This window comes from Dromaius novaehollandiae, chromosome 3 (genome assembly GCF_036370855.1).
Source record: "Dromaius novaehollandiae isolate bDroNov1 chromosome 3, bDroNov1.hap1, whole genome shotgun sequence".
NCBI classification, from domain to species: Eukaryota; Metazoa; Chordata; class Aves; order Casuariiformes; family Dromaiidae; genus Dromaius; species Dromaius novaehollandiae.
In genome coordinates this window covers 106,908,793-107,052,971 of record NC_088100.1, presented here as the reverse complement: position 1 = coordinate 107,052,971, position 144,179 = coordinate 106,908,793, and the positions used below count along the sequence as shown (strand labels likewise).

The window sequence follows — 144,179 nt, the reverse complement described above, 5'->3', positions numbered from 1 at the left end:
ACTTGTTCCGCAATATTTTAGGCGTAAACTCCAGCCCTGCGAGACCGGGCAAACTCCCTCCCCAGTCGAGACGGACACAAATCTCTCTGTCCGCGCATCTTTCCGAGAACTCGTTTTGGTGGGTTTGGTCCACCATCCGAAGACACGCACAAGGGAGGCAATGAGGGAGAGAGTTTTCCTTTTTTCGGAAGGGGGAGGCAAAAAATTATTCTCCCCACTCTGCACTTGACCAGAGCAGCCGCCCGAGGTGCGGGGAGCGCAGCGCTCCGCCGCGGCGGCCGCGCACGGAGCCCGCGAAGCCTGGCGGCGCGGGGGGCAGGCGCGGGGAGCCCCCTCGCCTCCTGCCTCGTGTCCTCGGGCCCCTCCGGCCCCACCCGGAGGAATTTTTAGCGCAGTTCTTCCGTCTGCGCCCGATCATCTCTCTCCGCAGCCTGATTCTCACCACTGTTATTTTCCCCCCTTTGCAGCCTTATTGTTAAAAGTTGCCGCAAAGAAGCTGCCCCCGCTCGCTGCCTCATCAGGGGTCCACGCCGGCATTTTCCCCCGTTAATTGAAAATGCCAGGGAAGGAAACTGCGCCTGTGCAAGCCTGTGCTGGGAAGGGGTGCAGGCTTTTCTAAATTACGGGAAGAGAGACTTTCTCCCTGTGCACTTTTCCTTTCCCCGCCTGAGGAGAGCCGCGTCCAGCCCCGCGCTGCTCGGCTCCCGAGCCCGCCTCTGCGGTGCTCTCCGCGCCTGCTCCGCGCGGGTCAGCCTCGGGGAGCGAAAACAAGCGAGGCAGAGCAGCTCCCGCTCCTCCGCGAGCCGCACTGCGCCTGTCGGAACAGAAATAGCCTAACGTTTCGCTGGACATCTGTCCCATGGCTTCCCTTATTTTTAGCGGAAGTTATAAACCGACCCTTCGTAAGAAACCTCCCGCTGCAGCTTACAGCGGCGGCCCCGGGAATAGCCCGCTGTCCTGGCGCTGAGGGCAAGTCGCAGGGGCCGCTCCACGCTCCGCGGGTGCCCCCTCCAGAGGCCGTGACAGCCCCGTTTCCTCCCTCAGAGCGCCTCAAGAGCAGCCCAGATTTACAAGCTCCCTCCGGCTCCTTCCTCCTCTGTCTCCTGCCTCGCTGTGCCGGCAGCGGTGGGACGGGGAAGGCGCCCCGAGCGCGCTGCCGTGCGCGGCCGCTGCGCGCACCCGTGCGGGGAGCGGCACTCTGTGCGCGACACCCTCGGAAAAGCCCCTGCCTGCCGTGGTTCGGGCAGAGCCTTTGCCCGTTCCGTCGGATCTTATTTCCCATTTCACCTGGCCCCTCTTCGCCTGCCGCGGCCCGCAAGGTGGGCTTGCGGTTTGCCCCCGCTCCCTTCTCCCTCTTGTTCGTGCCGGGGGAGGGCGGGAGAAATAGTTGAAAATGCTTTCAGCCTCCTCCTCTTCCCTCAGGGGTCCTGTTTTGCAGGGCCCTAGGGCGAGACTCTCGCTGCTGGCTGGGGGGTGGCCCCCAGGAGGGTGCCCCCCCCGACACACCACCCCCGGCGCAGCGGCCTTCCCGCGGCACCCCTCGGGGACGCGCCAGCCGGGGGCTCGCCCGCCTCCGCACCGCCAGACGACACCGACCGCTTTCCAGTCCGTCGCCTTTTTTTTTCCTCCGTCTCCCCTCTCTTTCTAAAGGTGTCACATGCTCAGAGCCAGGCAGCTCAGCATGGGGGGTCTGGTTCACTCCGCCTGCCCCAGCCTTTGCCCTCCTGGGCAGGATCAGGCCTCTCCCGGTCCTGCAATTACAGTCGCCGTGTTTGAAAACTGAAGTAGCAGCTTTGACTAGGGTCTCGCAGAAAACCCTGGTGCAAAAGCCCATTTTCCAGCGGGAAATGACAGTCCGGGTTCTCACCGGTGCGGCTTTCGCTTTTATTGATGCTGCTCGAGAAGGGAGGAGCAGGAAGGAGGCTACCTGAGAAACAGCCCCTCGTCTCTCCCCGCACCCCACACCAGCGGAGCGGTTAGTACCACAGCGCTTCCCTTCTCCGAGGTGTCAGACACGCAGCAGATAAACCTGAGCGGAGCCGGCAGATCCGAGCCCGGGCCCGCAGGCGGGCGGGAAGGAGGGGTCCAGCCACGGGCTTCAAGCAGCTTTGGCTCGCCCGCCCCGGCGAGGCCGTCAGCCCGGCAAGACCCGGCCGCGCAGCGCCCACCTGGAGAGAGCGAGAGCGCGGCCTGAAACCCTCCGCGGCGCAGCCCCGGCCGCCGCCGCCCCCTCCCCGCGCGCACTGTGACGTCACAGAGCGCCCCCGGGCCTCGCGGCGGCACTGTGACGTCACAGAGCGCCCCCGGGCCGCACAGAGGCTTTGTGACGTCACAGAGCGCCCACACACACGGCGGCAGCCCCGCGGCGGCCTGCGGGGAGCGACCTAACAAATCCGAGCAAAACCCACCCAAACGGCTCCCCCCGCCCCGCCCCGCCCCACCCGCAGCCCCGGCCCGGGGCCGCGCGCGCCGCTGCCCTGCGAGCGCCCGCGCGACGGGGCCGCTTGGGCCCCGGGCCCCGGGGAGCTGAGGAGTCCGCTGCGGTCTCGCTTTAAGAACAAAAATAAAAAGCCGCCCCCCCACCAAGAAAAAGAATATTATATAAATATATATATACACATACATACATACATATATACGCGAATTTGGATCTACAAATGTAATTGGCAGCTTTCTCCCCGAGGCACAATTTTGCATAGTCAAATCCGGATCTTGTCATCGGCTCCATTAAAAAAAGAAAGGGGAAAAAAGGAGAAGGCTGTATCGAGAGTCTTTCGAGGCGAGGACCAGACAGTGCCTGCCTTTGAGCGGGGCATAGGAAGCTGGATCAACTTCATCAGCCCTCTCCCCTGGTCAACAGACTGACGTGGTTACAAACCATAGCAAACATTTTATTTACAGGAGATATATATATATATATATTTATATATTTTGTCAGTGCAGTATTTCTTGGCCGGATTATTCAAAGCAACACGTTGCAACCAATGAGGATGCTGGCAAAATACTTCACATTGTAAAATGTCTGAGTTGGGGAGAGGGATTTCAGAGCACATTCTCGGAGTCCCTCGCTCGGACTTTCCTGGAGGGGGCAAGGGGTGGGGGAGGGAGAATAAAATTAAAAAAAAAAGAAGAAGAAGAAGAAGAAGAAGAAGAAGAAGAAGAGAAAAAGAGAAATCCCGCTCTCCCACCGAGCAGCACGGAGGGAGAGGCGGCCGGGCAGCGCTGCAGCCCGCCTCATGCACAACCGTCCTGGGCTGGAGCTCCCCGCGCCGCCCGAGTCCGCCAGCCCTCGCCGCCGGGCCGGGCGCCGGCAGCGGGGGAGGAGGCGGGTCTCGCTGTGCCCCCTCGTCCTCCGAGGCCCGGTGGCGGCTCGGAGGAAGGGATATAAATTAGCGCGGAGGTCCCGGGCGGAGGCGCCGCGGCCGCCCCGTCTATAGGCCGCTCCGCGGGGCGGGCGGCGGCTCGGGGCTGGCGGCGGGCGGCGGCGGGGAGGGGAGGCCGGGGCTGCCGGAGGGCTTGATGACACCGCTTTGGGGCTGGCTCTGCTCGGCGCCCTCAGTCCTTTCCGTGTCGCTGGGCGCCATGTCGAGGGAGTCCGCGTCGCTGCTGTCGCTGTCGCCCTCGGAGCGGCTGGGGCTGCGCTCGGGCTCTCCCGGGGCGGCGGGCGGCGCGCCGGCCCGCTCGGCCGCCGGCTCCTTGTCCTTGTCCTTCTGGGCCTGCGCCTCCTTGGAGTGCCGCCACTTCATGCGCCGGTTCTGGAACCACACCTTCACCTGCGGCCCCGCGCAGCGTCAGCGCCGCGCCGAACCGGGCCGGGCCGCGCCGAGTCGCGCCGGGCCGCGCCCCGCGCCCCGCCGCGGCCGGCTCCGCGCCGGGGGAGCAGAGCCCCGCGCCCGCAGGCGGGCAGCGCGGGGATAAAAGGAGGCACCGTCGTCGTTTGCCTCTGCCCCCACCCTTACGCGAGTAACCTTTTTTTTTCTTTTATCTCCTTCCTCGCGTGTTTAAATACAACAGGGTCTGGTTTTTTTTCTCTCTCTCTCTTTTCTACTTCTTCTTCCAGGAAACCAAATCTTGCTCAAGAAACCACAGCGTTATACAATTCTGTGCGCTGTGGGCCGTCAATAGTGAAATCATTACGGAGTGGCGTTTAATGATTCCGTTTGAAGAGAAGTTTTCACTTCCCCAGAACTAGGGATTTCACAAGGCGAGGAGAGATTTAAAAGAAAAAACAGAGGACATTAAAAAATAGTGTGTTTGTTTCTACTTCCTTTGACCTAAACTGCCTCCTACAGTGAGTTGCACTTCAATAAAGTGCATACTGATTATCTCCTCTGGCCCTGTTTGTCTCCTCGCTTGTCGTTGTCAGTGTCTGCCAAAACAAACGCGAAGAGCCCATGGGCAAAATCTTCACGTTAGGACCGGGTAGTTAATCCCGCTATAAAATGCTAACGTGTGGCCGTACAGGATCTCACAAAAACACGTTTAATGTGGGAGTCCAGGTAACCCCGCCAAGCCGAGATCCTACTTCTAAATGAATCCCAGAAAAGATTAAGGAAGGGAAAACAATTGTGAAAACCCCCCTAATATTCGCCTAAAGAAAACTGGAAGTAAAAGAAGGGTGCATTAAAAAAGAAAGAAGCCGTTCTTACTTGAGCATCTGTCAGCCCCAGCATTGCCGCGAGTTGCTTTCTGTCCGGTTTGGTGACATACTTCTGGATTTCGAACCGCTTTTCTAAACCTTTCCTCTGCAGGTTGGAAAAAACAGCCCTGGACCAGGAGCGCTTCCTCTTGTACGTCTGAGGCAGCGTGTCCTTAGTTAAAACTGCATACGGACCTGGTGTTAGGGAAAGAGAGACAGAGAGAGAGGGAGACGGGGAAAGTGCGTTATTAATATCGACGCCTGAAAAGAAGCATTAAATCCGTTCCAAACAACAGCCCGGCTGCGGTGTGCAGGGAAGGCCCAAGCAAGTGTCGCCCTGCCTGCCGACTGGGTATAATTTCTGTAAGCGCGTGTTTCCTCAGACAAGGACGGCATGTTTTCCTGACTCGGATATTTTCCTTTTCCCCCTCCCCGCCCTTTCTCTCTCGCCCCAGGTACTATTTTTGCTCGATCGGATGATCTGGTTCAGGCCGCTAGTCGGGTCTTCCTCCCCCCCCCGCGCTTTCGCTCGGGACCGAGATGGCCAAAAGCTGAGCCTCGCTAGAAAAAGGCGCCCTGGCGCTTCAAAAGCATCCGCCGAGTCCCCTGGAGCAGAGGGAGCCTGCGGCCCCAGGGCGCGCTGCGGCCGCGGCGGCAGCCGGCGGGGGCCCGGCCGGCCCCGGGCGCGGGGGTCGGAGGGGAGGGTAGGTACCTGGAAAAGTGTCTTGAAACTGGTGCTGAACTGAGCTCCTTGGGTTTGTGTTTAAGGGACCCAGAATGGTAGAGGCCTCGTTAATGGGGTCTAGAGACGCGAAGAACTGGCTGGCGGAAGGCTGCAAGTTGGGGAGATGAACCCCAGTTTGGCGGCTGGTAGTTAATAAGGAGGTCAGATCTGTGAGCACAGGAACAAGCAGAGCTCTGTTACACCGCAGTCCAAATCGACGCACCGGGACGCTTCTAGCGGACGGGTCCGGGCTCCCCTGCGGCCTAAGGGGGGGGACGGGGACGGGGACGGGGTCGGCCGGTGCCGGCCGGGCGGGCTGCGGGCGCCTGCGCCCAGGGGAGGCGGCGGGGCCGGGCGAGCCCCGGAGCTCGCCCGACGGCCTTCCCGGGAGCCGCGGCATTGCCCCGGGACTCGGAGATCTCCCGAGGTATTTACTCCTTTGTCAGGATGTTTACACGCTGCGGGAGAAGACTGACTGCAGCAAAAGCCTTTAAAACGGGCTCTACCGTCTGGAGGAAAACCTCGGCCCGGCTTGGGAACCCGAGAGGGTTTGATTCGCTATTTTTACGCTATCGCTATTTTCCAAAGCGGCGCAACCCTAGTCACAGGCTGCCCGGCGGCTATTTCAGGGAGCGCTGTTTAAAAAGCACATTTACACCGTTCGCGCCGCTCTCGGCTGCTTCGGGAAAGTTTCCGCAACGCGGGCGCCTGCGGCCCGGGAGGGAAGGGAGCCCCGAGCGCGCCGGCGGGGAGGGCGGGGAGGGCGGCGCGGCGCGGCGCGGCGGTTTCTCTACCTCTCAGCGTGTTGCCTTCCTTGACTTTGGGGTCGAACTCCGCCGACAAAATGCGGTCGATCCCGAATTTCAGGTCCTTGCTGGAGGGCGCCGGCGCCGAGCCGTGCGTGTGGCTGCCGGGGCCGCGGGCGGGGGGCGGCGCGCCGCCGGCGGCCGCCGCCGCGGGGGAGCGGTGCTGCGGGGGGCGGTGGTGGGGGTGGTAGGCGGCCGAGAGCGGCGAGAGGCGCGGCGGGAAGGCGGCGGGGGCGTCGGGGGCCACCACGGGCGTGGGCCGCAGCGGCGAGGCGGCGGCGTGGAAGGGGCCGCCGTGGTGCACGGCGCCCAGCGCCGGCGGCAGCGCGGCCCCGGGGCCGCCGGGCAGCCCCTCGGCGGGGCCGCCCGCCGCCTCGCCGCCGGCGTGCAGGATGTCGGCGATGCAGAAGGACGGCTTCTTCGCCGCGCCGTGCTCCAGCGGGAAGCAGCCGCCGGCGCCCGGCGCCGCCGCCGAGCAGTACGCCGCTGACCAGAGGCTGAAGTTGGAGGCGTAGAAAGGGGCCAGCCCGGCGGTGTACATCCTGCCGCCGGCGCCCGCGGGCCGCGCTGCGCTCCGCTCCCCCGCGGGACGCGCCGCTGCGCCGCTCAGCTCCCGGGAGCGCGGCGCGGGGCTGCCCGCCGCCCCGGGCGCATGGGGAGGGCGGGCGGGCGGCGCGGCGCCGGCTGCCGCCGCGGGGCGAGGGGGAAGCGAAAAGGCGGAAAAAAGCAAAACGCCCGAGACCCGCGGCGGGAGCGACGGGCGAGCGGGAGCGGAGCGGTGCAAGCAAAACAAAACAAAACCCCTTCCTCGCACTGGGGAAAAAATCCACCCCTCCCCAAACTTTCTCTGGCAGCGACTCCCGGCCCCGGCGCAGCCCTCGCTCCCGCCGCCCCCCGGGCCGCCCGCGCCCAATCCGCGCTCCGCCGCGCCGCCCCGCCCCGCCCGCCGCGCCGCCCCGCCTCCGCGCCCGGCGGGACAAGTGCGGAGCGCGCGGCGCGGGGGCGCGCGCCCGCCGCCCGGCCCGGCCCGGCCCGGCCCGGCCCGGCCCGGCCCGGCGCGGCCGCTCTCGGCAGCGGGCCCTCGCCTCGCCTCCGCGCTCCCCTCCGCGGCCCGGGCCCCGGCAGGGAGCTCGGCTCCCTCGCAGGCAGCGCCGCCTGCGCGCACACGCCGGCTCCTCCGATTCCGCCCTGCGCGGCCGCACGAACGCCGCCGGCTCTGCAATAAATAAATAAATAAATAAAATTTAACTTAATCAATTTAAATGAATCAGTTTAAATTAATCCATTTAAAAAATCACACAGCCACCGCAGCGCCCTTTGCCGCCGTGATTTCAGACTGTCTGAGTGAACCATGCAGGCAAATCCTTCCCGATGAGAGCCAGATCCGTCTCCTGAAAGAGCTCGAAAATTACTCCCAAAGAAATATGTTTCCTTCCCAGATAAATGAGCCTTGGCCGCTCTGTAACAAAATGAGTGTATAGTAATGCACGCAACATATGTATTTATGTGGGCTCCGAGCGATTCTGGGCCCACGCACATTGAACGCTGTATTAGCAGTGGCTAATTAATTGCATCCTGGAGACAATGACATTTTATAGATTTTTACTATGTTCGCCGGCCAAGTGTCTGCATCTGTTTGCACAGCAAATTCACCTTAAACACTGGTTCGTAATAATCTAAACCGTTGAAAACCGAATCAAACGCCCTTTTTAGAACACAATCATAAATTTCGTTCTCTGGAATATTTTACGGACAAATTCGTCCAAGCGTCTTTTGTGCTTTTTCTCCCTCCGACATCCACATTTCCCCCGACCTGATTCTGGAAAAACATTTTTTAATTGTAGATTTCACAGCTCAGGCATGCGAAACTTTTGCTGCCCTTCATCGTCAGCAAGCAGGCTTCTTGGTCAGACGATTCCAGGGTTGCTATGTTTTTATTTCAAAGATTATTTTTTCAAATAGCTTCCAAAATTCTGAGCGTTTTCGGGGAACTGCCGGAAAGCCAAACTATTTTTCTTTCGTCAGATATGAAGACGTAGCTTATACACGAATATTGAAACCACCTGTAATCGAGAGTGAATGCGTTTCTTCGGCAAATGCCAACATATCCATATGCACGTGTATTTGCGAAGCTCATTCAGAAGGAAAACCCAGGCACAGCTTTGGTTTGGTTTGGTTTGGTTTTTATTAGTGAGGCGAAATCGAAAAATAAAAGCGACGGCTTGCCGGGATGCGTCCAAAAACCGAAGGCAGTGAAAGAAACGTTTGATTAGGTCTGAACTTTTCCCACTTCGACAGTGGAAAGTCATTTCTCCTTGCATCTCCCCCCTTGATTTCCCCCGAGCAGATGACCTGACAGCGAGTCTGTTGATTCCAGACCGGATCAAACGACTCCAGTTTCCCTGGCGTTTCTACGGCCAGGCAGAGCCGTGGCATCAGCCTGGTTTACATAAGGGCAACGAAGTGAGTTATCCCCACTGCATCCAACCTGAGCAAGGGAAATTTTCTCGTAAACTTGTTAGTGCTGTTGATATTGCTGTTATATCACCCCGGGGCTGCGCGCCCAGCAATGAGGGCAAAAAAGTTTTTCTTTTTGCCTTTTTTTCAGGCAAACCTCTCCCCCGTTTTAAAGCTGCGCTTCCCTCCGCACCCCGCACACCTGGTGACGGGCAGCCCCAGCGAGAAACGCCGCCCGCCCCCCCGGGGACGCGGCGGCCCTTTGCCTGCACGGGGAGCGCGGCGGCGGCACCGCGCGCCTCGGGGCCCCGTGGGGCCTTACGCGCCCCCGCCTCGTCCCGCGCAGCGCCGCGGCCGCCCGCAGTGCTCGGCGCTGGCCGCCCGCCGGCGCAGCGAAGGGCCCCGGGCGCCGAGGCCTGGCAGCCCCCGCGGCCCCCCGCCCCCCCCCCCCCCCCTCCCCGGGGCTCCCTGATTTTGCTGCCGCTGCTGGAAGCCCGGCCTTCCCGCGGGCCGGCGCTCAGACAAGTGCTAGGTCGGCGCTTTCATCCAGCCGGGACAAAAATAACCCAAAAGGAAATACTAAACACGTTGCACTAAAGCACTTGACCCCCGGGCTGGGCCTCGGGCTGGCGAGGGAGCCGGGAAGCCCGAGCCCGGGCGGCAGGCAGGTGCCTTCCCGGCCTGGACGCGGCCCGACGGGGCCCCCGGCCGCGGTGCTCTGCGCCCAGCTCGCAGCGGTGCCCATGCGCCCCCCGCGCATCCTCCGCGCCCCCCGGGCTGCAAAGCCCGCTGCGGCCGAGAGCACCTGCCCGCCGCGGGCAGGGCCGTCTCCTCTCCCCAAAGGCCGGGGGCACCGGCCCCCGGGCCGGGGGGCCGCAGCGACGCGCGGAGCAGGCCCTGCCTCCAGCGCCAGCCCTCCGCAGGCCTCCGCGCCGGCTCCCGCCCCGAGGCCCGGGGCAGCGGCCCCTCGCCCGCCGCAGGCGGCCCCGCGGCCCGCAGCTACGCCCCAGCGCCGCCTCCCCTCGCAAGGAGCGAGAAGGCTGCAGGAAACCCGGGGCTCGCTGCAGTCCAGGTCATCTCCTGTTTTTTGAGAGGTTCCAACTCGGACTAAATGAGCGGATGTGCCTGCGAGATTTGTCCCAAAATAGAAGCGGCTTTAGTATTTTAGGATACAGCAGAAATCCTTATTTCTTCCGGAGAAAAACTTCATAATGAGCGCGAGCACTTCCCTTTTCAATATTTGTGCAACTTTATCTCGACCAGCAAGTTGCTTTGGTGACGCAAATCCGCCCTTGTGTATTGCAACTACAAAAATAAATGCAAGGAAATCAATTCCCTTCTAGCAATGAAAACGTAAATATACAGCTGCGACTTTCCCCTTTAATCTTGCTTTCCGAGGGACTCGAGAAGGCGGCGAATGAACTATGCAGGCAGCAGCGATGATTTTTTTTTTTTTTTTTCGGAATGGAGTCTCGAAGGACTTTTTTTTTTTTTTTTTTTTTTTCCCTGAGGCCGACAAAGGAGGTGGAAAAGAATTATTCGAGTTTTTAATACGGGAGGAAAAAAGACCAGCGCCAAGGCGCATCCCGCCAAGGGCCGGGCCCTGCAGGCCACGATGCGACGGGGCCGCTGCACCGGGAGGCAGCGCAGCTCCGCGCTACTCCCGCGCTGCCCGCCCGCCGCAGCCCCGCACAGCCACGCGTGCGCCACATACACATATATACGCACATACAACCTCGTAGCAACCCCGCCAGCAGGAACCGGCACGGCACTGTCCCCGCTGCCGGCACTCCTGTCGCTACCGCCGCCCCCTCCCCGCGCCGCCCACCCCCGCCGCAGCCCCGCAGGCGGCAGCGCCGAGCACCGCCGCGGCGCCCCCGCAGCCGCCCGGCCCGGCCCGGCCCGGCGCCGACCCAAACCCGGTTCTCTGGCGCCACCTGGCGAGCGGCTGCGGCGCGGCGGGCGCTGCGCGGGCTGTGCGCTGCGCGGGGACAGGGCGCTGCGCGGGGCGGGCGCTGCGCGGGGTGTTTCCAGGCAGTGTGAACCAGTGCGAGGAAATACATTCCCCACACTCGTCTTTAAAACCTCCGCAGGGGCACTCTGCAGGCTGGCGTGGAGGTCACCTGGGGCCTGGTTTTCCGCCAGCCGTAATCGTTTTTGCCCGTGCAGCTCGCTGTGAGGCTGAGCGCTGCCCTGGGGCTGCTGAATGTCACCGCAGGCAGAGCAGGCAGCGTCCCCCCCGGGGATCTGCAGCTGGAGGCCGGCCACAGGAATGCACCACAAGCCTGATTATACTTCCCTCAGCTGATCAACAATTTGTTATCTGAAATGCTCAACAGAAGTGCAGACACTGCCGGCAGGAACTGCCCAGAACCACAAGTGAATTAAGTGGCTAAGCTGGTCAACTGCTTGATGTTTCTGTTCTAGCGTTTAATGCGTTATTTAGTTGAATACCTGGGTCAATAAGTGATGATTGTGTTACGCTGTGTCATTTGATGAGCATAAGCAGAGGGTGCCTGGAAACAGCCTGCATCTGGGTTTCTATCTGGTAGGACAGGATTTCGGTCTGCTTGGGGCACGTTTACACTAGTGTTTTAGTTTGGATTAAGAGTGGGCTTTTGAAGGGAATCACCTGATCGTTATCAATTACAGGGCATTGGTTTGTATCACGGAGAGGTTTTGGGGTACACAGGAATCCTTAGTGGGAATTGAGTCCACAGGGCATGCTAAAATTAGTTTGAATTTAAAAAAAAGAACCTCTGAATGCCAATACTGTAGTCATCTGTTCTTCAGCACTGATTGTCTGCTCTACAGGAGTGCTCATGCTAGTCTGCCTTACCAACTTGACAACTAAAACACCGCTCAGAGCCACTTGCGTTTCAGTTCTGTGGCCTGATGGCCGTTCTCAAGGGGTTCCCTGCAAGGTGCAGCCCTCTTCAACAAGAGAAAACGAGCACATCTGCCTCCAGGCCTCAGTCCTGGCGTTCTTCTGCAACATGTAGGCTTTATCTTCAGCAACACCATGGAGTTTTCTGAATTTAAATGGTTCCAAAAATTGCCCCACTGAATTAGGTCCATATTTCATAGCAAGCATTCAGTGGAGCGCAGATCAAAACCTGAGGTTCCCAGCTCCAGGGGCAATACACCAGCCACTAAACTGGAGAGTTAGGCTCACACTTGCATGTTTGCGATCTCTACCTCTTTCTTTCAACAGCTGGTCCAATAAATATGTTAGTTACATGAAGCCAACTGGTTTCAAGAGGAAAGAATTTCTGCAGCCATCCCAAAATGCTGCATAATTTTGCAGGGCCCCTCAGAGGAAGGACTTGAGCACACTGATTCTCTTCCCTCACCTGAGAGCCTAACTCGGACATCTGGGATGTGAGAGAGCTCTACATCTCTCCACAGACATGCTTGCAGAGAAAGGAGTGACTTCTTCCTTTTTCTGCATGAAAAGCTGTAGGCATATAAATCTTAGAAAAGGGTCAAGATAATAAACAGCAGTTGGAAAGAAGTGTCTCTCCGCAGCCCGGAGAAGGGAGCCTATGTTCTGAAGAGCAGCAGGGTCAGGACAGTCCCTTCTTCGGGCTTTTCTATGGGTTAGTTCAGGCAGATATTCACTCGATGTGCCGGCTTTTGTGAACCCCAGGTTTAGGCAGCTGATGCTGTGCTGGGAGCCAGGAACTGTGGACCTGCAATGCCGTAACAGTTTCAAGCTGCTCTAAACTGAAGCACCGATGTACCACACTCACTTCATCCCCAGCTCCCTTTCCATCCCCAGAGATGTTTAACTGTTAACACTGCCAAAAAGAAAAAGGTTTATGCTGTTGTAGTTCCCCAAACTAGTTTATTTATCATGGGGCTGGCCAATGTGGGGGAGCCAGGGGAAACATGCCTTGGGGAAGGGGGGTGGCAGGACCATTGCAACCCTGCCCTGGGCTCTCATCAGGTCACAACCTCATTTAAGTGCTGCCTCTTGGAGCTACTTCCTGCAGTCTGAAAAAGGGTCTTTCTCACATGGAAAGGGCCTGAGTTTACTTACATTTCCATCCATGTGACTGATTTCGTAGGTTACTCCACCTTTGCGCTGCAGTCAGACCATAATCCGCTCAGAGAGGGAATTACGACAGGCTAGCAGTGATTTTCCAGGCCACACAAACAGAGAGGTCTGCAGAGAGCTATTCTGCAATTAACCCCCAATAGCTGGTTAAAGGTGATGTGACTCACAGAAGTGCTGACCTACTGTTCTTAAGTGCTGATCTACTGTAATTGCTGACAAGAGAAACATTTTCATACGCATGCCAGGTTTAGTTTGAACAGTGTGCAGCAACTGAAAATAACATCACCGCATAAAACGAAGGCAATTCACAAAGCAGAAGGATCATTCACAGGTATTTCTCAAGTCTGACAGGAGAGTATAATTGCACCAATTTTAAACCAAGACCCAAAGGGGCAGTTCCTTAACTGGAGCAAACTGCTCTTGTCAAAAACAAGCCCAGTGTTTGTCAGTGCAGGTAACATGGTAAGGTGCAAATACGGATGGAAACACAACTTGGGAATTTGTATTCCCATAGCTGGTCATCATTGCTAAGCTTTTGTCAGCGCAACCTCATCTGTTTCAATGAAACCAAGCTGGGGTTGCGCAGTGATGCATTAGGCCTACGGCCCCTCCAGCAACAGCACGTTAAACTCGCTGTGTGGAAAAACCATGCAGTATCGAAGAAGGAAATACTAATAACTGCATAATAAAACTTTCAGTAAGAAGCAGTTTCCTCCTTCTTGCCAACAGTGGTCAAAAAGTGTGGGGAAAATAGCTGGAAATAAACCTATCAGAATGCAGTGATATAAAAAGCAAAATCAACCCATGAAGGAAGTTAAGTTTCTAAGTTTCTAGAAGAAAATTACTCTGCAAAACTCATCTGGATTTAAAAACAGCTTTTTTGTTTTGGTTTGGTTTTCTCCTAACTCCCCCTTTCATGTTCCGAGTGGATTTATACACAGTCGGTACACATCGGTCTCGGGAGCTTTAAAACCAGTCCTTTCTTTGTTATGAGTGTATTTAAAATCCTAACAGAATAATGCCACCATGGCCTTTAAAAATCCCAATTTAACCCGCTTTGCCCAAGGGAGATGCTTTCTGGTGAATACCAAGTGGAACTGCCAGTCACAGAGGTTTTATGGTGCAATAAATAAACATGCCAGATTATATAGCATATATGTAACGCCCTCCAGAGTCACTTCCCTCACTGGAGCTGGATCTAGAGCGGATGAAGTCCAGCAGTGGTTTCCCCCCTCCTTCTCAGCGCCCTGGACAGCTAACCGCGTCTCCTTGCCAGGCTCCTCGGGGTCCTTTAATGCCCAATTCTCTCACTGCCAGATAACCGGGAGGATGAGGAGGGAGGCTCCCCTCCAGCACACCCTTTGCGTGGAGCAGCACTGGGGGGGTTTCTGCCCGGGAAGGGCCTGCAGCGCGTCGGACGGTCTCTCACCCTCCTCCCGCTCCCGCGCTCAGCAGGTCATGCAGCCGCAGCGAATTCCAGGCTCCTGCACTATGGAAGTGGGAGCACAGGAATTGCGCTATCATTGGTCTGGGATGCTGCCTACAGAAATAGCCATTACTCCACGCTTTAGGCAAATGGAAACAAAAACAGAACATGCACAGTCAATGGAGCAATGCAGCACATGAGGGAAGTCATTTCCTACTGATACCTCTAACACATCATTTTATATCTCAGTGCCTGAGATCTGGTTACCCTTATCTTTGCCAAAACGCTGTAACAGCCATAAAATTACTTCGCTTTTATTTCTGCTACAAAATTTTATCATGAGAATTTGATTATCCGTCCTGCAGCAGTGAATTCCAAAGGTTTATTATTTTCAGTGTCTGCATTCTCTCTCTATTCTCTTATTTTGTTTTCCAATTTCTCAGCTAGCTTATTGAGGCGTCCCTTCATCCTGGAACTGTGAAATAGAGAGAAAAAGGAAAGACTGACCATATTTTCCTTTCATTTGTCACCATGTCTAACCCAAATGTTTACCCTTGACCCCAGATGTATAAAATCTTTTCCAAGCCAAGAAATTCTCTTTTTCCCAGCTAAGCAATCTATTTTATTTTGAGGCTAGACTGAACGGTAATATGAATATCAACACGCGCCCACTCAGTCTACTTAGTCTGGCTTTCCAATGAATGAAGACATTGAAGATAGTCTTATTACTATGATCTTTTCCAAACACTAACAGAGTAGCACCCTCTAGTGCACACTAGCAATAAAATCTGCAATAATAACAAGCCTCACGGGTCAAATTTTGCCTTGGTGTATCGCCACTGGAATCACTGGGGATGAATTCAGCTGTAAGGCTTTTCACTTTTATGGTCTGAAGCTTTCCCGTATTTCTCCCCGGAGGACCACATCTTTGAATTTTGCACGCCAGTCGGCCCCACCCAGGATAATCCCGGACGTTAACCGGGTCTCCTGCCGGCTGAGGCGGGAGCTTTCGTTGCCTGTCAGGAAGGCGGCACGGCTTTCCATTCGAAGATGCTGCATTTATGACTGTGCAACGCTGTCGCCTGGGGTTAAAAAATGTTTCTTCCCATGAAGCTGCCTCAGGGTAAATTTGTTTGTGGGAGAACATTTCAGGCAACACGGCTCTGTTGTTTCTGAGATCGTCCTGGAGGGAAATACGTTTGCTATCATTAAAATATTCTGGTGGGTTTTCGTGAACAGTTGTAGCGTCTTGATGCTTTGCAGCAGAAATTTGCTCAGGGACATGCCAGAACCATTTTTTTTTGTCATCTTCACGCATCTGCTGAAGTTGGCCAGGCTAAAGACTTTTGGCATGTATTTGTTAAGCTGTTTAAGAGCTAAACACCTCTGCCGAGCTTGTGTGCGTGGAGGCCACGCGGACCTCTCTGCACCATGGCCTCCACGGTCCCACGGAGAAGCGCGGGCGTTCCCAGCCCGGCAGGGCTGTGCTGCCCCATGATTGCGGTTTCTGGGTGCTTGTGGGTGAGTTCAGGTTGGTCACCGAATCTGAGCACCGAGAACCTGCCTAATTTAAAAGCACTGGGATGGAAGGAGGGTGGGAAAGGAGCAGGCTGGCATGAGGAGCCTGGTGAGAGTGGGACTGGTGTTTGGAGTGGGGACTGGGGCTGGCTGCTCACAGAGAAAGGGGCTGGTTTCTGGGGGAATTTAGGATGAACTGGGTGTGACAGCTGAGACAGAGCAACGCTGGTGAAGGCCCTGGTGTTCTGCAATGTGACCTTGTTGGAAAGAGTTGTGCAACACGGAATTAAGAAAAGAAAGGATGAGTATTTTGTGTATTGTTGTATTACTTCTGGTGTGGCTTTCTTTCATTATTAGTAATTTCCATAGGTTTAATCATTTTTATTGTTGTTTAAAGGAAGGAGAAGAATGACATAATTTTGGCAGCACCTGAGCAGACGGGAACCGAGAGGGTGACCTACGAGGTGAACGAGGGTGCGGCGGGATTGTTACTGGATGCCTTTGGCCGCAATGCAGAGGTAAATTAATTGTGTTGTGTCATGTGCAAAATCCCAAATGCCAAATGCACATCTAGGAATTTTATAAAAACACAAATCTCACCTCTTGGTCTCTAAAAATAACAGCGAGTAAATGGCTACCTGAGATTTTGTAAAAATTAAAAATAAACATACCTGCTTAACCATAGGTGGAAACTTTGCCTAGCGTTGCAAGACTAGAACTTCCTTTCATTAAGAGCTAGACCTGAGCTGTTGTGCTCAAACCAGGGGAACGAGATTTAATTCATCACTGAAACTAAGGTAATACTGAGGTTCGTAGGTCGGCGCGTGCCCACACAAACACTGGGGCGAGCGTCTGCCCGGTGAACGTCGCCAGGCACATTCGGCTCCTTGCAGAGTCGGTACCAAAGTACCGCACGACCCGAGAGGCCAGAAGTCAAAGTGCTGGGAAAACCAGGCAAAGCACCAAAGCTAATGAGCTATGCAGCAGTTTCATGTACCTCTAATGCTTCTGCTTTTTAATGTACCAGGCACATTTTGAGTCCAGCTGTGGCTCCAGTATTAAAGGGAAATGTAGTCAGTGACACGTTCTTGAAAAGTGATAAATAATCATGGAAGCTGCCATTTGTTTTCAGGGAGTGATATTTTTAGGTTGACTACAAAGAATTCCAGGGTGAGGTTAGACTGAGCCGGCGAGAGGGAGTGGGAGGTGGCTCCAAGCCATCTTTGTGCTCTCCAAATTTTAGGCAGTGCTGAGGAGGAAGCAGGGTAGGGTGGAGGGAAGCTGGACACCTTCCCTCACATAGCCTGGGTAGCCGCGGGGGCCTGCTGGGCAGCAGCAGCGCCCCTTTTTTGCCTCTGGGCTCTAGCGCTGCCCAAATTCACGATCGCGCCTCTTTGCCCCAGCCCTGTTCCTTACTTGGGGGCGGGCGGCCCCGTTCCCGCACAGAGGCTGACCCCATGCCTGGATGCGGCCCTGCAGCACAGGGAAGGGGTATCTCGTGATAGCCCTGAAAACCCGTAGCATTCCTGAGAAGAAACGAGTCTCTATCTTCTTGGGCTTTACACTGTATTTTACTATTCTCTTTAAATGAAGCAAACATCGTTATTTCCCATAGGCATTTCTGGTGCAAGAGTATTTCATTGAAAAATGGTTCTTTAATGCTAATGGGAATTATACTCCTAGCATGATTTATATTAATAAGGCATGTGCAGTTCCTTAGTACATTCAGATCCAGATGGGAAATGGGATTTTTTTTTTTTTTTTTGTTCTTCCACACAACATCTGATGAAGTGCTCCAAGCATAGAATTTAACAAGCTATTCTCCTCTGGCCTTACAGATGAAAAATAGTCCGTTGTGTCAACTCCTCAGATGCCTATTTTTACACCTTCTGTTTGTTCTTAGTTTGACGTTGTTAATCACAGTCCCACCAAAGCTCTATTGTTCAGCTCTTCAAGAAGAATGTTGTTATATTGACTGTTTGTGCGTCAGCCCAGCTCTCTCTGGAGCTGCACTTGGATGAAATTAGATAATTTCCATTAGTAGAACATGCATTATTAGTCCCCAAAGCCAAATTGAAAAGAGAGCCAAGATTACTATTTCTGGCCGTGTTCACCTCAGGAAGGAACCTTCTCAGCTTTAATGGGATTTTGCTATTGTTGGTTGCCTTCTGTTTGACACTGTGCCAGCAGGGTTGAAAATTGTTTAGAAAGCTGCATGAAATATAATAGAGCCCAAGCCATTTGCTGCAGCACATTCCAGCGTGATGTTTATTTTGAAAAAAAAAGGAAAAAAATTATTGTCCTTGGCAGAAAAAAAATCTCACTAACTTGAATCTCAGAACATATGCTTCTTGTTGCTGTTGTGTTTTCAAAAATTGCTGCCAGTATCGGCGTATTACATACAGAAGTGATAAATCTCATAATATTTATAATGATCTTCATGACTTATAAAAGCAGATTACAGGCACAGGCGGCATCTTTATGACAGGAAAGTAAGCCAAGGGATACCAGGTCAGATCCAAAAGAAAAAGTCAAGTTCCACATTTGTCAGTAAAACATGCATCTTCATATTCTGTGGTTCAGCTTTCTCATCTGTAAAATGGGGTTAAAAACACATCTCTATCACCCAAAGAAATTAGGAAGACAAACACTCCCTGCCTTCAGGCAGTGCCAGGGGTCTTCGCCCCTGTGGCAGGGAGACTGAAGGCAGGCGCAGCACCGTTAGCTCCTGCGGATGGCTGTGGCCAGAGCTCCCCAGCGCGGACTTGGTGCTTCCCGGCACGAGGCCTTCAGTCCCCCGGCAGCGTTTGAACGCTGTATCGTGGTGGTGGTGTCATTATTTTGAGGGCAGCTCTCTTTTCTCCCCTTTGCCTGCTCCTTGCTGTGACGTAGGCTGAACACCTCGCTCACATCTCCAGACACCAATTTTTGAAAATTAACTGTGAGAGTGGAGATGGTGGAATGAGCTCTTTCTCAGCCTTGAATTCCCCACAGATCTATTTTTGCTCCATATAGTACTGTTTTGTTCTATGAATGCCATCTTAAAATAATTATTAATGAAAGCAGAGTTGACTTTGGAGCGAAAGTTTCCGGTTACTTGGCATTTCCAATGTGTAAGCTATCTAAGGGTATTGAAATGCGGTACATTTTTTGGATGAGATCAGAGTCCAAAAACACATTTTCCCTCCAGGCTCCCTCAGAGCTCGGAGCCAGACCCACCTTTACTGTGCTTCACCTCTTGTCTATTCAAACTCCTAAGAAGCCAAGCAAATAGAACAAAGTTACCCATCTTTAGAAAAATAAATAACTAAAGCAATCTTCAAAGCCTTCAGGCAAGCATCCACTCAACAATGTACTCATTATCATTGGGCAATAAACCAGAGCACTCTTTCATTTATATTAACCTATTGTTTATTTCTATTTCAACCAACAAACATTGACTGATTGCATATCCTTGGCTTGAAGCAACACGCCAGATAATTAAAAATACAATTAGGCTGAAAGAAAAAAACATGACAGACACCAGCCAACAATTTCCCTCTGTGCAAAGCTGCCACCCGCACGCACAGAGCTGCTCCGACTTGGTGACAAGAAAACACTAATCACCCTGCATGAAGACAGCACCCCGCTCCCTGCCTAGACGCGGCTCGGCCCACGCGCCCACCTCTCGTGGGGCAGAGCTGGGTGACGCCATGCAAATTTGGCAGGCCGTGGTGGGAAAGGCCTCCTTACCATGCCCGCTCGTGCCTGCCACGTCAGCTGCTGCCAGGCGCCTCGCTGCAGCACGGTCGGGCCGAGCCTCGGCACTGCGGGCGGTGGGGTGCCCCAGCCCTCGCCCCAGCAGCACCTGCGGCCTGGGGGGGACCAGGGCCAAAGCTGAGCTTTGAGCCCCAAGTCCATGCCCGTGGCATGTCCATGGGCATCTGCCTCCGAAGGGAGGGCACTTGGGGATGGTGGCAGCAGAGGAGGGTGCACCCGTGCGGGGCTGAGGTCTGCGGTCCCCGGGCAGGTTTGGCAGCTGGGCTCCCCGGAGGTTATTCCCTTGTTTCCTTTTTCTCCTCACTGCCTCGAGCTACCATGCGCCCCTCCCACTTGTTTCGCAGCCTGGTCGCAAACAAACCAGTCTCCGAGTGAGCTGCCATGGGTAGTCCTTTGCGCAGCTTGCAGGGGCACATGCGTCCCCCCAAGTCCCACGACAATCCCCATCTGTGGCAACTGCAAGCGATGCGGCAGCTAACATTTGGACACGTCAGGTTGCAGCTTATGGGTTCCAGGTGGACGTGTCCAGACAGCACGCAAGTCACCGTTTTTGCAGCGGACAGGCTTTTGCGGCTACGCTGCTCCTGTGGGCAGCACCGTCCATGCCGCAATACATTCATAAACTGTAGTTCAGACAGAAAATAATCCATGTTTATAAGGCTGGGAGAGCTCATCTGCACCCTGGCTATCTCTTCACATAGAGCATTTGTCTTCTCATCGACCTTTTATTTTTTTTCCTCTTCACGCTGTGAAATGTTCATTGTCTCCTGCTAAGGCAAGTTTGATAAGGATCTTGCTGAGAGTGGCTTTTAGGAAAACCCATTGCTCCAAAAAGGAACCAAGCATTGGAGAGAGAGCACTTCAAAGTTATAGCAGTATCTTGTTTTTTTGTACCAAATAAATAAATAAAATGAAGATGAACAATGTGTTTCCATTTAAGGGGCAGTGTGGGAAAATCCAGGTCTCATCAGACTGGGAAGCAGCGTGGTATATGCTGACTAAGACACTGTAAATAGCGCCTCTGTCAATTGAAGGAATTCAGCGTTGAATAATAATGTTCAGCAGAGCAGTCCTGTCGGTGTCAGATGGGAACTGTGGCCCCAAACCTGTTCATTTGAAATCCTTGGGATTCACACGAGAAAATGCGCTCTGGCTCCCCATGTGGCTTGTGGTTTCAGTGGGAAGCTTGGTGCTTGGCCGACACCCCCTGAAAACCAGGCCCAAGTTTGCACGCGCTTTTTCCTCACCCTCCCCAAAGCCCTCAGCAGAGCTGAGCTAAATTTTTGGCGCGTTGCGCGTGAAGCCATGCAAGTCATATGCGCCTTCTTATTTCGCAGCATAAGCTGGCAACAGCTCTGGCACAACCCCTCTCGGACACTCAGGTGTAGGATGTCACCGTGTTGCTTTTCAGTCTAACGATCCCCTCCTCGCTTTCCTGTATTTGGGGCTGGGGTCCTTGCTCACAGAGGGGGTACGGGCGGCTGCCCTTGCCTTCACCGAGCTCCACTTTCCAGTGGCTCCCAGCACCGGTCGCGGAGAACGCCCATGGAGGCACCGCGCGTGTGAGCACAGCGCAGTCCCAAACCGTGTCAGATGCTTTGGGGCTGAGAATAGCGCAAATGGTGTCCGGCGTAACTCCTCATTGGGATGGCGACGATGGCACAGGGTGAGTCCTGGACGTCCCCCCCCCTCGCATGTGGTCCAGGCGAGGGGGACTGCCGCCACCCTGGCCCCATCCAGCACTGCAGGGACCCCGCTCAGTGCTGCCATCGGCTGCCCCGAACGGCTGCTGGGTGAAGCAGGCGATGAACCCCAGAGTCCATTAATGTTTTCTTTTATGGATAAATAACCTATTTTTTTCTTAGCTGGTGAGGAAGGAAAAAAAGAGCAGGAGAGATCCCATCCTTTGGTGCTGTGGGACTTGGTGCTGTTTTAATAATAATAATAACAAAATATTGAGAAAAAACTGCAGTGTATCAGCATGTTTTGAAGGTTGGTGGGAAAAAAAAGACCTTCCAGTCCCAGTGGTATCAGCAGGGAAAACGTCTATTGGAGTCTAGTTCTTAAAAAAAAAATCTGAGTCATGCAGAGCGTGCTAAACTTGGGTAATGTGTGGTTACTTGAGGCCTGCAGCGCCCTCAGCGAGGGGGAGGGGAAGTAAGTGCCGAGTCCAAAGTCTCATCATGGCCTTACAAAAATTAACACATTTTAAAGATGTGCTTTCGAACTAGAAATATGCTTCTTGTTGAGGAGGGGGAGGAGAGGGAGGGATGCTCCATTTCCATCTCTAGACTAAGTTCAGCTGTTCATTTGCTGAAGAGAAGAACGAGAAATCACACTCTACCTGGCAAGATAATTTTTCCCCTAGTCATCAAAGGCTGGAAAATGGGTGTCTGAGCTGCAGGAATTTTTCTGAATAGGTGATGACAGCTACAACTTTATTTCTTTTTCCACTATTGTATGGAGATTTAGAGCAAGCCTCCCACTCTGTATTCATATAAAGCCCGCTTTGCAAAGGTAGGACCTGGCAGAGACCCTCCGTGCGTGCTGGAGGAGCGTGCTGAGCACACACATGCGCGTGCACACGCGCGTGCACGGGCACAGGGCCGTGAGGGCAGGCACGTCATATCTGAGGAGGCAGCAGGGTGGCGAAAGGGGAGGAAAGGAATCAAATATTTCACTCTGCTCCGGAAAGGAGCTTCTCCAAAGGTAGGGAAAAAGGCAGAGTGACACCACAGGGGAGGAGGGATCTGTCGGCATTGCCAGTGTGACAGGGTTAAATAAATCCCAGCTGGAGCCCGGGGGCAGCGGCCGTGGCGCTGCGGTTGTTTCTTCCCAGGTCACATTCATACGGCCTAGAATCGACCATAACGTTGCTTTGGTTCGACTGACGAAAGTTCAGATTCCTCCAAAATCATGCAATTTAGGAGTTCAGCTGTTAGCTTCAGGCTTACTGCTAGTGCCTTAATCCACTCCTCGCTGCAAGTGAGCAGGGATTTCTCTTGCTTCTTCACCAAAACTGCTTTCACCGTGAACTTTCCTTTTTTTCAGGTTTGCAGTAAAATTGGAAAGTATCCATGTTAAACGTTGCTGAAAGTCAAATCTCTCTTCAAGTTTCATAAGCAGTTCCCAAGGACAGACATTTTCACGACAGCTCTGTGGATGGGACATGTGAGGGAGAAAGATACGGGTTTTAATCACTGTCGCCCACTGGGCCAGCTTGAAGGAAGATGGTGTTTTGTGGCTTAAACGGAGGCCTACATTTTCAAAAGAAACCGGTGATTTTGGCTGCCTAACTAGAGACAGCACAGTGGGACCCATCCTTATGAGACTGGGTCCTCAAAGCTTCTGAAATATCAGGCCCTCAGAGTGTCACAAAATGGACAACCAAAAAAGGCCCCAGAATCACAGTCACGTTTAAAGAAATGGCTGAGTTTTCACTTCTGTCACGCAGGCGTGGGCATAGGAGGGAGTCCCTCACGGTCCAGATACAAGCCCCAAGATGAACATGCCTAGGATTTTGCTTTGGGCCCATCTCTCCAAACACACTGCAAATCCCTTCGCCTCGAGAAACACTTTATAATCCTTCTATTCATGGCCATTCCTCCAAATTTAAACACACACTTAAAAAATAAATAGGGCACGGGTGATGTGCAGGAACAGCTTGCTGCTGCTTCTTCTCTCTCTCTCTCTTTTTTTTTTTTAAATCAATAAAACAGCCTTCAAGAGGCCCCCTTGAGCAAGTTCTGTTCATTTATTTTTCTTGGAAACGTCCAGCGTCCTTAACTCCTTTTAGACGCAGAAGAGGTGAATGATTAAGCTGGAGCTATTATCTTTGCGCAGAACATCTCCGCTGGCCGCTGGCCAAGGCGAGAGGAAAAGTGAAATGAAACAAACAAGCCGGAGCTATTGTGTTCGCCCGGCTCCTGTGGCTTCTTGCTGGGAAGCTTGGCCAGGTTGGGAAGAGGTCTCCGGGTGGGGATTGCTAATGAGGCAGGGTACATTTTGGAAGAATGCTTTGCTTGCCAGAAATAAGAGCATATAAATAACCGACGTGAGACAAGTTCAGCCCTCGTATAAACAGGTGCCATTCTGTGAGCTCCAGCGCCCTCGCGGCCACTTCTGCCAGCTGCGTCTTTGACCCTCCTGCTGCCCCAGACGAGCTACCCACCTTCTTTTTTTCTGCCACCCCCCAAGAAAATGAAAGCAAACCCTTTGCCAGCAAATGACAGAAACTAAATTAAGCTTGAGTGACCTGCTTTGCTAGAGGGCATAATGGCTGCTATGATTTTTAATGGCGCTGTGCTGTTGAGTGCTCAGGAGTTCCAGATGCAGAGAGGGACCTGGCTGTGCTAGGCACTGCATAGCAGCAGGACAGCCCTTCCCAGGAGCCTGCGTGCTACGATGCGCCATTACTGCTCACGCCCAGAAATCCACACGAGACTCGTGCCCATTTTTCTTGGCTCGCTGATTGTAACAGCCTGCACTTCAACTTCCCAGCTCATACATGAGGAAGTAATGCTTGCTTACCTCTCAGAAGCGCTGCAGGGCTTATGTATTTGCTCTATCGATGAAGTCGTCTTTTCTGGAAATGAAACTAGATCCAGACCCTGTGGCTGCAGTTCCAAAATCTCACCATCCAACGAATTGCAAAAATTACATTTTTTTCTTAGATCTTATTCCTAACTAGGCCTTGGTTGTAGAACTGTCAAAAGCACAATTTTATAGACCTTCAGTCCTGCTTTGGACAAATGTTGCCAAGTGAGCTTTGGAGCAATGAAAGTCTTATATAGTATAAAGAGACCGGCACTCACCTGGCCCTGTTCCTGGGTGCCCTACAGCTGTGGTTACCACCTTGCAAGCCCGCGAAGCTGGCGCATGGCTTGAGGACGATACTGGGAGACTCTTGCATTGACATCAGAGAAGCTGAGACTTATTCAGCTGTTTGCACACAAAGATGCTCGCTCTGGGGCTGTGGGTCCTGATCACAGTGCTTTGGTGACCCAGGAATGACAGACCCCTTGGAGAAGAGGAAATGCCACCGGGGCAGTGGGCAGCCAGGCTGCCACTCGGACACGCAGTGTAGAGCACAGCCTGGGACCTGACTGCGTGGTAACTCGCTGGCATTTTCTTTATAAAACACCTAGATAAAGTGAGCACATAGAAAGGTTACAAATATACCTACTGCTGTTACAGCTAGGTCTCTTTCAGCAGAAATTACATGGTGTCCTGAAAACAAGGTGATTTGAAAGTTTTAAATGTTTGAATCCAGCTCTATTTCTAGACTTTAGACTATGGAATAAACTTGTCTTCAAGGCAGATGTGAAAGAGACAACACTGATTTATTGTTCCAAAAGAATTACAGGAATTACAGCACCTCTATATCTTGCTCAGGACAGACATCAGTAAGTCAGTGGATGGAGCCATGGGATTCACACAAGCAGTCACAACCGGATGCACATATCGAAGCTGCTTTGAAAATTTAAGTTACTTGCTAATCTCATTAAAAAAGAAGTGAGTTGTAAGTGCCACTATTGCAAGCTGCACCTGTGTCTGATTTAGCCAAGGAAAAGATTGAAATTGTCATCATAGGCCCATTATCTCACACACCATTTAATTGTTGCCTTGGAATCACCCTGTTAGATTACTTCAAAAAAATAGCCAGAAGTAACATTTACGTCACAAGTCACATCTGCTCCTGTAATTACTTTCCTGTCGACTGTTTTCAGCAGAGAAGGAAACCCAGCAGTACTGGCATCCAACAATGGATCACAATTCACCTCCTTGAGACCTCAGATTTTTCTGACAGGGGAAAAACATTGTTCACAGCTGATCCTTAGTGTTTTGCCATCAAGACAACATAAAAATCAAATGCTTTGCTTTGAAAGCATGTTTACAGATCACTAACCAGGAAAGGAAAGTTTAGAAAATCTCCACTGTGAACTTCCTACGTATGTACAGTGCTACACGCTGCACAACAATGCGAAAGTCACCTGCCAGCCTGAATCACCGCATGGAGGAAAGCTCATGCAAACCTAATGTTGCTGGGTTATTGATGCTCAATCTTGAATCCACACGTAATCAAAAGACAAACAGTCCGGCAGCAATAGTGGCAATACCGCACGTGTGCAGAACAATAGCACGGCAGTGAAGGCAAGTTGTTGGAGTGCGGTTCACTTGCACTCAGGAACGCAAAAGTGCGGAAAACTGAGCAGACTACAGAAAAAAAGAATCAAAAGGTATGGTGTATTTCGAAAGAAAATACCTAGCATGCATAAATTATCTAGACAAGAAGGGGATGTTTTCCTCCTTTCACAAGAGTGAAAGTGATATACAAAGCTATTTGTATTATAAGACTTAGTTTGGATTATCTAGTAGATAACTTCACTTCACCCTCTCCAGTGCAGAACAAGCAAGAGGTATCATCTGTTCACCTCACCAGAGCCAGGAATTTATTTGTTTGGATTTGAGGGTATAATAGGTAAACCCTGAAGCATTTTAGCACTCAGGTACAGAAAATCCTTATTCCATTACTGCTGCTACGTATGCTGGCAGTGGTTTCCTCTTTCAAGTCTGGATGCCCTCCTGGTGTAAGCAGCATTGCGTTTGGACACCGGACGCTCTGCAGAGATGTCCTGAGGCAAGGAAAAGCGCCGAGGCCCCAGGCAGTGGCAGAGCTCACTGCATGGTTGCTTGCTCAGGCCCTTCACCTCGCCGGTGCCGTGTCAGTGAGGTGCCTCCACGCCTAGGGAAAAAACTTCCTCCACTCGAGATTTCTTTACCCAGGAAAGTCAGGACTCCCTACCCAGTACCACAGTGCCCGGCCGCTGTGTCAGGAGGCCGGTGCCATGCAGAGGCAGGTGCAGCAGCAGCAGAGTCACGGTTGGTGCCTGCAGAGGTCTCCGAGCAGCACTAATGCCAAGCAGGAGCTCCTGTATCTGCTAGCACGGGGCACAGTGCTCACTGCCAGGGGACCTGAGCCGTACGGAGGTCCGTGTGGACAGGAAGGATCCTCTGGGCGCCCGAGCTGTCTGTCCTGTGGAAGTCCCCACCAGCTCACTGGGTAGGGAAAGTGCTATGGAAGGCATCAACATTTTATCCATTCCTCAGTTATTTTAACCTGATTTCAGTCACATTCTAGGTAGAAGAAAGGGTCACGTTCACCATCCTCTGCGCCCAGGCCCTTTCTGCAGGCTGTTGCCAAAGGCGTTTGGTCCAGCTCCATCAAGCTGGTTGTAGAAATCACAGCTGGTTATTGCAGCAGCCGAGTGCTGTCCATGGCTGCATTGCTGCTCCCTGCAGTTTCTGCCCCTTGGGAAAGCCTGGTTTGCCTGCATACCCTTTTCCCTGCAGTCACAGCACTCAATTTCGCAGGTGGCTCTTGCCCTTGCCACATGTCCCCACCCATTCAGATCTGGAAACTGCTGGCAGTGGTGGGGAACCACCAGTCCTTGCTGGCCTCCCCTGCCTGGGGCCTGCACGGAACCCACCTCCCCAAGCCCCCTCTGATCCCAGACCCTGCAGGGAGTGTGCAGCCACCACTGGCGCTCACCCACCGTTTCCCTGGCCAGGGACGTGCGGTTCCCACCCCGCCGGAGGGTCAGGCTGCCCGGAGGATGCTGTGGCTGCACTCCCACATCAGCTGTTGGGAGAAAGCTGCAGTGACTTTCCCAAGCAGATGGAAAAAACATCTGCCAAGAGCAGTGGATCCAGATTTTTAGTGTGACTTTTAGCACCAAGTCTTTGGGGACTGATTTCTGTGCTATGCCTGTCAAGCCCACAGAACAAGTCCCATTTCAATCATCTTCATTTTCCTCCTTTTCTTAAAGCAAACCTAAAAATTATTCCAAGACTATTGTTTTAACAGACATATAATAAATCAGACATTGTAATGGGAGAACGCTGCTGTTCCTTGAGCCAAACACATTCCCATATTTCCTGGATGAGGATGGTGACTATCAGGACAAGCATTACGTTTCAGGTTTGCTTGGACCTAAAGTCAGCGGACTACAAGAGGGTCTCCATCTGGAGTCATTTTATAGCAGTAGAACTGTTCTCCTACAGCGGCAGCCACCGCCTGCTAATATAAAAATAGTTGGGAGAAAAAGCAATACATTTTATTAGGTTGGTAGGGGGAAAAAAAGCTCTATTCAAGACTTCCATTAACTTTTATGAATATCTCCAAAGAGATTTATTTTTATAACAACATTGAAGCAGAGGAATAAAACCCAAGTTTCTTGACACTCGCAATTACAATTTCTCACCAGAGGCAAGTCCAGAGTGTCTGAGGCCAAGTCCTACTCACCTTGTGCACATGAATAGCACCTTTGAAAGCAGCAGCCCTGCTCCGAGAGGAAGGATGGCCCTGACGGGCTGACATTCAGGAGACTTGCGTTCAGTTTCTGGATCTGTCACGGACTGCCTGTGCGACCCTCTCTTCCCTTGCTCTGTACTGATGTTTCTCTGCTGGCCTTCTCCGCGTCACTGATTTGTCCCAGGGAGGTTCAGATTGACTCCTGGAGTCTGTCCAAAGCGCTACTTAACTCTGCCACAGGCAGCAGCCTGGCTCACGCACGTCGGAGGAAGGCACGAATCGTAGAAAGCAGCTCTGGGATAACCTGGCCCACTTCTGATCCTACCCCGTGATAGCTGGAGCTTGTCTTGTGCCTGAAAGCTGAATATTCCTATTCAATTAATACAACACACCCTCTCCTACCTTTGATAACTCTCAGCATTCATATCACCCATCTAAACATCAGCCCTTTTCAAAACCTGCTAACTTTTTGGCCTCGGCTGTCTCCTGCGGTGGGGCGTCCCACAGCCGAAACACACATCTTATGAAAATACTTCCTCTGATCTGTTTCGAATTTGCCACCTTTTAATTTCATTGAATGCCCCTTTGTTCCAGCATTATATGACACAGCCCCACCAATCTATTTTCTGTAGACTATTTATTGTTTTCCTTCGCCTCTTAAAACCTAAATAAATGTTAGAGAAGGAAAAAAAGGCTCCCCAGGAAATTGTCCTAATAAAAAGTTGATTATCCTTCATGGCGCGGCCTTGTTTCTCTCTACAGCTGTTGCAAAAATGCTTGTGCCGTGTTGAGATGTCAAGGCTCAGGCAGGGAGTACGAGACACACGTGGTTAAGTCCCGTCCTGCTGCGAGTCCCCCCACCGCCCGTCCTGCGTGACCCGGGCAGGCCAGATGCGCGGTGCTGTCACGTGCCCTGCCACGGGGGACCATGGGCGCTGGAGCAGGAGAAAGCTGGCGGCACGGACGCCGGGGCCTGCCCTGAGCAGGCACGGCAGCCAGCCTGGGGTGCTCCCCACAGCATGCCGGCATGCTGCCCCGCAGCCCGGCCTGGAGTGTCCCCCTGCTGCCTGTCCGAGCGCGGAGCGTCCCGCCACTCTCCGCACGCCTCCAGATGTTGTGAGCCACGCTCTCACCAACCAAGTCAGAAACATGACAAAAATATCGCTCTGATGAGTAAAAGCACTGCAGCTGGGAGCACTTTCCAGATGAGATTTCCAATGTCAGCTGGGAAGCAGCTGAACGGCTGGGGCTTTCGCAAGACTCGCTGTTAGAGACGGCTCTGCCGTAATGCCGGCCTCGCACTGCGCTGGGGATGTAAATCATGCCACTGCGATTCGAGACCATGAAGCAAGGAGTCCCCAAGCCACCTCCCCACACTGCCCCCAGCCCAGGCAGAGCCCCATCCCGTATCATTTCTGTTTTCAGCTACATTTCTAAAGCCCTGCTAATATCTTCTGGTGCATACACTGCCCAGTGACTGCTCCTGAGGAGGAGTTCATGGTTTGGGGAAGCTGGAGAAGATGGCTACGACCACCTGGCACAAAGAGGAGCACGGAGACTAGCTTCAGGGCTGGAGCAAGCAAGGTCGCCTACGAGGCTGCAGCTCCTTGCTGATCCTGCGGGCTGGGCCACAGGGGTCTTCACAGCCAGAGGGCAAGGTTTGAGCTTCACCGGCTCAGTTTCCCAAGCCGTCGCTTGTCCCTGGTAGCCCAGCCCACCACATGCCTCATGGCCAACAACACAACCAGGAAATAATGAAATGCCTGAAATAATGGCTAGACCCTTCAGCAGTGACCTGAGGAACAGCACGAATATTTGTGAAATTGCTTTGCAGCATCCTGAGGTAAACAGAGCAGCTTGCTGCTTGTTTCAGGCTGGACATAAAACATAGTGATTTATACCCACCACAGAGTCTTGGTCACCCTTTCCTCTTCTGTCCTCCTTTAAAGAAATGGAAGAGAAAAAGCTCAAATTCTGCAGTACAGTTTCTGCAGCACGTTCACAAGTGACCCTTTCCAGCAAATCAAGCAGCTGCATCCTCCCAGCAGCCACAAGCTCTCCTTTACTATCAGAGCGAGAAGGAGAACTTGTATCGTTGGGGCTCACTATTCCTGGAGGAATCACCCAGGCCCAGATCTTCACTGCTGCTGGTGTTGGCCTCTGAGCACCAACCACCATCAGCTCTGTGGCCACTAATTACTGCAGCAACAATATATTCACAGCCCTTCTGCCTACTTTACCTGGCAAGTCAGCCAAGTGAGTCCTGCGGAGGGAGGCCAGGGCGTACAGGGCAGTTGTCCTCCAGAAGCAGCAATTCTTAACCCATCCTCTGGCTGCAACAGAAAAAGCAAGGCTGACTCTTTGGGGCTGTCTGGCCCAGTCCAGACACTTCAGCTTCCCCTTCCCTCCCTGGAAGAGTGGTCTTCAGTGGCCTTGAAGGGCTCTAGCAGCAGAGCATGCAGAGAGCAAACATGGTGTAAATAGCCCGTTCATGCGCTTGTCCTACTTATAAATAAGGCAAAAAGTAAGACAACTGTATCAGGATCTTGTCCTGTAAAGTGGAGGCAAAGTTCCCTTTGCTGAAATGGTAGGCACATGTCTTTTCTGAGGGAGATGATCTGCCTTCTAGCTCTGCTTCCAGCAACTGGAAGTCCCAAAGGGCACGACGTGCAGTGCATGAGAACAGCACACATTCTGCACAGTGCAGCATACTGTGACTGTCCCTGATTACAGCCTGGAAAACAACTCAAGACAGCTTGATTTTAAACTCAAGAAGGTTGATATTTAAAGGAGGATAATTTACCATTTCATTGTTGCGTATCTCTGTAGTTCCTGCTTCCAGCGCAAAAGAGAAGCTCCATTACATGATAACCAGACCCATTCTCAGTACTCTCAGCTCTAAGTACCAGATATCCTGTGAGAGAGAAGGTGCAAACTCTGACTTGAGGCAGGTTTTACAGAATCAGAAGGGCTACACAGTACTGGTAAAATATCCAGACATCGGGTATTTACCATTTGCAGAAAGAATCCCTCAGCAGTTGCCTTGACCCTGCATAACCTCGTGTCATCTCACTGATTTTACAGGAACTACTTGCAGGATCAAATCACTTTCAAATTGTACACGGGATTCTTCCAATTCCAGAAAAATGTGAAATCCAGCTACAATTAATTCCTATCTTTTTCTCTCAGATTAAGTGAAAACTTATGGGAGAGAGAGAAAGTACTCCCTATGCCCCGAGCCCAGGGTTGGGAGGCCTGGGAAGCAGGGAGCAGGGCGCAGCTTGGAGCAGGGCTCCCTGCACCGTCCGTTGTATCCGACTGCCCTCTACCCGTCAGCGCAGGACGTACAGCAAACAGCTCGCTGAGTTACAGGGCCTGGTACCACCTCTCTGAAAGCAATGCCTTCAATTATATATATATGTATAAAAAAGCATCCAGCCCTTATGACTTATCCTTTTTAGTTTCTCAAGACTCATGCCACAATGCCGCAAGTAAGGAAAAAGTGGCATTGCAAATGTTTATAACATCTGATTTAAAGTTATACAGCTTCCCCCAGCCATAAACCAGAACAAATACTCTAAGATTTATTACATCCTTCCCTCCAGGGCCTTAAGCAATTGTACTTGATTAATTTAGCAGTTAAACAGCACCAAGCAGAAGCATGATAATTTTGCATCCAGGATTCCTAAGCGGCATACTGTTTTCCACAGGGATTTAGCTCTAAAACCACAAAGATGAGTCTCTAAATATGTTCTTATCCATTTGCACTGAGTAACAACATGCACTGGATATTTTTCTCCTTGCAGAGATGCTGAGCTAAGTTTCTTCTTGCTCCTGACATTAAGAATTACCAAGGATTTTTGTGGCAGTAAATACCTGTTCCTATTTGTTGGTCTGCATTTTGGATTAGATTATATTGTGGAACTTGCTTTGTTTTGCTGCAGTGTCATTGTAAGTGATATAAACATTTCTTCAGTTTCATTAACAACAGAAGGGAGACCTTCTGGCCCATTTCTCTAAATGTTTCTTTGGTCAGCTCAACATCTCCTGCAAGCAGAATACAGAAACATCTCTTTGCCCCAATTCCCTACACAAAAACGCCCAGAATTGCCTTGATTCTGCCTTCTTTCAAACCCTCTGGACGATTTTGGTAAGTTCATTATCTCCTTTCTCTACATGAATTCCTTACAGCAAAGACTCCACAAGAAGAGACTCAGTTGTACTGGTGGCACGCTGGTGTCAGAGACACTTACAGTGACAGGCAGTTCCACTCCAAAAAGATACTGCAAAAAACAGAGACCAAGAGTTTCTTATATAACTCCTCCGCACTTCTCAGGGCTGATCTATCCATACGGCAAGAGCTCTTCTACTGCTAGTTGGACAGCAGGAATGGGAGCTGGAAGAAAGCGGGTCGCCTTTTTGTCCCATAGCTTCTTCCAAGGCCACGTTCTGCCCTCTGCAAGGCCAGCGCACCAACTTCCCCTAAGGAAGGTATAAGTTGAGGCAGAATGTGAACCTGCCTTTGGTGTATAGTTAATGAATTTATGGAAGCAAAACCAGAAGTGAGCACTTCAGGTCAGCATATTGGCTTTGCAGTGCTACAGCAGTTGAAAATAGCAAGCCTTGTTTATATTCTCTCTGCAGTGAGCAGGTATGACACTGAACAGGGGGAACTGCAGTTAACTATAATGCACAGAATTTATTGCAAATTAAACTGTTTACTGTTCAAGGCAATTTGCAACTACTGTCATACTCACAAGGATTTTATTGTTGATTTTTCAAGTATTAAAAAGCCATCAAAACAATATTGATGGAATGCTCTCTGTGCCATTCTATAACCTCAAAGATATTTACACATCATCCAGTAATAGAGAAAAACTGCCTAGATTGTTTGCGTCTGATGGTTCATTACTGTTCTACTATACCCATTGGAAAATTCATGTTAACAGCTCTTTGACAATAATGTATTTGAAGCTACACAAAAAATTGTGGAGCGTATAGGCTAGTGCTTCAATTGGTTTGAAATATAGTCTAGCATTTGTCTTGGCTGCATTAACAAGGTCTGTTTTACCAATACATTTATATTTATGATGACTAAGGGCAGATTATAGTTGTTAAAATTTGTCCTCCTGACATGAAAACACTACTTTGTCATTAATACATTTTGTAGTATAAACTATGATGTCAGGTCAATGTAAAGGGTAAAAACTTTCCTAAAGTATGCACACATCATTTTTTTAAAGCTATTGAGCCTAATGGAATAACAAAGGTCACAATAACAAACCATTACAGCTTTGGTCTTGGCAACTATGTCCACAGAAGAATCCTCCAAGAAACAATCATCATTTCTCCAATGTTATGGCATTAGGACGACAGGAATGGTTCACAAATGAGTCATGTGAGCCCAGAAACGCAGTAGCTATGTGAAAGCTGAGCAATCAATTATTCATTTGTTTACCAAGAGCTTTCTCAGCTGACATTAACCAGAACTTCTTAAAAAGAAGAACTTTACAGCTGTCCTTGGCTGTCCCATAAGGCTGTGCTCAGAGGCCAAAAAGATTGCTTAATTTCTCTGCAAGTAATCTGGTATTTTTATTGAAATAAACAACAACATATGGACTAATTAACTGGGCTCAACCTGAGACCCAGCAGGTGTCAAAATATCAAAGACCCAGGGTTGCCGTGATGATAGGAAGGATGTTGGAGCAGGGAGAAGGACGTTAGAGCAACTAAAACCTAGCTCTTGCTTGCAGTTTATCACATTAAGTTCCAAACCCCCATAAGCTTCTCTGTACATGGCTTATTAATGTGAGGACATTCACATATATATTTTGCTCATATTAATACATTTAATTAATGAGCTCTAACCAATTTACTTACATATTTCTTTATTTTGTATTGATTTTGTACCGTAGATCCTAACCCAGTCTTTACACTGAAATCTTTTTCAACCACAAATGAATAAGATTTAAAGCGGTGTAAATGTCACAACTTCAGCTCTCTTTAATCTATGCTTTTTTTGCCTTTTTTTTGTTTGAAAGACCCATCCAAGCTAGGGAACACTGTCATACAAAAGGAACTAAGAAAAAATGGACATTAACACAGTGCAATCAAGTGCAAAGCAAGCACATAAAAAGAGCTGGTCTGAATAGAACGAAAACCTGAATTTTTCTCAAACAATTTCTTCTACATGATAAAGCTGATGAGGAACACTAAAGCTTAGAATAAATGCAGACAAAAATGTTTATACATGTAACTCCATCAATTTATATCTGAACTCCATTAATATTTTTAGATCAAACAAAACTGTAAAAAACTTGAAATAGTAAAACCTTCATGCTGACTTTCCCATTGTGTTCCAGCTAGATTCTCAAGGGGCAATGTGCAATAACAAAAAGAAGTGATTATGGATTTGGAGACTGTGATTTCTAAAAATTGCTAGCAAACCAAAAACCCACCAGCTCTTCTTTAACCTTTTGATACATACTCTGGTCAATCAGCCTCAATTTAATTCTGTTTTCTGCTTGCATTCAGTCTCAAAAAGTGCATATACTTCTAGAAATAAAGACAGGTGAAAATTACACTGTTTTAACAGCATGCTTTTAAAAAGCTTGCTATAGGGTTTGTGGTAAGAATTCAGATTCTGACAAGAAAAGAGTCCAAAATGATTTGAAAGGTGTTATGGCATTGCAGCAAAATCCTCTCAGATTTGCTTGAGTAATTAACTGTGAGTAAACAAAAAAAAAAAAAAAAAAAAAAAAAACCCAAAACCTCACTTTCTATATACTATTTACAGTTCCAAAGAGGCTTTATCTCCTCACTCTGAGCGTGTTCCTTAAAACCACTGGCCCTCCTCCATTTGTTTGTAAAAACACTGAATGAAAAACAGGGAACCCTACTACTTACTGGAGTAGCAGCTGTGATTGCTACAGTGCCTTGTTTGCCAGGGAACAGCTCGGAGGGGACCCAGGAGTTTTAGTTTACGTTGTCCCCTGATTGTGTCTAATGATGCTGGGCACTTCAGAAGGTTTATTACTAAGCACATCTCCATCTACTTTATGAGGAAAGCAAGTATCAATCACTCATGTCAGAGATAAAATATATGGGGATCAGAAAGGTGGTATAAGGTCACTTTAGACAGAGCTAGGAACAGAATCCTTGTCTAAACAAAAGTCTCATCCATTTCGCTCCACTGCTCATCTCTAAATGGTTATGCCAGCATAGGCTACAGGCTGCCATAGGCAAAATCCTGCCTTTCTACTTTCACTAACAAACAAATGAAGAGAGAACCATTAACAAAAAGAATAACTGAGAGTATCGGTTCTTCTGCATTAGGCACTGCAAAGAAGGAATTTAGGAAAACAGAGGAATCCTTAGTCCCCTCATTTTGCTATAGCCAGAAAACACATGGATAAAATGTGCCTTGCCACCTTTCCAATACATTTTACAGCACAACAATTAATCTCCACTACCATGAGCTATTTCCTTGAACACCCAACACTAATACTGCGCAGCCTGCATAGCAGGAATCTGGTCAGTGCTTTTGGAAGACATACCTCTAAAAACAATCATCTCCATGCTAATGCTCATGACCCACACACAAGGGGATGTTATTAAGATAGAGCAGACAATGCTAATTCTGCCATCATTTAACTCTTGAGCCTTTGACTTTGTGACCTGAGTATTGTTTTTGTGTGGAAATGTGGTTGTGGACAGGAGTTTAGGGATACAGGCATGGGCAAAATGTGAAGACCAGGAGCTGATCAAAATGAAAACCTGTTGCATGAAGTTATTTATGTTCAGACTTCCTGTAGAAAAATATTCTGATGTAAGCAAACTTTCTCATACTTCAATTTATTTGAGCTCTTCAAGATGAAATCTACCATAAATACACACTTTTATTAGAGACTGCTTATTTGTACAAGTTGTCTGAGCTGCTTATTCAGATCAAAGAATGAAACTGCCATGAATAAAAAGGAAGAACTATAACTGACAAAATATTGAACTTTTCTAGGGTCATGTGTCCTCAAAAGATCCTGCTTCTTTTGAATATCTGACTTACAGTCCCTTCTGCAACAGGTACAATACCAATAAATTAATGGAAACCAGTAATGCTACACTGGTGTAGCTACACTAGCATGAAGGCAGAATTACTGCCTCCACCTTCTTTGCTCCAAAACACTGACTGGGATTAATGCAAATGAAATCCCATCCTCAAGACTTCTTTCACCTTCCCATACCCAGTTTTGTCCCAGTACCTAAGAATCAGATCATCTCTGGTGCTCTGAATGCTCTCTTTTCCAGCTGTCCAGTTTAAAAAAGGTCTGATTATATACATGGCACGTCAGTAATACAGAAGTTGCTCACTGACACATTCTGCATTTCTGGAAGCCAGCGCTCACATCTGCACCCACTACTGCATTGTGTGGTGGTTCCTAACCCTACGGTGAGACATTCACTGCAGAAACAGATTCAGGATGTTACAGTCCTGCTTCTAGAGATCCCCACCATAGCTGGGGCAGGGGAAAGGGCTATGTGACAGCACCTTACCCACTCCAGCCCAAAGTCACCCAGGCTAGCTTAACCCAGAGGTTAGAGCAATGTTAACCAGCCTCAAGGTGCAAATGAGGAGTCAGTCCATCAGCCCTGCTGAGGGGAGTAACATAAAACCCTCACTATAGTTGTTGCAGAATATATCAGCCCATGGCCTCAGTGTAAAACCTGATTTTGAATTTCTTTGTCAGAAGAGTTCCTAGCCCTTTTTGTATAAAGGCTGATCCTACAACTACTGTAGGAGAACCACTGGATTTCAAATGCTGGCACAGCATTTCCCATTTACATACCCTGTTGCTAAACCATGCTGCCTCTGCCCTCCTTTCCCCTGTACACAGTCACGCTCACAGACAGAGCCATGTTCCTTGCTTCAGGGTCTTCCAGACAGGCAGACGGGGCTCCCGGCCATGGGCAGGCCACGGGGCGGTGGGACGGTGTCTCTCCTCTCAGTGCTTGCACAGACACGTGGCAAGCTCCGGCTCGCCGCTCTCCAGGCCTTGTCTGAGCATGGGGAAAGCATCTCAGCACCACTAAGAGGGCAGCAGAGCCCCACACTGACCTTGGCCCTGGCACTTATTCTCTGTCTCCTCAGCACTTGCCTTGAGGTAAAACAGGTGAAAATGAGGTCTTGTTGAAGTCAGCGGGAGTCTGACCAGGAATTATCCATCACAGGGTGCAGTGACTCACGGGTTTACAGTGCCGGGTGTTATTAGGAAGGAGAGCAAAGGGAATGAATAGCCACAAGAGCAGCAGGGAGCAGAGACAAGCAAGGCCACAACGAGGACAGATCAGAGTAGGAAGAGCAGACAGTCAACCAGCTGGTGAAGAAAGTGAAAGAATAGACTATCCCAATACAATTAATGATGCTTATAACTAAATGACTTGCCATAGCCATTTTACAGCGTTCCTTCTGCCAGAGAATAATTTCTCAGGGTCATTCTCCAAGCACAGAAAAGAAAGCAAAGCCTTCCCATCCTTCACATCTAAACTAACTGTGTTTTAGTTACATTGGTCTGCTAGAAAAAATATAGTAAAACACAACTGTCTTGCTTGTCATACTCCTCCTGCCTCATAACTCTGCTTACCAGTTAAAACATAAGATCTAAACTATATTGCATATTCATTTCAGGATTGTTTTCCTGTTAGGAGGATTAAGTTCTGTAAAGTGCTATAAAGGAAATTGCAAGATTGAACATCAATATATCAGCTGGTAGCACGAGAGGAAAGAATAAATACAGTTTGGCAAGTCATAAGATCTGATGGGGATATTATTTTTCATGAGGCCTATGCTAAGCAAAACCCAAATCTGAAGGGAATACAGCAGTTATCTCAGAAATGTGGACTCAGATAAAAAATATTTCTAGATAACCAAGAAAGAATATATATTCCCTTGCTCAGTTTGTACATGGCGGGCCTCAATTCCTCTCACCCAACTCTAGGCACCAGATTGTCTATCTTACCTTTCTATGCAGTTAGGTGAAAGACAGAGGCACCTCTTGAGGGTGATTTGGCCCAGCTAACACCAAATTCCTGTGCTGGATCCCTGAACTTAGGTGAGAAGTTTTCAGGCTGGCATCTCCAGACTGAAGTGCACCTCCAAGTGTACTTAAAGCTGATGCTTTAAGAAAGACCCTCATTGCAAGTGAAACCAGTTTGTAGAGGTGATTCAGGAAGGATCATTTAAGTTATACCTCCAGTAACAGAGGAAAATCAAAATTCACCATCAGAAATGCAGAGGCACTGTTTCTAAAGCATAGTTTTAAGGCAGCATTTGTCTTCCTCCAGCAACAAAAGAAGGTACAATATATTGCAGTATAATGTGTTTGCAACGCTTGTTTGTGGATTATGCATTAGAAAACCCACACTTTGTACCAAAAAAGCTAGCTGCTTTCTGAATTTGCAGGGAGCAAAAAAATGTATTTAAGAGAATTTGTAAGGCTACAGGTTGCCTGGTATGGCTGGCCTCTTTCACCTGTTTTACCATACATTTTTCCTGGGGTTGAAATGCTGTAAAATAAGGAAGGCATATAAAGTCTTAAACCATTAAAGGCTTGATCCATTTTCCCTTGAAAACAATGGCAAAATTTCCATTGGTACATGGGGCAGGCAATTCCACAATGAAATAATCATTTGGACATGCCATCAACAGCACACGGGAGAGGGAGATCTCTCCCAAGATCACAGCTGAAAGAGCTGCATTTCCAGTAACATCAAAACATCTAAATAGTAAGGGGCGAAAAGCTCCTAGAAATGTTCAGCCAAGGATGATCTGGGCTGCAGTAATAGTAACAGAGAACCCTGAACTGGAGTCCTGACAGGTAAGCAACAGCAACGATATTCAAATGTGGTTTTAAAGTGTATTTATACTTTATCAGTGATTTAAGACCTTAACTTTTGTATTTATTTAAAAAGCAGAAGCACTGTCAAACAGCTGACAACAAGAGCAAAATGCAGCTTCACTGCTTGAACATCTGGAAAAGCATAGGGGGTAGGAGAACAGTTTGCTGACAACTGTAGAGCTAGCACAGATTCAGGATCCAGTGTTGCCAAATGCAAAGCCTCCCCAGGCTCCAGCTAAGCATCTTCAAGAGTGAAGGATGCTCAGCTGGATCTGTCCTTTGGGATGCTGCAACGGGCATCAGTTCCCCCAGTTAATGACTCCCTTTCCTGGAAATCTGCACTTTGTCATATTTATGGTAGCTTAAAGTCAACTCACCAGCCTAAGACAGGCTACAGAGCTCATGCCAAATTCTTTCCTCAGGGAAAATGGACAGGATTCAGCTTACTGATGTTAAAGTCCCTTATACACACAGTTGTTATTTACCCACAAAGAAGTCTGAATGAGCAGGTACCAGCAGTAGGCAATAGCAGCACTTCTTGGATGTGGACTTCAGTTGGAACAGGTCTCACAGCAAGACTTCTACATCTCCAGTGCTGCATTTCTGTACATACATAACATGGTAACAAACACAGCGATGCTCCAATGTGGAAAGTTTATCATAAAACTTCAGGCTAAGCAGCTCACAGTAGAAACAGCTCTGAAAAGGAAACAGTCAGGCTTAAAGTCACAAATCTCTTCAATGCCATTCAACAAAAAGATCCTGAAGACAGAAGAAAGGCAGTGAAGATCTTCAGTAGCATAGTGAGATCTCAAGTCAAACCCTATTCCCCTTAGTCAGGTGAAATGATCCCTCAGTTCCAGGTCTTGCTCTTGGACACACTGGACACATGGCTTCCTAGGGCTTACTAACCCGCAACTTAAACAGCTCGAAGAAGATACTAAAAATGCCAGTGGCAGTAAGGCAGTATGTAGGCCAATAAGGCAGAATGTATTCAAATGGAGAGCTACCGATATGTGCAACATGTCAGGAACAACAAAAAGCAGAAACACAAATAAGGAATGAGTCAGTCTAAATGCTTTTTGGGAAAATTGAGGGTGAATTATACCATATTGTGCTGTGGGTTTTTTGAAAAGTATAAATGCAAACTGAAATGAAACAACTTAGGTTTGTTGTGCTCTCTGGAAATGTGAGGCTAATTCAGTTTTTCATCATGTCCACAGCTTACAAATGCCCTAGTTTTTTTCATGAAAGAAGAGTTCAGAAACCATCTGAATCACTTTTAGTCCATATATTCCTCGTACAGTTTTCTATCCAAAGTTATCTCAGAGGCAGGAATCAGGATGTGTTTTCAAAGACTTAAAGCACCAGGCCTATAACATAGGTGGCTGAAACCATAGGGTACCATGTTCTAAACATCCTTCCAGGCCCTGCCTGCTGTGATAGAACTATGTATAGATTTTACTTAATCCCCAAACAAAAAGACCACCTCCATTTGGGAGAGTACATAGCACAGGCTAACACAATTTTAAAAGCAGGGTACCCCTTTTAAAAGCCTTGGGGTCCCTCAGCCAGGGCCAGTGTGGGGTTTGCAGACCACAGGCTGCTCCCAAACTCTGAAGCCACAAGCAGATGAGGCCAAATTGTTGTGGTAGATCACAGGATAAAGTCTCAGTGCACAGGAGAGGAATTTAAACATGCATTACCAGCTTGACATAAACCATAGCTGTCACACCATTATTTACAACAACCTGCAAATTCATGCTAAAATTGCAACTTTGTGCTAAGGATTGAACACATTGAATACACTAACATGCCACCCTCTGCCATTGCCTTGAGTACAGATCGTGACAGAGAGGTCAAATGACTTGCTTTAAAGCCCTACAAGACTAGCATCTCCAGAACCCTTTTCAGGTGAACCACTTCTCCTGAACCAGTGAAACTACAGGGTTGGAGCAGGACTTGCACTGAAGAGGATCTGACCTATGGACTCTGCTTTTATGCACCACTCATTGCCCTGTCATCACCGTGGTTCTGTCCAGGCTGCCAGACACCCCACACAAAATGAGCAGATCAGCTCCACATGGCAGACACAGCAAGTCCAAGGCCTTGAGGATGCACCAGCTGTGTTGTACGGTTGTGTGCAATCTGTCTGCCTGCACGCCTGACGTTTCTGGGTGCTCCAGGCTCACAGCACGTGCCCTGCACAGTGCATACACTCCTATCTGTCTCTGAGAAATGCCTGGCAGATATCCAGGAGCCACTGCTTTCTCACTGTGAAGTGTTTGCAGGAGCTAACTGTCATTATCAAAGCATTTCACCTCTTGCATTTCCCTCTGCTCCTCTGTGAGCAAGAGACAACAATTACCCTTTCCCACTGGGGTTTGTAACATGTCTGAAGTGTGCTGGGTGCTGAATTGACAGGCCTGAGGTGCAGCAAGCCCTTCACAGGGCAGCCACCAGAATATTTTACAAATGACTTCTGGCTGTAATTCAGAAGCGGTTTCCTGCTCTGCCAGTTGGCTGCAGCAACAACTCTCTACAATATTTTCACAAGTTTGTTACCACTGAGACGAAAAAACAAGACAGACAAGAGGCCCTCAGCTCCCTCAGCCACCCACTGGTGCAACCTCCTTCGCATGTGGTGCAGCCTGCCCCAGCTTTCACTGCAGGGTGGCAATGCGGCCCGCGAAACGCACAGTGCCCAGGGCTGAGCCATGCTGTCCATGCTCAGAGGAGGGATTTCTCAATCCTGCTGGCACAGTGCTCTATGCGCAAGTGCTTTTCCTTTTGGTGAAAGGAAAGGCACCAAAAAGAACCCGAGAGATTTTTTGCAGCATGTGAAGACCATTTGTTCTGATCCATCAAAGGATGTATGGAATGATGTTAAAAACACTGACCTTCTGGCTGAAAAGAAGACTGCATTCCTGGAAATAGGAATCCCCTCTCCTTTCCTCTGCCAATACTGCACACCCAGGAATGCGATTATCACAGCATGTTCACTTGGAGTGCAGAGCCCCCTCATTACCTGCATGTGTATTTTTCTTCACAAATGGCTTTTTTGTTATTTCAAGTATTCAGAGATATATCATAGATAATTCCTGGCTTGACTCTAGAAAAAAATCCCTGAAAAAAAAGCATTGTTGAATGAAGTATCATTTCTGTAATGTCATTTCTGTCTCAACAGTTTTCTTAAGCTGTTCCCAGATATTTTCTTCCTAGGTGGTCATTTTTCTGCACATTTAGTCCTTGTTATGGAATTTATATATGCATATTAAAGCAGAGAGGCAATCTGCACATTTTGCCGAACATACTTATTCCTTCTCAGAGACTGATAGCACATTCAGAGTTTTCAAGAAGCTGATCTGTGTCAAAACTTCATGTTATTATTGTTGCCCTTCTCTTTCTGCTTAGCATGGGTTTGTTTCATGCAATTGAGACTGAAAGCTCCCTAGAGCATAGGCTGTTTTTTAGCGATGTCACTAGCATGCCTGGCACAGCAAGGCCCATGCCGGTTCCAGTCACAGATGCCACTGAAACAACAACAGTCATGCACAAAACTTCAGTCACAGAAAACATTTGGTACAGGTTTGAAGACAGAATCTCTGTCAGTCATTTATTTCTTGGCACTGCTGATTGCCAAGACTCTAATTTCAATATAGAGGAGAAGAGTCAAAAGCAGAGAAGAACTCCTGACACCAGTGGGATTAGACATAAATACGTCCACTTTAAACCAATAAACCTGGGCCAGCCTATATCTCAGATTGATTTTGCATCTTTCTTTCCCAGTATATCATCTTCAAGAGGTAAATATTTGGCGTGTATCTATGGAAAAGCCAGGTGCTAGACTAATCAAAAGCTCCTGTGATAGCACAGATAAAATCAACATATAGCAAAGCGTATCTCACTGGAAAATCCCACCCGTCCTAACACAGGGCATCTAAGAGATCACTTGGTAAAGACAGTTAGCAAAAGATTTACTGAAGTTGCAAAACCAAAATAAGCAACATTATTCTCCAGAGAACACCAGAAGGCAGCCTTCTGCAGCGAGGACTTTCCAGTCATAGCAAAAATTAGATCAGATAAACACCGCAGTTGGTCATTAATACACACAGCCTGGTTTTCAGCTGCACTGACTTTCTCAGGGCATGCCATCCGGATGGATCCACTGTGCCATGGCCATGCTCCAGGGTTGGTGTTTTCTGAACGGGGCTGCACTAATGGACATAAACTCACCTTTCTAGGAATCTGCAGGGCTCACTGGGGTAAAACATGGAAACCCAGGAGCAACAGTGAGGGTCCTATGTTCTCAGCAGAACCTGCTCTTGTCCAACAGAAGCACACTATGCCCTTAAGACAAACAGAAATTGCAGACCATCTACCATCCTGTCAACTTTTACAAGTTGCTCTTCTCCCCTCCATTTCCCTGATCTCACTATACACTGCCATAAGCAAAAAAGCTAAATTGCTAAAGACCACAACATTTACTGATTGACCAGTCTGTCGCTTCCTTATAAATTCCCACAACTCAAAAATATTCTTCGGATGTTTGACACACACACACAAACACACACACACACATGCACACACCCTGCTCTGCAAAAGGCCTTATATTCAAACAGATCCGAGGTTAGTGCTTATATACACTAGAAGATGGGTTAACATCCTCTGCTGCCGAGGCTAAGGCATGATCCTCAGTCTGAAATTGCGCATAGCCCTTTATTCCTGTTCCCTTTATTCCTTCGAGATTTCTGAGGTGGCTGCGACTGAACCGCAGTTGGTGTAGGAGAGCCATGCAGGTGGACCAAGAGTCCCAGCTATGCCCCCTTGCCTGCTTCCCTTAGGCTGTGCTGGTCCAACAGGCTTTGTGGGAACTGGCCTGAGAGCCACCATAGGTCTAGGAAAGATGCTCAACTTGCAGAAAAGATGACCAAGTACTCAAATACACTAAGGGATGCAGCAAGAAGGAAGGGAATCATCCGTATGATAGAAAAGGACTTCAAGTGCAGCAGGGAAGACTGAGGCTGGACATTTCAAAAATTTTCCTAATACAGAAGGCGGTGGAGCACTGGGGCTGGCTGCCTGTGAGACAGCAGAGTCTCCTCCAGGCCAGAGGCTTTTAGCACCTCCCTGGAATGATGTGGGTATGGCTGGTATTTCCCAGTGCAGGGAGATGGTCTCAAAGATCTTGCAGTGTTCCTCTCATCCCTACTGCTCTATGACTTTATAACAATATTACACCTTGGAAAGCATATCAGTGCAATCTGACATGTGGACTGTCAACTCTATACTTAGTGCTAAAATTTACTTAAAAGGGTAGTCTCATAGTCATTACATCAAACTTGAAAAAAAATAGTTTTTAATCTGTTGGATCTGGTCCCTTCTACAGCCAACATTCCCTTAAACCAGGTCATTTTCTAGTCACTAAGGATGGAGAAAGAATAAAGAGAGAAAAAAAATAAGTCAAGAAAAATAAAGAAAAATAAATGACGGGTTTTAAAGTTTCAAAAGCTAATCATCACAAGGAAATAACTTAATCCCAGGCTGGAACAAGATGTACCATCTTGCTGTTTTTCACTGATGCCAGGAGACTTTCAGTCTAGTGGATGTACCAAAAATGATGCTTCCAGCTTCAATGGAAATCTGCCAGGGAAGGGAAAAAAGGCAGGCACACATCCATAATAGCTTGTGATGAGAATGAAACAAGAATAGCAAGCTGGGGAGCCTTCACATTTTGAAGGAATGGAACTTCCATTCCCTTATACAAGTTAAATATGTTGTTCAAAAGGATGTTCTCATGGGAAAAAATAAGCAATCAAGAATGGAAATAAAGCAGTGAGAGATGATTATCTTGCCAACTTGAGATGCAGCAGAGCCTGACAAAATATGAAGTATTTGAGTACAAATGCAACCCATAGCATTTTGAAACAAAGGGCAATTTCTTATACACTCAGTGAGAAAGACACATGCATACATGCTCTAGAAAACAGCAACTGACTACAGTAAGTGTTTAAGAGTGAAGGAAATTCAATGTTCATATTACATTAGTCCTGAAGCAAGTAAGAAAGGAGAGGAGAAACTGAGCTGATTTTTCAAAAATGAATTTGTAGAGCAAGGGTGTTGCGTGATTTTGTGGAGAACTTTGGGGATTTGGGGATTTTTGGGAGAATATGCAGACCAAACATTGGACACTTTGCAAATAAACCCCAAACAAAATCAAAAGCAATATCTGAGGTTTGTTAAAAATACTGGACAACTAAATTGTTTAGAATGACCAGGCATATTATAACTGGGGTTGCACTAAATGTCACCTACGGACATGCTCTTTAAATTTACACATATTCATGCTTTCTAAACCAGCACCAAACCCACTTTGACAGCTGCCTCTAGATGAATTTATAAAATACACTGATCTCTGCCACTTGAATTAATGGAGAATTTATTAAATGGTATCTGTGGGAGGACTCTCCTTCACTTTCAGACCTACAACTAGTCAGAAAAGGCATGCCAGGGACACATACTGTATCCAAAGCTAATCCATTAAAAAGAGCAAACAACTCCAGGAATACCAGAGAGGGCAGGAATTATCTGCAACACTAGCTAGTAACTTTAAATAGACTCTATTTTCTTCACATGGAGCTGGCACTGACTAGATTTATTTATGTAGAAAGTTCAGTGGGGTAGGAACAGCTATTTTTGAATTGCAGGGAGGTCAGAGGAACGCGAGACAAGCATCAGCATTCCAGAGAACGTGGAATATGGTCTCGTAAATACGCGAAACTTGACAGAACCTTTTAGAAAAACTTTTTTTTTTGCAAAGAGATGCTGGAATATGGCTCCATAATAATTACATGTATTAAGTAAAGGGCTCCTCTTGTTGCTCAGCAATACAGCTTTTCCTGACACCTCAGCTCCAATCTGTAGGATCTTTTTCATAACATTAAAAAAGGACTTTCTAAAAGTCAAATAAAATCACACTTCAGCGCATCAGTGCAAACAAAGAAGTGCTAAATTTTCATCATTCTCTAGAAAAACAACTGGTAAAAAGGCTTTTAATGGCAATGAATTATGTGGTCAAGCTAAGTAACTACGGCTCCGTCTGGAAATGAGATACTGTGGGAAGAGGAGTGTACTGCAAGAGTTACAGGCAGACTTTGTAAGCACCGTGCGTGCTTACACGTAGCTACCTCTGATCTCTCTGGGTGTGCAAGCTAACAACCTCTTCTGCTCCCCATCAAAGGATCAGATTTTTCTGTGTCATCTGTGTTTGCAGTTATTCTACAATTGTTAAGTGCAACAGAATAAAGGGGGGAAAAATACTTATCTTTTTATTTACTCTAAGACCTTGCCCCTCTATGTGGCACTGCCCATTTTCCCTTGAGTCCAGCTACATGCTCAGATTAAATAATCAGATAAACCTTGCTCTTCCTGGGAATCCTAAAATAGGTATGTACACTCCTTACCCCTTCATGGGTGTACATAATGCTGACTCCAGCACTGCCACCACCATTTCCAAAGACAGACTTCAAAAGGCCAAGCTCAGTCTAGAAAAGAAACGAGCCATATTCTCAGCAGCACCACAGAAGCACTACATAGTCCTAGCAAGCTGCTGAAACGGTATCTGCTTTCGACATCCTCTGAGAGCCTGATGAATAGGTCCTCCCAGAGGGCACCGCCAGCATGCCACACTATTTAGCAAACACAGAGTCCCTCACAGTGAAGGAGATCCCAGCTGAACACTCACGGCAGTGTTTTGATCACGCAGCAGCGTAGAGTTTGCCCAGTCACAGAGAGCAGCTACATGTGTGGTTACACAGAAATGAGGTTCGGCACAGACCTTCTGCCCCATCAGACACAGTGCCCAGGAGCCTTTGCGTGTTTATCCTTCAACAGCCAATTCACAGTTATGTGTCCTCGCACTTCAAGTAAACAGCCTACAACTACTTTACAGCTCGGCAGGTACTTTTCACAAAATTCTGACAGTATTACCTATTTTTCCAAACTTCTCACAATTAAATTTAGATTGATGAACATATTTGGCTTTCTGGTACCCTTCCAGGTTTAATTACATAGCAGCCCCCTCACAACTCCATTAGGATGTTTGTGACCCACTGCAGTAAATTCATGAACACACTATAAGCTGGAAGACAGCTAGTTCTGCTAAAGGCTGTGCAGCCTGGGATGAAGGAAATCATTACCTGACAAGTTTAACTCTGTTAAACAGAAATAGAGGAACAAAGCAGAGCTGAGGGAAAAGAAAGTTTATGTCACCTGTCTCCTTAGTTCAGCTAATTGGGAAAAAGTTGGTATTCTGCTGTAAGTTCTGCATTACATAAAAACAAGGAACAGACAGTATTGATCACCAAACTGCACCACTGTGAATACAGTGAAAGATTTCTACTGTGGACTTAGTTGAGGAGATCAGTCTCTAACTTTGAAGGGATCTAGGATATTCAAGAGAGAGAGCTGGTACTCTCCATCTCTCTCATGATCTTGTAATCCATTAACACTGTGGCTTTTGATCTTTTACTACAAATCTGAAATTTTCATAGTATATTGGGAAGTGCTCTGTGGCCCATGGTATATGGAGAATAAATTTGAATTTAAAACCTATTGCTTGATTTTCTGCACTTGGACAAGAGGGCACTCTGTGACCCAGCTGTTTTCTTTCAGTCCTACACTTATGAGAGCGAAGTCTTGATAAAATGCAGTTGAGAGATTCAGCCATCACCTTTTACTTACGCCAAGGAGATACAGGCAGGCTTGTCTAACTGTCCAGGAGTCAGTGCATATAATCGTGCTTGCTATGACTGAACAATCATCATCCTTCATAATGTCTGGAAGATAAACCTCAACTGACAATGAGTGAAGCTGTATTTTGGAGTTCAACAGGGAAGAGGTGGTGATGGTAACACATCAATGACAAGCAAAGTGTGATAAATGTTTCACCCTGCCTATCATCTAGCCCCTAAAGAAAGTGAGAATAGTCAGCTGGCAAACAAAGAGTGATAAGATGTCATGGCAATTTTGTGTGCTACAGGAGACACAGTTCTGCTCTGCAATGCTGGCTCTGGAGGAAAGCAAGGTCCTGCAGTCAACTAGAAACCTAGTGCACACAGTACAAAAGCAAAAGGGAAAATGCTTTACCCTTACATGGGGTCAGAAAAATGAGATGTTCCCACCCAAGCTCTTCACAAAGACATAACACAGCCCTTTGTGTGCCAACAGGCAGAACATAATGTAGTTAGCTAAAGCCCCCACCAGCAGTGAATACAGTACATGTTGACACGGTGCAATACAAATTCTTCTGCTCCGCTCAACCTGCAGAGAGTATGAATTCTTGCAGACTCCACCTGCTTTTTAGCTCTGGCTACAGTTACTCGAGTTTTGGGTTCCTGAAATCAATGTGATGAGCTGCTGCCTACCTGGGAGCGCAGCATTCCCTAGACCAGGCTATGAAAGGCTGGGATATATATATATATATATATACGAAGCTGATGTAAAAAAAAGCCTTGAAAATGTGTGATTATCCATTTTCCTGCCTTGATTCACAGCCAGGTGGCTTTTGCTGCTCCAGCCCTGACACATACCCCCTCTGTGCCTGGCCCTTGCTTACCTCCTCCTCGTTCTGGCCACTCCTGCCACCCAGCCTGCCTGACTCCTCTGAGCAAACTTCCACTTGCCATCCTGACACCACCCCTGCCCGCGCTGTGGATGGGTGCTTCCTTAGCTCTCCTTGGTTCGTGGCCTCACTTGATGCCTACCTTTACCACAAGTTCAGTCCAAGCCAAATTGCTAGGCTTGACAGCCTCCATCCTGGTAATAGCAACCCCAGGCACGTATTTACCAACCAAGGAGCCAAGAAGGCCTTAGCCCCTGCTGCACTGGCGCTGACTGGTACTGTGGGTTTCCACGCCACGCAATGGTCACACAGCTGCAGCCAGTGCTCCCCTCTCTGCTGAGCGGCTCTTCACACGCTGTCCGGGAAGCAGCCCAGCTAGCAGGTAGGCATGACGCTGGTCAAAGGAACAAAACTCCAATAAATGAAAGAGAAGGTAGTTACAAAGTAAGCAGATTTGTTTCAGAAGAGGTGCAGTGTCTGAAGCCCTTACTGGCTTCATCTCCCTGGGCAAAATGCAAAAATAATTACTAGTGGAAGTGACATTAGAAGTAGAGATGGTCAACATCGATAGCTATGTAGAAGTAAAAATAGTAATCTTCAGAAGGTACAAATGCTGCATCTCTTCCAGCTGAAGAAAAGATTTGATACACATCTTTGATGCTTGCATTATTTTTTCTAAGATTCTTTTGTCCAAAAGGAACAAAGACTCTGTGGGTATAGTTCTCAGCCCTACAACTGCACTGGGTAGGAAAGTCCTTAGAGATCTCAAAATGAGAATAAAGCCAATTTAAGGGGCTAGAATAGCCCAGAAATGAGGCCCCTGTGACTGCCCTTCTTGAAACCTCTGCCATTTGCAGTGGCAAAAGCCAGGAACCTCTTTTCCTCTTATAGAGGACAGCAATGCCTTTGAAGGGGCTTTTTCTCCCTAAGATGCAAAAGCATGGATCTTTCCTCTTTTGGGGTCAGTCTTGGTTAAGATGCCTCCACCTCAAATCCTAAGCAATCAGGAAATTTCTGCCTGTAAGGACTGGCCTTCTCTCACACAGTCTTCTGCAAGAATCATACCAGCCAGTAACTGCTGTAAAACAAGCATTAGCTTTATACTTAAAGACCTGAAATAGGAAACATTCTTTTGCACTGACGGAGTGTACTAAACATTCCCACTTTCAAAGTAATTTTTCCCGGTTCTTGGACGTCCATGGAGAAAAGATGAGGTCAGAAATGCATCAGTTTTATGGTGGTTAATCTGTAAACATCTTTTTCATCATCTAGATTATAAAAGTTGTGAAGTTGAGCCTGCAGACCACTTACATCTGATGGTTCTGCTCTCTTAGCCATAGGACTTCCTCTGGTTACCTAGGGATTCTCCTGAACATAGAGGTAAGATAAAAAAAATCATCACTGTTAATTATGTATGAGGTTCAGTAAACAGCAACAGAAGTTAAATGCCACAAAAGAGAACAAAGTAAAAAAAAAAAAAAAAAAAAAAAAAAAAAAAAAAGCTCCAGAAATCTTACACCTTACAAGAGTTTTGATTCAATAGAAGTTTACTTTTTCAAAAGAAGAATACTTTTTTCTTTCCAGAGTTAAAATGCAGCTAACAGTTTTAAGCACACATATACAAAAAGTGTTGTAAGACTGACATGTTTTCAGTCAACTTCCTAAAAGGCTTCAGTGAAATCAAATGTAATTCCTACAGTTACAGGAGTTCAACTATATGAAAACATTTATATTGTCATATTAATTAGTTACCTTCTGCAGCTCCCAGGAGGGCCCTCTTTTATCACATAATTGACCTAAATGTCATTTGTCAAATTCACTACACTCAGAAGCATATGCATTTTAGGATTCTAGCCAAATTCTTCTAAGGAGGTTTTGTAGGGGTAAATCAGGGTTTAGATCTATGTAATTTTCTTTCAATAACAGGAACACAGATGCAAAATTTCCTATTGGACAAATCGCCGCATTCCCAAATTAATCCAGTCAATGATAGCAAAATGCAACATGACCTATATCACACAGAATTTGTGTTACATAACTCCTAATGTGGTGCTAAGAAAACAGTGAAGAATGATGCTTTGCTAGAGGCAAGAATTCAGCTCTCTTTCCTTCCACTTTTTTGACTTAAGCGACACACACTTAACTAATTGCTCTGGAAGGCCAGCAGGCTGTCTTTGCTTAACAATAATATGAGGAATTCCACAATGTTTCAGCTTCTAATATTTTTAAGGATTTTCAACATACGCTTTTCTAAGTTAACCTCATGATTATTTTCATTTTAAAAGATGCTTTTTATCTCATGTCTTCCCACTAGTCACTGCACTGGGAATAACATTGCACAAGCATGCAGTATGTAGTCCTAGCTGGGGACTCCTCCGTCACAGGAGAACTTAACACTTACAGAGCACTCTACTTACAAAAGACTACTTGGAGCAACTCCCAGGTAACAAGTAATACAGAACTACCTTCCTCATATACCTGCTCCATGGTTGCCACGTACATCCATTTGAATCTGCTCAAAAGCCGAGGACTCTTCACTCTACCAGTGTCAGCTGTGGACATGCAGCAAAATCCCGGTTTCATACTCACAAAAGAGAACAGAGAATCTAAACTCCAAATTGGGCCATGACTTGTCCTTCTTCATACTTATTTAAAATCCTCTTTTGGCTAGTTCAACACTCTTTCCAGATATACTAATCCATAACAATGCTACAGGTGGCCAAGTGCTTGAAAGATGGTTCACTTTTGTCTTTGAGTACAGGGTTTTTTTTTTTTAAGTTCTGCTAGATTTGAAGAAAAGACAGCACTGCCATCAATGGCAGTTGTTTCTTCCCCCTGCATCAACCCTCCCACTTGTTCTATGCAGTATAACATATAGCAGAAAATAGGATTATCAGTTTCATGTAAGTGGCTGATATTTCAGTTAGGATTAAAAAAAAAAAAGAAAGAGTGCGTATGGGGTAGGGGTATTAAAATGCTCAGCCTAAAACTGCAACTTCCCAAACCCCTGCTTAGCTGCTATTTGGCACCAGAAGTCTATGTATTCCCCTGGATGCATAAAACTTTACTTCTCTATATGTGCAGGTGTCTTTGGCAGAGACACCCTCTTGCTGAAGCAGTCCAACTTTCTACAGTAAAAGATTCACTGAGCCAGAAAGGAGCTAAGCATGAACATAGCACCCTACAACCGTGGCTAGGATATCAGTTTGGACAGGGGGAGTCTTGGGATCAGATCACTCCCAAAAGCCTTCTTCTCTCTAATGCAAGTAAAGTCTCTGGTCTAATGAACACCTAATTCTTTAGTTATATTGGAGCACTTTCTATTGATATGGTAGCAAATGCATCACTCTAAAATAGCCTATGGACTAGCTGTCAGGGTATGTTTCAGGGGAGATGCAAATGATGATTCACAGTTTCAAATGGAGGACATAAATGAACCTATGTACTGTTAGCCAGTGCTCCCACCTATAGAATAGAGTAGCATTTAGTCAGCTCACAACCCTTCTCCTTCTGACACAGCTCCAGTCTTGAAAGACAGCACACAGTCTTCAGGGAATGACTGCAGGTTAAGAAACACTGACTGAAAATACCTCCAGAAATAGAGAAAGATGCTTAAGACCAAAGAAGGGTGGAATTTAAGACAAGGCCTTGCCTTCGTCACTCCGTGTGTACTAGTAAGGCAGCTCCAAGGTCAGTAAGCTTACCTTAGCCTCAGCATGACTGTTTTTGTGGTTCTTCAGAGGCACTGAATGTATCTAATACATGATGCAAAGCCCTTGCACATAATTTTGGATTCCAATATGGAGCCTGACACAAAAAATTAGGAAGTGTGGTACTCTCAGTAGTGCTGTAATTTGTCTTTAGATTGGGGTTTCTTCTTTACAGCCTGTAAAAAACTGAAGATTTGGTTTCTATAGGAATGCTAGCACATGACATGATCTAAAATCACTTTTGGCACTTCATAGGCTCAAAGACTCCCTGTGCCTTACAAAGGAACAAAACAGAAAATATTGCAAGGAATAAGAAAAAGTTATGTCAGTGGCTGTGTTCATGGGAAAACAATTTCAATATCAAAGTGAAAAGGCATCTTCTGATCAAAATCTATCTCCCTTTACTGGACGATCTTATACACAGGGTCTCCAACTTGAATGGTTCCGGTTTTGTCAACAGCAAAATACCTTCCGAAGAGAGGGCTGGATTTGTATAAATGTCGCTCAGATGGATCACATAAGCGGTAACTGCAGAGAGAGAACACTTCTTAAGAATCAGTGGTAGCAAATTCCAAACATCAAAGTATCAGTGATGACAGAGAGGGCACACAAACAGTGATGCCCTGTTTTGGTCAATTTACTAGGTTAAAATTAACTAAATAAATATAAGAATTAAGAGAACTAAGCAGTTCAAACAGAATAAAACTGATTGTATTCACATATCCATGTATTCACGCACACAAAAACTATCACAAAAAGACATGCCAAAGGTGCAAAGTTAGACCCTTAAATACCTTAAATATCTATTTCCACAGGCATTCACACAGGCAGAGATGGAAGAGGTAGAGAAGGTAAAGTTTGCAAAAAAGGAGAGAGAACTTCCTGAGTTTTCTTACCATATGGAATTGCAGAAAGCAGAACTGAAGCCAATATACACAGACCTTTGCACCTTGACCTTCAGTCTAACATATGCTTAAAATCACTTCTGTAACTCCTGCCTAATGTCTGTTGGGATCTAGCCTACACCCACGCCCAAGACTTGAGAAGCACTGGTATTTTTACAACCTTTTCAGTGTTTCCAGTGGCTCCTTCCTATCCAGGACCCCAGTGTCTGGGTTAACGGTTGTTAAAATACACCTGCAATGACAGACAGTGCTGAGTCAATAATGGCTATGTATGTGTGTATATATATATATACACATATACATACATACATATATGTATATATGCATACATATATGTGTGTGTGCACATGTATGTATTTAATAGGAGTCCAAAACGTTTACCTGGCACAACACACTGTCCCTTTCATCTCCACATCACCAATCAGAATATCCTCCCAGGAGTCCTGAGGGAAGGTGAACGTTATGCACAGATTAGACATAACTGCCTGTAACCATTTTTCCAGGAGCTGGTTCTAAGCACAGTTATTCCTAGAAGAAGTAGTATCATTCTGGACGATTGCCCTTCTCACATCTTCAAAGTAAGTGCAGTTACAATAGCGTATTATTTTAATGAAAAATCTATTGTCACTACATTCACCCAATTCAGGACACATCAGTAATGACATTAATTATAGAGCACATTCTTTGGCAAAATGGAAACATGACATCAAAACACTCAGAAGCCATCAACACCACCAGTTACCTTCATAGATATGGTGCTTTTTGCACTACCAGAACATTGTCAGAGATGCAGTTATGGTACTGTAGTATTGCAAGGGTGAGTTTTTACTCTTGTGACAACCATTACAAAACATCTCGCTGACGATTTACAAATTGCTTATCTGTATCATTAATTTGATGCATTACAGTGTGCGTAACTTTCCTTACTTTACACTTAAACACAAGCATTCAGTCACAGCCTGTCACTTAAATATACTTATTTTATCCTTCGCCAAGCTAAGTAAGTATCCACAGGCTTGTCACCTCCCTCAGTGATTCGCAGGCATTCAAGTGAGATGAAGCTGCACCTGTCTGGAGGTCAGCTGTGAATCACAGAGCAGCTGCTTTCTTCATCCTTGTAGACACAATCCCCCAAGGAAATGGAGTTACAGAGGACACATCCAAGCCTCCAAAAAGGCACTTAAGCATTATTTTACCTCTTCATAAGCACTGCAACCTGTAACAAGAATATTTGGCCTGAAGTTCTCCATCTTAACTTTCTTCTCCAGTCTGGTGTTTAGATCTTCCAGTGAAGCTTCTGTGAGGATCAAGACTGGGCTACAATCGGGGTAGGCAACCTACATAAATAAATACAAAGAAATCCTATGGCTGCTGCAAGACCATAGGAGCAGAGTTCGTGCTTAATGGCAAAAAGACTGGTATGTTGGAGCCAATGGCCATACAGTAGCCTGGCAGTGTTATGCTGCTGCAGTGAGGTTTTAATTCACTGGAAGTATGTTAAGAAGTGAAACAACAGGCCCTTTCCTATTTCAGTAACCACTCTAAGTTTTATTTGCTCAATTTTTTAAATTAAACTTCTATTTATAGAGTTAAACCACAAATTATAGCAGCTACCGCAACTTCTTAAACACTACAATAAATGTAGGCAATACAGGATGCATGTTCCAGACATTAATTCTAGGTGTTACAGGTGGAGCAAAGTATGTCAGTAAGGCATGCTATGGCAAATTATGAAAGACAATAAGAAGCTTATGAACTTGCTGAACTTAGCTGGTTGACTTTAATCAGCTAACTGGATTTTTCTATATACTGAATCTGTCTTACCACAGTATACTGAATCATCTTATCACTGAATCCATCTTATGAGAGAGAAAGTTTCACACACAGAATAGCCATATTAAATTGCAACCATCCATTCATTGCCCTAATTTTTGGGGGGGGGGCAGGAGGGCTGCCATTTTGTCAAACAAGGCCAATGAACAGGATTAAAAGAAAAATCCTACATATGTATAAAGATCCATAAATAAATAAATAAATGCACATGTATAAAGGTCTAGAATTGCATATAACTCCTTCTGTTTGTGCAGCAACAAGCAAACCACTGATGTTCTGTAAATAATAACATCACAACAGTAGGGTAAGGTAGTCAGAATTTGCATTTGCTTAAAAAGCTTACACTCATCAGGCTCAGTTCACCTCTACATGGGAGCTTTATTCAGAGAAAAAGAAGCGCATCAGTGGCCCCAATGATAAGAGGACATCTCGGGAATGTACTGACTGAGCACAACATCTCCTTTCCCTGCCTGCAAATCTTTATCTAATATCCTATCTTTCAGCCTCTCCTCACAGGAAGAAAAAGATGAAAATTCTGCAGCCCTCTTTGCATGGTAATTCCTAGGCCTATGACTACACAGAGCTAGGTTTAGCATCATCCTTTTACACAAAATATGAGGTAAGACAGCTCATATCACAACACTGCTAGACCTAACAAAGGATAGAGAATAAAGATTTTCTGTACGACATGGATTATACCAGCAAAATATCTTTAAAAACATAGCTTTCTTCTATTCACTGAGGCAAAGAAAAGGAATTCCATTTAATTCTGCAATATAACAGTTCCTCTTAAAATGTCAGCATAAAACTCTTTAGCTGTGGATGGTCAATAGTTTAGAGCAGACCTGAAGCTAAATTTAGGCAAGTAAGTCATCCCACCAAAGGTAAGGCAAATGTTCATGTGCTTTAAGTACATGACTACATACCTTGCTAAATTGAGCTCATCACCTGATGGCTGAACATGCAGGTCTGGGCAAGGGGAAAAAAAAGGATACAAAAACGTACTGCTGGGAAAAACATTCATTTACCTCATCTGTGGTTCGGAAAAGGTTTATTACGTCCTTTGACTTTCTTGGCACCATGGAAGGCTCAAAGTGCACTAGTCGATATGGCTCTGTATTCAGGAAAGTGGTAATCCACCGAGCCACTTCATCACCACAGTCCCTGCCTTGGATATCCAGTCCAAACACCCTGAAGGATCACAAGGCATATCAGCAAGTTAGTTGGAAAGCGGAAGGCTCAAGCATGCTTAGTATTCCAAGGCAAACAGCTTGTTATAAAAGTAATAGTAAGATACTGTAAACAAACTACCTGAATTATAATTAAACGGAAGTTGGTTTCTGAAAATAGCGTAAGAAACATCCCCAGCATGCAATTTCCTTGTGGACACCTTGTTTTGGAAGATGAGTAGTATGAACATGGCCACAAAATACCAACTGGCCCCAGGGTGAAAGAACGAACCCTGAAATAGGCTTTAGGTGCACAGATCTAACTGTCACATCAGTGGTCCTGTAAAGAATCACATCAGTTTGCCCCACTTTCAAGAAAAATAAAGGGTCTATTCTTGCCCTTGTATGTGACTTCAATACCAAAAGACCTTTATCCAGAAAGTGACTGAAATGTAATTTATTTCAAAAAATGAATGATAGTTAAAACAGACATGGTTAGTTACTGTAATTAAAATTTGTAAATGTTGTCCCTCAACATTAAGGAAGCTTTCCTTCAAATTTTAGTGCTGCCAAAATCTAGCCGGAGCTGAGTGAAACTCTGCTGCCCAAAGATCATTTCAACTATTGTGACACTAACAGATTTGCATGTGTCATAAATATTCTTACGATGAAACAGCAATAGATACATTACTGCTGGGGCTGCAAAACAGTTTCCGTTAAAACCTGGTATTTACACCTTCCTCAGAAATGACACCTTGAGTCTCAACCACTTGAGAAGCAGTTTCTCAGCTCAGAAGGCTGAGCAGAAAGTGCAGTGCAAACCTGAACCATCCGACCAATGGTCTCAGCAAGACATTTCCTCTCCAAAACAGCTGTTTTCCAAAATCTGAAAGGTTTTTTTCACCAGACAAACCTAAGTTAAAAACAACAGCAATAAAAAAGGATATGCACTGACTTTCCCTAAAACCTCTGGCACAACACCCCAGTGGGATCGAGTGACAAGTACTGACACCAATAAGCAATGCCAAAACGTAGGGTTTGAGCTGTTCTACATACTAAGAGCGGTTAAAGATTTACAATGGAAGCAAAGTCCATGGGGCATAAAAAGCCACTGGCAGCAGAAAATAAACAAGTTTACGCAAATAACAATTTTGGCAGGAAAAATAAACCTCCACTCAGCTTTCTAATAAACTTCAACACTAGTCACGAATAGTTTTGTTACTGTCCTCAAAATACTGATTTTGACCCAAATGCACTGCAGTTTCCTCTACTTCTGTACCCATACACCGCACAGCTTAAAGCATATAGATGCCCAGGCAATTCAGGCAGCCTGTGCCCGGCTCCCAGAGGCCCTCCTCATCTGAGGCAGAGATGAATTACTGTGGTGCTGGCAGCAACATCCAGCCGGTGGCCTGCTCCCCTCCCCGAACATGTCACAGGCCTGCCCTCCTCACACTGGCAGGCCAAGGGGCTCCCGGGAATCATGGCCAGCAGCAGGCTAATGATGCCAGAGAGATTCATTCACTTCACTGCTTGCTTTACACACATACACAGGCATTTCAGGTAGCCCCTGGGTTTATTTGTGTGCAGGTGCACCCCAGTCACTGCAAATGGCTGTGTCCCCTGCTCAGCTGGAAAAGCTGTGCACCAGGCTCCACAGAGGGCTCTGACGGCCATGAGAAACTCTCAGCGCCGCATGTGTAAAACAGTCCTATCCCTCACCAGTGCCTCAGTCTTCCTTCCCTGCCACGTCTGCTCTGACACCTTACACCTACTCAGAACTGTATCTCTGCCCCCAAGCTTAGAGAATGGGAGAGGTTTTTTGTTGTTGTCTGCTATCACTAAAAAATCATTTTTTCAAAAATACAGCTTATCAGACTTAAAAGCCACAGGCAAATTCTCTGGTCAAGCCTTTCACAATTAAGTCATCACTTCTGATGAGTTGTTCAAGGCACAACAAGTAGTCCTCATAATACGGGCTCATTCTTAGCAGTCTAGGTCTAATCATACAACCCATACACAAATCAATGGTCAAAACCTTCAGCTCCTGCTTCTTTCAGGGGACTTGCTGGGAGTCAGTGCATTAAGAGTTAGCCACTACCTAATTCAAACAGCTCTGAGCCCCCCCCCCCCCCCCCCCCCAGTACAGCAGGGTGGCACTCTCACTCTGTTACTTTTAGACAGCAGATGTAACACTACAAGCTACAGTAATTTTTCAGTGCTTGCCTTGACATATTCCAGCAGCATATGTGCAGTGACTTTAGTCCTACCTTTGCCTCCCTCAAACATCAGATTTTTTAATATCCAAGTAAAAACTGCAACTGGAGTTACCGGTTTTAAAGCACAGATATGTGCACAGCCTTTTTCAGCCCCAAATGCTATTGCATTGCCTCAGTTCGAAACAACTGGGCACGAGCCAGCACCAATCTGAAGGCACTGTGCACCCTGAGCAGCAGAATAAGCACCGGTCTGTGCAGAGGACCTTGCAGACAGACTGTACTGTGCTGCAGGATAGCTACTCCCACTCACAAGCTGGAATCGAAAATCTGGAAGGAAAAGTGAAGACTTCATTTGCCTGAATATAGTACTGTTCCCAAATCTCATTTTTGGGAATGGCTGACCGTATCAGAAAGAATCAGCCTTGAGCAGACAAATGGCAATTCAAATTGTTTAAGTGCAGCAGTCACACAAAACACGGCTCTCAACCTGAAAAGTACTAGACGACTTTTAACTATGGGCATTACTGCTTCCACATCCGATGGCAGCAGGTGTATACCAGAAAACTTGGCAACTTTCGAAGTCTGCTTACACACACCTAACTTTGCTTACCTACATTTCCTAAATCTAGCAATTTTAAAGCCAGAGAGGGCAATAGTTTATTAAGGCAAAAGAAGAAAAATTAAGAGAAAAACAAAGCACTGAGATCTGTAATTCAGAAGTCCAACATAGTTTTTCATTACTGAAATGCATTCAGCCTATTTAAATCTTTTTCTAATAGCACAGTGAATTTTAGAAAAATAACATATAAAACACAGTGCATGTTTTTGAAGTGTGTGTATCAATGGCTAATGTATATATATTCCAGACAGATTTTTTAAAAGATTGTCCTATTTCTCCATGATAAATGCTATCATTTGTAACTCGCACCTGCCTTATGTAAATAAAGATACTGAGCTATGCTAATCAGTGGTTTCCACAGCAACAGACCTATTCTAAGAGCTAATGAATGCAGTTCCTTTCAAGTACTGTTAGCTTTAATTATAGCAGCTGGTACATTAACCTTTTTTGCTGTCCAAAGGAGAAAAAACACTTATCAGTATGCTTGTATGGGCTAATACCATTTACAGTTACTGAATAGTCTTATTTATAATTGGCATTTAACAGTGAAAAGATGTTTTGTGTTTCCCCTTGGCCACTTTTCAGCATGGATTTCAATATTTCAATAAAAAAACTAGGCCTGAATTCATCCAACATAATTCTAGGCACATAGCTGAGATGCCTATGTTTGTCATCTGTTCCCCTTAAGTCCCCTCAAGATACAAGGGGGGGGGCTACCAGGAACGACTTGCTCTCTGGAAATGCCCATCTCTCTCCAAGGACCACAGAGGAGCTTCAGGCAACCGAGCTACTAACGTGGGCACCTCGGCTAAGTGTCTGCAGTCGGTGGTGAGGGGAGCTAGGCCCTGATATCTCACCAATACCAACGGCCAGTGTGCATCTGAAAATGCTGATGCATGTATTAGTTGTGACCAAGAAACACAGCATGTATGACTGAGATTTTCAGATGCAAGGTAAAATGAAAAAACAGAAAGCAAACACAAATGAGTAAACATGCCACTGCATGAAAACTGAAGATCACAGTTCATTTGGCACAAATATAGCGTATCAGCTTTGAATACTGTGTTATCTTTTCCTAAGGTTTGCTTTCATCGGAATTTAACAGATTAAGACTAGACCTCACATTATCATACTGAATCCTGACCTCTGGCATAACATACAACAGAGAGTTTCATCTTCCAACTTTCGCATAAGAAAATGCTAAACATCATAAAGTCCTGAAAAATAAAGCATGTAGATGAGAGAGAGCACTGGGGGGGAAGGAAGGGAGGGGACCAACCCCTCCACTTTTCTGCCCTTCAGTACCTGCAGTTCCGCACTGGATTTTTCCTGGAGAGATTTACAGGGAAACACAGCTTCTCCATCGCTGGGGCATTTAAGGTCAAGCAACCCTTCTCACAGCCGACAGAAACCAGGACCAGCCGCGGCTCCTGCCGGGCCGTAACCATGTGTCCATCCTCCTTGGTCACCAGCCAGAACCTGCGGCACACAAGGGCAGAGCAACGCACTCAACGCCACGCGGGGCGCGGCGGCGTAGCGGCCACTTGCGCGGAGCGCGCTGCAGCGCCCGCAGCCTCGCTCCGCCTCCGTGCTGTGTTGCTTTCCGCCGCCTTTTTAACAAATCCGGTTTTCCTCCCACTTTGCCCTTTCTCAGCACGCGGGGGGGAGGCCCCGGCAGAGCCGTCCCGTCCCGTCCCGTCCGGTACCTGTCCCGCAGCTCGCCGCTCCGCAGCCCCATCGGCGTCACCTGCGCCCGCGGCACGGCCACGCCGCGGCACGACTTCACCGGGTACACGAAGAGCCCCGACACCGTCCCCACGCGCTCGCGGCGGCCGCCGCGGCCCCCCCCGGCCGCCCCCCGCCGCCGCCCGCCGCCCCAGCGCCAGGCGCCCAGCAGCGCGCCCAGCGCCAGCGCCGCCGCCGCCGCCCACAGCCCGCGGCCCAGCGCCCCCCACGCCGCGCTCATGGCGACTGCGGCCGCCGCGGCGCGATGCCTCCGGGGGCCGGAGCGGGGCGGGCCGCGGGGCCGCCCGCCCCCCGCCGCCGCGGCCCGCCCCGGCCCCGGCCCCGGCCGCCCCCCCGCGCACGTCGCGGAGAGCTTCGAGGCGGCCCGCGGTGGCAGGTAAAGCTCAGCGCCTGCGGTTGGGCTGGTGGGTCCTGTGCGCCTTGGCCTCGGCACCCGTCTGCACAAACCGCCTGCTGCCAGGCTTGTGAGGCCCCATGCAAAAGCTCCCCTGTGGTTTGGAGGCCCTGGTGGAAAGTCATGCGCGAGTCACTTTGTGGCAGGAGAAAGTCCCTTCGCGGGCTATCGCGCTTTAAGGCAAATGCGACATCATAATGTGCAGGGTACTGACAAGTGCTGCTGGAATCGCTGAGAAGCTCCTGGCAACTGTCGGCAACTGCTTCCCAGGCACAGATCTCTCTTGACCAGCAAGGGAAGAGCCATGTCTGTTGATTTCTCCTGAGTCCCCAGCTCGGATTGCTGGGATCCTCGGTCAGACGCTCACATTGAAGCTTCTAGGACTGGTTCACCAAGAGCTGAGTCTCAGCAGCCAGGAGACAGAGAAGTTCAGTGTGGGGCATTTTAGAGGCATCTGGACCGCCCGGCTGGGATGGGGGACTGGAAGAACTACATTAACTACATCCTGAAGGACAGGAACGTCGAAGACGTAGCTATTGTGGGCCACTCTGACAACAAGTGTGTGTGGGCATCCAAGCCAGGAGGGCTGCTCGCAGCCATCTCCCCTCAAGAAGTGGGCTTGATCACTGGCCAGGATAGGAAAGCGTTCCTGCAAACTGGCATCACCATTGCTGGTAAAAAGTGCAGTGTGATTCGTGACAACCTACTGGTAGAAGAAGATGATGTGATGGATACCAGAACGAAAGGCGGAGACAGCAGATCCATCTGTATCGGCAGGACCTCCAGAGCCCTGATCTTCCTCATGGGCAAGAGGGGTGTCCATGGAGGAGCCCTCAATAAGAAGGTCCATGAAATGATTATGGGCATGAAAACATGCAGCAGATAGATAGTGTCAAAGATGCACATCTTCCTGAGCACAGGAGGAGAAAGGAAAGAAACATGATTTTGTTAAACATGTCTTTGCCTGCTTCTTTCAGGTAGGAGGGTGCTGGGCAGGCAGATGTGCTGGTATACTAATAGTCTGCATAACCATTTCTTGGTGCAAAAGTGAGTGAGATTTACATTCCTCATCAGGATGCTTGGTGTTACTTGAGTGGCCTCTAGGCCATCTCAGGTGATGCCTCCCTGTTATTCTCATTTTACAGACTTATTTTGCTGACTGATTTTCAGGTAAAGGTCTCTGTTAACAATAGCTTTGGGAAAGGGCAGAAGTGATGGCAATCCCTTAGCACTCTGATTCTCTACTTTCCTGTTTGACTAGGTCATGCCCTAATGCCATTTGTAGTTTTTGAGACCTTCCTAATTCTACAAGTAGTCCACAACACTAAGGATAAGCAGGGCAACTTAGAGCAGTCCGCTTGTCTTTTGTGTTCGATAATATACCATTAGGCTATTGCTGTAATGAATAGCTCATTTTATTTTGTTTCATGTCACATTAAGAATCTTATGAATCTGTTATATACCATTTGCCACTCATTAATCAGAAAGGGCTGATCCCAGGAAGAGTAAAGGTAGTTCAGGTACCATTTGGACATGCCAAGGTTGGTTTGGCAGCCTACGGCTCTGCCACATGTTCTGTATATATGATAGACTTACAGTTTATCATACAGTTGCCCCTGCAACAAGCCCAGTTCACTCTGGAGTTTAAACTATTGACCAGCAGGGCCTCGTGCTGCTGTTGCACTTGTGTGTGAAGTATGCAAGGTGAGCTTCCTCCTGCTCACCTTCCAGATCGTCTGAAACCCTTTACTTCTTACATGACTTTGATGATTAAGTTAAAGGGTTTGGATGGGTAAATTGGGAGTTATCTGTCTTGCATCTGTGGCACAGGGATCTTCTGAAGATTGCTTCCTGTTTGGTCCTTTCCATCCTGCTCACTCACTGTCCAACCTCAACATCAGTAGAGGCCCTCTGAGCCCCCCCAGGACCCTCTGGGAGGATGCGGTGTTGAAAGCTGCAGGCTCCCTCCTCCGTTCACCTGTACCGCTTTCCCTCCTGCTCCTACTGCCAGTGAACTGCCAGTTTGAAATGGAGCAGAGCAGGCACACTTGAGATGGGATCAATACAGGGAAAACTCAAGGGGGTATCTCCTCCCCAGGCTCATCCCCACAATGCTGTAAACTACCTTGATTTTCTTTCCTAAAGGCTAGTCAGACCACGCTGGGCAGTGCATTCATTGAAGGCAAGACCAGTCCCATCACACGCGGGGTTTCCTTGCTCCTGGCAGCCCTAGCAGCTGCCTGACAGCAAGCCTGAACCCACCACACGCCTTCACACTGCAACGCTGACGGGCCACACTCATAAACCACAGTAACATACCCTGTTCTCCATAACCAGTGGATCTCCCCACTCTAGCAGGAAATCGCACTCTCTAAACAGCAGAGTCTGTTTTGAAATCCCAGCCTTCCCTTTTCACCTCCGCCTGCAAATTGTCTGGCGTCCCAGGCCCACTGAGGCAAAAATAATTACTCTGGAAGAATTTGTGAATTCTGCCGCAGAAGTGAAAGTTGAGGCAGCCCTGCTGCACGAACTTGGAACACTTGCATGCTCTTTGATAACCATCATTCTTCTAATTTAACAAGGAGTCAATATTTTGTAATTTAATTAAGCTCACACAGAGATCTTTAATCTGCAACTGCACCCGCAGGAGCAGAAAAACACTATAAAGGGAACCAGATGTCTAATGTATTAGCAAATGTTCAACAAAACTACAATGACTGTCTAATTAGTAAGCACTGTCGCCATAAGCAGAGCTTGCAAGCATGAATCAAAACAAATTAACATAAGTACTAAAGGGAAAATCATGACAACACAAGTTGGTTTTAGAATCTAGCACTAAAAGCAGTGAATCAAATGAAATAAATGAAAAAAAAAGATTCATTTTTATTCTGGTCACAACTTTTCTAAAGAGCATAGGCATTCCTAATGAAAATTGCCATTTATTTTCATAAGTTTAAGCCAAAAATGAGTCGGTATCTTCTGTGATTTCTTGAGCACTGGTAGTATTCTCCACTGTGAAAGTCACAAAATGCAGAATGCTTTCACTCTCTGAACTTTAGCCTAAGCGGCATCAAGATGGCAGGATTTGGACTCAGAGAAGATCATTTTGAATGAGCTATTGCTTGCTCCGCTATTGCTTGCTTCCCTTCTTCTGGGTGCCAGAGAAAATGGGACTGGAGTGTATATGCTTTGTCAGCATGAGAATTCGGAGAAGTTTAGACTGATCCAGTGTGATGGTGCTACGAATAGCTACAACTACTTCTTAGTTATACACTACGATAGCACAAGGGTTTACAAAAAAGGTTTCTTTCAGTTTGAAGGACCCATTAACTACATCTAGAAATAGTTAGCCTGTGCCAGCAATTGCATATTAACTTAGAGAAAAATTTATCTGTAAGCCCAAGAAGCACAAGAAACCTTTGTTCCCTCAGTCTGCCAACCTGGAGCCCAAGGAAATTTTGTTCAGCCCAGCTCCCAAAAGCGCCTATTACGTTCAGCCCTGACTCTTCTTGAAGTGGGAGCTGAAGGGAGGAATAACAGAAGGCGGCAGCATCTGCATAGTCTCTCCTCTCCTGCTGTGATGCAAGGAATGTAAAATTAGAAATGGCTGTGAAGAACATGGCCATGGCTTAACGTCTCGGGTCTAAGACAGCAGGCTTTGAGAAAAGCAGTCTGTTCAGCCACACTGCAGGCACCGCTCAAAAAGCCTCCAGTAAGCAGCTTAACCAGCAGCTCTGTTTTATCTTCCGTATCAGGCACATCTGTGCTTACCTAGGGGTTACTAACTCCTTCTGCTATAAAACAGTGGGAATAAAGCCCTTCAGAAAAAAATCTATTTACTGCTTTTGTTACACACCAAACACCGCCTCTAGTGTAACAGAATTGTATTTGCTGTAGCCAGAGTGGGTACAGTAAACCCGAATTTCCCAGGAAATGACCTTGTTTTCAATTGCTTTTAATTTTTTCGAACTTCAAATCATTTGTGCTGAAATTCTCCATGCCAGGTCCTTGCTCCAGGCAGAATTTGCTTAAAATGCGTCAGACCAAATGGAGGATTTGTAATGTCAAAGCCATGGCAACCTGGGGCTGGGCTCTCTCAGTTCGGAAAGCAGGCGGTAAGCTTGATAAAGCATTTGTCAGCTCAGAAGCACCCATATGACAAGTTTTCAGATGCAACAGATTTTTACGGAAAAAGTAATGACATATCGGTGTTTAGATGCACTGTAAAACTGGAGATAATTCTTCCGGAGTCAAATCTTCTAGACTTTCTTTTGTAGCCACAGATCAGTCAGAGGTCTAAGAAAGGTGATCCACATGGAAAGATATAAAGAATTTTAGTTGTTTCAACTAAAGAAAAGACAACTGAATGGGGATTTTGCCGGTCTTCAAATATGTGGATACTGCTGTAGTTTGGAAAGGTGTAAAATACCGCTCTAAGGGGGAGATTTAGCTTGGACATTATTAAAATTCCTTGGGACAAAGATGGCAAAACACTGGCTGTGATTGCCTGGAAAGGTTTTTAGTCTTGTTTAGTCTTGTCAGCATTGTTGGAGACTCTTAATAACAGGCTTGGTGAAAGGGTGCCAGGGTGGAGCTAAATGTGGGTTGATCTTGTGTCAGTGAAGGAACAGGAATTAAATGACCACAGCAGGGCCATTTCAGGTATTTTTCCAGCAATTCTCTCATAATTCCCAGAAGGCAGAGGGTGAGAGGATGACACTGCCGAGTATGCAGTCACCCCATCTTCTTCATCTCCCAGCATGTCTCATTGATTTCAGTGAGATGTGATAAAAATTATATTACACACCATTATATTACACACACACACAAATTAAATCCTTCCTTCCCAACACAGAATAAACAATAAATTCAAAAGATTCCTCCATAGAGAGGATGGGAGGATAAAAGCGTTGCTGTTTCCTCTTATAGTCTTCAAGGAAATCAGAGTTGAGTGAGCCACGCACTAGAAATGAGCTCAGTGAAATTAATGTAGGGGAAAATCCCAGGCAAATAATTGGTGATGATAGAATTAAAAATAGGGTCATTAATGATAGATGTCTTTTAGGGGAGACAGTGCAATAAGATAAGGGGGTGTGTTTTGTGAGTCTTTTCCTACACAAGGAATCATAAATACATGGAAGCTAGGCAGGCTGGCAGGTTACTTTGTTCACTGTCCAGTCATACAGGAAAATGAACTGAAATTTGCCTTTTTCCTCCAGTCAAATGTTAGACTTTGGTGTCTGTGAATTCACCAAGGCAATAGTGCAATGGTTGTTCCAAGCAAATGTTCAGTCCAGTGTTAACAAACACAGTCTAATTACATTACAAATCCTCTCCACGTTCTGTAATTGCAGTTCTCCAGATGAATACAGTATCAGTCAGGCGGCTTTAGGATTTTGAATAGTCCGGGGTAGAGCTGCATGTGATCTGGGAAGGCAGGTAGGGGCAGAAGGAGAGATTTTACTGAGGAGCAATGCACTCTGCAGCATAAGGACAAACAGATTTCAGGAGAGACGACTTAGGGGAAGGATGGGACCCTCCAAAGTACAATGCATGTTTAGATGTTTAAGAAAAAAACAAAACCAATATTTGTATATCTTTACATTTGAAACAGTTGCAAACAGGACACAGAGGTTTGGGAGTCAACTGGTCATAAAGCACTGGTATGCAGAGATATGTTACAGTGCTGGGACCCAACTTCCTAGCGACCAGCCTTGACAAACTAGAGGGCCTGCCTCGGGGAGGGCAGGATATCCCTGCAGGAGGAGGAGATGCAGAACGATGAGCGCAGCGAACATGGCTGGAAATCTGCATTTTTCCCAGGAGATGGCACTAAAGGACAACTGCCTTTCAGCCAGCATCATTCAGTGGAGCAGAAACTTCACAGAGGGCCAAACTGCTCTTAATGCAGTTTGCACTGACAGCTTTGCAAGTTGCTCCATGTCACCAGAAGCAAAGCTTTATTCTTAGCGTCTGTGGTTCTAGCTGGGCACGGTGGAGGGTGAGGATATCTGTCTTTTATATCTCCGTATGAAAGCTATTTATAATCTTTCTCGTTAGTCCTGCATTATGGCCAAATACCATCCACAGGCATTCCAGTGCTTAATTGTCATCCGAGGGATTTTTTTTTCCCCCTATATCCAGCTGGAACCTCCCCAGTTTCAATTTATGACCATTGTCTCTTGCTGTCCTGCTGTGCAGCTCGGAAAAGAGCCTGGCTCGGTGGTGTTGGCAGCCCCTTCTTATACGCCGAAAAGCTGCTGAGACGCCCCCCCCCCAAGCCTTCCCTCCTCCACGCTAAGCAAGCCCAGAGCCCTGAGCCCTCCTCATGGGTGACGTAGGAGTCAGGAAGGGGCACCACTGAGCTCAGTCTGGAGTTTACACTCCAAAAAAGGCCTGGCAGCCTGACACTATTTCCTATAGGAACAAGGAAGGGGAAAATTTCCTCCATTACCTTCTTTTAATTTAATCTCCATTATCTACATGTTCCTTAGGTCTCTACTGCTCCTTGAAGGAAAAAAAAAATCACCAAGTACTCCGCGTGCAGGTAACTGCAGAATCTCCTCATGGATTTTAGGACCAATTTTCTTCTTAGAAGAGCTAACAAGGGACTTGGGGTACAGAAAAAGAGACAACTTATTTTGCACCAACCAGACACAAAACCTGCTCCTTTGCTGGTCTTGCAGAGGACACAAAGGTCATTCGCTTGTGAGATGAACGTTGGCCTGAGACCGGCAGAGTTTTGGAAGTGCCTAAGTGACGTGTTGTGGTGCATTACGGCTTTCCTCAGCTACCGCCCTTCAAAAGCAACTGTGCAGCAAAACGCTTCCTTGCGCCTAATGTTGCTGGACAAAAGACAATAGCTGTGACTTCTCTGCCATTTCCTCAGAGTCTACGGTAAACCAGAGTAGCAATTAAATTGTTCTGCCAAGAACAGCAGAAACAAGCTTTCTTCTGCTCAGTGACTCAGTGAACTGGGAGAAGCCAGGGATTTGATTTAAAATGACTTGTTAGGCTAAGTCAGGTGAGCGGAGCTCACTTCTAAAAGGTATCTGGAAGAGCTGACTGCTTTCTACCACTCTTGCATGTGTTCAGCTTCTTGAATTTTTTTATGGTGTCATTTGTTGTAAAACATGGTGAAAGAGGGGTGGAAATATGAAGAGACAGAGGGGATAATGAGATAGTGTAGTAGCACACCCACCAAAAAATAAAAGCTTGCCAGGTGAAGCAATGGGTAGGGGTGTAAAGCAAATGCCTGAAGGGAGAAGTGCATTTCATTCAGCTCAAATGTAAAATCCAATCTTCCCTGTGTTTCTGCTGTACTGTAATATACACAGCTTCCAACCTTTGTGTATGAGAGGATCAGCTGTCTGTTTTGAGCGGTTAAAAGGAACCCGGAGACCAGGCTGCAGTCAAGCTCACTTTAATGAAACAGCCTGCCTTTGCCCGTTAGTTGAAAGCTCTCCCTGCTTGGGTGGCTCCCTCAAAGCCAGCCTCACGAGCAGCACGTGAAGCTCGTGCAAAAGCCGAGGGCTCATCCCCAGCTGCCCTCGTGAGGTGGCTGCCCCCGCGAGCCCGGCCCCCTCGGCGTCACTCGTGCCTGGCGCTTGTGGCAGCTTTAGCGATGGCACCGCAGAACCTGCCCTGTCCTGCCTTTTCAGATGGTGCCTACGTCGGACGTCGTGTACCAGGGATGCTATTGCAGCCAACAGCAGCTGCAGCCCTCTGCCCTCCAACCCGCTGAAAAATGAACCTTACGTCCCTGTATCCTATTTTTTTTTCTTGCTGTTTGAACTGGGCTCGTGAAGAGAATAGCAAACCCTCTGACCAAGGCTTGGCTTCGCAAATCACGAGCTGAGGAGTGAAGAATTACTGCTATGAAGAAGTACTGATAAGCAGCAGTAACTGGCAGCCTCAGCAAGAAACAGATCAGCTCATTTTGAGAAAGGAGAATAGTCCTGCATGAATCAGCATGCATAAAACCTCCTGTTTTATAGCAACAGCATAGATTACCTGCTTGCTTTCTTTCTCTTTCCCTCCCCTTTCTTTGTTTTTAGTCTATTTTAGAAGCACTTTAAGCACAAGTCTGTCTTGCCAATAGGTATCAAGCTTTTCTTTTCTCAAGCTCACTGCTAAAAAACTCCATTTATAGATCTTTCTTGTCCTGTATTGATGGTAACAAGGTTATTCCCTTAAAGTTGCACCAGGGGAGCAGAGACCATAGGTCAGCAGACAAAAGTCAGTAGTCACCATTGTGCTGAACAGTTTACAAGCTAAAGTTCATGTTTACCTTTGTGGAAAGTCCACGTGCTGAAGGGGTTGCACCCTGTGCGTCACTGTGAGAGGGAACAGCCTTCCTGTTCAGGGGACACATGGAAAGGTAGACACAGATTTAACAAAAAAACAGACATACATCCCCCCTGCATTGCTTTAGTCATTCAGAAAAGTGTTAATACTTCAGAAAGTAAAATATAGCAACGTAATAAAATTTCAGGTTGATCCCAAAATATGCAGGGACTGGTGTGACACGTGTTGTAGGACAGTCTGGCCTCATTGCAGAGGACACAGCAGATACGGATGGCCTCCGGCATGCCGGTAGGGCCGGTCAGAGGGGCAGAAGTACTGTCTGCAACCCCCAAGGGCTTTTGAGACTGGGAAGCTCAGGCAAGTTAAGGAGAAACAACTAAAGGCATGAAATCAATGCCCTAAATCCCTTTGGGGATATACCTATACTCAACCTCGAGCAGCTTTAGATCTCTCTACCTTAATCCTCTCTAGTCTAATCTCTATACCTTGATTTTCCTGAGCTTTTCCAGATAGTCTTTGCTGTATCCCATCTTTCTAGCAGAGGGCCGAGGCCACGGACAGAACAACACAGGGAAGTTTACACTGCGACTTCCCCCCCCCCGCGCTTGGGCCACGGCTGAGAAATTCCTCCTTGTTTGTGCGCTCATTTGCCTGTGTAGAGAGTCACAACACATGGATTGTATTGCTTTTATTTTCAGTCCAGTTAGAAGAGAATATAAAAATGCCTCTATTTCTCTTCCTACATTTAAGAGAAATACAGTCTGGTTTGCTCAGACGGGCAATTCTCCCTCATTCAAGAAAAGACAAAGAAAGCACATGAACAGCATTTTTTTTTCCAAAATGAAACTAAACTCCGTGATTACAAAAATATTATGAAGAATAGAAAAATCTATAAAACAGAGAAGTGCTAGCAGGGAAATCATTTACTTAAAAGAATGACAGAAGATCAAAACACAGAATTTCAAAGGCCCATAAAAATGCTTGCTCCCATGTCATCAATAAAAGACATAATTACATTCCTTGAGGTGTGACGCTGAAACTGCTCCATCCACATTACTTAGCTGAGCCATCTCACGTTGACGTTCTCTAGCTACAGCTTTCACATAAGGAAATGAAGATGGAGCTGGCAGGTTATTTGTCCCCATTACTATACAAATTGCACTGCATGAACAATATATGTAGTTTTTCAGGTGCAGCTGGTAATCTGCTCCCCCCCACCCCCAGCAAACACGAGAGTATTTGGTGTTCTTAAAGCCCCAGCTTCTAGAATCCAGTAAATTGGATATAAACTCAGTTCTCAGTAAAAAAATAGACATAAGATTTCACAGCAGCAGAAGAAAGCTTGAAAATATTGATTACAGTGAACTCTTAATGCCTGGAAGACAAACTGGAAGACAAAAACATTTTTATTTTCTTAAAGATTTTATGATTTTTGCAACAGTCTTAAGATTTTAAGGACTCACGATTTTCAGTGTTTGAGATGAACGACAGTGAGGCAGCAAAGCCCCCTCTGTTTCAGACCACAGTCCATTTATATCCAAATACATTTTTAAGCATACTGATCATTTTAGCCACCTCAGGGAAAACCACAACAAAAAAACCCCACACTAACAGACAGAAGCCATCTTTTCTGATCTCTCATTATTTGTTTCCTTCGCTGCTTTGACTACTGCTTTCTCCCCAGATCCAAACACCCTCCACCTCCCCAAATGTCCCTCCTCTATTTCCATTTGTTTCTCTCTCCCTCGTCTACTTGCTTTCCCATCTGTCCTTGGCTCCCTTTCACACGTAGCCCAAGGCTTTAGAAACCCAATTCATGTCTAATAACAAACTTCAGCTCAATTAGTCTAAGATTATTTCCTCATCCTTGCATGTTCTTTGACCCGATCTGATTTTAATGGTTGTAAAGTGCCAGAGCTTTCTGCAGGGAGGAGCAGTCAGTCCAGGGGAGCCGGCTGCTGGCGGGGGGCGGGAGGCTGCCTTTGGTTCCTCAGATGTGGGTCTCGGCAGATGATTTAATTCGAAGAAAGCACAAATCACTGCGGTGCTCCGCGCAGGCCGATTTCCTCCGCTGCAGGACGAGCAGAGCTGCGCTAGCGGACCAGCGACGCCACCTGAGCCGCCACTCCAAAGGGGGAGGAATAGGCCGTCGCTAACCCTTGCAGGCCGATCACCAGGTAGCGACATCCTTTCTGCAGAGCTTTGCCCACGTTCTGGTGAGGGAGGTGGGGAAGAAAAAAAGAGAGATAATAGAAAATACCTTCACAGGAAACAGCTCTGACAGCCCCTTCTCTAGCTCACCAGGTTACCACCCCAGAAAACGGTCTTCTCCCACATCTAATTAGGGCTCGTGCACATGAACAAAAATTTTTACCATTTCTTTTTATGTATATGTAAATACACACCTACAGCATATATTTAAACCAAATGGATGCAGCTTCCACTGGAAGTTTGGCTTTTTTGTGGGTTTTATTCAGGAAAAAAACTAGTTAAAATTCACACCTCAGTTTGTTCCGGTATATATTTCCCACAAACACATGTTCTAAGTATGTTAGCAACACTTAAAAATATGGAAGCCGTTAAAACTGGAGTTGAACAAGAAGGCAATAAATCACAAAGAATATTTTCATGAAAATTTCCTTCCGTTTTGTCAAAATGAGAATATTTTGACCTGCTTTCATGTCTGCACTTATTTAAGAATTCATTTGTGTACCACACTAGAGATAACTTGCTACATATTATTTAAAATAAAAACCTAAATCTAATTCAAATTTCATTCTTGCTAGCCTTTGCTAAATGATTGCTTTCGACTGGGGAAGTAATACATCTTGGCTCAGTTTGGGGAAAAATTAGAGTTAGCTGCTAGGCAAAATCACTCTATGGTTGCATGGGACTAGATCAAGGTTGTCTATTGTAATATGGCACACACTGAAACAGAAGATATATTTTTAAATATAAGGAAGTCAGTGAAATCCAGCCCATACTTATTTCATTCCTAGAGTTTTCTGAAGCTGGATTACAGTTGCACTGCCATATTAAATAACTTTAGCTCAAACGATGACACTGCACGAGCTGAATTTTGCAATCTTTACTCACGTGGAAACTTATCTGAAGGGAATTAAGACGCCAAATAAAAAGGCAGCGTGAACCCACGGGTGGAGCCTGGGAACGGCGTTCGGAGACCGTCGGGAGGCCTCCCTGTCCCAGAGCTGCCCTGTTCTACCGCCCCGCACTGACAAGCGCTTTCCTCTGCCTTGCACTGTGTATAATGCACCTACCCGAACCTCACCAACACTGTCGAGATTTGGCATTTACTGCCAAAGTTAATTTGGAAAACCTTCCTAATGAGGAGATAGTGTGACCAGTACAAAAGGGAATATTCAGTGTCCAGGAACTGGCATGTGCTCTCAATGTTGTTATAAACAGCTTCATACCAACAGCACATCAGCAAAATTATTAACTACTGTGACACAACATTGCTCATAAAACTCCTCTGTGTACACGTGCATTACACTGTAAGCTAGACTTGAGAATGCTTCACAATATATATATTTACTGTGACTTGGAAATCACAACGTTGGAAACTCTAAATATCAAATCCAGCACGAGAGAATGAAATAAGTGTTCTCTATTCATCTCCTCTATGTCAAACAGTAACGTTTGTGAGACAGCTCATTACTGTGCTGTCATATATAAAGTCTATGAATTTCAGAAGTAAGTACCTTCCCTAAACTAATTGCATTTTTTGGATGTCAGACATAGCAATCATATCTTTTTAAAAAATTATGTTTTTTTAAAAAAAATGCAATAGAAAGTTGGGTCTCACACGGACATTCGTAATCTCTCAGATAGGAAAAGATCCCAGATACTAGACAGATTTCTCCTGCTAACAAAGAAACCGTATTTTTTCAACAAATATACGAGATATATCCGAGATCGCTTTCCCTGAAGTAACGTGAACAAGAGAGGAGTAATCCAGTTCCTGTTAATTGCTCTTTCAGAATTAAATGCACTCGCCCTCCCAAAAATAACCTGCAAACCCAAACCACCAGCTTTCGAGTTCTGCTGTTTTCCACACAGGAAAGTGAAAGAGCAACTTTGCTCCAAATAATAGTAACAGAAGGAAGAACATACTACTGATTTTTCTCATACCAGCTGGAAAGTACCTAGGAAGTACCAGGGGTAGCTAGAAAGCAAACTCGTAAGTTAGTATGTTAGAAAAACTCATCACTGTTTCTTTCACAGGTGTAAGAGGAAAAAAAGTTCCCGACCCACTACCCCGAAGTGTTAAGGAACAGCGGCGCTACAGCGGCGCAGGGGGACGCAGGGAGCGAAGCGCCGGCCACACGGACCGGCTTAGCGCCGCTCCCCTCCCGCAGCGGCGACGCTGCTGCCCCTCCATCCGCAGGGCAGCGAGCGGCATCGCGCCCCGGCCCCCCCGCGCCGCGGCCGCGCGTGTTGCGCGCTGTCGCCGAGGCCAAGCGCCGCCGGGCCGCGCTCACCTTCCCGTATTTCCTCAGCCGCGCCCGGTAGCGCTGCTTGGCGGCCGGCGGCGGCCGCAGCGGCTCGTAGCGCTCGGGCAGCACGGCGAAGCGCACCGTCCGCGCCGCCGCCGCCGCCGGCTCGCCTTCCTCCCCCTCCTCCTCCTCCTCCTCCTCCTCCTCGCCGCGCAGGATGCGCACCCGGTCCTCGGCCGCCCCGCCGCGGGGGCCCCGCAGCCTCGCCGCGGCGCACAGCCGCGCCCCCACGGCCATGGCGCTGCGGGCACCGCCGCCGCCGCCGCCGCCTCCTCCACTTCCTCCGCGGGCGCGGCCGCTCCCCAGGTGCGGCCGGAGGCGCCCGCTGCTCCGCGCCGGGCCGGGCCGGGTCCTCCCCGGGGCGCGGCCCCGGGAAGCCGGCGGCGGAAACCGGCCCGGGCAGCGGCCCAGCAGCGCCGGGCTCCCTCCCCGCGGCCCGAGGAGGAGGAGCAGGAGGGGAGGGCAGAGCAGCGTCCCGCCGGGGTCGCACCCCGCTGCCGCTCTGTGACCCGCTGAGCGCCGAGGGCGCAGCTGCGGCCCCGGCTCCGACGTGCTCCCGCCGGCAGCAGCGGCTCTGGGGGAGCGCGCAAGTCTCGCAGCTCGGGGACGGCGCAGCCGCCGCGGTTCCCCCGCCGTGGCGAGCCGCGTCTGCATCGCTCTGCTGCCAGCGCCGGGGGAGAAGTACCAAAGGCAGCATTTAAAGGCAAAAGTTTCTCAGTCGCTTCTGCCCAGGTGCAAAGGGAGGAACGAAGCCGGCTGCTTTAGCGGTACTACAAAGCAGCACTATAAAGTTCAGCCTATTGCAAACTAACAGTTGTGCTTTGTAGCCAGTTAAATGCTTTCACTAGCGGCGTTCCTGTAGCTGAGATCTTTTAAAGACCAAGAAAAGCACAGGTGTGTAGCAAGGATTGACACCATTTATTAAGCCAGTTGGTATATTTATCGAAATTTGATGCATATACAAATATTTCTGACAAGCAGCTGCAATGAAAAGGGAACAGACTAATCCTCTAATGAGGATTTTTCTAAACGAGGAACAAAGCCTCAAACCTGCGTCTCCGCATTTCCAAGGCGCAGATAACATTCAGCAAGTAAATCCTGCACCCAGTGTAGCTCTGCTCCAAAGACCTTGTTTTCTCATAGTCTCAGCTCCAACCAGCTGTATAGGGGAGAAGTAGGAAGGAGCAAACTAAGAGCCTATGTCTGAGGTCTGTCAATGCGGGAAAAGGGCTCTATCCCTTCCCCTATTTTATAGGAAAGACACCGCTACTCCTGCTAGTTTTGCTGGGAGTCCTGCTGGTTTGTAGTCTCTAGAAAGTTGAGGTGGATACCTAAACCCAGGAAAGGATTTCAGAGTCCAAGTAATAGTCCTAAACAGATAGAGACCAGCTGTGGCCCTTACAGCTTGGCTGCTTTAGTGTCTGCAGCATCCCTTCCCAGAGACCCGACGGTCTCCCCCACCTCCCTGCGCCTGGAGCTAGGTGTACGCTGGTACCGGGAGGTGGGACCTAAATGGACAAGACGATGTAGAGTAGCACCACAGATACAGTCTTAAGTATCTACATCAACAGTATTCACTTAGTAGAAAGCTTGAAACAGCACCATATCTCATTAAAATTGCATGCTACATTCCTGTAGTTTTTAACGTGCTAACATCTAAGCTAGTTAGTGAAGTGATGATTCATGCTGATGAGGTAGCAACATTAAGAAATAAAATATCAATAAGCAACTGTCAAATGGGATCTTTCAGCTTGTTAACCTCATGCTACCTTGAAAGATTTTGTTTAAAAAAAGTATTAAGTAACTTTCTGGATCTTTGCAGAGTGTTTGCATGTAGATTTTTTTATTTAACATCCATTACTGAACATCCATTTTCCCCACACTAGAAATGCAAGCATATTGACGATTTGTTTTCTCGAGAGGGGCAGGCTTTTCAGCACCCAAGGGTTTTTCACAGGATGAGTTTGTTTCATTTTCCTAAATTGAACTATCAAAAACTAAGAGCATATGTCTTGTGATTGCTACTTACTGGCCTGTGGCGACCAGGAAAACATAACACGTTCTCTCTGATTAAAAGGTCCAAGGTTTGTTTTAAGTGTATTACACCATGTATTGAAGTTCCCATACCTAAGAGCTCTCTGAATTTCACCATCATCATAATTAAGTGGTGTTAATGATGCCATTTTGTTCTCGAGCATATTTTTCATCCACAGAAGCAGAAATGAAAATTTAGTCTGTTTGTTGTCCTGAATACCTTTTAATGCTTTATGCAAGACTGCATGAAAAAAGGGGTGCCTGGTTTGGAAATGTCCACATGCCTTAAATAAATAAAGCATAAAAGCAAGAGCCCCAAACCAAAACAGTAGAACCATGCTCTTTAGCTTTCAAAAAAAAAAAAAAAAAAAAAAAAAAAATCTAGAAATGCAGCCATGTAATTACAATTGAGGATGTAAGACACCTTCAGATCTGAGACATCTTTATCCCTTCCTGGAACTGCAGAACTTGATGTGGCATTTAGCTGTCTTTCGGATTTCTCAAGTTAAAGCTATGCTGATAATGTGCCACACTGATCCCCTCCCACATGAAAGTCGAGCTGCATTTCAGATCCAAATGTTCTTATCCCACTCTTCCGAAGAGTATCTTATACGTAATAGCTACATAGTAAAGCAGCTGTTGAGCGACTCAAAACCAGGCACTGAGGATTCAATGTGCAGTGTCTGACTGATTTCCATACTAAGTACATTCAGCTTGCCAATAAAATTGGCACTTCTGAAAATTCATTCTTGGATCTTCCCATCTTATTCTTGTCAGTAACAGGAAATTCTGACAGGCGAATGATGCATTCAGGTACAGCAGGGCTACCCTTCATGCACTCAGGCTGTGCCCTCAAAGCATTTTGTGCATTTGTTGAGAGTGTTAGTTGGTCCACAACTTATCTAGTATCTTCCAATAAGGCAAAAGGAAGAAACAGTTCAACAGGATTTGGGAATCAGTGCAATTTCACACTGCTGGTAGTTTAGGAAATTGTATTACTGGCAAACCATCCACTTCTCAGAGAGAAATACAAAATCCCCAAATGCCAATTTAATATACGTTTCATGGGAAAGTTGAACTAAAACTCATAACCTCTGTCATCTTGAAATGATGTCTATGTTTTATGAAACATTAATACAGACTCATCTCCAGTTACATAAAGTGGTCAGAAACAGTAACAATCTAGGGCAGAGTAAGCCACGTAAAAACATAACATATAAAGCAGGAAACTATCACAAGTATTTAATCTACTGTCTCACAGCATGACTATTATTTTTATATATATATATATATATATATATATATATATATATATATATATATATATATAATTTTTTTTTAACACGGAACCTTCCAAAAAGGCAAAGCATTTTGCTTCATTACCAAATTCATACATGATCTTAGATTAACATCATAGTTACATTCTAGTGGTGTATTTTCAAGGATAAATGAACATCCATGGATTAATTGAGCAGATACACAAATCCTTCCTGAGACTTATTTTTGGTGAATTTCTGGAATAGTTTCTGGACATTCAGTTCCATGAAGTGCTAAAGCCACTGGTATTTTCTAGACAGTGTAGGACCTAGAACTGATGCAATGAAAGTCCTGAATTTGCACAGTGTAGAATATGAAGTCTTTACACTAAACCCCCCCCCCACCCAAAAAACAACTAAACAAAAACCCCAGACATTATTAATACATACCTGCAATTAGAGACCTCTAGGCTACTCCTCTACTTGCAATAATTATTGCACATTTATAAAGGGCAAACAACAAGTATTTTAGTATGAGAACTGTTCAAGTAAGTTTTAATAGAGTGCACCAGTGAATCAAGATGACTTGCATCAGATTTTGTTTCAATGAACATCAAGTTAAAAAAAAAAAAAGAAAGAAAAAAAAAAAAGAGGGGCTACAGTTCTTTCTTTCCAAACACCATCCTTTTCCTAAGGCAACAATACACGTCCATGTCAGAACAGAACTGTTACAGAAGAAAGCTACATCACAGTACAGCATGTAAAGTCCATCTCTGCCAAGAAGCCATTATTGAATGGCACATAAACTACACTTACAGCCTTCTAACTTAGGGTTACAGAGTTTACCATAGCTTTTTTTTATATTTTTATTTTTTAAAGTGACAATTTCTTAACGAAATTCCTATTCTTCACGAGTGTGCAGATGGGGCCCATATGTTGATATTACAGTAATTACGACATTAAATAACATTGCACAACCAACCTCTATGGTTAATTCAGTACAAAATAACAAGTATTAAAATGTACCAGTACTAGTGGTTTTACATAGTTTATAATCATTAATTATGAAGGGGAAAAAAAGTGTTTTTTTTTTCTTCTTTTCTGTAGGCAAATGCCTAATTACAAAGCTGCACATTACAGGCATAATGATGTGGAATAAATACAAGAAATCTGATAAAATATTAAACACAAACAGGTTACATGGGAACAAACTGTACAACCACGAAAGCATAAATCAACAATTCAGCATTATAAACAATGTATGTTTAGCTGTAAAATATTATGTGGAATTGCATGTACTCTTTGGGGGCATGTATTCCAAAAGCCAAGCTAATTCCTGAGGTGTTATTATTAATTTATACAATTGGTCAACACTTCAGATTATCTTGTGCTATTAAACAGTCCCAATATTAATATATTTCCATAAAATGGAATTTATAGTATTCTGACGGCAGCAAACAAGTGATATTTTACACCATGATATTCAAATGAAATAATTTACGGTTATCCATTTTGGTGCTACATCTGTTAATGGGCCAGGGAGTAAGCACTATAATTTGCAGACAAAACATTACTAATGCCTGGTTTCTGTTCTCCCACAGCTCTGAGCCGGCCCAAGGCAAAACAAAAGTTTCTAAACTGTAAGTGCCAACACTGTAAACATGTTTGTATTTTTCAACTAAACACTGTCCAATAATAAGGTTAAGAGCCAAAGATAAGCAGGAACAATCTTGTGTAGAACAAAAGCCGATTTATTCATCGACTTTTGGTTCAAATCATGAACAACTTTTAAATAATTAAAAATGGTCATGCTACAGTTGTGAAAACTATTTTTGTGTATTTGACTCAGGACACAGTTTTTAAAAAAATGCATGATAGAGGTAAGACTTATAAAAACCACCAAAAATGTAAGTGATGGGGAAGAACTTTTCCAACTCAAAGCATCAAACATACATTTCTGTGCAGAAATCTAGACAACTATACAAGATCTGTATTTAAGCAGTCATCTTTTTATTATACAACTCTATGAACATAAAATGAACAGAATGCTCTATATACTTACCTGTACATGTGAACATAACTTCTTTAGCTACAGTTATTTAATATAGGTTATACTGGATTTAACTTTACAATTCTGAATAACTATGTATAACCTTATTGCAGTAAGGGCAATTTCTACATGGGGAGTTTCACAGGCCAATCACATTAGGCGTAACCAGTACATTCAAAGTATAGATCACGTATGAATCTTCCCTGATGCCAAAAAATGTAGTTTCTCTTTACAGCTTAAGCTCATTTGCTATCTTGGATGCAATGTTCTTAAATGCAATAGAAGTCCCAGATATTCTCTTGAAACGAACTCCATTGAGTGACAATCGTGGCAGTTTGCAGACTTCCATCTCCCACTGAACAAGGCTATCTTGCCGTGCATCACCGTGAACACAGAAGAGCAAAAACCGCTCTTTCTGTTCATAATCACAGTTATTAGCGTCTAACACTTTCCGGATCTCTCTCATCATGTCGTTTGGGTCCATAGAACTAGTGGTTTTCATACTCCACGTGAACCTCAAGGAGCGTGGCTTGGAATCTTTGCTGTCCTCCTTTTCTCTTTCTTTTGGCTCTCCAGAAGCACTCCTAGAAGAAGCGACATACAGAGCGGTCAAGGAATAGAAGCATTAAAATCAAGAGCTAGAAGAGAAATACAGTTCTTGAACAGGGGTTTCTAAACTGCAAATGACACACCACTAGTCATACATAAGCTAAGCCAAAGCATTAAATGGATACTTTTGGAAAAGCTGTGTGCCACCTTCTGCACTCACGTGCAATTAGGCACAGCACTGGGAGCTGCTGCCAGCGCTGCTGCAGTTAGCAGTGGTGGTACACAAGCCAGCGAAGTTTGGAAACCCCTGCCCTAAAACATTCTGATGACCACGTATGCAATGGTAACTACAGACACACACTGTACTGCTCCAAAGAAAGTGGAATCTATGTAAAAGCATGACTGAAGTTCCGCTGATTTCGTGATCTGGAGCATGCCATACATCAACAAAACTGAAGTTGAGCAACATAGTCCCAAAGCGTAAATTATACTGTAAAAGCAGCGAAGGAAGGAACCTCACCCTGCGCTTCACAAGCCTTCAGTTAATCCCTCTCCTCCCCCTCCCCGCCCGCCTTTATTCATTATGTGTTTTTGACCTCTCTCTGTGTAAAGAGACCTTTTAACAACAGGCCTTATTCTAATTGATGAAGCCAAATTTTGCACTGTGATTAGTTAGGTGGTAAACAGCTTGTTTGTCTACCAGTGGAGCACACAGCCAACAGATTTTCTTCACACAAGAACAGTGACATGTAGCCACAAAGTATTTTAGTTGATAAAATGACTTGGACAAAATCCCATGTAAATAATTTCCAATGAATGCCAATGCTATAAAGCTTCCTTACGAACCAGATTACTTATTCCTTTGTAGAAAGCGTTTTGAACAACAGCACTTATGATTTTGGAATTTGAAGTAATTCCACAGCTGATTGTGTCTTCTTGTCCCAGGTACTTGAGATGCCTGATGCCTCCCACTCTGGGGAAAGTGGGGGGGGGGGGGGGGGGGGGAGAGGGAGAGGGGAAGGTGCTGTTTTCATTTTGGTACAGTCTATATACATTGTCACTATTCAGAGAGGAGCCAAAACGAGCATTTTAAATTTAAATTGCTTTGTGATCCCCAGAGAACTACATCAGTATTAAGGGATAGAGCATGATAAGGGTAAGATCTCAAAAAACCTTTTAGCCCAAAACAGACAATGTAGAATGATAAAGAGTAAGCTAGAGAATGAAAGCAACAGCTGAAAGCAACTTCACGCCTAATTCCACTTGAGGATCTGATTGATCTCTTTTCTCTTCCCAAATCAAGAATTCAACAGCTAACAGACTTTGGATAGAAAAGGGCTAATGCAGATAATAGGCACTGTGTATTAAACAACATGTCCTGTTTAGAAATGTGCTGCTTTTTAAAATAAAGATTTACTGGCTCTGTTTTGAAAATTAGGCCAATATTTTCTGTAACGCACCCGTTTAGAATGCAACAAACTATGATGTTCACTGCCTGTTCACCAGGTAGCAAAAGAAGTTATGCTCTGTACTAAGCTTACCAAAAATAAAGAATCAAATGTTGAAACATGCCAAAAAGAGCAGATATACTAAAAAGTGAGCACATGAAGGAGTGTTTTGTTGCTTATAAAACATTTGTGCATAGCAGTTGCCATACAAAGTCAGCAATTAGCAGTCACCACCCTTTTTGTCTGAATGTCACTTATTTTTTCTTGGTGCAAAGGGACATTCATTTCTCAGATACTACAGGGTAGTCACTTGTGGCAAACAGCAGCTTTAGTAATGAACACAATTTGTGATTGGAGTAAAAATTTTATACGTACATACACACAAACAGACACACAAAGCGTATTACATTTTCACTGAAACTTAAAGTAAGTAATATTAAATATTTATAAGCCAAAACATGGTTTTAAAGAAGTGCCTAAATGATTGGTTTAATCCTACATGGGCATTATTATTCACAGGAATACGCTTACATAAGAAGTTTGGTTTTTTGCAAAGTATTAAATATAAAAAGTGATGGTTGAAGGATCTCACCAAACCCTCCTCCCCCCAAATCCATAACATCTTTTAAATGCAGATTAAGTGCTATTCTATTTTACATTTTGATTAAAGGCTTTAAGAAATCACTTAAACCTTGATGCAAAGGACCTAAGAGCGAAGTATTAATAGTGGCTCCTCACCTTGAGGTGTCAGTTCTGCCACTGGCTTCGCCTTCACTTGGATCCCTCAAAACAAAGTTAAGGTTGAGATTCAATGATAAAGGTGAAAAATAAAAGTTAAGAAAACCTACATCTAGAACAAATGTTAAATAACTACTGAATAAAAAAAAAACCAGCATAATAATGTCAAGTCTAATACTGTTTGATATTATTTTTTCACAGCTGTAATTTTAACTTCTGTTTATGATATCTTAACTTCTTTCAACTCTGACATGAAACTATTTAATATATTTTTCTAAACCTATGTGAAGATTAACATATTGTTCTCAACCTACTGCAGACTAAGCAATTGCCACACGTAACTCCAGCGAGCGCAGAAGAGCAGCAGTCCGTCAGGGCTGGTCCAGAGAGGTTCCTCGCACGCCAGGCTGCGGCTAGAGCAAACCACCCTGTACCTTTCTGGGCCTGGCCGCTACACCTTGAAAGTGCTTAGGTGCGTGCCCACAGTTCAGCACAGTCACATAATTAAAGATAAGATGTGCCTACGTGTTTGCCAGACCAAATCTTTGGAAGCCACTTCAGAAAGGTTACTTCAACATCAGCTTAATTTTAAGCAAATCAGATGTTACATTGACTGCAGTAAGATTACTGATGAGCTACAAGTTAAATATTATGCTTATTTATCTTGTTGAGTTACAGTTATAATTTATAAAGGAACTATTTTGTATCATGCCTTTCTAGTCTGAAGCAACTTGAGAAAATACCACAGACTGTATAAGCCACTTGGGTACATTCCTAGTGCTGCAGTACAAGCATTTTAATATATAAATTTCAATTAGTTGATTAATTTAATACCTTCGAAACATGAATACTTTATTAACTAACATCACAGAAGTATCATTTGACATGAACCATTGATACAAAATACTTCAATACCCTATACATTAAACATTCCCACTATGCATTTATTTTATATACTTACCAGAAAAGGCATTTACCTTTGCCAAAAAAGTGTCTTTCATGATACCTTCTAATCAGAGTATGTTTTAAAACATTATTTACTAAACAGTACATAAGTTAGAGGCATGCAGGTAGGTGATGCCAGTTTAAAGAACAATAAAACCCCCAAAACTTTAGTCTGTGTAATCCCAAGCATTAAACGAAGTTTCAAACAGTAAGTTTTAAAAACACCTTATCTTTGCTACAGGAAAATGTACGCTTCATTTGACTTTTTTAGCACTATAAAACAAAATAATCCTTTTTAGAGTAAGTTATATAAAAATCTTCTATAATAAAGATTATTTTAATCAAAAGACAACACAGTTTACACTATGTTAATTATAAATACACAGTTTACTTAAAAATACTAATCCTTTAATCTGCCTTTCAAAAAAAATTCAAGGTACCATTCCTTGGAAGATAACAATGAGTTATAATGGCGGTGGGGAACAAGACCTCAGCCTGTGCTCTTGAAATTGATTTGTTACTTAACAGCAAATACACTTGTTACTATTCGGAAACCTATACTAATAACCCAGTTGACTAACTTTGCATTAAGCTGCAACTTGCACAGAGAGAACAGACTCTCCTCCTCCCCTCAAATTATGTGAATGCTGGAGATGCCAAAAAGGGAGGATCATATTCCTGCATCTTCAGGTTTCTGAAAAAAGAAAACCATTCATATACCTTTTTTTTTTTTTTTTTTTTTTTTTTTTTTTTAAAAACACATTGACACACTATTAGCATACCAGGTTAAGGGAATTTTATGAGGAACATGACTGAATTCCTAGCTTCCTCTCTTCTTTTCCCCTGTAAGATCACTTTAAGCAATTCATCATATTTTACTTAGGAATTTGCAAGTATTAGCTTAAACTAGGAAGCCTTAAATTTTGAATTTATCCTTCTTTTACACACAAATTACAGATTTCAGCCCATAATGGTATAATTCTGCAAAGAAAATATAGAGATTTTCAAGATGCAATTCTGTTGTAAAATTGACAATAATGCAGAAAGGACACACCAATGAACAGGCTTGGGAACTGTAAGTAAATCACTGTTAGACAGAAGTGAACAAACTTAGGTCTCCTTTTGGGAAAGCTATTAAGACTGCTAAATTGATAGTCACTTGAAATTAAACTGTGTATTTGAAATTCTTTTCCAGCATCTCTCCTCATGGTATTATTACTATTAGTATCATCACAGGAATGATGGCAGTTCCAGGAATCTCCGCCATATGCATGCTTTCTCTTCTTCCAGAATCCCAAACTTACTTTTGAAGAAGCTGACAACATGATAAGAGATGCCACGCAACACTGCAATATTAAGGTTTCCAGACATTCAGATGTGTCCATTTCTAACCTTCTCATTTGTTCTTAGAATTTAACAATTCTCTAAAATACTTTGCAAACTCCAATTCCATCTAAGCACAGCAATAAAATTGTTATAAAAACAGCCCTTGCAACAACTGCGCTCATGTCACTACTCAGCAGTTGATTGTAAGTAGTAAAATATTGCTAACATTTAATAATGACTTGTTTTTAATTACTGCTTTCAATATTTAAGTTCATTTGATTTGAACTTAAAAATAGTATCTTTGTCTTTCAGTCATAAAGCATGAACAAGAAAAAAAAAAAAAAAAAAAAAGAAAAACTTGAGTATCATTCTCTTGCTCTGTTAAGATAAAGAAACAGGAGAATAGCTGGCCAAACATGAATGCTTACAATATACACAAGAGAAGTAAAACAAAGCAGGTTCTGGAAGGAACAGACAAAACAAACTAAATCCACATTTACTTCAGATTGTTAAACTGGAAATTCTTGATGACTTGGCAATTATGGCCCTATTTATAGGCTGGGCTTTTTTATTTTTTCTCTCCCCCCCCCCTTTTTTTTTTTTTCTTAAAAATCCAGAGGTACTAACCTGCGAACAAACTTGGAAGTTATCTTGCTTATTATACCAGTTGATGTCCCTCTTCTAGCATGTGCAAAAGCACCGGTTTCATGTGATGGTGAGGCAGGCGGTCCATTGTAAGTGGCATTACGCCGCTCCCTTAGCTGCTCACCATGGAAAGTGCTTCGACTTGAACTCCCCCGAGGAAAGCGCGTTCGGTCTGGAGTGGTAGTGCTAATACTATGAGCAGATGGGGAAGCAGCAGGCACTCTTTGAGTTGCACTGCTGGGAAAAGAGAAGCATAAATAAAGAGAAAGACTACACTAGAAACCCTCCTATATGACAACCATTTCTTAAAAGACAGGAGAAAAAAAAAAACCAAAAAACAAAAGCCAACCTTGCCGTGTTTTTTTTTTTTCTTTTTTTTTAAACCTGAGCCCACTACTAATTTATTTTTATGATTCATTCTTCAAAATAATCAAGTAATATTTTTACTGTAGAATCAATTATCTGAAGTGTTAATAGTAGGTAAAAAATACACAGATAATAGGAGAAAAGAAAAAGCAAAGAAAGCATCTAGTAAGAGCTGAAAGTGTTCCCAGCCCTCTTTCTGAAAAAGATATCCATAAAAAACTTTTAACGCACAAGCACTTCTAAAATTTCACAAATATTTCTTATGAAGGAACCAGCTGGCAAAAATAAATTTATAAAGCTACTTGGGCAGTTGAGATTAACAGCAGCTATACTATGGTGCATTTAGACAAAAGTGAGCCTAATAATCTCCCAAACCAACACATTAAACATTTTGCTATCTAGTTTGAATTTATGGCGGCCTGTATTATATGGTCGTGTCTGCATTAGTTAAATTTGTAACTACCTAGTTTTCCAGAAGCATCCAGAAGGAGCCAGTCAAGAAGCTTTAAGTGTCTGCAAACACGTGTCATGAACAAAATCATGCCTAAAAATCATTTGTAATACAGACATTACTTGAGTAAACTACTATGTCAGAACTGAATGCAACATGGCAGTTTTGAACAGATTGCAAACATACTGAGATATGCCATGAACTGAACAACAATATTTTTAAAGTCTAAAGCATTAAAGAAATACCAAGCAATCCGTTACCTTGGTCGGTAGGCCTCAGTGCCATCTTTGATGGTTGGCAGGGTAACCTTTATTGGATGACCAGAGGCAGACATCGACTTTTGATGCCGTGGCCGTGCTGATACAGCAGAAGCTACCGCCGAGCCTGCTGACGATGTGCTACTTGCAGACATTTCTGTCAGGCTTTTACCACGCCAGCAAGGTAGGTGGGCCAGAGCAAAGGAAAAGAGAAGGTGGGGGGAGAAAAAGATTTATTTAAAGGTATCCATTTCAACAAACAGAAGAGTTGGTGTAAAACCCTAAGCAGTTTCACTTTAGTTTTTAAAGCAACTCCAGATCCTGAATGAGAGCCTTAGGATTATGAATGAGTTGCATGCAAACAAAAAACAAATCAAAGTTATTCTAAAGAAGTATGCATGATTTATGGGTTTTTATATTAGTATCTTGTTCAAGGATGCTGGGTCTTTAGCATCTCTTAAAATCAGTTACACTTGCACAGGCCTTTTAAATTCCAAAAAAGACGATAAGAAATTACTGTTATTGAAAAGCAGTTCAATTACTCTTTGTTATGTTAAATGTATCATCTTGGTTTAGAATTCATAAATGGAATATTAATGACATCTTAACAGAGGTTCATGTCTGTGTAGAAGATATCTGCCAAGCAGCACAAAGCTTCAAACAAGGTGTGCAAAGCAGGTATTAAGAAATGTCCCCCCCCCGCAAGTTAACATACAAACATCAAAAGTAAAATGAAAAAGTGATTACTCATTTTTTATTTTAGAACATAGAGAGTACTGTTTAAATACCACCAACCCCAGAAAGATGGCATTTCACAAACAGCCAGAAAGCTGAGTGACAAGGCTGCCTCTCAGCTAAAGTCAGAAATACATAACTGTGGGAAAATCATTTCATGTTTGTTCTTATTGTACTTCAGAAACCATATATCAGATCACTACATATGTTAAATCAAGTTCTTTCATTCCTCCCAAGATTGAAGCTTACACAAAGTACTCAAAGTACTGAAGAAAGACTATATGAAAATGGTCAAAAATACAGTAAAAAAAAAGTCACAGAAGGCTTAAACAGATCGATTAGACAGATTTTCTTTTTGTGAAGCAAATATTGTTATTTTCAGTTAAATCTTGAACACCTAAAACTCAAAAAAAAAATTATTTGGAACTGCAGACACATTTTGCTTGAAAGTGATCTTGTTTTTAAAGGACCTGTCCTTTCTAGTTTTCCACAGTGTATTAAGGGAAAGGTAGCTTCATCAGAAAGCCCTAACCTAGCGAAGGGATGGTGAACTTGCAGCACCCACTCAACAGTCACAAAAGCAATTTTGAATTCTCTCCCCCACCTCCACATATACACACACACACTTGTATTTATTCAAAAGTTGCCCATTTTGAATTCTTTCTAAACAATCAAAATTTGCTCAGAACAGTGAAAAATTCTCCTTGATTCTGATTAAGTTCTTCCAAATGCCTTCAGTCATTAAATAATTAGAGGTATTATATCTATACAAGATCATGAAAGACAAACAACATGGCCAGTCTCATGCCTACATCTCCAATCGCTTTGTTTTCTATCACGGCAGTGTCTTGCAACGTGATGCACGTGGAATTACTTCTACCTTATTATGTGACTACTATGGTTCTTCAGCGAGACAAAGTTGTATTCATTTGCAAAAAAACATGTCCAATTATCTTGGGGAATGGCAATAAGCCATAAAAGGCTTCCAACAATGACAGCCCTGCAATTTGAAAAATGCTAAGGTTATTAGTAACTGTGGCTGCCATGCTGGATTTGTTCCAAGAGATGAAATCCCCGCAGGCAAATTATGACCAAAAAACCCACCAGTCCTGCATCTGATGAGCTTTGAAAGTGAAATACAATTTTATAAGCCATAAAAGCTCATCAGGAACTTCTCCGACTGAGGGACAAGCCAGCCCCGGGAAGCTGCCTCCCCGGGCTGTGGCGGCACTGATGGGCCCTGCCTTCCCGCAGGTGCAGAGCGGGGCCTGGGGTGCCTTCCCAAGGGGGCCACAACGGGCCAGCCTGCTTCCAGCAAAAAGCCACCTTCTGTGTCCATCCTCCACCCCAGCCACTGCGAGGCTGCACCCACCCTTTCACGATACAGTTATTTCCATCAGTATTTTTATTTCTGATTAGTCCGAGTGGCAAAGAAGGGGTGAAAGTGGCAACAGAAGCTACTGCGTTATGGATTTTTAAAACCAAAGTCAAATGGCTTGAGCCAAACTACAACTTTGCCTCCACAAACACAAACGAAATTACATTAAAAATGTATTAGAAACACCAGTCCCAAAGCCATATAATGCTTGTAGTAAAGAGGTACAGCTTTCAGATTCAGAACAATCCGATGACACAAGAGTTTCTGCTACACCAAATACAAACGGAACTGCAATACAGCGTATCGTAGGAAAGCCAAATACACAACTCAAAAGAAGATTCTTTTCTTTCCTTTTCAAAAAGAACTGAGCATATTCATTTTACTGATAAAAGGGACAGGGATTGAAGAGTCATCCATCTTTTCAATGCTATAAAAAAATTAAACTGTAAAACAAAAAGACTCAAACCAAAATCCATTTTCATTATAGTATTTTTGGTCTTACATCTATTAGAAGAAAACTTTATCAATACTCTGTGAAATCAGAAAAATACATTTTAGTACATATTTTAAACAAAAAAGATCCTTTTTATAAAGAAAGATAACATTGTTACAAGTGTTGTTCAAATATTTTAAGTTACACATAAAAATTTGGAAATACATTTTTGAAAACACCACCTGATAATCTGAAATCAATTCAATATTGAAAATTATTTTTTCTGCATATTAATGGACCTCATTAAAGCAATTTAAATAACTGTTTGACTGTATTTCTATAAAATAGTAACTATTAAACTATTTTCTGATAATAACTATGCAAAAGGTCTTATCTTTCCCTTCACAGGTTCCATAGCTCGTCATTTTAGCATATATCAACAGCCCTATATTTTTCTTTTTTCCAATCAAATACATCATTAAAAACTTCAAATATTAAGTCAGAAAACAAAACAAAACTAGTTTACCTGATTATGTTATTTCATGACAGGTATTTTTTGTTCTTTGTAATTTGATAGCATTATTTAAATTACTTAGAAATCAGAGTAGGTCAGCTACTGTTTAAAAAAAATCCAATTTTTATTAACTCCTTTTAAAAAATCCTGTTATTTTAACTAATGTTTAATTTTTCAATTAGATACAGATGATAACTACACCAGAGATAAACAGAGAGCATCTTTCTAAAAAAGTAAACATGATAGGGTGAAATACTACTGTATTTAAGAAAACATATCAAAGCAGGTGTAATTATCATCCCACCTGCAGATACAGTTTGGTTACAATCATTACAGAAGTATTATTTGAGCTAAAAAAATATAGAAAAGGATCCATATGCCTTACAATTTATTTATTTTTAATGATTACTACAGAAAATGAAAAAGAATTATACTGCGCTGTTACAGTGATCCATCTGAAGTACTCCATGGCTGAATTAATTTGTCAATTTAAATTGTAAATATAATCATCTTCTGTGTGTTAGAAGACAACCCTTAGTAATAAATACGATTCCATATAAAGGGGCAAAGGCAGATCTACACATCTGGTTATAAATTTCATCACAGATTTAGAAACTTCGATGGAAGATAAGATGAAAACATGCAGTCAGACGTCATATGCTTCACACCGTGTTTCATAATTATATTGATTAATTGCATAACCCACCTCTGGTATTCCTCTTTTCTTACACCCGGATTAGTAAGTGAGAAAATTGAAAAATACCTGCTGTCCTTCCCATTCTGTATTGCAGAATAGCGATCTGAAGACCGTTCACAAACGTAAGTGTTCCTTCTTGTCATTCCAGTACCAGCAAATACATTGCTCTAGAAGAAAATTAAGACTAAATTAAATTAAGTATGAAATGAAGTCTTCTACCTGTATATAAAAATTATACAAAATATGCAAGCATGAGAAGCAAATCAAAATAGAGTTTCAGTGATTTATGTACATTCTTAATATCTTCACATGTACTAGGTTATATCTGCTGACACAAATCAGTTGTATCATCATGTATTCCTTTTCAACACCTCCTTCAGCATCTCTTTAAGATACCATTGGGAGTGCATGAAAAGAAAGCCTAGAGAAGCATCATTTTGCTGACACTTGCTTTACTAAGTATTATTATCCAATTCCTACATATATTGCTACTGAATTATTTGAGTCTGGAATCAAGAGCTACAGGAACTATATCTCCCCCAAAGAGCATATATACCTGGCTAGTTTAAATGCTTTCTTGTGCAGACTAAGTTGGCAACTAGAGCTTCAGCCTTACAGTTTGCTGCCCCCTGTCGAAAGGGTTTACAAAATTAAAGTGAAAAGCTCTATCAATCTGTGTTAGTCAAGCTGGACATTACATGCACAACTGAGGAGAGTTCTACCACAAGAATTTGTAACAACTTACGGCAGATACGTTTCTAGCAAAGAACACTGAGGGGACCTTCTCTCTTTTTGTTACTTATTTAAAGTCTGCACACATTTCATAAAATGCATAAAAAACATTCTTCTCCCCCTGCCAAGCAATTACCTCCTCTTACTTTCAGTACCTGAAGTACAATTCTGTTTTTAATAAGGTACATACTGAATTGGCGGTGGGAGAGATTTGCAAAATGCTAACTTTACATAACCATGCATGCTGGCAAAAAGTTTTAAATACATTAAATTCAAATACTGTAGAGCATCATGAACTCTGCAAGATTTACTATGTATTTATAAAGAAGTTTAGAGAAAAATAAAGAAAGATATTTCAGTTAATCATACTTTATGTATGTACAAAAGAATGTGAACTAGATACTGCTCTTAAACTGTTACCAGAGAAAAAAGGGCATATAAGTGCATGAATTTCATAATTTTTCACCTGCTCCGAAGTATCTAGCTTATAATAAGGCACATATTTAATATGAGGAAAAAAATTCACAGCAGATATTCTGTATAGTACTAATTTTACAGTAGTAAGTGTATGTAGAGAAGTTTTGCCATCCTTAAAAACATACATTTTTAAAAAAAACCTCTCCTAGAAGTAATTTTGTATGGAATATGGATGGAAATGATCATCCTGGTAAGATTAGATTTTGGTAGTTGACTCTAGATCTTAGTGAGAAGACCAGAGGCAGTTGTGCAGGCCATACAGTGCCAGCAGACCATGCATCCATGTCTGTAGTTATAGCTAAGAAAAACATAGTTGCCACAATTCCCCTCTATCCTAAGGGGGTCTAAAAGTGTAGATTCTGTTTATTCTATTAATAGTGCATTGAATACATGCTTTTTCATAGCACCACACTGATAAATGAAAACAAATAAATCTATGCAGTAGTTAATTCTAGAGCTTAAACTACTGAACAGATGTTTTTACTATAAAGGAATAGCAAGTGCTTTATTGTTTGTTTTTTAAATGAGCTGACACTTTCTTTGAAAGAACATAGCATTTTACTGAAGCTACATTGCTTGAGGTATAACTCTCCCCATTTGTCTCCCTTATCAACAGCTTTTCTGCTTTAGCATTTCTCCATAGCAGAATGGAAACTTGTAGGGACTAGTGAATAACCTGTTTCAAAGCCAATACCATTTATAAGGAAGATTAACCAACTACAATAACTGTTTTTCAAATTAAGCTCTTCTAAGTTAGACTAATATATGATTGAAGGCAATTAATATTTTTAAATAAATCTTGCCTTTCCTAATACCACACTAGTCTTAGTTACACAAAAAAGTGTTCTGAAATTCTCTGCATTAGCCAGATGTTAATTTTCAGTGAGTTTTAAAGAAAAATAAATTCATGTTTTTTTGTATAATTTGCTCAACTGTAACTACAGTGGCAATATCAGATGCCACTACATCTTAATTGTGCTCATCACAAAGCCTTTCACAGTCACTAAAATAGTAACAGATTTGCAATGTACAAACACTGAAGTCGCTATTAGCAAGTAAATCAATTTCTCACTCTTCATGGCAAAGATGCTCCATTTCATTAGTTATCACAAAGCAGAGAAGTGCTTTCAACATACCATCAGCTTATAACATACATCACTGTAACCAGCTTTGGGGCAATATACTTTTGGGAAAGCTTAGATATGAAATCTCATCTTACAAGACTAAGTCTCTGCATGCAACCACACTGCCATGATTTTCAAATTCCTTTGTGGGAAAAAACATTTTAAAGAAATGTGAAAAAATATGTTTAGAGAATCTCTGCATGTACTGCAGATACAGCCTGTAGAATCTTAAAGAGTTAAATGAACTTCAGCATTTCTTTTTTAAGGAGAATTCTAGTAGAAATGTGTGTTGTCTTCTCAGAATCCAAGACGGGAAACAGCATTCAGAATCCCAGAAGACAATGAAAATTCCTGCTCTCTCCTTACAAAAATACCTGCCATCTTTTACTGCAGTATTTAACATAATTTGTCTCTTAAATAGCAAAAAGTATACTTGTATCTTACTCTAAATTATGATTCATGCACATCACATGGAAAAAAAGTGATTCGTAAACTTATGCTCCTAGGTAGTACACACTTCTGCTCAAATAGCACACAGGATTTTTCCATTGTGTGTCCTGAACGCTGATACTACCACACGTGAAATTCCACTGGTCAAAGTAGAAGACTTCCACATAAGAAGAGACAGACTCTTCTACTTGGAAAAAAGTTGTCTGAGGCAGTAACATGACAGAGATTTACAAAACTATGAAATATGTGGTAATAGAAGAATTTGCAAATTAATCATTTCCTAACACAAGGACGAGGTTGTAACTCATACCAACACCAGGCAAATTTAAAGACACAAAGTGGGTTGTGCCCCCACCGCTTGCGTGGCTTGTGGCTATCCTGTGAACTCTGCAGCTTGTCATGGAAGCCCAAAATACAAGTGGTTTCAAAAAGCTAGACAGACAAATTAATAGAGAATAAGTTTGTGAGGTATATTACAAAGGATCACTCAGATGAAGTCTTCAATTCAGGAAGTCCCCTGGCTTCCTTCTGGATACACAAGCATTGGCAAACCAGGGAAAGAGCACTCTATATTGCCTCTGTCCTCATGTTCTTTCTCTAAATATCCACCATTTGTCTCAATAGATCTTCAGTTTTCCTGAGTGCAGATAATCTTGTGCTCACAGTTAGGTTAGTGTTAGAAAAAGTAACACTGGGCAGAAGGGAAAGATTTATTTTAAAATATATTTGCTGTAGCCTATTTCTGTCTGCCAGTAAAAGTTACCAGAAATAGCCTTAGTGGCTTATTCAGTAACCATTATGTCTATAGTAACCTTATGCAGCAGATTTTGTTTAAATATGGAAAAATAAATATAACAAACTAAACACACACACACACACTCACACTTGGAACTGTAGTTGACTTCTTTCTTTCTGGACCCACAAGTGGACTTGCAGCCATCTCTCCTTTGGATCCCACTGTAGTGCTGCTAAGTTTGCGTGATACATCTTTGTCCCAGTCCTCTTTCTGTTCACTTTCCACGCTATTTGCCTGAGCCCTTTTTGTGTACGACACAGCAGGAGGAATTGATGGCCCAACTGTCAAGTAAAAACAGTATTAATACTACCTAAAAATAACCACTGCATTTTCCTTGGTCAAAATACTCTAAGTATAATTTCCTGAGTACAAAAAAAGCATCTGCACGACTACCACCACAAACTCAGCACACATGCTAACCTATTAAATTGAGCAGTGACATTCTGTTTTTCACTCAGTCTCTCTTTACTACTAATTTGCAGTTCAGAATTAGTTTCCATTTCATATCGATATGTAAAACTTACAGTAGCATTTTAATTCTCATTTTAAACCAATACAATTTGTGTTAAGAAAAGACAGCAATTAGAGGAAACTTTTTGATTTTTTTCTTTGTTTTGGTACTTTTTGCCTAAAATCTTCTCCTCAGTGTACCAGGAAAGACCTTTTCCCTAAAATACTAAAATTGCTGTGCTTAAAGTATGTTGATACTTGGAAAAAGACAATTCTTCCCTCTCTCATCTTTTTCAAAATGCTTTGGGGCAAATCCTCCATTAGTAGAAGTTTACATTCCCTTGAAGTAAAAAAGTAAAAGTTTATCAGCTAATGATGTGCTCCACAGTACTGGTTACCTTTTTGTGGGAGGGCAGAGAAAACATAGTAACACAGAGGGAGAGGAGTACTCAGAAAAAAATAGAAAGAATGGGAATCTAGGCAGAGAGGGGGGCAAAATTTAAAAGATTTCTAAATAGCTCTTTTTGAGAAAAAAAAAAATCTTTCTTTTTTTTTAAATATGTACTTCTTTTTGATGTAGCCACTTTCACCTGCAAATGCTTCCTGAACACTTGGTAAAACCGTTGTCTCCATGAAAGCAACTGTTTGGTCCCAACTCTAAATATACTTATAAACACAAAGGTTTGCAGCCTTTGAGTCTATTCAGACCAGGATTCTACCATTACCCCCTAAGCAGGGAACATTGTAAAGCCATTATTTCGTTAGGTCAACCACATAACAAGTCCAAAAAATTGATACCGTATATTAAATTGGTCCGTGTTTACCATAGAAGCATTCACACAGATAAAAGCACCACAGCAGAGCATGAAGAGATACACAACAAATGCACAGAGCGGTGGACCAGCCAGGTTCACAAAACACTGCACGTTCAGACTTAAATTGTGTATGTTACTTTACTTGTTGGAATGTCATCCCCACCATGATCACTGAACCTCCGTTGCTTCTGATTAGTTGATATACTCCGCTGGACCTTCAAGTGAGCTGGAGACTGCACGGAACTGTTGTTGAGGTCACTGCTAGGACGAGACCTTTGACTCAGGTTGCTGCTGGACAAGGACTCGCTTCCTTCAAACTACAAGAAAAACATTTTTGAAAGCCTAAACAAAATTCAATGTTCCTGGTACTTTTATGGCATAATATAGGGAAGAATTTCAACCAAAAGCTTTTTTTTATTATTTAAAATTGTATTCAGAGTTCAATTTTCTTCAAGCTGACTTTTTTCACTTTATTATTGCCCATGTTAGACTGTAAAAACAAATAGCCCCATAATCATGTTCTCAAACTACATCTGTGTAGGCTTTAAAAATACACACCTAAAGCTAAGAGAAAAAGTTAAATGAGTGCTCAAAATAAAATTGGAGGAATACTTGACAGTAAGTAAAACTGTTATTTCAAAACTCAACCCAAAGAATGGGTCCTCCCTCCACCTCTATTTTTTTCAGCTTAAAAGAGCATTTCTAGCATCAGAACAATTTCAAGATGCATCAGATTAGCCTGGAAACACAAGTCAGAGAGGCTAGAAAAGCAAGTACTAATGATCCAAGGATTCTTTACCGCCTTCAACATGTTTTCAGAAGATATGCAACTCAGCCATTGGTTTTACAGTTATAGGATAAGAAGTAGACATTGCAAGTAAAAGGAGTGTAAAAGCCAAACTTCCTCTTCCAAGCAGTTTGAGTCAAAAATCATTTCAGCCAGATTCCCTCCACACTGTGCAATCACATGGGAATTCTGGTTCAGAGATGTTGTGGGAAAATGCACTGAAGGATGCTCATATCAGAACTACACTATCTCAGAAATGAAGAAAGACCCATGAAGCAGCAGGAAAATAAAACTCCTTCAAAAAGGCAGTCTTGGCTTGATTTCTTGAAAATCCCCATAGTCCTGAAAAATCTGCAGATCCCTCTAGTTCCAAAACAGTTGAAAGACTTTCTATCACAAATTCACCAATGATTACAATGCAATTATTAAATATATAATAAAATACTGTACTATAATATACTATAGTATATGAGTGAGAAAGGATGTGTTCATGAATGAGAAAGCAAGAAAGGATGTCACAGCTTACTATTTGGAAGAATAATTGCTCTAGTCAAATTTTTAACTATTCCAGATTTTAACTGTAAATATACATGACACATGACAGGAAAAAGACTCAGCACTTGGAAGTCTAGCCATTTTAGATTAAGAGCTAGCTTTTTTAATAAGCAGTTCAACATATTTGCCAGCAAATGTCAAAATACTATATCCAATCTATTCCTTCATATGGGAACTAACAAGATATCCAAAAAGATAAAAAAGGGAAAGACATAACTAAATTATCAATTCCAAATTATGGGTTTTTTTTAATTTTACAAAACAGTTCATAAAAGAAATATGCAGAATATTCAACCCAGCCAGATCAGCAGATGTAAATTAGGTAGCACTTACTTCAGGTGGTTTTCTACCTAGAAGCAGGTAAGTAGCCATAACCTCATCATACTTTTGGTTTACTAAAGATTCATGAATTTCCTCTCTTGCAAATCCCATAGTGACCATTATGTCTAAAAATAAAGAGTTAGATATATTAGCAGAAAAAGTATTCAGGATTTACTGACAATTTAAGAACACTGAAAGACTTAAAACGTAAAAGATAACTGGAATTCAAATTAATTAGCATCATCTTTGCTGTGCAAAGCTAAACAGCAACTCCCTGTTTTCATTGTTGTTATCCTCTTGAAAACTCTCAACATCTATTACATGTAATTCAGTAAACAAATAAAACACTGGCAAACAAACTATGAATAGCTACAGGGCCAATACAGTATCTTTCTCTGTCCAAGGCACATAAAAATTGTTACCCTCATAATAAAATGTTTCCTTCTGCCCACTCAATGCTCTAATTTTAGTTGTCCTTTGCTGCGCTTACAGTCACATCAGCTCAGTGAAGTCACAACAGCAGCGATAATGAGGGCTTTGTAATGTAATTTCTCATTTAAATAAAAAGAAAACATTTTACTTGTATGGTAAGCTTGTATCTCAGTTTCTATAAAAAAAAAGTTTTGTTTGACTTGCAAGATAAAATTGGCTATGTACATCAGATGCAACATTCTTGTCTTACCTATTCTCTTGGTGTCATTAAAATCAGGTTCAGGCTCAGTATATGGCTTTAATTCTTCTTCTTCATGGCCAACATTCATCCACCGATCCTTCATAATTTGCTAAGCAAACAAATGAGTCTTAGTTCAATATGCCATTTACCTACGTGATTAAATCAGTGCTGGGTGGTCTGGGACATAAAACAACTTAATATTCTTATTAATGTGGAATGTTGTTCCTTCCCTCTCTCCTTTTCCTCCTCATCTTTTTCTAGTTCCTCCTTTTATCTTTCATTTTTTTTGCTTCCATTAATTCTCCCTACTATCCATTTATCCTTTACAAGCAACCAGCTAAAAATATCAAAAAACTACTCAGAGAAAAAAAGAGCACTTCTCAAAAACAATTCTCTCATTTTGTGCCCTTCCACCGGCCTCTTAATCCTGTCCTGCTGAGTGTCTGACACACTCATGCCCTAATCTTAAGATCCTTAGATGCTACCACAGTATAAATTCTAATAAAATAAATAATTCTTTCAAATAATAACAAAAAAAATGTTTAGAAACTGAAGAACTATTTCAGAAGTGTGCCTATGTTATCTATTATCTAGACCTTGATCCCAATTGGTCATTTTTTTCCTGTGGATCTTCTCCTTGCACGAGAACCACACATGTTCACACTTCAGCTGGAAGGGGAAAATGCCTTCGATTCTCTCTATGACATGCAGATATTTACTTTAAAACTCTCACATTTATATCTTTGGAAAATTTCTTTCTGCTGCAGCCTAGCTCTCCTACATGCCTGCAAGACTGATCAGCTGGAATCCCTAAGCACCACCACAACTTCTCCGCAAGCACTTATTTTTAAAACAGCTAAAAAAGTTTCCTTCTACAGCAACAAACAGGCATATGTGCCTCTTGAGGGACAGATGCTAATATTGCTCACTAGACTGACAGAAGAGTGAGACAAGTGCCAGCAAGTCAAGTTTCCCACAGGCTCCAAATATGCTTCTCAAACACTGAATTAAGTTCTCTTGTATGCAGCAAAAGACTCTGTTTTCCATTGGTATAACCAAATTCCTTGTATGCAGTCCTGCTGCCAGATTACAGACCTAAATAGCTGTTTCCTTACAAGTACAATACAAAACTTTGTACTTGAGCCAGTTAACATTTTGCTGACAATAAGACTTAAATATTTATTCAAAATTCTACCACAAAATTGATTTTTGAAAGGCATCTGTTTTTGGAGGCAGGCAGGAAGGGTAACGGACACATACTGCTATAGTGCAATTCTAGCACACAGCACAAACTCACTTGACAACAGACTCTGGTTATTTATTTGTAGCCTTTTAGTAACATGGTACGACTCCAGAAAGAGTGTCTGCATTTACAATCCTTTAAAAATACTGTTAATTAAAGTGAAGATAGAACGGGGTTTTTGGATGACAGGAAACACTCTTAAATACCCAATTTCTTTTCTCGATTCTCTTTGAGTTAAGAAACAAAACCAATCATTTCCATTTTGTTTCTTGTCTCTTTCTTAAGTATGTGGATCTACAATTCAATGCAAGCTACTCCAGGTTTCCATCTGTTAAATATCTACACTTCGTTATCTGCTGTTTTTCAGACAGATGATCTCACAGGCATGCTGAGTTGTTGTGCAATATTTAAAACAGCCTCTTACAATGAAACATTTTGAAATGACACAAATGATCCAGTTTCAGTATCAATATTACATCTGTGTAAATTCAGCTTGGCTTTTGGTCAGCCGATCACAGAACAGCAGCCTTGGTCAGGATATTTAAAGATCTGACTATCAACCCCAATTGTATCACAACTAACTAGGTATCACCGATGGAATTTCTCACAGTCTTCTAATAAAAATTTGACCTAGCTCAAGACTTGTTTTTCCTCAAAAATATTTGCTTCATTATTCTTTGTAAGCATAAACCTGCCCCGCTGGCATTTCACACAGCATTGCTTTCCAAAGAACTGAGGAGAAGGGAAAAACTACTCAAAAGTCTGTCAGCAAAGACAGTTCCCCATGTTGTCTGTTACTGCACTTTTCCCCATCTTTTCCTGTGAAGATTTACTGTTTTATAACACTATCTTGCTTCTAAAATGTTTTCTCTCTGCTGCAACTATGAAAAAGCCTAGGCAAACTGGTATTACAAAAATCTACCTGATTCTTACCAGTGGAGCAGCTAAGCCTGACGCACACAGTGCTGACACTGTGTCAGGCTCAGCTTCGACGCTCCCACCCCGGCACACATCTTATCGGATGGTCTGGGAAAAACACGCACGGGGACTGTGACTGTGAGCGGGCACATGGCTGGGACCCAGCAAATAGTTAGAAGACAAAGCACAAACAGAAGTCCTCCCCATCTACGACAACATTATCCTGCCGCTTTTAGAAAGCTTCTAATAAATATGTATTTCCATCTTCAATATGTACTTTTAAAAGTGCTCAGACAGAAGAAACAGTCACTTTTTTCCAAGACACTCCACTTTCCGTAGCTTTCCACTTCAACCAACATATGACTCGAGGAACATTCCTTTAAAAAAATTTGTTACGGCTCTCTCTCCCTCAGATTAGAGCACAGACCAATGTCCATTATCATCAAAACTGCCAAGACCTCTGTCCCACATATCATTTACTTGCCCTCCTCCGTACAGTCGGACAACTGCGCACTTCCAGGGAGCCCGCTATCAAACATCTCTCCAGGGACAAGGAAGAATTTTAAGAGAGTTGCATAAGACTATGATATATAGAACAAAAGCGAAATTAGATTTGAAGAGAAAATGCAGAAACTCTGGAGAAAAGTTTGATAAAAGGAAAACCTACTTCCTACAACTGAAACTGGAAAAAAAAAGAAAGAAAAAGTTTCACCATCTTGCAATGACTCAGCTTTTATCACTATGTCCTCTAGAAAATAATAGATATAATTAAGGAATATCAACAGAAGCAGAAAACCCCACTGAACTGCTCTTTTCAGCACAGATTTTTCTTCAAGTTAAAGCTATTTATATCAAGTCACAAAACGGTATGAACTTGAAAGAAACTGCATGCAGATGGAGCTCAGTAAGTGCATGCTTTCTTGCACAGGTAGCATCTGTGCCAGGAAGCATAAGTCACTCCACAAGTGAAAAGCTGCTTAAAAGGGATTTATTCCCTAGAACACCATCCACTTGCTGCACAAGTATGCACAGAAAGATGAAACAAAGGTCACTGGTGATTAATTCATGCATGTATTATCTCCAAAACCATTCTATTTATCATCTGCTATACTTTTATTTCTAATGGTAAGTAGGCTTTATTTTTAAAAGTCACTCTTTGTTAAAGAATCACAAAAACAGAACAGAGACATTTAGAATGAATTTTGTACAAAAAAATACTTGTTAAACGTCAGCTCCAGAGCTATCCAGCAAGTACATATCAATACAGCAAACTTAAACAAAGCAACTTCTTAAAATATTAAACATTTCAGACACCTTACAAATGATGCATACAGATTCTCTAAAATACTCAAAACACTGTCTACACCCCTGAAAGAGAAGACCCGGCTTAGTAACAAAGAAAAAAAAAAAAATCAGAACTCACTAGAAATCCTTAGAACAGATTTTAGCTAATGGACACAGTTGAAGTCACTATATATGTTAATTTTCCAGCTATTCAGGAAAAAAATTGCCAGAAAGGGGAAAGAAAGGACTAAAGAGATAGCTAATGATTATTAGCCTATCACCATTCAAAGAGCTCTTAGTATTTATCTATATTATGGTAAAAAAAAAAAAACAAAAAAACCACACCTGTTTCCTATCACAGTTAAAAGTTATTCCTCTTCTATCTATCCTTCTTAAGAAGTCATGCTGGAAATCACAAATTATGTCAAAAGTGTTTACAGTGCTGCCTGTTGCTGCTTTTGTTTTTCTGAAAAACTCCAAGCGCAAGGTATTTACAGTCTTGTTCTGCTTTCCACATGTTTGAATAAGCTCCAATATCTGATGAAAACAAGTGCGAGCTGTTTGCACTTTGAAATGCTCTTAACTGACAAACTTGGGTCAGCTGAAATTAAGGCTAGCCTTTCATTTGTAACACCTTCTATATTCAAACTGCACTGTTTCTGTGATGTTTCCTTGTTTCTCCCCAAGACTTTTGAGCCCCAGGACAGAAATAAAATACTTATCATGAAAAGTTAACAAATCTTAAGCAGTTACTGTATTTGCTTCATTCTTAATCTGAAAAAGCTATTTCTAAAGATGAAAGTACTTACTTCCAAGCTACCTCGTTTTATTGGATTCAGTACTAGTAGCTTCTTAAGTAGATTTTCACAGTCTGTGGACATATAGAACGGAATACGGTACTTCCCCCTCAGTACTCGCTCTCTCAGTTCCTTTAGAATAAAATTTTAAAAGGTGAATCTACTAATGACATAGAAGATTTAAAGAAAATAAAAGCCAAACTTTCCTATTTTAACCATACCTTTAGATTCTGACCATCAAATGGCAACGATCCACTCACTAGCGTGTACAGAATGACTCCAAGACTCCACACATCCACTTCAGGACCATCGTATTTCTTTCCTTGGAAAAGTTCAGGAGCAGCATAAGGCGGGCTTCCACAAAACGTGTCCAGTTTATTACCAACTGTAAATTCATTACTAAAACCAAAGTCTGCAATTTTAATGTTCATATCTGCATCAAGTAGAAGGTTTTCTGCCTAAGAGAAAAATAAAAGAGGAAAAGGACAATTTATGCATCAGAATCAGATCAATATATTACAGTGTATCACTCATCAATAAATGAAAAAATGCTTTTTTCTTCTGAAGCAGTTAATCATCAGTATATTTCTTGCAGAATACAAGGAACTAATCCCTCTGAATCCATTGCAAAGACTGAAAATTGACTATCTTTACCCAGGAAAACAGAACTGTTAAAATCAGCTAAACAGATTCAAAAGTTAACTAGTGAATGTACTACAAAATCTTTTTTTCTAGACAAAATGACTTGGAAAGCTCAGCTCCAGACCAATATCTAGACATCTCAAAATAACAGGTTCAGCTGCTGACAAGTTCATGCCTGTCAGCAATTTCTGATGCTAAGGAGTGTAAATCTAATCCCAGACAGCTAAGATTTTGCTAGAGCAGAGGTTAGAAGGGACTTAAGACTTTAAAAGTAGATCTCTTCTGTTTACAAGATGAAACACTTCAAGCTGTGTGCTATATCTTAGCATCTTGTGCCAAAAAGTCCTCTCCCCCTTATCATTAGAGTTTGCTTTAGCAGTAACACCACCAAAGTATATGCTCTCAAATATCGTGTATGAAAAAAAAGTGTAATGTACATATAAAAATATTAATGTCTGTGCAGCAATCATCATGTGAATGCAATATCTCATGTATACACAGATGCAAGTATTGAGGAACCGGCACAGTCAGTGAACAGTATTTTGTTATCATCATAGGTAGGTCAAAAGATAAATAGAGTGAGGCTAGAGAAATATTAATAAGTTAGTGGAAAAAATAAAGTGCATTTCTCGAAATGCAAGGATGCTGTGTAATGCATGAGGCAGAACTGGGCAATGTTGACTCTGACTGGGTCTAGGCAGCTGATTTGCTAGCATGGAGGATTCAGCCAACTGCCAAACATCAGTTTTACAATAAAAAAGCACACATATTGTTGAATGCTGCACTGAATTGAATGTGTTCAAAGCAGATACACAACTCTGTGCTTTCCTTCCAGTCAAAAGAGAAAAAAACAAGTCTCTTATTGCATGCTTCTCTGATTCTGAAATTCATTGGTCACTTTGATAACAGGGGTAACGTGACTTTTGTTCATTTTTTTGTCTGTCTTTAATAATTTCACTTACATTCAATGACCAGAACCAGAAACAATATACAACCATTATATCAAGACAACAGCTGGGAAATACAATTTAACCTTTGTCAGGAGTAAAATATAGCCTTTTTTTAATACAAACTAACTATCCTGAAAAATAATTTATTTTCCTACTTCATGACCTGTAATCTCAGCTTGTTCCAGCTGATATAACTGCAGACTGTCTCACAGAGATATTTTCCAGATTTGACAGCCTTCTGCATTATTGCACAAAGACTTCATTTTCCTTGCGGTCAAAACATTACTATTAGTGCAGCTGCTCTGCAATTACAATAATCCTCCTAGTTCAACAGTACTCCATTACCCAAGTACCCCACGCTTTTAGGTTTCTGACTTAAAAGAAAATACCCAAGCCCCAGCTTTTCTGCATACCAAGCCTCAGCTTTTCTGTACACCAAATAACCAAAACTATGCTTATGTTGGTTAGATGTCCAGAAAAACAAAAGCATAAACACTCACTCAAAAGGTACAGTATTTTATGTGCATCACAGTACATGAAAACGTTGGAATCAATTATGGTGCTTTCTACTCAAACCGTTTAGAATCACAGAAACGGTTTAAGTAGCGGTGGGCCTTGCACTCTCTCTTCTTCTGCCACTATAGCCTGGATAAACTTCCACATTTTCTTATGCTGCTTCCTAGCTGACTTTGAAACAACTTACATTTCATGGAATTTACCTTTCCTGTTGTTGAAAACAAAAAGGCTTATCGGATCCCCAGAGCTGTGCTAGACCTGCTTCCTAGCTGACTTTGAAACAACTTACATTTCATGGAATTTACCTTTCCTGTTGTTGAAAACAAAAAGGCTTATCGGATCCCCAGAGCTGTGCTAGACCTCTGCCTTCAGATGCTGATAATGCAAATTGGTTAGGCTTATAACACAGATAAAGGAAGAGCAGAGGTGAATGTAGACAACTTTGTAGTTGCCTCTTCCCTCCCTTCAGCTCCATGAGAAGAGTTTAAAGTGAGACAGAGATGACACACAGTGTTTGGAAAGGAGACAGGAAGTGAGAACACATCCTCAAAACCAGAAATTTAGCCCTTCTTACTTTCGGGAATGCATTTTCCATTGGCTAGAGTGCCTGGCTCACTTAAAACTGAATGTTTCAAATGTGTCTAGCATAACTCCCTCCAAGAGCCGAGGGAGAGAGAAAAGCAAACAAAGAATCATCTGGGAGCCTTCCTGTCTTGCAGAAAGGAAGGGGATAAGCAGCAGAGAACTTGCAGCAGATGGTAAAAGGGAACTTGTGTGAGTGCTGCCGAGCAATTTTGGATAGTCCTGCAAGCTATTCAGTGAAGTATATGCACACTATGCAACCAAGAGAAATGAATGATGGGTGGAAGCTTAAATGGGTGCTGAAAAAGAGTGAGATGCAGTATACTAAATAAGTGCAGAGGGGTAATGCATTAGAAGCCAGTAACGCAGCTGGGCAGACCAAGCAAGTGCAGAGTAAGGATAAAGTGATGCTACCCCACAAACAAATATAGGGCAGAGACAGCCAGGGAAAGAGGTTTGGCCAGCTCGGCCAATAGTCCCTAGGTGCAGCCTTTCTGGAAGGTCCGACAACAGAGACTGCAGTAAGCCCCAGGGAGGCTGACAAAATATCCACAGGCTCCAAACTATGCAACATGGGGAGGAAATTTTTAATCAAGTTCTCAGTGAGATCCAGCCCTTTCCTTCCTTTCATTCTCTTTTAAGAGTACTGGCCATGCAGTAAGCCCTCCAAATTCAGATGAAAACGGTCCTGGGGCAGGGAGAACTAAGAAGAAAAGGATGGTTTATCCAGCACCATATGTATCTGCAGAAGCTGACAGATCAATAGCTATAAGGAAAAGACTCGTAATGAAGAGATTGAGGGCATGCTGCAGTGCATTAGGAGAAAGTTAGACAAAAGATGCTGGTGAAAAATATAAGGAAGAACTTGTCCTCAGCTTTTCACAAGTATTTAGATACACTAGTAAAAAAGAATCCACATCAATGTTTTCTTTGCAGCTATATAGACATCAAAGTAAGAGTGCAAGCCACCTTTTAAGTGGACAAGGATTTCGTGCTCAAGTCCATGACATCTACATCTGGCAAAAGGACAACTTCAGACTGAAGACTTATTCTGCAACTACTATTGCAGAACTCTATGCAACATGGTTTGGTATGTTTAGAGAGAGAGGATTACTAGAAAGCAGCAAAAACACCAAACAAACAAAAACAACCTTGGTCTAATTTGTTTGCCTTCAATTTCTCTTTTATGCCTGAATTAAACACTAAAAGTATAAATCACTAAGGTATAAGTTAAAAATGGATTAAAAACCCCAACATATTTTTTTATGAATCATTAAGAATGGAATGTTTTACATATTTTGCTATACATTTCTAAAACAGAAAATATTTTAATTAAGTAGTGCTGACTGCTATCATTGAACCTCTGCAGCTTCAGCATGTAGGTATCTGCATGCCAGCATGTATAATTCTCTGGAGAGCATTTGTTTTTCTTAAAGCCAAAACTAGGATGAAAGTAACAAATGTTCTATTCTTGTCTCTCCCATGTTCCAACAGGCAAACCACACTATTTCTGTGCTTCACAAATTTGAGAATAAAATACAAGCAAGTGATCCCTCATTTCCCTCGTTTACACATTTCAGGCATTCAGAGTCTATGGTGATAAGCAGTATACAGCATGAAATTGAGTCTACATTGTCAATTACTAAAATAAAAAAAAGTCACAGCCTACCTTAAGATCACGATGAACTATGCATTTCTGGTGACAGTACTGCACAGCAGATACAATCTGAAACACCAAGATGATCAGTAATATAGTTAACTTGACTCTCAATATAAGTTTGCACATATCATTTAGTACTTTTGCTTCCTGATATGATTCAGGAGAGCTTTATTTTAGAGTATGTAAGATTCATTACAGCTCAAATATTAAAAATGGAAAATCCCTAAACACATAAAAATTGGTGCTTCTTTGGCACTTGATTATCTCCACAATGAGTTATAAATATATATAACACATCACTGATACATCTGCATTGTAATTTTCTCATTAAAAAGTTGACTATAAAGGCAAAAATAGTTATTAACTACATAGTTCGACATACTTATAAAATAGGAGAAACATCTATTTTAAATGCAGATCATCCAATAGCAAGCACTAAAAGGAAACAATAGGTTTTTTGTTTTTGCAAAACCAATAGCCAAATGTGCCATTTCAGACTTTATTCTCCGAAATATTATTAGCATACCTCATCCCTAATAGAATAATTCACTTTACTCAACATTTTCATATATACCTTTCACATATGTATAACAAAATACAAGTCTGAAACAGAAAGTTAGAAGCAGGATAAGAAAAAGATTAAGATGAGAAAGTTTGTAATAAGGAGATAAAAATCTGTTACAAAATGCGTTTCACACAGAACAATGTGATATCTATCGTACAGCAATATGCATATAATCATATCAACATCTCCAGATAGAGCATCTGTTTAAATTCTATAATATTCAGAAAAGGATTAAAACCTAAAGTGAGTCACAAAAAACAAAACAAACAAACCCTCCCCTGGCTCTTAGGAACATCCACTTAAAAAAAAAAAAAATAAAATAAAAAAAAAAAATAAAACAGTCCATTACTATTTTTAGATAATACTTAGGAAACTTATTTTTCTCTTCAGGGATTTTTTTCCACTCCAGCTTTAAAAAATATCATCACAACAAGAAGAGTTTTTTTAAAGCAGAAGTGCATGCATACTCAAGTCTATGCAAAATATCATAAATAGAAACAAAAGGAAGCTTGAATTTCATACCTGCCTGAATTTTGCACGAGCCTCTTTCTCTTTCATTCTTCCATGTGCAACTAGATAGTCAAACACCTCTCCTGAACCAGAAAATGATAAAGCATCAGTCCTATTGTCCAGGTTTTATTTCTGACTGTCAAGCACAGCAAGTATTACTTGAAAACAAGCCTTCCTGTTCTCAAAGAGGAGAGAAATGGAAGCAGCCAGGAGAAATGCCTTTTTACTGCTTGCATGTCTTTTAATTTTTCAGACATATAATTAGTCACAAAATGCAAAAATGGAGCCCTTCATTTTAAGTCTTCTTCAATGGTCCTTTATAACCTTATTTTAAACCTTACTTAAAACACTAAGACAGGGCAGGGGAAAAAAAGAATGAATTGTGATCACAAGAAAAATTTATATTGCATAAGATACACTGCAGAACAGACAATTTGCTACACATATTTTGAGGGTATCTCTATCAGTTTCATTAAACAATATCTGCCCCCCCTCCTTTTTTTTTAATGAAGCTGCTCAAATGCCTTTCAGATCCTCACCTTTGCACTATCTGAACAGCCTTTCCTACCTGGTTAGTAACCCTGTGCTGGGCTCCCTTCACATGCTCAAATGTTTCCCAGCCAGATAACAAGCAGCTTCTCAAGCAAGCTCCCACTATTGGTCACCCTTTTTACGAATCTGCTGACCACCCTTCCCAAATTCCTTATTCCTATGCCATAGACCTGCCTCCCTTGAAGTGCTTTGACACACATGTTCACGATAGAAAGAGTGGCCGGCGCTTGCCCAAATACAGCAGACACATACTGAGTTGAGTTTTTGTCAGAACTGGCACCAGATTATTTCCTGATACTTCACCTATAAACTTCAGAATGACAGCTATCCTTAAGCACAAACCTAATAGGTTACTTTACAAAACATTATGTAAGGGAGAGAAAAGTCTGTCCAGGGAAGTCTGTTGGGACCTCTGTAAAGGCCAAATTGGAACAGCTCATTAACCATAAAATCCTCAGCTTTTTCAGTTGTTCTCAGGCATGCAACCACCAATGCTTTCTGTACTTCACTTTATCCTTAAAGCAGAATTAAAAGTCCACTTACCCCCACTGGCATATTCCATTACCAAATACAATGTCTTTTCAGTTTCAATAACTTCAAATAATTTTACTGCAAGAAAAGTGAATGAGAAAAAGATTGCAGCAGGCAGCAAAAGCATAAGACAAACAAAAAAGCCTTATTCATGAAGTGAGTACAATTTATTGCCAGCGATGACACTAAACCATAAGAAAACTTGATATCCTTTAGGTTAGAATTCTTTTGAGGGGAAAAAAAAGCAAATTAATTTCTAAATCACAGTTGATAACCAAGCATATTAATTTACAGTTTTCTCAGAGTTTATGCACACTACAAACAAGTTCATGCTGAAATTAGTGTTTAATTTGATACAGACTTCCTTAAGATCATACAGACCATCTCTGTTTCTCTAGTACACTGCTTCAAGTTAGAAATTTGAGATACCGACCAACTATAAAATGACTAGATACCATAACTGTTAGAGACTGAAGGACTTTCCTCAGACTACAGTAGTTGCCACTCATTTAAAACAACCACCACCACCACCCCCCAAAAACAACAGCAGAAGCTAAGAACGCTGGAAAAGTGACAAACAACTTAAGGGATAAAAAGGGAGTGCCTAGCATGTAACAACTCGTATGCCTTGTCCATACCTTGTATGCAACAAGCCCTCTGGCCGATTCAGGAACATTTACTGTCTCTGGAACAAGACTGTCCAGCCCTCCTCAGCCAGAAGAATTGTCATCACAAAGTAGGGCCCTGAAGCTGTGGGGTAGGGGAAAGAACTAAAGCAGAAAGGGAAAATTACATACTTTGTAATTCTAATTTTCTGGAAATATCAGTTTGCAGGAGTCTTTCCTAGACTGAACTAACGGAGTTTTGCTAGCTTCACCTAAGAAACCAACGATTTTTGGCCACTAAGAGTAATTTTAAATGTAAAAAGAGGAAAACAACTCCTCAACTGACCATAGAGTGCTCAGCACCTTTTACTGAGTGTTGCCGCTTTCCTTGACTGAACAAGTTATCCCCTCAGAGCAAAATTCTTGCTTGCAAGCAGTGTCTGCAGGGTACTCGAGACAGTAAAAACAAAGTGTTTACTGAATGTTTACTGTCCCATTATCTCAGAAATGTTTAACAAAAAACATAGCTGCAATGTACATTCAAAATAAAGCCAAAAGAGTACAAAGTAAGCAGTTTTAAAAAAGTCTGCAGAAATGTAGGACTCCTACCAATATTGGGATGATTCAGTATCTTCATTATTCGTACTTCTCGAAACAACTGTTAAGGAAGCAAGACAATCTTTTAAAGTGTGTTTATGGAGGAAAAGTTACTTAAAATGCACAGTTTTGCAAGGGGAAAAGCAGCAGCGTAAGTCACACAAACATTAACACAACATATTATATTTCAATGAGTAGATAAATATAATGCAGTGAACTCCAGAAAATGTAATCCACATCCTATACATTATATAGTAATAGTAACTGATAACAGCTAGGACCATAAGTTACTATCAGCTACATATCAGAAATACACTAACTTTAAAAGGTCTGTATAAACAGCTACAGGTAAGTTTAATAATGCTTTGTGGAGTAACAACTTTTAAGAGTCTCTGCTGACCAAAGCCAGTAGAGTACTCACACAAGCTACTGTTCTCTCTCCTCTCTAATGTTTTTGGCCACTGGCAACCTCAGTTAACTAGCTTGAATATGTACAGAACTGTGGGTACAAGGTTTAGAACTGGGGGGAATCTAATACACCCATTTTAAAATAGAATTAAATACCAGAAATCCTAACGCCCAACAGAGATGAGGTAGTTTTGAGAAGTGTGAACTGACCTAACAAAAGTTACACTGGGTCACAAATGACACTCTTCCCTTCCCCTGCAAAGGTCTGCAGTTTTATCATCGATGAAAATCTGCTTTATGATCCTGAGTCACATAAGTTAAAGGAACTGGACATTGGACAAAATTACAACCATAACTTTTCACACAATGCTTTTTTTGTTTTTAAAAGAAAAGCAGAAACAAGATATAGCATTAAAAAAATCTTTACTTTTACATCTCTAGCATTCATGGTTTTATCAAATAAATAGATAAATAAGAAGTGAAGCAAGACTAACCCAAGAGCTCAAAGGGAAGAAGGCAAAAAAAAGGACTCTAAAGTGTCTATATAGTTCTGTTAGTCTATACTCGAGGCTGGCAATACTGATAAGTTTCTAGTTTTTTACTTCACTGAACAACATATCCCCATTGTCAAATCTATTCAGTATGCTGGATACTCTTTAGTCCCATATTTCAGCTGGGCCTGAAGTAGGATGCTGAAATGCAAGAAAAGAAGCTCATTGGCTTCAGCACGTTTAGCCATTTCGGAAACAACATGTTAGACCTACAGTCCTTCTTATAGAGAAATCTTGCGTAATGCAGAAGCGCATCGTTGTTGTTTTGCTTCTGTCTGATGTCTCAGAGGACAAGGTCAGCAGTGCTCTCCATTTTCAAAATTAGCCCCATTTGTTCAGATGTGGCCTTTGTAAAGCAGTAAAGAGATGCAAGCTACAGAAGTAACACCTTCTCAAAGTGTAGCACCTTCAGTTAATATTTTGCAATGGCTGAGGCTACGAGTTAGGTTAAAATTATTTTGCTTAGACAACACTGGTTTTTCATTCCATTTGTGTCATTTTAGCCAGAACATACTTCTAGAATTCTGCATTTATCCTACAAATAAGACTATAGAATGGCATATTTTTGAAATTCAGCTTCTGAGCAAGCAATATTCTTTTAGGTCAATATTATTTAAGCATTTCAAGCTCGTTACTATCTGCTTGCCTTTATATTGCCATTAAACCCATTTCAGAAGGAAACAAAGACTATAAAAAGATTTCTCTGGGAAAGCTACATGATCTAATTTCCTTGGGTTCAAAATACAATAGATGGGCATATAATACTATGTGCTAGAATTAGTGTTAGCAAATACACTCGTTTGCCCATAAAGCCAGCTATGCCCAGGAAAATTTCCCATCAGGCTGTTCTTTAAGTACCGTATTTTGTTGCACAAGAAAGTTTGTCAGGTAAATGAATATCAATTAGTCAGAAGTTACATAAATGGAAACTGATGGGTTGTACAGTACGATACCTTCAGAATAGCTTCTAAGCAGATATGTGGAAAACTAATTCAAACCAGAAGATCAGAAAGATGTTTCATAACTTAACTGTATTAATATTGGTATAAAAATTACTGTGATGAGCACATCTCTTCAGAAGCAGGATTAAGACATTAAACTTCTACAAATAAAAGCATTTCAAATCTGGAAGAGAGATCATTAAGAAATACAAATTTTACATGTAATAATTTCCAAAAAATTATGTACATTGTTCTATTCAATATCCTCACAGGATTTAGAATTTTACTAGCTGGTTTAAGATTCATATTGATTTCACAGTGACAAGAAATTCATTCCACATAATATGCAATTTTTTTCTTCCAAAAAGGAAAAGGCTTGTTAGGAAGCAGACAAAAAAGTCCATTTTCTTTAAGAGAGCATGTTACTGACCTTTAGCCTGATACAGATACTTCACTACACGAATTAAACAATTACTTTTAACATCTCTGAATAGCATTACTCAGACACCACCAAGACGCAAAATATGGGTCTAGGTTTATTCTATAAAATGTCAATAATTTTTTTTTACTATATCTTGTATTATATATTCTGTTGAGTAAATCTTTTTCAGAATATTGAATCATTATTATCATATAAGAGCAGGTGCATGGTCCTAGTAGTCACCCGTGTACCTCAAGAGGAAGATGTTAACAATCTCAACATTTTAAAAGAACTTTTTAAAAGAAAGGAGCTATTCTAAGGTAAATTCTAAATAAACCAAATTAACTCACAAGGTGGACTTGGGGAAATTTTTCCTGGGCTGGGGCTGGCTTTGGGCTCTTCCCCCCGCCCCCAACGCACTTCTTCTGCAGGTTGAAATCTGTGCATATGTGTGCTTAGAGCAAAAACTGGATAAGGCTTAAGCAGAAAAAATTGTCTTAGGTGACACTTATCCACACAAACCATGCCAAGCACAAGCTGACTGGAAACTGGGATGGCATCTGCCTCCCCACAAATGGATCAGAGCATGGAAAGCAACAGATCAGTAGAATAAAACCCAGAAAAATAATTTGTTGCCTATAAGAATTCCAATACAAACCGAGGAACAAGGGAAAATGAGTATCTCTGAGTTACTGCCTTTTTCTTCGCTTCAGGGAATTCTGTTCTGTTTCTGTAAACAGCAAAATGCTGCTATATAGACATTTTTCCCAAACCTAGTACTTTGATCTTGACAGTCCTCTTTTTGTATTCCCCACTGACTTCCCCCTTTTCAGACATGATAAACCATTTATCTTCAAATATCTTCAGAATCTTTTGCTATCCTCTATCACCTCTTATTCACTGCACTTGTCCTAGCTCTGGTCCGTGCAGTGTAAGAGTGTACAACAGAAACCATCGAGTTTCCCAACTTCTGATGTTCTCCTTCACACTTAGCAGATAATATCAATAAAACTATCTCAAAATAGTCTTTGATGGCTGCAAAAAACTGGGAAAGGTTTGGCTGGTGTTGAAACAAAACCACTGCTTTTCAAACTGACCAACAACTTCACTTTTTTTTTTCTTTGCATTGCTCCAGCTACCTGTATCCACTCACATTTTCTGGCCACCGTTATACTGTAAAATACTTAGGATAGAAAAAGCGATTTTAACAACTAGCCCTGAACTGAAAGCTACTGAATAGCTGAAGGGAAAGAAATCCTTTCAGCAACAACAGTTTCATTGGAACTATTACACAAAACTATTACTGTATTATAAACATTCTTGTAGCTTAGACTGAAGTTAGAAATACTTAGCATTTCTTTACAAGAGCTGCTATTAAATATCAGTCATGTCTTTGATAAAATTAAAAATACATATTATTTGAAATACAAAGTTGAAGTCTTAGAATATCTGCAGATATCCACTGACTAGGTGACTTGTTCTGAAAAAAGGATTAAAAAGTAAATACTTGTACTCCTTACAAAACTCCTCTCCTTATAACTGACTATTCACTAAGGAAATTACAGAACAAAGGGTGCCTTCTTCATGGGAAGATCCACGTTCCTCTGAGAGTTTGTTTTACAGTTGCTGCTACTGGTGTCTGACAGTCTTCAAGCAGTTGTTTAGCTGGTTGTTTACTTACTGAGGAAGTTAACAATACTGTCAGGTCTTTTTTGAAAGTTAACTCGGATATAGGCATCTTGCAAATTAGGAAGACACAACATACATATTCCACAATACTGCTACATGACTATACTCAGCTATTTAGGCTTTGCTGAAGCCGCTTGGCACAGTAGCTATCTTCCAACCCAGAGAAAACAAGAGAACTGCAATACTGGAACAGCATTGTGGACAGACCACAAATGCAACCACACTAAACCTAGGGTAGTTCCTGGCCCATATGGTTCAAGGGCCTCAAATGCTGAGTGGGAAGAATGAGTAGGAAATTTTATCTGAATATAGATGTTCAAAACAGGGAAGACGGAAGGGGATAGAAACTGGGCAAATAAACTGTTTTCTGAATTCCTAGTGTATATCCAGGATTTTACTTGGTCCAGTATATAGATACACATCTATACAAATTAAGAAAGTGCCAACATTTACTCCTCCACCTTCCAGTTTTCTCAAAACAGAAATAATCTACGATATGTTAAGAGTATTCAAGTGTTAGGGTAAATTAACATATATTGCAACTCCACATTCTTAAAATAGTGAAGGACTACTTTAGTATAAATCTTATGCAAGGGAAAAGAGAAAAATATAGGTATTCTGGCCATTAACACTACTTATGTCAATAACTGTGCATTTACAAATGGAGATTTATCGAAACAATAGCCACTGGGCCCCTCAATGATACTCTTGCATATAGTGGAATGCCAGGTAAGAGATGTATTAAAGCAGCAAGACCATAATTATTTCCTGCAAAGCCAAGTCAGTTTTGTATAAGTATGGACAGAATATGGGGACTAGCTCTCCTTTTGTTATTAGTAAAGCTGCAGAATTATACAGCAATCTATTTTATTGTTATAAGAAACAGCATTTTCAGAATGGAGGCGTACCAATATCATCTTGAGCACCAATTTACTGCTTTCTTAAAAGGTGAAAGTCCATTCTGACTTTTTGTTTTTTCCCCTTCCACACATTTATAAGACCGCACTTCATCCTTAACAAAGTGCTGCCATTCAAAAAGTTCTTGAACAAGTGTCTCCTTGCTGCAAATGGGTTACAGCCTCAACAGCTCTCCTTACAATTGAGGACAGCCAGGGCCATACTCATTTTGCAGAATTTGCACCTATGTAGAAGGCACAATGAAGCTTGAAAACATGATCCCTGCTTTTGGAATTTCATTTTTCAGGGCACAGATTACAGAGAAAAAGATCTTCCGTCACCTCATTGCTGATGCTTCTGCTTGCTGTCAAATTGACATCTGCATTTAAGATTTACTATTTTAAATGATTACTGTCAAACTAGAAATCTGTCAGTCAATTAAGGCTTCTTATTGCTTTGAAAGGCTGAATGTTTCTCTAGGTCATAAATCATTGTTCACAGAAGGGGTACTGCCAAAAGGCACAGCTTTCAATAGGTAACATAGTGAAATTGTTCCAAATCTTCTACCATTTACTTTTGTTTCTGCTTTTCTTAATGACAGAAAGAACCTAAATTTTAGGCTTTAGATGCATTTAAAGAAAATAAAAAGAAGCCTGCTGATCCCCCCAAAAAGGGGAAATCTGAAAATGCCACTTGCTATTTAAACCTATTAAGGAAAAAAAGCATCCACTGCTCCACTAGCAGTTTGCATAAGAGCAACAGACAACTATTCCAGAAACATTGCTAGTGAAGCCAGTACAAGAAAATAATTTAATACAACAGACATGCAGAAAATAGAACAGCTATTTTGATACAAATTCAAGATATGATGCCAAATGCTTACATTTGGCAAAAATTATAATCATAACAATGCAAAAATCTAAGTTGGTACAGTATATTGCTATCAAAACAGAAAGTCCACAAAAAAGCCAATTCTGTCCTCTAAACAGGTGCTCACTAAGTTGGGGACCACATACCCAACAACTAGAAAATGAAAGACTGGATAGCGTGTCCTTAATTTGACGTTGATTTGCCCACTTAAAGGGGTAGAGGTCCTGAAGCAAAAAGTATATGATTATGAACTTAAGACTATCACATTGTATGCACAAGGAGGCCAAATTAAAAATTCAGAAAGTCAGCTTACTTCTGTCCTTTCCTAACATTCAAATGTTTTAAATTAAAATAATTAGGATTGCAAAGTAACCTGTCTGTATTACATTTGTTAACAGGGTATGCCATATAAGACTGGGGAGCAGCTAAGGACAAATTCAGTTTTCTTTGCTTTCATACTTGTGGTTAACTACAGACCCAACTCAACAGCTGCAGCAACTGAACTATGTGTTCAAATATTTGTTTACAAAACAGAACAGTACATGAACAACTACAATGCCTCAGCTCATTTTACCTGGCTATATCAGTAGCAGCTACCAGAGGAAAACCTTCATGCACTAGGTATCCTTTATTTTATAGTGAATGGAAAGGCGCAAGGTCATTCACAAAACTCAAGATCACTACGTATCTATGGTATTTAGTTAAGTGTGTGTGAAGAAATTATTGGAGGCCTAAAAGTTTTGCTGATCTGTGCAAAATTGCCAAGCTTCAAAGTTCTGTAGACCACAATCACAACTACGCTACTTTAGATGGGCTCAAGATTCGAGTGTGTCACTTTTATGACAGTAACTTACTTCAGTATTCCCCTGCAAACATTCATTACAAAAGTGTCTACTCTTATTAAAACAATACTACTATTACCACTTCACATTCCTAACATTACCTCTTGAAGAAAAATGACAAGCTAATAGTCCTAAGTACAGGAGAAGCCATAGAATGACCCACCTCCCCACCCCTAAAACCTCTCCAAATTAAACAAGCTTTCCAGGCAACAAGCTAGAAAGCTGAAAAGTATCTTCTGCTTCTTTAAAAATAGAGTACAACCCTGATGATAAAATTATAAAAAAAAAACCAAAAAACAAACAAAAAAACCCATTACATTGACACTATATAGCACATAATGAAACACAAACTTTTAAAATTACAGTTGAACTAAAAGGGAAGCTACCATAATTAATAATAACCTTACTGAATAGACAGAATACTGAATATAGGCTGTTTTTTGTGTTTACTTTGTTAGCTGCTTGCCCAGGCAGCTAAATTTATCCAAGTTCAGATCAAAAAAAAACAAAAAACAAAAAACCTCCAAGTTCCACAGTCGTCTGTCACAGAACAGAACAAGAGCTTCTAAAGAAAGAAAGAAATTTTCTATAATGCAAAGATGACAACATAGACATCAAAATACAAATAGAAGGTGCAATTCTGACAAAAGCAATTATAAGTATACTGAAATGCCATACTATCCTGCCACCCCTAATTCACTGTAATAAGTGAGAGCTGCTGCTTGAGTGACTGCACAAAAACAGTGCTTATGCTTACTTAAAAGCTTTCAGGGAATCAAAATGCAGTTTCACTCAACATTTTCAGAAAATTGCAGCAAGTTGAAAACAGACGTTTAAAGTTTCAGAACAAGGAGATTATTTTTCTGAAACTTACAATCAAGACGTTTTAATGGAAAATGTTATACCAACAATTAATCACATTTTCCAGTATAAACAGTAGCTGCATGGAATAAAGATCTCTAAAAGTTACTGAAGAAGGATGGTATTGTGGTTAAATCACCCAATTTAACTCAGTCCTTACTTCTGCTACAAGCTTTTTCTAACTGCACCTGAAAAAGTTTCTCTTACTATCAGCTTCCCACCCATAAAAAAAGTAAACAGCAGCACTGTCTTACTACATGACTATGTTAAGGTCCAGTTACAGTAAACACAAAATATTACTCATGCAATGTGACTGCATCTTTTATAGGCCATAAAGACTTCATTTATACTTGGAATGATTCTTAACCAATTATCGGATTTTTTGTGTGAAATACAACTTATTTATTATTAAAGCAGTTGTCCCAGAAATAAGTTCTGCATGCTTAGTCTTCCAGAAAGTTTAATTTTGTGAAAAAATCCCAGTAATACCACAAAGTATATGGCTCCCACAGAAATATGAGGAAGTCAAAAATAAATGAGATATAACATATTAAAATTTTGACTTTTTTTGTTTTTTTAATTGCATGGAAATTTAAAAGTAGAAGAGACAAAAAGGAAAAAGCATGAGCTGCATCACATATCATGAATTTAATGACTTCTTAGATTTTTTGTTTTGCAAGTTTAACCTACTCTTGAATACCTCGATCCTTCTGTGGAGTGGTTAACAGAAAAGTAAATGTTAAAAGAGCATTACGGTTTTAACACAGACTATCTAAATCTTTGTTTCAGTTGCAACTCAAAGGCAGTTCAACTGTACTGCATACTACAGTCCAAAAGCTGAAGCACTGTGCCTTTCACATACCCTAACAATGTTTAGCATAGGGTGTGAACTCAAATGCAACCCATTTAATACACATTAATCCATATTTATTTGGAATTTTCTGCCATGTAAATGAAAGAACATGTCAATCTAAAATGCATAAATCGAATACTGGGCATTGACATATCCTTTAAAAGTAGTTCCTCAAAAATACTCCTTTTCTAGAGAAAGACATGTATCGAACTTTTCTTTCCCACTAACAGCTTTTCATGAATTTGTACCAAATTGTCATTTCAGGACTTCATAACTAGGTATTTTTGAAGATTTGCATGCACAATGTCCATTTCCATGTAAAGTGGCACAGAAAATAGCCAGAAGGATGCATGTGGAGGCTGAAATTAAAAGGTCTCTCAATTAAAAAACACTAGCAAAGCACATCTCTTACCCTCTTATTGCTAATAGACACAGTCGCCTGGCATTGCCCATGAAATACCAAGCTAGGTAGGAAACAAGCTATGTGAGCAGCACAGGACTTCCGCAGCACGCTCTGTCAGTAATTGAGTCAAAGATGGTCGAAAAGCATGACAAAGCTTTTGCATGGACTCTTCACAGTAGGTTGAAATAAGAAACAAGACTCAACAACCCACACCGAAACAAAAAAGCACATGGGAAATGACAGTTAAAAAAATTAAAGCAATCAAAGTTGTTCTTAACTCCCCATAACCTAAGTTACGCAATAAAATAAAGGCAACAGCAGCCAGAGAGAAGAGAACAGGAATAAACCCATCCTCTCTTCTTCTCTTATTCTACAGCTAAAGACAGCAGCAGGCTAATATTTGTAAGCAAAAAATACCCTCAGTTTTTGGTAACACATGACCTACACACCTAGAACAATACAATTTTTCAGTGCCTCAATCAAAAAACAAACATATGCGTGCACAAATTGTGTGTGTGTAGGGGGGTGAAACAACAAAAATAAAAGGACACAAGGGTGTTGGTAATATCAGATGCTCTGAGCTGACCCAGTCTTTGGTAAACACTTCTCACAACACCACAATGCCTATAAAGGATTTAGTTTCTGTAGGTAGAAATTCAGAAAAGTGCAACAGAGAAATCATAACATTCACATTATCTTCCGTCCTATACACAAAACATAATTGTCAAAGGTCCCTTGAGCTTAGCAAATATTTTATTAAAACTGAAAGAATATAAAAACAAAGCTGAAAAACCCTATTAAAGCCATAAAACCTGGCACCCTTACAACTCCACAAAAAGCAATTATTACATTAAAGAAAAATTCAAGAAACACTGCTCTTTACAGGGTTGCATCTTAATTTAGAATGTAGACAAATTATTTGTGTACATAATTAGCCACAAATTTTATTGGCAGCACAATGGAAAGCTGGAGGAGGAAGGAAGAGGAAAGAAGCATTGCTTAGCTAGGAACCGTATAGAGTAACTGTTCTCAAACAAATTGCAAATGCCCATTACAGCTAAGACGGGACTCTGCCTCCCAAGGTCATACATATGTAGTCAACAAAGAAGTTTTGCTTACAAAGGTAAAGGGATCAAAGTTTTTTGTCAAGGAGATAAAAGACCATAGGTTAACTCTGCATAGAAGTTCAGATGATATGGTATGTTCTTACCTTTTGCAGACTAGTAGGATTTAGCTGGGTTTTATCTATTATTTTCACAGCAACCTTGAAAAAAACCCATTGATTATTAAACTCAGAAAAATATTTGAACAACAAAATATTGTACATCTATGGCAAAAAAAAGCATAGAGGTGGCATGCAATCTGTACATACGTACTTTTATGGTCTATGAAGCAACATTTCTCACCTATTAGAACGTGCCAGCAACAGTTCAGGACTTTGCCGTTGGATGGTACTACAAGGAGCCAGCTTTACATTTTTGGCAGCATTGTGGACAGAATGTTATCCTGCCCAGTGCAAAACCACTCCCTCCAAAAACCAGACGGGGTTCTATTGGTAGAGTTTTCCTTTGCTTTTGGAAGCACTTGGGGATGAATGGACCCCCTTCCAACCCCAGAATAAAATGGCCAACCAAACCTTGCTTTGTCACAAACTTTTTGATCTCCTCACCAAAAAGTTACATTTTCAAAAGGTGTGGGTGGGAAAAACCTCAGGCACATCAGATAACCAATTTCATTTTCCCTGAAACATTCTCTTTACATCTTACTTTATGATGAGAAAAACGTTTTTTATATTCTGAAGACTAAGCTAAAAACAACAGCAGAAATATTTATAAAGACAGCCAAAGAGAATATAAAATTTTTGTTTTCTTCAGTTTTTTTTGAAAGGCTTACCTCTCTTCCAGTAAGAACATGCCTTGCCAGCTTCACTTTGGCAAAATTTCCTTTTCCTATCGTTTTCAGTAAGCGATAATTTCCAATGTGAGGATGCTCTTCATTGGTAGATGTAATTGAGTTTCTACATCGAGGGACGTTTTGTCTGCTACTTGATTTGATAGGCTGGATGTGTGGTTCAGTGTATCCATCCACAGAGGTATGCTATAAGGCAAATAAAAAATTTGGGAATTTATCTACTTGGATTTTAGACAATTGCAGCAAACTAGTCTAAAAGCATAAAAAGGAGATTTTTATTTTATTTATTTTTACAAGCATAATCAATAACTTTGGATTGTGGCCTATGGAGAACATGCTGCCTTTGAGGAGAGTTTAATGCACATAACAAGACAGAAGTCTGCAAAAAGATTATGCCTATTCCAAAAGCAAAGCTAGACATCTAGACACTAATCAATAACCATTAAAGATATTTTTAAAATGAAACTATGCCAAACTACACACTACATCACTATGCTGCAAATATGCTTGTCTAATCATACGCAAATCTTAATCTTTTAAAAATACACGATACAAAAAAAATTTGTAAGAACAGCTCTACATGCTTAATTGGAAATCACAAATTAAGAGTGTATTTGGAAACAAGGTTACACTCAAGATTTTTTTTTTAAACAACTTTTCATCTCAAGTAATATTTTGAGAGAATAACATTTCAAGTGAGCTTTGTTCCCAAACCTGCTTGCATCTTTTTGTAAGCCATAAAAGTTCTCATGCAAGTAATGAGCAACTTGCATTCTTATTTAAAATAATAATTTATTATAAAAAACAAACTCCGCAATATCTCGTATATTTTAAATATCAAAAGTCTTTCACCTTAAGTCACAAGCAACAGATTGAGAGTGCAGCAGTAGGTTTCACTGTTTCACCCAACACACAACCTAACATCTGCCTGTACCAATCTCACCCGTCCTTCCTTATACAAGTAATTCTTTTCTCATATAAAATGGAATTTAAAGTAGCGCTTCCATCTATAGCATACATTTATGACAGACTGATGCCGACCCCCTTCGACAAGCACTTAAGTGTGCAAAAAGTTCCACAGAGCTGAATGGGATTATTTCTGTGCACAAACACTAGCAGAATTGAGACAGCGAGCAAACAGCTGTAACAAAACCAAAATAAACCAAGAGGCCAGAACGTCCTTCCCAAACATAGCAAAACTCTGCTTACATCACCACCATCACTATTAATTATTCATTGTGACCAGGAGAATGGTCCTAAATTTAATTTTCTGTTTACCTTTTCATTATCTGAGTGTATCTGCAAAGTACTACTTTACCCCCACTACTTAATATATAGCTAAACTATTTTCCAAATTATTGCACAACCAAGCAAGTCAGACACACTTAGATTTTGTATATCAGACAAATTTATTCAGCCATGAAATAACACCATAGCGATATCCCTTAGAAGCACATAATTAAAATACTTTCTGTAGACTCAGAAAGAGAGGTTTACAAGGACAGCTCCAGGCTAAGAAGCTTTGAAAAATTCCTGCAATATGAGACACTAGTCCTACATGCACTAAAAAGAAGCCCAATTAAAAATCCTGCCTCAGAAAACACCCAAGATCATTCTTTCAATGCTGTCAACAATTAATATTATAGCTGCACCTAGAACCCAATCCAGAGCCACAGCGCTGTTACACAAGCAAGTTTTGAAGCCTGCTTATGCACACAGTTAGATCTTCACTAGCTGATATATAATTGCTACCAGAAGTTGTAGCCACCCTAATATCAACTGCCAGTTTCATGCACGTCATAGGATTAGCTTACTTGCACTGGGTACCTGAAGGTATCTTTTGGATAGAGAGTTGGCTAGGCAAGCAGAACCAATGTTCTAGGCAAAGTGAAGGCAGCTTCACAGGATATATCACTTTAATAGATATTTAAAGGGGAAGTCAGTTATTTAATCATAATGACAAGTCAGAGCCAATCTGAAGACAAAAGAAAAAAAAATAAAAGTTCATGGTCATGACAATTCTAGATTTTGGTCTTTTGTGGCAAAAAGGCTAAGCCCCTCAGGGTAGATTCTTACTTATTCCCTCTTAGATAGATTATCCTCATAATCAAACATATTCTCTCCAGCTATGCTTAGGAGTGACAGAAAACATGCATTAAAAAGGTCAAATTTCTCAGTTCATGAGACATGTATGTATAATTTCTGTATCTGAGCAGCACTGAATACATTCCAAATTATTTTAAGTATCGCAGTAAGCTGTGCTTTTGCGCATAAACAGCTTGTTATTGCTAGAAAGTATAGAGGAATTTAAACAAGAAAACCAAGAATTCATCAACTTTATAAAAGAGCATTAAACAAAATAAAAAGAAAACAAGGCTAAGAAGTTGAAAAAAAACAAAGTTAGGTCAAAGTAATGGTATCTCAGGGCGTTTCTAAACAACACTACAGCTGAAAGCTGAATTCCGCAGCAGCATGCAACATGTAGTTTTAAGCTCTTTCATGTTTATTATAATATGTTCATTCATTATGTGTCAGCTAGTATGTGACTATTTAAAAATGTCATTTCAGAAGAACAAGATATCTGCCATCTCTAAATCCTGAGGAATCTTTTAGGAGGCTGGAAACAGGTGGGGTGTAAGAAAAACAACCAAACAAAAAAAGCAAAATACAAAGTTCCCCTCCTTGCAGTACACCGCCACCAAAAACCAATTCTACCTAACAACCTGCATTTCCTGCACAGTATTTTAATAAGGGATTCTGATATTTTTCTAGATACCTTGATAGTATCTTTTATTCCTTCTTAAATACTTATTTCAACATAACTGTGTGTCTGGGAAACACTACGTTACAGTACATCATGAACTTGACTCCCTATACCTTCAGCTTGTGTCAGTGTTGCATGAAATGTCCAACAACCAATACATAAAATTACATGTTTCTTAAAGTAGAATGCAATTTTATTTTAAACAAAAAAGCTGCAACAGTAATTAAAAAGTTTAGAACTGAAACAGCATGTTATATTAGCCACCTAAGTGTTCTGCATGTTAGCCCTGTACTCAAGGAACGTATTACAGAAAGCCAAGCTCACTGAAACAGAGATCACAAGAGGGTTCATCGGGGCTATGGCTACCCCTCACGCCAAGAACCAAAGCTATTGTTTTCCTTGTTTACCCAACACGGCCCTGCAAAAGCAAGACGACACCGTGTCCAGAAACAATATTGGGGGAAAGCATGCAAAAACCATCCCCATAGATAAAATGCATGTGCTTCTCTACATATTCATTTCCGAACTGCCCTTTAGCCACTCAGCTAGCCACGGCACTATATTCTTACTGATTATATATGGCACTTTGGTTAAACCTGCATTTAACAAAAACATTAACTGCGCTTACAGCTCAGTCTTAGAAAGTCCCCAAAACAATCCTAGCCACCAAGCCACACGTGCTTGCTCAGTCAAACCACAACAAAGGTCTCCATAGTCCCTCCAAGCCACAGAAGCCCTTTGTTTACTGAGCATTTTGCAGATAAAGGCCAAGGCTGTGAACTTGGCCATATATCAGCATTATCCATTCATCAGCGGGCCCACAAATGCACTTCTCAGGAGTAAAAAGTTTGTGAAACCTCCCCTGCTTAAATTTCCACAAGTCAAATACCTCAGTACAGTGAACCCACAGAATCAAAGTACACAGGTGTGGTGCTAGAAAAAAAGCACATCATCACGTTTCTCCTCCCAGTATTATCTCCCTTTCTGAACTTCAGCTTTGTGCAGCCAATTTTTATATACATAACCCTGAGCATTTTCAAGCATGTGCCCTACATGTAAGCATTTATAACAGCTGTCATATTTTGCAAAGTAATTATAATTGCTAGCCCAGACAAAGGACTACACTCTTAACTGTATCCTTAACTCTCTACTCAGCGGATTATACACAGGTTTATTTTTAATTTAAAAACTTAAAGGCATTCATCAGCTATAGGCCACTGATATTCTCATCAGTCTCCTCTGACCATTCAGCACCATCCTGAACTCAGCTTGCAAGCCAACTCTTGTGTTAAAAGAACTTTTTCAGCCTGTTTCGCAGCAAAGAATATCTCTTATCTTAGGGCAAAAAATCCTTCATAATTGCCTAAGAGTAAAAATATGTATTGAATCAGAAAACTTAAAGATCACCTATTTACATTTCCTTTCTTTGAATCCAACTGCTATTATTGGTGATACCAAAGTTTTGGGCTGTTAACTTAATTGAGGGCATAAAATTATTAATTTCCTTCCCTACCTTTTATGTGTTACACAGATACAGGCATGAACACAAACTTTTCTATAGAAGGGAAAATCTAGGTTATTAATTCCAATCCAGTTTTGCATTTCAACACATTATAAACTAATACAACCCACCTTTTCCGGAGAAAAGAGATCAGCTAATCAGACAGACAGAAAATGCAAGCTCCACTTTCCAACTGTAAAAGCCAAAATATTCTCATTTCAATATTGCTTACTATGAATACCACTATACCCTCCAGAACGACAGACCATGCTATTTATCAAAACACTAACTGCCGTTAAAAAGTCACCTCAGGACTACAGAGCAATTAGTGGGGGCTGAATCTAGACTAGAGAAGTCACACTAATGAGCAAGGAAACACTGACGGGTCTGAAGCACGCTGAAGACTCTTCACCCCCCAAAATGATCAGGTTAATCTGCGACTTGCAATTTTTCCTCAGTTCCTTCTAGTAATCATTGCTTAGCAGCAGAACTGAGTATGCACTCTAGCACCTACAAGAGATTCAGCCTCGCTATGCCTTAGGCACCTCCTGCCTGTACCAAGCAGAATAGTAGCTTCCTGCATACAAAAACACTGCTCTATAAATTGCTTCTTCAACATAAAACCATGCTTCACTAACCTAGTTTCCTACAGAAGGTGATGCCAGATTCATAGCCTTGGCCCTTATCTACAACACGCCCAGGGAATAAAGGGTTTCTCAGAACACAGGTGCATATAACACACATTAGCCTTTCGGTTTAGCTTCCTCTCAAAAAGATGAGAAGTGGAGATTATCAGCTAAGAAGGTCATTTAACTTTATATACTTCATATTCTTTATATTGCATGTATGTATAAAATATGTCCTCACCTTCCACAAACATGTCACGATACCATACCAAATGGAAAGCGCAATAGCTTTGCTGGGTGGACTGCACATGGCCCTCTCACAGATCTTGTAGTAATGAAAATATGCTTTCAGACACAAGTTCTCAAATGTCTTATTGATGCTTACCTGAAACATTTTTAAACTGTCCCTCTCTGAGAGTCTACAGAAAACCTCTTCTAAGGTGTTTCTGACTGAAACTCTTGCCTTTGAAATACAATATGGCAGATCTCCATTTCTCAGTTCCTGAAACAGAAGGGGATCTTAAAAGTCACTTCCACTGTGAGCTTTCTGATATGCCTATGGTCACCTAGAACTTCATAAATCACACTATTACTTATGATGGCCCAATAGGTTGTCAACAGATAAATCAGCAGAGATTCAGTTTAGGATTATTGTATTTTAACTAGCCCACAGCAGAATTCATATTGCTATGCATTTGGAGACAAAGACCTCAAAACAGATCTACCATCATGTGTCTTCTATAAGGCTTTGTTTTGCAGCAGCTTTGATTCGCAATACAGAAGCAGAGAGAAAAGGGAAGAAAGAAGATGACAAGGGATGTCCTAAATGTTCAGTTGCTTTCCACATTTTAATCTCCTGCTGTCTGTAACTATTTCTGTAGTACCTGATGTAACAAACCAAACTAAAGTAAAAGAAAGTTTTTTAAAGAGTCTTTGGCAGCTTCAATATAGAAACCAACACAGATGTTCAGACCAGCTTCTTGTGCGTCACACGTGGCACGTTCAGTGCCCTGTGCTGCCAGGTACAACGGGTGGTGCAACGCCGCTGAGCATGAGATGGTAGCACCTAATCCACCCGCTGGTGCCAAAAGAAGGATTTCATTCCTCTCCCAGGTAAACTCCTACTTGCATAAAACTACAGCTTACTCTTGCCACATGTATCCATCATATCACACTATCACTAAATCAGCTCTAATTTCAATCAAAACATTAACAGAGCACTATCCACTCTCATCTTTCATCTCATACACATAAGAAAGTGTGGGGGGGTGCAAATTAAAAAGAGAAAATGCATGATTCTTTTCATAATTCCTTACCAGTAGTTAAATGCATACTACTAGAATGTGACTGCAAGATAGAAACTTCATTAAAAAAAAAGCTTTTTATATATATATAAAAAAAAAAAAAAGCAAGCAGCGATCAACCTACTCAGCTGAAACAGAATAGATTAAAAACAAAAAACCCACATCCAAAGAAGGAAAAGGACTACACAGATCTTAATTTGGATACCAAGACCAACACATGGCATAGACAGAAGAGAATTAAACAAAATTGTAGAAGGTTTGTCTTTAACTTGTACCTATACCTTGGGCCTGCTCACATGAGCTTTCCAGAAGTACACAGTGAAAATAATCAGACACACGCATGTGCATCTTTCTGTTTACATCAGACTTACATAATATGCAAGAATTCCAGGCATGAACTTCTAAAAGAGCTTGAAGCTAACAGGAATACGAAACAGTGATTTTGAGTAAAGCTGGTTTCAGTTAAGCATATAGGAACATTCATTAACTGATGCTGCAACTCTGAAAAGCATCTATATAAAACTTCAAAAAAAACAAGTATGGAGCTCAATATATAGTACGAAGCAAGACACTACACAAAATAACTTCTCCTTACCTGTTTTTGTATCTTTCTTTCCTCTTCTCCCTAATGCAAGATTCTATACTTCACAACTCCAAACAGAACGATTATTTCTATTGTAAGATAAAGCGCGGGCCATGTCTGTATACAATGAAAATTCTTCTCTAAAAGCATACATATATGCTAGTAATAGATAAACTTATTGTTGACCACTGAGCTAGTAAGTCACAAGTCTTATGCTGTGCTTGTTACTATGGTATCTAAGCTCCTTAGAAGTTTTCAGCTGTTTAGCTGGTTTTTTTGTTTTTGTTTAAGTGCTCAACATAGCTTTGTGAGACATATCAGAAATAAGTTTCTCAGCTCCAGATGGAGTTGATTTTCTTTTAATCACTGACTATACAGGATGCAATGTTTACAACTTCAAGCACTCTAGGCCAGACACCTGAACACAGGTTATACCAATGCAATAGCATGTAAAGTTATCCAAACTTTATTAAAGAATTTATACATTTAAAAGTATATATACAAGAAGTTCTGCAAAATATTTGTAGCTTTCATGTATTTATGAGGTTAGTATCATTACTGTCCATTTTATAATAGGCTTCCTCTCAAATTTTTAAAGTAACGGGAAAGTCATATGGAAAGGTGGGGTTCATTATCAAATAGAAGACACATTTTATCCAAAGTTAAAAAAAAAAAAAAAAAAAGAAAAGAAAAAGAAAAAGAAATGCATCAGTCTTCCCCTGAGGAGAAGAGTCAGTCAAAACACTTCAGAAAAAATAAATACCTTCATCACAGTAAATCAGGTCTTTAACCTGAAATTAGCTCAAAGATTTCCTCCTCTTACCCCCTCCCTCAGAAAACCTCAGTGCCTAGCCAGGCATGCAGGTGCAGAAGAACAGTACCTTCCTTCCTGCATTTGTTTCATTTCACTCAAAATTGGCATAGTTATTTCAATCTGGCACTTTCACTCCTGACTCATCCCAAACACACAAACAAGATTTTCTAGGGCTAATTCAGGACAGTCAGACCATACCATCTTCATTAACAGCTATGGCAAGCCAACTTAACCCCCACCACCACCATCACCCCACACACAGGAAAATCAAGACAAGACTTCTAAAAGCTGCTGCAATAAATCCCAGGTGTAAACAAGGGGAGGAAGAAAAAGATTTTTTCATAGAATCTTTGTACGTTTACCTATTTCCAATTACTTGTCATTCAGCGTAGCACTAGAAGCTACAGAATCAGTCTTACCAACCAAGAGAGTACAACATTTCCTATTTTGTCAAAATAAAACAGTTAAGACAGTGCTGCTCAGTTTTGAGTGACTTAAAACAAGTATTTCAAACGCACGAACTGAAGGTTTATTTCATTTACCATTTCGTTCCTTCTGACTTTGTAACTATGCATGTGAAATCTAATATGAATCAGTGTTTTTGAAGAAAAGCACTTATTAGAGGTGGAAGGGGGAAGGGAAGAGAAAGGCTATTCCTGCTGCAGCCTCCTGAAAACATCTGAAACACTGCCCTTCTCACAGAGAGTTCTTTTAATGTTTCTCGCTAGCCACTGCACTTTTCTCAGGAGGTCATCAGTTTAACCTTGCCAGCCTTTTCTGAGTTATTGCATTCGTGAGATCTTCAAAACCACCAGCGCACAGCTCCAAAAGAGCATTTTCAAATCCTGACTCACTGAGAGCATCTTGCCAGGCTCAGAAACCTCGGCAGCTATATGCACTGCTGCTGCACACCACGGCATTCAAAGTCAGCTGAAAAACATTCAACAGAACCAAGAAGAACAAAATGCTAATGTTGATGGTTAACTGAACCAAACACAAACGAACAGGAACACACCCCAAAAGAGAAACTTCTGGCACGGGAAACCAGCAGAAGTTTTTACTTATAGATGATGCCACCAGGTCATTTTTCATCTGCCCTGATGAAAGGCAGGAGAGAAGAGGTATAAAACAACTTACAGTTCAGGATCATGTCAAGCATATGGAGCTTCTCAACAGTTTGCAGGGGCACAAGAAATAGAAAATGCTTTAATATCAGACTTCAAAAAATGAGGAGAAAGAGCTGCTTCTAGAGTCTGGAGACTACAATCTGGAACACTAAGGCTTGCCTCCAGACAGTGAGAACAGCAGCAAGATAAAAGGTTTACTAACTAAAAGAGTGACCAGCTTATAAAGCTAAGTGTCTCTGGCACTCATGATCAAACCGCTAGTCTTCTGGGGCAACTGAGGTTTCTTCTGCAAAAGGCAGAAGGAAGACACATGCACACACAGTTAATATCACGACAGGCTTTGAATCCCAACTAGTTCTTTCTCTCAAGTTTACGAAGTTTATGTTTTTTTCTTGCCTACTGACTACCTAACACAAATCTCTGGACGAGTCAGCACATGGCATCCCGGCTGCTCAAGCCAACCCACCCCATGCCTACAACGGGCCTGCACCCACTTAAAGCTGCACTGCTGCTGCCACAGCAAGGCAGGGAGCCAACACAGGCAGCCAAGCCAGACTGAAACTGGTGACTTTTCTGCCAAGGTAAGTCCCAGAGCCCTGAATGGCTCTCCAAACAGCTTCACAAGCACCACTGCAGGCATGAGGAAGAAGTGGGACTGCGTGGCCAGCAGGACCAGACTAGCTGCACTTCAAGCTGCTCTACAACCACACAGTCAGGACAGGAAAGACATGGAAAAGAAAACTGATCACGTCACTTTCTTTCATAATCCAGAGGCAAACCAAGGTCTCTCTAGGGAAACTGTAGTTAGCAGATCCTTATTCCCGTTCTGTACCAAAGTGGAAAGCCAGAAGGACTGGTAAAAAGCAAAACAAAATCCCATGCAAACAAAAACACAGATTTGCTTGTTTGGTTTATGTGCCCTGGCTCTGTGATTGGGAGGAGAACGTACAATGCATGCTTAAAAAGCTACATTTCAGGAATGACACACATGGGCAAAAAACCTTTAACATTTCCAGCACATAAAAGAGTTTAAGTTTTTCCATTACCAAGCTAGACAGTATGTCTAAAGTCTTTATATTCCTGTTACAGGATCTATCCAGCAGATCCAGTGATGGATCTGTCAAGACAGATTCCCATCTTGTTTTGAAAAGACTACTATTGTACATCAGGGTTTTATTAACTTTAAGTAACTCTTCTAAAAAGTGAAGAGATTACCAATTAAAATAGCCAACCTGATAGCACTGTATACTAACTGACACACAGATGTTCTATGAATGAAACTGCAGGGCAGTGCAGGGCTCTGCAGTTCCCACGAAGCTCTATGTTTCAAATGAATTCACCTAATATTCAGAAGGATCTCACAATATTCTCTTGAGACTTGACTTCTAAGAATCTTGAAAATCTAAGCCAAAGGTGCAAAGACTCATAACAACACATCCCTTCATACAGTAAAATACATACAATAGAAACAAGCCTAAAAGTAGTTGGGCAGTTGGTTAGTTTTGAGAATTAGAAAACATACCAGGTACCTACAGCAAATCAATAATGCCTATGTCATGCCCTTCCGCCAGGGCTGGCTGACAGACGCAGGGGCTGCAGCCTTCAGAGGAGCAGCAAGGCAACCTTCCCTATTGCGGGCCCCTGAACTGAAGCGTACTAGTTTCATTTCTTCAACTTTCAGGCTAGGAAATATTTTTTGCTCTGATTCTCTGCATTGAGGCCTTTTAAAAAGTCCTGCCTCAGACAACATGTCTACTGGACACCTTCTGCTAAGAAGATGTAGTTTTTAATATTTAAATCAGGATTTAATCGAACCCAGCATTCCACAAGCATATCTTTTTTTAAATAAATACAGATACAAAGTTTGACTTTCTTAGTAGAAAGAGTAATGTATATTTTGGCATAGGAAAACCAACTGTATTTCTAAAAGGAAGAAGTACCTCAGACAGTGTAGGACACTTCTATCAATGAGACAGCATTCAAGAAGCATTCAATTACACTGGTTTTATCCCCCAATAATAGTCTAGCAAAGCCTGATCTAATGGTAGGAGCTGCAGTTCAACTGTTACTTCCTTGTCACAATATGGAGCATTTTAAGAACACCGCTAAATTCAGACCAAAGTCTTCTGAAAGAGTAAATCATGTTTTAGGTATATAACAAGATAATTATTATTTATCCAAGCCAGCAGGTACAGGGGACGTGATGAACTAAAAGAAAAGACAAAGCAAAATGAAGATAATCTTTTGTTGAGTGCACTCTGCCCTATTTTTCATATAATTGTTAATTAACAGATCAAATAATATGCACTCCTTTGGGCTGCAGTAACTACTTACCTTTATGTGGAAAATATTACACCACATTTCAGTTTAGCAAATATATCCCCAATCTTGCACAGATTTATCCTTAACTTTAAGTCATCCAAACCTTCTGTGTCCCTGGGATGAGTCATAAGACATGAGCTGAAGAGTGTGCTCTGTGCGGGGCTCAGACTACCATCTCCTTAGTGCCCCCCGTTTCTAAACTCATGCCACCACCTTTGGGCTTTAATTATTTATAAACACAAACTATCTGAATTTAACATTTTAGAAATACATGCAACTAGGAATTTAAATAAAAAAAGTTAAACAGTCTGCAGCAATATTCCTCAAAGATTTTGCAAAGTACGTAATACAGCTAAAAATAATATTCCTTTATATGTTTTAAACCAGCTGATATGGTAATACAGTGGATCATGAATACTGTCAATCACACAAAAAATGTACTGCAGATATCTGACAATATTGTGAGCTCAAAACATAGACAGAAAGCTAGCATACCTGAAATCATCTGTGAATATAAGAAAGAGATGTAGAAGTCAAGCATATGAAACAGAATGAACATCATTACTGAAATAGTCCAAGTGAGGAAAAAAAGTGAAAGACAAAAACATCACAGGATGCAAAGAAAATATTAAAAACCAATAGGTGCTGGATTTTCTGTCCACTAAAAAGACATGAAAAATTGTAAGAAATAATATAAAAAATAGAAGATCTGGATGAAGCTTAGGAAGAGGACAAATCAAAGGATCTACAATTGAAGTGTCAAAGAAGAACCAGTATATATTCCAAACAAACATATCACCATTAAAATGAGCAGCCAATACAACAATAATAAGAAAAAAAACTTAGTACAAAAAGCAAGTACATCTTGCTTTCTCCAGTCCTTGACAATCAGGGGGTGGAGGATCACAGATCCCAAGCTACAGTTTTTTGACACTAGTCCCAGCCTGCAAGCCAGGCATTTCCAGACTTCTTTATCTAGCTGATAAAGTTACAGCCAAGTAACCAGTAGCAGCAGCAGTAGCCTCCAGCCCACCAGTAGCAGCAGCAGCAGCCTCCAGCCCACCATTAGCAGTGGCAACTCTCAAAATGTGACTAGTTCAGGACAGAGATGAAACAGTTTGGATACCTCTGGAGAAATGTGCCAAACTGTTTCACAGTTTGAAAATTCTCCATTTAGGTGGCTTACCTGATGTGATTCTGTCTTGCATTATAACAGAAATTAATCTGATTCAGTCTTAAGGGACACTGAGGAAAGCAGACCAGTCATTTATGGGAACATGAGGACAATGTCAGAAGGTTAGAGGGACCATCTATCCCTCTATCAACAACCGGGAATTCATCCTCCAAACTTTCAAGGACAGGTTATACAGATTTCACATGCACACCGCTGAATTTTTCAAGCCTTAGGATGGGTCAGACAGTAATGTCCTCTCTTCCACCACCAGGCCTGTCATGGCTCTGCACCATCCATGGCCCTATGCTGTTCCCTGCCTCTTACGAGAGAGGAAAGCCGCAACGCTGCATGAGACATGAGCACAGATCCCCATTATGCAGGGCTGCGGTCCCTAAATTACCAAAGGTTCCTGGGGAGCTCCATCTGTATTTTTTTCCCCTAAATTGACCAAATTCAGTAGAACCCTTCCAGCTCCACAGGGACAGCTATCAATTTAAATATCTTTTTCTTCTCACCAAGCAGATAGTAAAGAAACTATACATTTTCTACCTTCTTCCTACCACCCAATATCTGACCTGAAATTAGGTAGAACATTTTACCCTTTCTCAAAAATTATGTGGAAATAAACTTAATTCCAATATACGATGACTGTAATACCTGTCAAGATATTTGCCAGTACCCTCAATGCCTCTCTTTCTTTTTTCCATGTGTCTCCCACTGAGCTAGTCTTGGAAAACAGCTCAGCCACAGTTAGTATTTCTCTTTATCATAATAACTTTGCCTTTAAACTAATAACCAAGTGTTGTATTTAATTTAGCCTCTCCAGGTTAATAATTAGTATGTGAAGGGAATGAGAACAAACAGATGGATACAGGAGTCCAGCTGGTCTCTTCCATGCTACTCTAAAAGGCTTGCCACCATTCCCTTTGAAAATAATTCTATTTTAACAAAGTATCACACACCACTGGGAAACAGATTTAATGAATAATGGTGAAAAAGCTTGCATTTAAGACCAAAATACAAAGATTTCTAAAAGCTTGCACATCTGCCTCAAAACCAACACCCCCCCCCAAAAAAAAAAATCAAAATTTTATCCTGTAATACTTAGAAAATGTCTAACTTGATTTTGGTATGAGCTCTATGCTTCTGCAATCACCAATAAGCGAGGATGGCTTTGTTTAAAACATCTCTTAAATGAACTTTTTAAAAATCAGTCTACTTTTCTTTACACAGGTTGAGTGATCAGATTTCTCTTAGCCTGTTCATGAACACTGCTATAGGCATACATACTCTATAGGCATACATACTCTAATAACAATGTCTTCCAGTGCCTAATTCCAGCATCTATATAAGATCGACCCTCACTGCTCACATCAACTTTCTGAACATAAGATTTCTGTGGACTATGCAGCAGATGGAGCAAGAGTTTCATTGTGAAGTGCTTTCACATATTTTCTTTGTTCATGTGCATCTGACGTCTGTCACCGGAAGAACAAACTCTAAAAAGCAGCCAGCCTTGTTTGTTTAATAACAAAGTAAGAGAAGCAAAGTTGAAAGGCTATTATACATAGGTATGCCTGGTAGGCTACTCAGAGACAATGTTATTAATATTTTCTACGTATGTCTCACCATACTAAACGATTACAATTGTTGTTCCTTCTGGAGTCTGATCTTAAAGAGAAAATATTATTTTAGCCTCTCGACAAGTAATGATATTTTCCTTAACTTTTTAACTATCAGTAGACAATCCACATTGTAATAACTGCAGGAAAAAAAATCTGATTGCTCTTGGAAAAAGAATACTAAATAAAAACTCAAATGCTTTGAAGAATTCTATTACCTTCAGTGAAGAACTTTATGTAACCTGGAATGGGGATACGAGCGAACACGTTACACATGTCACCCATTTGTGGAAACCTACCAGATCCTCCCTGTAAAAGCTCAGCTTAGCACTTAACAGGCTAAGGTAATTCCAATGGCAAAATCAGACTCTCAATGTGTGAGATTCTCTGAATTTTTGAGCTGTGCCTCTGCTTATTCTAAGTAATGACAGAAACATCTAAGAATTAGAAAGATACGTACATACAACTGAAGCCAAGCATGCACTCTCAAAAGGAATTTCACATATTTACCATTTTTGCACAAACAAGCCATTGACTACAGCCTGCGTAGCTGCAGCGTATGTTCTAAACTTAGCTTCCCTAACTCCGTGATTCCCTCTCAACGTGTTCCTCACACATCAGCTGACTTTACAAAGAAAATCTCTCCCTACAAAGGACATCGGAAAATTGCATGTCTTTTCTAACTAATCATTGTAAAACTCTTGATTACTCTCAGCTGTTATCTGAGAGAAGAAAGCACAGTAACTCTACTGGGGGGAGGCAAAGACACACAGAGCAAGGAAAACATGGTCTAACTGGCTGAGCATTTAAAGTTGTAACAATCGTTTTCATTAATAATTTCAAAAAGAGCCTCCAAAACAAAAACAACTCCCCCATCCACCAAGAGCCAAACATTTCTTTACTCCCTTCAGCTTTACAACTCAGATAATTCCCCCACTAAAATCCTCCATGGGATCCATACGAAAGGATATTACTTGAAGGATAAACAAGAGATACAACTACATAGCTTTAGTAAAGCTTTGTATTGATTTTGGTTATGTCATTAAAAGAGCAAAACTGGAAAAGGTCCTAGACAGAGCGAGAAGCATAAGGAAGTTGGCAACAACTACCCAAGCTCAAGCATGAAAGCACTTCAGTAAGCAAAATGTGGGGGAAAAAGAAGAGGGGGGCAAGAATGTGATAAAATAGGAAGTTATAGGTATTCAGTGGCCAGCAGCTGAATGAACTAGGGTAAACTGAATCTCAGAAAGGAGGATATTAGAAAGTATGTAACAATAAAGCTGCTGTGACAATAGTTTAGATACTATCATCAGGTTTAAAATAAACTTAATGAACCATTTTTCTTATTTAGGCCCTCAAATATTTTATTTAATTAAACAGATTAAAAGGCCTTTTCCACTCTGAAAAAGCTGGCTGCTTAAAGGCAAGTAAAAAATATTTTACTTTATTTTTATTTTACTTTCTTCCTAAGTATTTCGCTAAGATGGGAAAGATGTGAACCAACAGTGGGCAAAGGAGGAAGTCTGGAGGAAGGCGCCCAAGGAAGCTGAAAATAGCACTCTATCACTGTGACTAAGACTGCATCTTCACTCACAGAGAAGGCGTGCGTTTTCCTGCATCACAAGTAAGGCGTGAATCCTCCTACGGAAGCGCAGCAGAGCACAGGCACTACAGGTTTTTCCATGAGGGTAACCTTGGGTGGGAGCCTTCACAGCAAGCTTAAAAGAGCCTAATCCATCAAAAAGCTAATTTATTCTCTCCAACCACATCTAGCTAATAAAAGTAACAATCCGGCCTAACTTTGCTTGAAATTTTTAAGTTACCATGCACTAGCATTACAATAATAGAGAAACAATTAGACTTTGTCACTGGTAGTATTATCATTACCTGCTCTTGCAAAAGACTGCCACAGGCTATCCAGCAGCTCTATATATTCAACTATATGAACATTAATATATTACACAGGTGCTTTCATCAGAGGTAAAGAAGAGTTCTGTCTCATTATTCAAGCTAGCCATATCACAACTGTTTTTGTTTAAAACATAGTACTGCAACAACACTAGCCAAAGCTCCTCATGATTAATCAATTAAAATATGATATATTTTTAAGCCTGGATATTATTTTGTTCTTTAGTTAAGATCTCTTATTTTGTTACTACATCTCTTATTCTATTACTACAAGCCAGACACTCAAATATAAAATAGGATCATCATTCTATTTATCGCCAACACACCATCAGTTATCAGTGTCTACCTTGTTCAGAAGTCATGAATGTGTTTCACCCTCCCCTGAGTTTTTAAGTCAAGGAAGTTCATCAGTCCTTACCTGAGAAACCATTAGGACTATGAACACATACATCCAGTAAATATGCTTACAGGATATTCAAAATCTAAAGATTGTTTTACTGCTTCTTTCTTGTAAGTGCTTCTTTGGATTTGGGATACAGCTTGGAAATTAAAACAGTGAAACCAGCTAGAGCTTACTGTGACCAAATATTCCTCTTTCTCCTGTATTACCACTCTTTGAAGTGCAGTGCTAAGTACTGCACAGAACACGCAGATGTGAAGAAAAATATCCTTTTTTTTCCCAAAACATATTGGATTATTTTATTGTGAATGCAGGTTTCTATAACATCCCTTACATTCTTATAAAATGTCACAAACTTGAAATAGTTTGGCACATAGAGGGTCAGGAGTCACTGGCACAGAGCACTTAAATCTTGAACAGCTCAGTAGGAGTCTTTACAAAAGTCATCTTGAGCGTAAGCCACATCAGTGCTAACGAAGCAAGTGGAGCACAGACCACTTCTCATTGATTCACCCACAGTCTACACCTAAGGTGTCCCACAAGCATAGGAACGGCAAAACAAAAGAAGCAAAGTGACTTTTTGCTGCTAGATCAGCATGCAGCAAAACAGAGTAAGAAAACTTGAACACACACAGTGCACTTGTTCAAACAGAACAGCAAACCTGCTTTCCAAAGATTTAAGTGAATGTAAAAAGAAATTGTTGCTCAGCTGTCCTGTTAAGACTGAGAATTTAATAACATAGTGATCTCACATTCCCCAAAGAGATGCACAGAAAATCTACACTTTTTTGTTAACCTAAGTAGACTCTACTGATCAGTCACTACAGTCTGATCAGTCACTACAGTCTGAACCACGGCACTGCTCCCTGAGCACGTGTGGTTCACTGCTTTAAAGGTTAATTGTAGCCTAGCTGAATTTAACTGTGCAGAAGCCTACTACTATGAATGTGAACATATGTCCTTCAGCATAAGTCAGTGTTTTCTTTGCAAGTATACATGAAGAAATCCCTGACAAAATGCTCGCCTCAAAGGAAAAGTTTTTCAGCTGCCATCTTGCTTCACAAAGAAGCAGGATTAATATAAGCACAGTACTTTCCAATGCTTCTGCCTTAAACTATTTTACCATGACAGTTACTTTGTTTAAATAGTGACCAAAAATGCTGTAAGATTACAATAGCACAGGAAAACCTGCTTTAAGAAAAAGGACTATCTAAGCCATTCACAATTTTTTTTAGCTTAGGTTCAGTAAGATGCTCACCAAAACCCTGGCTAAGCTGCATCATCTTGGACAGCTATAAAGTCTCAAAGTGAGCTTGAGATCTGAGCAATTCTTTGAAGACGTATTTTGTGAAGTTATTCAATCAAAGGAAAAAACATAAGATTTATTTTTCTTAGATGAAATACCGCCTTCCCAATTTAAAACTCACAATTTAGCATTGAGCTGACAGAATACAAGAAATGTTAATTTACGAACTGAACAAACAGGACCAACATTAACAATTAACCAGGCTTGCTAGTGGATGTGGAGGAAGAATGAACTTATTACTAAAATTCATATTCAGTTCCACTATATTCACTACATTGAAGCATATAAAAGTTTCAAGACAACTCTCCCACTTTCCTAATTATTTTTGAAAACATTCAACTCGAGACCATTTCTTTTTGATTTGCCACTATCTGGACGGAAGGAAACACTGAAGACTTCAAAAATCTTTCTAATGTCTTCACTCCTGACAAAAAAACAAACAAGCAAAAAAACCTAGCGATTCTGAAGTTCCAGAAAGATTTAAAAAAGCATTGTGTTTCCAACAACAAAAAAATTAATAGATCATGTCATGACCACAATACAAATAAGGCAAGTTTGAAACATATCACTGTCTGCAACTTAAAAGTGGTATATTTAACCTCAAGGTCAGAATAGAGCATAAATGCATGTATGTATGTATAAGTTGAAGATACTAAAAGATAATTGCTGAACACCAGTGGCGGAACTTGGATAGAATGCTTTCTCTCTGATACCATGTAGCATTTGAAAGGTTTGCTCCACCTCTGAAGTTGTTATTAGGCCAATCTGTAAGCAATCTCTTTTAAGGCTTTATTTGCACTTGAAAAAAAATGGGCAGAAAGGTTGGGTTTTGGAGGGATTTGGGGGGAGGGAGGGGGAGATTCCTCCAGAACTGTAAACACAAAGCTCACTCACCTTCACTACAGATTTACAGCTGCACATTAATAGTAAAATCATCTCTGTCCTATTTACACAATAGTTTCTCAGTGAGTCTGTACTACTGGAAAAGAGTTTCTGAAGTCTTTTCTTGAGGCATCACTAAGATAGCAAGGCTAGGTCTATATCAAATTCTGAGAAGAAAAGAAAAGCCTGCAAGTGCAAATACAAGTCACTGATCAAGAATGTAATTATACAGAGACTTCAGTATTTGCACTGAAAAGAAAAATGATTTTTTTTCCAGTGGCTAAGCTATAGATATCAGTTAAAAGTTTGCAGGAGCTCCCTCTACTACAACAGGAGTTGTGAAGGGAAAAAACTTACTGCATTTATAGTACAAATACTAACCTCTAAATGTAGTGGGTTGCCTTGGAAAACAAATTCCTGTCTTTACTGACGATCAAAACATTTTAAGCACAGAGAGAGAAAATTAAAAAAAAAAAAAAAATCTATAATATAAACAGTAAGTCTGCCCAATCAGACAAATATGATGGTACAGACCCCAAAACAATCTGGCTACACAGAACAATCTCATTGTTCTAGTTAAATGTTTAACTCAATTGATCATGTAAGTACAGTCTTCAGAATGCCAAACTCAATCTAATGCTTTGTTCACTTAGGAACCTCAAAAAACCCCACAAAGTATGAAATGAAACAAGAAGTACAATCATACTGCATTAATTCTTTCTAAACTTTAACAATTGTTTTATAACGCCTAAAAAGAACATTGAAGCATTAAGTTATTCTTTTATTTGCTCCAAAACTTTTCCTTTTACATAATAAAAAAGAAATATTGCATATAAACAGCTGTTTTCCAGACAATTAAAATATGGAATTATAAAAAACAAAACAAAAAAACAGAAAGATGAAAAGAAAGAAAAGGAAACTAAACATCTATTTCATCTGTCCCATGATTATTTACATTTCACATGCAAGATTAAATTCGAAACAGGTAACGTACTTTATAATAGCATGAACACTGCTCTTTTCTCTGTGCATAATGCGCTAACTAAACATGTGTTTCCCCCCACAACATAGGAGTTCACTCAAGATCTATTGGGGGGGGAGAGAAACAGACAAACACAAACCTTTAAGATTAGGAGAATATACCCTATTCTTACCATTCAAACAAACATACGGCTAAATGGTATACTTATAACTGGGAAAAATATTCTTACATGGAGAAATACAGGCAATTTCCACTTTGCTAAAGCCCATCACTTGTGGATAAGAAAGATACAGCTGCACTCTTGAACCCATAAGGCTTGGAAACTAGGCCATTCTTCTGCTTAAGGCACTGAAAGAAGGAATTCTTGTCAGATACTTTCTCCCACGCCCCCTCTGTCCAAATCAAAACCATGTGTTCTTGTTGTGCAAAAGCAAATCCAGGCAATAAATAAATAAATAAAACATGGTACAATTCTTACTACCCCAACCCAACCACTCTATTCCATCCTGTTATCTCTTGCCCTACCTGCTTTTAGCTTGCTTTTGAGACATCACCCTTCTCTCGCTAGCCTCCAACTCTGTGTGCATGCACACGTATGTGTATGAAAATTATCATATTCTTCATATGATAACAAATCAAATCACGTTATCAGTCACTGTAGTATCTTTCCTCAAAACCCACCCCTGCCATGACATCTCTTAATCATTCTCATACGGCACTGGCTAGATAAGACAAATGACAATTCCTACGTTCCTCCTCAATTCTGGTCAGCGTTACCTCGTCATCCCAGCACTCCTGTCTTGTCTGTTGTTCTTTCATAGCACATGTGAGATATCTGGAGCAGAATTTACCAACTTTTTTTTTGTGTCCGAAAAGTATATAGCACAATTTTACCTTAAACCCTAGCAGTATGGGCAACAGCACAATATAAATAAGTATTAATAATACCCCCAAAGGATTAGGTGATATTTACTACAGAATTCAAAACAAATTCTTACACCAGACTAAGAAGTCTTCATGTGAGAAAAAACAAGCTATAGCACTCTCGTATCTTTATTAATTTTACTAAAGCAAATTGTATACAGCCTGTCACATCTCTATGCATTTTCTGTTATGTAGAACCCTCCGTAAAGATTTAAGAGAAAGTATCACCAACATATTTCTTTGCCTTAATTCAGGAAAGTCAATCCCCATTTTAATCACATGATGTGGTATAGTATGAAGGGGAAAACATAAAAACCCCTCTTTCCTCAATTAATACCAACTCAATGGAAACAAAAGAGCTACCGGATCAAAGCTTTTGGTTTCTGCTGCTCACCTCCTCCGGTCTCCAGCCTCAGCAGAGGTAGGAAGCTCTGTTCACCCAAGCTAACCCCACTCGCAAATGTTTCCACGCACTGAAAGGTTACCTAGGTAGCTTACATACAGTGTATCAAGAGGAAGTTGTAAATAAAGTTACATATACAAAGTCAAAACACAGGAAAATGTGCATTTCCAATACTACTCTTGCCTGCCACTTAAAGAAAATAAACCTGATAATAGGTATCTAAATAGTCTTTACTGCCTCCACCCATTAATTTCCTACGCTTACCCAATGGACCATTCAACAGCAACCATAATGCTTGACAATCTTTTTATATTTTGTGGCCTCAAAAACAGCTTTAGTGAAAGAGAAACAAAATTTCCTGTGAAACATATTTATGGGCATACGTTTTAGAGAAGTTAAACATAGCATTGGGAGATGCAGAGAACAGCAAAAAGAAGAAAAATTGGGGGTTCAATTTATGTAACATGGGCTGATCAGTTATACTGATTGCTTCACAATAATTTCCCTCCAGCTGTATTTTGCCCATTGCAGTCAGTCCCCTGCACCTTTCACTGCTTGGTAAGTTGTTATCAGAATGCTGATCTACAGCATGGCTCTCTCCCTTCCAGGCTATTTTCAAAGGGCACTATGGAATAAAAGGCATGAAGAATTATGGAAATATGCAAGTTTTCCACACATCCTGCCAGGAACTCCCATAATTCCTCAAGGAATGTATATTCTTATGACAGGTGCTATATCCAAATTTTTTTCCAAATGACAGAACACATGCTTGCATACTTACCGAGAAAAGCGTACAGATTCTTTTTTTTTTTTTTTTTTTTTAATTAAAAGAACAGTACAAGCAGCTGCCAAGAGACAGGGGGTGGTGGTGGTAGGGTAGCTCCCCATGATTTCATGCAACGACCTCACGCCATGTGCAAAGCACAGCTGGACGCGTACATAGATTTCTGCACAGAACTATCAATCAGCTTTCTCCAGGATACATAGCTACAATCTGTCCCTTGAGATTCACACAATGGAGCAACATTTCTGAGAGAGCTGCAAGTACAGAAAGGAAAAAAGACTGCTCTCCAGAAGATCACCATTACATGCAGAATTTGTGAAAGCCTCACTAACACATGTACTTGGGAATTGAAAATACACCCTATAAAGATGGATTTAACTTGCCAGGCCAAAACATTCATCCTTACCCTACTCTAACTCCTGCTTTCCTGTCCCCCACTCTTTCAAATACCTTCTCGCTTTAGCTGCAACTCACCACCCCAGTTACCCAAAGCTAAGCTTTGTGCACCGAAACCCATCCGCACAACCCCTTCATCAGTCTATTAGCGTTTATGAGAAGGAGGAAGCACATCAAGCCTGTTAAAAGTCCCACCTCACCCTGACAAAGTCCATTTTAAACCAAGAATTTCTGCTCCTCTGGGAGTCAACCACAAACCATCTCATCCATCCCATGTTTGCCACATTAGCAAGAGATCTTCTGCAGAGGAGATCATCAGTAGCACACAGGGCCCCTGACAGCACCCTCCTGAGGAGCCCTGGAGGGTAGGAGTGACAATCTCCTTAAGGGTACCCTGCTCCAAACCCAGCAGATGTCCTACCCACAGCAGCACTGGAATTACTTTGTGCTGATCTGGAAACTTATTACTGTATGGCTTTTTGCTGTTTATCTGACTGGAGGATTATACTCATTAGTATTAGGTTACAGGCTTACACCAAGACTTCAAGAAGCAAATGTGCCATTTTGAGTACGTTGATACACTGCACAAATCTGATTTTTAGAAAGCTGATACCCAATGCCTTCTCTGAAAAAAAAAAAAAGAACAAAAAAAAAACCCTTACCTATGTCTGCTGTCAAAATAGAGCATTCAAAATTAGCATAATAATTTCCATAGGAACTACTAGCACTTTAATTGAAGTTTTCATTCTATAGAAGCTGATGACATGTTTGAAAGTATTTCCATTTGCCTTGTGTATTTTGCAAGTCTTATGTACTGGATTACTGGATATACTCACACACCTTCCTTATCTCTTCCTGTCATCTAGGCCTTGTCTGCATTCCTGTATACCCTTGAAATGGAGACTCATAAGTAACATGCATCACTCAAACACGCACTCTGTTGTTTAATTAAACCAAAATGTTCACTTCCATCTCGAGGACTTTATTCTGCTCCGACAGTAAAATAGGACCCACCAGTCCATGAATAGTAAGGACAAGGCCAAATGCACCTACTTGCTTTACGCTTTAGCTAGTAACTACATTGATATTGCTAGGTCGGTTAAACTTCCACTGAGTGACTGATATTAAAAACTCAATATACTATGACGCCAAGCTAGGGTTTTACTCAGTTAACTATATTCTCTCATTTCTGTTACCCCTGTCTAAATCTGCTTCTTATACTCACTTTTCATTCCATATAACTCAATAACCTATACAGCAGGCACTGCTCCTTGGCTCATGTAGCACAAGGCCCCGACGCTGGCCAGGACCTGCACACACCGACGCAACGCGAGCCAGCGCCTCCCGCTTGGCGCCACCAGACCGGCCTCCTCCCGGCTCCTCAGCGAGCGGGACGGGCACCAGGGCACGCGCCGAGTTTTATATAGCGACTCCTTTATCCCCCTGCACCTTACACCAGCTTCCCGAGGCCAGAGACGGCACCCAGCCGCATCGGGGGCTTCGCAGCTCCCCGCTCGCTCACGACGACCGCCGCCGACGGCGAGGGCCAGGCCAGGCCGGGGGTTCAGGGCTCCTCGCGGCGGCGACGGGGCCCCGCGGCGGCTTCCGCGCAGCGCGATGTTGCGCCTCGCCGCCGCCGCCGGCAGAGCGCGGAGCCGCCGCGCGGCGCACAAAGGCGGGCGGCGCGCTCGGCCCGGCCGGTACCACGGCCGCCACCGCCGGGGGGGGGAGGCCGAGCGGAGAGGGCGGCGGCGGCAGAGCCGGGCAGCGCCGCCGGGGCGAGGGCCGCAGGCCCGGCCGCGCCGGAGGCCCCGAGGCCGCCGCGGCCCAGGTACGGCACTCACGTTCTCGGCGTCGCGCTCGTTGACGGTGGGCAGCGGCGTGCGGGTGGACATCTTGCGGGCCGCGCCCGGCGCGCTGGGCAGCGCCGCCCGGGGCTCCTAGGCCGCGGCGGGGCGGGTGGCGCCGCCGGAGCCGGGCGCACCCGGCGGGACGCGGGGCCCTGCTGCGCGCTAGGCGTCTGGCGCCATGGCCTCGCCCGCCTGCCCCTCCGCCCGCCCGCCGGCTCCGCGCAGCTCGGCCGCCGCCGCCGCCGCCGCGGCTCCTCCTCCTCCGCCCGCCCGCTCAGGTGAGCGGCCGGCAGCGCAGGGGGGCCACGCCGCCTCCCCGCAGCATCCGGCCGCGACTCCGCCACCTCCTCCTCCTGCCGCCGCCCCCCGCGCTCCCTTCTGCGCCGCCGCCTCCCCGCCCCCGGCGCGGCGCCGCCCGGCCCCGAGCCGCAGGAAGCGGCCGGCGGGCGCGGCCGGGCTGCTGCGCTGGGCTCCGGCCCCGAGGGGCGGCAGGGGGGCCCCGGGGAGCCGCCGGGACGGGGGCCGCGGCCGAGGCGGGTCTGCCGCCGCCCGCGGGCTTCCTGGGGGCTCCCAACCCCCCCGTGGGCGCCGGGGCGCAGCGAGGCGTTTGCTCGTGCGCCCGGATGAGCCAGGCCGCTTCGCCCGCTCGGCCGAGATCAGAGCTAGGAGGCCCTGGGCGACGCGTCTCCCCGTCGCGTCCGGCCGGCACGCGGTCCTCGGGCGTTTCGCCGGTGACTTCATGCGCTTAAAATTAGGAACACGCGTTTTTATCTTTGAGAAGTTACTAGTGTTTATGCGGCAGCAGCTTTTGCTGTCAAACCAGCCGAACCCTTCACCGAATTCTGACCAGTAAAAATAAAACAAAAAAGACTCCTGCCAGAAACAAAAGAAGAACAATGTGCCCGAATTTCCATTGTGATATTTCAACAGATTTTTCATAGCTGAATGTTATTAAATGTGGTCTGCAAACAGACTTTAATAAATCTGCAGAGAAAACCCATGTTCTGAAAGAGCTATCCTGCGAAAAATATTCTGGAAGGCACTTGATAGGCTATATACCTACGGGGGTAGTGGGAAGTCCTTATGCATCCTGGTGAAAGGAGAAAAACTGTTATTTACCACCTGTAAGTAGATTTTAGTTTTGGCCTAAGGCATGATGCAAGAGCCCCTCTCTGGTCTGAAAACTTTTTTAGCACTGCGCAGCCAACACTGGATTTTCCAAGATGTGTGGAAAAACAGCTGTTGGTCTGTGGCTGATACAGGCACAGGC

At 42.8% G+C, this 144,179-nt stretch overlaps 5 protein-coding genes across 14 annotated transcripts; 1 reads left to right on the top strand and 4 right to left on the bottom strand.

Annotated features, from left to right (window-relative positions):
* Positions 1-2,644: 2,644 nt before the first annotated feature.
* On the bottom strand, positions 2,645-7,079 carry HLX (H2.0 like homeobox). Of its 4 annotated transcripts, none has more exons than XM_064509729.1 (4): positions 6,158-7,079; positions 5,352-5,531; positions 4,650-4,834; positions 2,645-3,773 (listed from the first exon to the last, which is right to left on the bottom strand). In XM_064509729.1, the coding sequence occupies exons 1-4, from the start codon at positions 6,708-6,710 to the stop codon at positions 3,432-3,434; spliced, it is 1,260 nt and encodes a 419-aa protein (XP_064365799.1). In that variant the 5' UTR covers positions 6,711-7,079; the 3' UTR covers positions 2,645-3,431. The 4 variants fall into 4 exon arrangements, with proteins under 4 accessions (XP_064365799.1, XP_064365798.1, XP_064365796.1 ...); XM_064509728.1 differs by having other exon boundaries at positions 2,645-3,079; positions 6,158-6,818; XM_064509727.1 differs by lacking the exon at positions 2,645-3,773 and adding an exon at positions 3,823-4,188 and having other exon boundaries at positions 6,158-6,818.
* Positions 7,080-49,746: 42,667 nt separating this feature from the next.
* On the bottom strand, positions 49,747-60,688 carry MTARC2 (mitochondrial amidoxime reducing component 2). The gene is made up of 7 exons (XM_026108188.2): positions 60,379-60,688; positions 59,978-60,151; positions 55,694-55,856; positions 54,029-54,169; positions 53,214-53,275; positions 52,993-53,064; positions 49,747-52,455 (listed from the first exon to the last, which is right to left on the bottom strand). Exons 1-7 carry the CDS (start codon positions 60,636-60,638, stop codon positions 52,329-52,331), a joined length of 999 nt encoding a protein of 332 aa, XP_025963973.2. The 5' UTR covers positions 60,639-60,688; the 3' UTR covers positions 49,747-52,328.
* A 596-nt stretch (positions 60,689-61,284) lies between these two features.
* PFN3 (profilin 3) lies at positions 61,285-61,698 on the top strand. The gene has a single exon (XM_026108345.2). The coding sequence runs from the start codon at positions 61,285-61,287 to the stop codon at positions 61,696-61,698; it is 414 nt and encodes a 137-aa protein (XP_025964130.1).
* An 8,094-nt stretch (positions 61,699-69,792) lies between these two features.
* On the bottom strand, positions 69,793-73,873 carry C3H1orf115 (chromosome 3 C1orf115 homolog). Its single transcript, XM_026108260.1, has 2 exons — positions 73,622-73,873; positions 69,793-71,332 (listed from the first exon to the last, which is right to left on the bottom strand). Exons 1-2 carry the CDS (start codon positions 73,871-73,873, stop codon positions 71,213-71,215), a joined length of 372 nt encoding a protein of 123 aa, XP_025964045.1. The 3' UTR covers positions 69,793-71,212.
* Positions 73,874-77,452: 3,579 nt separating this feature from the next.
* On the bottom strand, positions 77,453-143,307 carry MARK1 (microtubule affinity regulating kinase 1). 7 transcript variants are annotated; one of them, XM_064509719.1, is made up of 18 exons: positions 142,904-143,304; positions 119,220-119,423; positions 118,537-118,590; positions 108,603-108,651; positions 107,401-107,466; positions 106,318-106,388; positions 105,240-105,296; positions 101,102-101,338; positions 100,893-101,012; positions 96,648-96,747; positions 95,978-96,090; positions 94,445-94,619; positions 93,125-93,318; positions 89,525-89,625; positions 85,705-85,866; positions 84,610-84,864; positions 81,712-81,756; positions 77,453-79,560 (listed from the first exon to the last, which is right to left on the bottom strand). In XM_064509719.1, exons 1-18 carry the CDS (start codon positions 142,952-142,954, stop codon positions 79,206-79,208), a joined length of 2,409 nt encoding a protein of 802 aa, XP_064365789.1. In that variant the 5' UTR covers positions 142,955-143,304; the 3' UTR covers positions 77,453-79,205. The 7 variants fall into 7 exon arrangements, with proteins under 7 accessions (XP_064365789.1, XP_064365790.1, XP_064365791.1 ...); XM_064509720.1 differs by having other exon boundaries at positions 84,610-84,861; positions 142,904-143,303; XM_064509721.1 differs by having other exon boundaries at positions 94,466-94,619; positions 142,904-143,302.
* Positions 143,308-144,179: the final 872 nt, after the last annotated feature.

Excerpts from the sequence above, each read along its gene's own strand:
- HLX (XM_064509729.1), bottom strand. The coding sequence starts at position 6,710 with ATGTACACCGCCGGGCTGGCCCCTTTCTACGCCTCCAACTTCAGCCTC. Across the intron at positions 5,532-6,157 it reads GGAAGGCAACACGCTGAGAG|ATCTGACCTCCTTATTAACT; the intron begins GTAGAGAAACCG and ends CTGTGCTCACAG. Across the intron at positions 4,835-5,351 it reads GTTTCAAGACACTTTTCCAG|GTCCGTATGCAGTTTTAACT; the intron begins GTACCTACCCTC and ends CCCTAACACCAG.
- MTARC2 (XM_026108188.2), bottom strand. The coding sequence starts at position 60,638 with ATGAGCGCGGCGTGGGGGGCGCTGGGCCGCGGGCTGTGGGCGGCGGCG. Across the intron at positions 60,152-60,378 it reads AGCGGCGAGCTGCGGGACAG|GTTCTGGCTGGTGACCAAGG; the intron begins GTACCGGACGGG and ends TGTGTGCCGCAG. Across the intron at positions 53,065-53,213 it reads GGGACAGTGTGTTGTGCCAG|GTGTATTTTAACAACCGTTA; the intron begins GTAAACGTTTTG and ends CTGTCATTGCAG.
- PFN3 (XM_026108345.2), top strand. The coding sequence starts at position 61,285 with ATGGGGGACTGGAAGAACTACATTAACTACATCCTGAAGGACAGGAAC.
- C3H1orf115 (XM_026108260.1), bottom strand. The coding sequence starts at position 73,873 with ATGGCCGTGGGGGCGCGGCTGTGCGCCGCGGCGAGGCTGCGGGGCCCC. Across the intron at positions 71,333-73,621 it reads GGCTGAGGAAATACGGGAAG|AACGTGGGCAAAGCTCTGCA; the intron begins GTGAGCGCGGCC and ends CTCCCTCACCAG.
- MARK1 (XM_064509719.1), bottom strand. The coding sequence starts at position 142,954 with ATGTCCACCCGCACGCCGCTGCCCACCGTCAACGAGCGCGACGCCGAG. Across the intron at positions 118,591-119,219 it reads ATGTTCTTACTGGAAGAGAG|GTTGCTGTGAAAATAATAGA; the intron begins GTAAGCCTTTCA and ends GTTTTTTTCAAG. Across the intron at positions 108,652-118,536 it reads ATCCTACTAGTCTGCAAAAG|TTGTTTCGAGAAGTACGAAT; the intron begins GTAAGAACATAC and ends CTTCCTTAACAG.